The sequence below is a fragment of the Mauremys reevesii genome, linkage group 1 (genome assembly GCF_016161935.1).
Source record: "Mauremys reevesii isolate NIE-2019 linkage group 1, ASM1616193v1, whole genome shotgun sequence".
NCBI classification, from domain to species: domain Eukaryota; kingdom Metazoa; phylum Chordata; order Testudines; family Geoemydidae; genus Mauremys; species Mauremys reevesii.
In genome coordinates, this window is record NC_052623.1 from 204984745 (window position 1) to 205093237 (window position 108493).

The 108493-nt window shown below is 43.8% G+C and overlaps 2 protein-coding genes across 8 annotated transcripts; both read left to right on the forward strand.

Moving 5' to 3' along the window:
- The first annotated feature begins 3452 nt into the window (after window positions 1-3452).
- Window positions 3453-94899, forward strand: GRAMD1C (GRAM domain containing 1C). Of its 7 annotated transcripts, none has more exons than XM_039527751.1 (18): window positions 3453-3503; window positions 14956-15084; window positions 49947-50031; window positions 55567-55670; window positions 57826-57921; window positions 59599-59679; window positions 68648-68766; window positions 70018-70141; window positions 73782-73956; window positions 79251-79394; window positions 81309-81427; window positions 82105-82247; window positions 84220-84323; window positions 84954-85133; window positions 86877-86934; window positions 87896-88006; window positions 89082-89187; window positions 93038-94895. In XM_039527751.1, exons 1-18 carry the CDS (start codon window positions 3468-3470, stop codon window positions 93113-93115), a joined length of 1992 nt encoding a protein of 663 aa, XP_039383685.1. In that variant the 5' UTR covers window positions 3453-3467; the 3' UTR covers window positions 93116-94895. The 7 variants fall into 7 exon arrangements, with proteins under 7 accessions (XP_039383685.1, XP_039383716.1, XP_039383705.1 ...); XM_039527755.1 differs by lacking the exon at window positions 3453-3503 and adding an exon at window positions 10789-10902 and having other exon boundaries at window positions 93038-94894; XM_039527763.1 differs by lacking the exon at window positions 3453-3503 and adding an exon at window positions 12142-12273 and having other exon boundaries at window positions 93038-94894.
- Window positions 94900-95681: 782 nt separating this feature from the next.
- ZDHHC23 (zinc finger DHHC-type palmitoyltransferase 23) lies at window positions 95682-106193 on the forward strand. Its single transcript, XM_039527811.1, is given in 5 exon segments — window positions 95682-96049; window positions 96051-96181; window positions 97099-97809; window positions 98615-98782; window positions 101400-106193. Coding segments are annotated over 5 exon segments (1344 nt in total). The 5' UTR covers window positions 95682-95983; the 3' UTR covers window positions 101668-106193.
- Window positions 106194-108493: the final 2300 nt, after the last annotated feature.

Here is a 108493-nt window from a genome sequence, read left to right on the forward strand (position 1 = left end):
GACATGCACTAAGATCCCCTTCAAATCCTTATTAATTCTTTCCCTGCTTCCACAATCCCCTGGGAATAGGGAAGGGGGTTGAAAATAGCAGACCTGTCTGCAAAGCTGACTAAGGTACTGTCTTGTTGTTTGTGGAAAGTAAAGCCAGGCCTTCACACAGGAACAGGTCCAACACTATTTTATGGGAAGAACTCCAGGTAGGGTGACCAGATGTCCCGATTTTATAGGGACAGTCCCGATTTTTGGGTCTTTTTCTTATATAGGCTCTTATTACCCCCCACCCCCATCCTGATTTTTCACATTTGCTGTCTGGTCACCCTAACTCCAGTAGCCAGCTCCAGATTCTGCAACAGTTCACTCAGTACTCACTGATCCTGCTGGCAGTGTTACAGCTGCATGGTAGACACACCATGCCAGCTGCCTGGCTGGCATCTCTTCCCTGAGCTCTGGGATTGCAGACCCAGTGAAGCTTTCTTGAAGCCCACTGGCTGTTTTTCCTATTTCTGCAACGATAGCTGAAGATTTTGGCTGTTCCTCAATGTCCTTCATATAAATGGGAATGTACTGTTATGGTCTGGTGAAGATTCTGTTCCACATCCATTTAAAAGTTTCCAGTAAGGGAGCCTGAGTACTTTTTTTTGTACAGGGGGTGGGGTGGGGGGCACAAAAAGATTGAGGAAGAAAGCTGTAGTGCTATTATTATAGGCCTGTTTCTTAAACACTCCTGTTGACAGGGCCGATGCAACCATTTAGGCGACCTAGGCAGTCGCCTAGGGTGCTAGGATTTAGGGGGCGCCTCAGAGCGGAGATGGGGAGCTGCTGCAGGGGGGGCGCCACAGGGCGGGGGCGTGGGGGAGGGCGCAAAGTGGAAGTTTCGCCTAGGGCGCGAAACATCCTTGCACCGGCCCTGCCTGTTGACTATTCTAGTGGTTTCATTTGTAAGACAATGACACCCAAACTCTCACATACTCATTCCCCTAACTCCACATCATATCCTAGTTCCTGGCTTCCCAAATCTGGTGACCCAATACTATGTAGGAGGTTACAGGTTTAAGAGTGATTGCTTACTTGCTTTAATTTTGGGCTGTGCTCATAGTTGCTGGAACCAGGGGTGCTGGGGGTGCTACTGCACCCCCAGATTTGAAGTGGTTCCTCTCATTTACAGGGTTTACAGTTTGGTTCAATGGCTCTCAACACCCCCCACTATAAAAATTGTTCCAGCACCCCTGGCTGTGTCCAGATACTATGCTGATAGCTAGACAGATGGATGATGGCTCCAAAAGGTCCCCTGCAAGTGTTTTAAAAGAGCTGAAAAAGGCAACATTTTCTTTCATGATTTAAGCTTCTAAACATAATTGTGAAATCTTCATTTTGCAGCTTTGTTGTCAATGCAGGGTCCATCCGGATATTTACTTTTATCTCAGTGTTTCTCTGGGGAAACCCAAGAGCTCTGAGGAGGAATTACAGCACTGGATTGTCTGGAGTCCTAGAACTAGAGAGGGCTGCAACTCTATAACACTGCTGCCTATTGCTGTACAAGGGGGCCCTTCGGTTTCCAAGCACTGGTGCAGCACGGAAGAGTTGTCCCTTTTGACAAATAATCATTTGGAACTGGAAGGAGTGGAAGTCCACACTGACGTTTTAAAACTGGAGGCCTGTATTTCTGCAATGGGGGCTCTGAATGATGCTGTATGAGGAGCAAAAGGAAATATTGTCAGGGATCCTAGAAATGCATTTGCCACAGAAAAATGCGGAATTTACCTTTTACAGAGAAGCTTTAATTTTTACATTTTGTGAAAAAATAAAAACATATACAATAGAACCTCTATTTATCCAAGCCTCCAATATCCAGCTCTCCATATTACCTGAACTACCAGCCGCCTGGGGCTGATAGCAGCAAGGGCTCGGGTGGTCAGCCCCCACATGGTGGAGGCTTGAGCAGTCAGCTGGAGCCCAGCTGCTGTCAGACCTTGACAGCTGGTGGTTCAGTTAATATGTATAATGAAGGCTTGGAAAAATGCGGTTTTATTGTATATCAATAAAACATTGTGTTCAACTGATACCTATATATATTGTGGTGAGGGAAACTAAAGTTCAGCATTTCATTTTAATCACAAAAAAACATGGATTTCTGGTTTTTCATCAGAGATTTTTTTTTTCCCCCCACAGAAAACTAGGAATCCTGATGATCGTATAAAGGAGTTAAACGCCAAATTTGAGGAAGTGGTACTGAGACATAAAAACCTTGTGTGTGCCCTGAAGGAGTAGTCCACGCTGAATCATTATTGCAGTGTTGTTGTTTATGCTTACCTCATCCTGTATTCATATTTTGTTTGTGCATCTCCCAATAAATTTGTTACTCTTGAGAAAAAAGATGTACCGGCAATTTCTAAACCTGAGAATAAGGAATTGATCAGCTGTTGCTAAATCTCATGATTTTATTGTGAGTCTTGTGATATTTGGTGTTTTTTTCTTAAAGCACCAGTGCCTGGAGTCATAGGATTATGAGAGATTTCAGCTTTCACTTAAAAACATTTTTTTTTCAGCCTGCTTGTTTGTGAAGAAAAGCTTGAAAACGTGAATGCTAGAGACTCAAAAGAATCCAGATGTTATTATTTTTAAACCAATCTCATGATTTTTGAATGTTTGATATTAGCAATACTGGCATTGGCTTGTCTGCTCCAGCAGTTGGGTGGGGACGCCAGTCACAGAGATCATTATCACCTTGAGTAATGTGACACTGGGTGACTGCCAGAGCACTGTAGTTTATGGCCCATAATGCTTCCCACAGCAAAGGCCTCAAATGGCCTCCCTGAAAAGCAGCAAGAGAAGCAGATTTCTCTGGCTGGGGCACATGTAGGCTTCACTGTCACAGGACAGGCAGCGCTGCCGGGTTGGGGAAGGAAAAGGATGAAGAAACACAAGTTTGGGGGAGGAGGGCTCTGCTGGAAGAGGGGTTCCCAGGCTACGGGAGTGGGATCTGCTGGGGATCCCAGGGGGAGGGAACAGAAAGGGTCAGGTTGTGTCGGGGGAAGAGGTTCCTCGGACAGGGGAAAGAGGCTGTATTGGATGGCTGCACCCCTCCTGGGCTGTGCCTTGGGGGTTGGGTGGGGAGCGGGGCTGTATTGGGAGGGTGAAGTCTGAGGGGGTTGTGCCCTGTGGGGGTGGGGTTAATTAAAGCGAGGCAAGTGCAAAGTACATGTGTAACCCTTTTGCCACCACTTGCTTACACAAATAATCAAGGAAACAAAATGGCTGCCGAGCGTGGCTGGGCGGGGGAGGGTGGAACCCGGAGTGGCTGCTAACGGCTGCTAGAGGGAGCCACGCAGGTGCACCAGGTGTTTGTGGGGAGTTGGCAGGAGCAGCCCTGCCCATTGCAGAGAGACAGCGCCTGCGCACGGGCTGTAAGCGGGAGACTTGTGTTCTGGCAGGAGAGGCCTTTGGGCCCAAGATTGAAGCTGGAGGGGATGGAACCTGCTGAGACTCCTCTGAGTCCCCAACAGGTAACAGGGCTATTGCCTTCCATAGGCCAGGATGGGGGTTGTGGACCCTGGGGCAGAGAAGTCATGGAGGAGAAGACCCACAGCACTTGCCATGCATCTCCCTATCAAATCCCAGTCCCCCATACCCATTGTATCCCATACTGCCCAGAACCACACACCGGCCTCACCCTATGACCCATCGTATCCCACACCTCCCTCGCCCACGGCATCTCAGTTCTTGACCCCTGGCCACTGCAACTGGATGGGCCTCTCTGACCTGAAACACGTAGGCCCCCTGCATGGTCTGCTGTGTTTCAAGCCCCCCTGATTCACCAGGCCCAGTCCCCTGAATGACCACATGTCTAATACATTGCTCTTCACCGCCCACAATTTGAGGCATCTCTGCCCCCTGCAGCTTCTCATTGACCCATTGGTCACTGAGGTGGAATTTTTCCTCTTTACCACACTGCTCAATTTGTGTTTATAATGTAGGGATTTAAAGGCATGTATTTTCAAATGTGCCCACTAATATTGTGTCCCTCTATTTGTGGGCGTCCAACTTGAACCTCTCCTGGCCTGATTTTCAGAGATGCTGAGCACTCACGGTTCCAATAGAAATCAGTTGGAATTGTCTCCAGAGGGGTCCCCAAAACTGACCGCCTGAAATTATGGAAATTTTGGTCTTTATTGATAAGGATACTGACTAGACACACCTATATTAAGAATATGCCTTACCTGAGTTAATACTAACACATTCAGCTGGAACTGAAAGTACTAAAAATCTAACCTACTTTTCATTATGCTGTTAGTGTTCTTTGTTTATTTTACTGACCTCAGAAAGTGTAAAGAAGCTGGTTTTCTTTTTTTACTATGTATTTACATATTTTATTACTTAACAATGAGTGAAGCGAACAATTAACTACAGTTTGTACAGCACCTAGCACAGTGGGGTCTCGGCCCCATGACGGGGGGTCCTAAGTGCTACTGCAATACACATAATAAATAAAGATAATAATCAAGAGAAACAGCCACCTGATTCTAAAGGACGTCTTCATGCATAAAGGAGAGAGAAGTGAGAGTGTTTCATAGTTTCATACTTTCATAGTTAAAGTACATACATGTCAAATGTGTCTACTTAGGAGAAAAAATCTCTATTTTTACCGGAGATACAACAAGTATAATAGATGTGAATGGCTTTTTAAAGACATTTAAACAAGTCCATGCTGCTAAGGAATTTGCAACTTACAAGCATAATTCTGCACCCATTGAAGTCAGTAGCAAAATAATAATAATAATTAAAAACACCTAGCTCTTATATTGCATTTTTCATCAGTACATCTCAAAGTAGGTGAGTATTATTATCCCTGTTTTACAGATGGGGAAACTGAGGCACAGAGCGGCAAAGTGACTTGCTCAAGAAGATCCAGTGGCCAAGCTAGGAATAGAAACCAGGTGTCCTGAGTCCCAGTCCAATACTCTTTCCACTTGCCCATATTGCCTCCCAAAAGTTGACGTGATCACAACCTGAGGTGGCATAATGCCAAAACTCCCATTGCTTTCAGTGGGAGCAGGGTTCAGCCCTAAATTAGACCATGGTAAGAGATGACAGACAAAGGCTGAGGGACATGAGAAGGATGGGGGTTATAAAACAGTAAAACGGTATGAGATACGCTTTGTTATGTACAAATTTTGGTTGCTTTACTGTTTCATTTATTTATTTTGGATATGCTATTAATATACTTACAGCCTGAAGGGGTAAAATCCACCAGTCAGGCAGGAGTGTTGAAGAAGAAATTACTCCTGGCCCAGCATTATTCAACCAATGAGCTCATGGCTTCAGGAGGTATTTAAAGAAGAATGTGATTGCATGGGGCCAGCTTTTCAAGTGAGCTCAGTAGCCATAGTCATTTTTTTCAAAAGAGCTCAGCAGGTTGGGTGCAAGGCGCATCCTGAGCTCTTTTGAAAATCTAACTGCAAGCATCACTCTGTGAGCTGCTGGGTGCTGAGCATGTCTGAACATTTGGCTCCACTTGTGAGTGCGTAACTCTGGTGAAAATCTCACCCAAAATGCCTAACATCAAGAGGAATATTCCAGGAATAAAGGGCAGTGTGAGAAAGGACACAGAGTTAGCCATGAGAGAAAGAGACCAGGGGAAGAAGATGCATTAATCTGGCAGAGTGTAGGGTGCAACCAAAATCTGTCATAGATGTAACCAAAAGCTGGAGAGCATGGATGGTATACAGGGCCGCCCAGAGGATTCAGGGGGCCTGGGGAAAAGCAATTTTGGGGGCCCCTTCCATTAAAAAAAGTTGCAATACTAGAGAATACTATATTCTCGTAGGGGCCCCTGTGGGGCCCGGGACCTGGGGCAAATTGCCCCACTTGCTCCCCCCTCTGGGCAGCCCTGATGGTATATCAAAACACTTACGAAATAAAGTAATTCATGATGATTGCTCCCTCAGAGAACACATCTTCAGCAAGCTCTTGTGCGTGCTTGAATCTAAAAACCATTGTTTTTTATTTACTCTCATCCCCGTCATAGGTGATGACTCTGTGGGTGCTCCAGGGCTGGAAACATGTTGGGGCTAGACTACTTTGAAACATTGTTCAGTTATATATCAAGTTTACTTTCTTCTCCTTGAAGGCAGGTTTTCACTCTTTCCCCTATAGGTGGCTCTGTGGAATAGCATTTAAAATTCATTTTACATTTAAACTAGGGTAATCCATTTGTGTAATAGACCTGCAGGATCGGTCGACGCTACGCACGGCTCATGCGGCTCCTCATGGCCTCAGACACTATCCAATGGTCCACGGACATCTACACCGAACACATCACCAGCCACCGACAGTACCAGGAGGCGTGAGCCAGAGCGACATCGTGCATCGACTACGAGAAAGGGACCGAGAGACTTTTTCCATTGGACCATATGAACCAGAACCATAAACTCACTGAACATTAAATCTCACCAAATGAGGGTCAATCCATCCTCATCATCGTATCCACTCATTATACTCCACACCCAAACATAGCTATTTTAAGAACAACATACCCTCATATCTCAATGTCTGTACTTTGACCTATTAACCTTTTACCCCCAATCAGGGATTTTGCAGATTATGTATTCCTTACGCCATCTGATCTTAAACCGAACTTTGCACTCCTTGATAATCTGTGTATTATTCCCTGATAACCGGAAACTCCTACGCTTAAACTCTGTACCGTTCACTTTTTTTTTTTTTTTGGTAAACATCATCCTAATAAATTTTTTAAATCAGATTCATGGACTACACGACATAAAATGCCTACTATCACTCCATATTTATACAGACCTTTCATTCAGAAGAAGGTGCTTTTTAAATGGCTAGGGATCAGTTCATCACATACCACTAAAACAACACTAATAATAAAATAAAATAAATAATAACACCACCTAGCTCTTAATCACTACAGAAGTTGGATTTCTGAATTATTTTTATTGATTTTACTTTATTCAGGTTTAAATCTAGTTACAGAGTTAACAGTAAAAGAAAACAGAAATGAAGGTGTGCTGGTAGAACTACAGCCCAGAACACATTCTTCCTGTGAAACTATTTGTGGGGCTGGAGAGTGGGAAAACCCAGTGAGGGTCCCCTCATGGAGTTTTTCTTGAGTCATTCTTTTGGGCACAAGGACCGTGGTAATAGGGTCCCCTCCAGATTCCCAGGAGAGTAGGGCCTTCTGTGCTGGAAGCTTTGTGACCCTGCACCAGCTCTGGGATACCCCTTCGTCTCCCTTCTGAAACCTTTGGAGACAGGCTGTCATTGTCCAAGGGACACACCTTTTAAGGGGTGTTTCCCCACTGCAGAGAGGGTAACAGAAGAGTTAAGGCATCCCCAGGCTGTATTAGTGCTCTTCTTGCTTCTCTTTGGGACTGGTGGGACATGCATCCCTCATGGTTCCCCCTCACAATACTTTCTTCCAGCTGCAGATCCCTCTCTCTGCAGAGTGGGCTTTGTGGAGTTAGGGGGCATGAGATGGGAAGAGTGCCAGGGAGGCAACCAACATCTTCCCTTTGTCGAGGAAGTGGGGACCGTGCAAAGGAGCTCTCCACCAAACCACTCACTCATAGGATACAGGAGTCTGTAGGCAAAATGTGATTTATTTTTCAGGCTGTGAACAAAAATTTAGATGTCCCTGCATGCAATATTAAACATGCTAAGGAAGGTGCTAGCTGTAAGGGGAGCTCTATACCAGGCCCTGACCCTCAGGTGGCTAGCTTCATATCTCTTTTCATTAGCCAGCTTGTTCTCCATAGCACTTGGCGCTGGTGGAGGCTTTCCAGCGCTGCAATTACCAGCGCTGCAACTGGCTGCAGCTGGCTGAAAAAACCCACCCATCCGGGGGGGAAGAGAGTGCAGCTGGTGACACCAGCGCTGCTCTCAGCAATGGACACTCACCAGCGCTTTACCTGTCCTCCAGGTATCCCAGAATAAGAATTCCTGTTCAGCCACTCTGCACATCAGTTTGCACTCTACTGCTCTTGCCTCAGGTGACCCGCCCTTTAAATGCAAATTTAAAAATCTCCTTCCTGTTTGCTGCAGCCAGGTGTGGAGTGCAATCAGTTAATCAGTTACAGGTTACAGGTAACCATGCAGCATGGCACACAGGAATTGCAGGACCTCATCAGTGTTTGGGGTGAGGCGTCTGTTATATCTTTGAGCAGATATCAAGGGACATGCTGGATAGGGGGGGCATCAGGCGGGCTACAATGCAGGTGAAAGTTAAAGAGCTGAGCTGTGCCTATTACAACAAAGCCGAGGAATCGCAGATCCGGATCCGCCCCACGACCTGCAGATGGACAACATAGGGGTGACCCCACTGCAATCCCAGGGTAACGATGGACACTTCTGAGCAGGCTGGGGACAGGAGGAGGAGGAGGAGTGAAGCTCCTGGGATGGGGAAGAAACCGCAGATTCCTGGAGGCATGCAGCCAGGAGCTCTTCTCAAGCCAGGAGGAAGTACCCAATCGCAGCAGCAGCCAGCAGTTGCAGAAGGACAGGCATTTTCTGGGTGGAAATGTTTCTGGAGAGGAAGGGGGTTATGGATGCATGCATGGCTAATCTGCTTCAGTTATCTCAGCAAAGCATCCAGGCGTGGGCAATATGCCCTGCGGGGTTTATAAGCAGAGCCAGAGGCGTGGGCAATATGCCTGCAAGAGGTTTATAGGCAGAGCCACTGTGTCCCTTGTCGGCCAGGGGACCATTTCTGAACAGGCACACGCGCATAGGGTCCCGGCGGAATCCACATTGCTCAAACATCTTCCAGGATTAAGTCCTGTGAAAAATGTTGGGAGACTCTTTAGTGAAGAGATAGGAGATAAGATCACCCCTGCATCTGCATCTTCACTCAACCTCCTCACTCACCATTTCGTGCTTTCTGTGTGTTTTCCTTTTGGGATAAAGAATGCAAGTGAGAACTTGCAAGTGAGAACTCCTCAGTGTAACAATTCATGTCTGGAGATAGTGGATACAATGCTGCCCGTGTTAAATGTTGTCATTTCTGTGTGTACAGTGACCTTGACTGGACTGCCCAGATGTTCAACATCACAGAGGCTTCAAAATTTGAAAAAAAAAAAAAAAAGAAAAGAGGACATGCTGAAAAAAAAACTCAGCACTCTGCTACAGAGAGAAAAGAATTGAAAGAGTGGGAGAGAGAAAAAGCAGGAGGACAGAGAGAAAATGCAGGGCAAGAGAAAAAAAACGGAGCGGCTGCTAAGCATCCTGGCTCGTGCCCATGCAAGCAGAGCACTACCGTGCTACCCCCCACCCGCCCGTCCTTTGTGCCTTGTGCCCCAATGTCAGCTCAACCACCTTTCCCCAGCATCCAGGCTCTTACCACCACCAGCTGCCTCCAACACAACCAGCCCTGATACCTACCACCACCCTTACCCTCTGCATTCAACCCCCATCACCATGCAGTATATGCACCCTGAAGTGCAGGATTCATTAAACAGCAATCCAGACATGCATATGCAAACTTTGTGACTGTACAGTTCACCAACCCACACCCTTGCCCTCTTGTGTTAATGAAATGTTGTGTGTCTGTCTGTCTGTCAAGGAAGTTTTTCTTTTCAATAAAACAATTCTTGGCTTTGAAAACAGTCTTTATTATAGCAGATAGTGAAAGACACCTTAGCCCAGTAAAGAAAGAGGCACTGCAAATCATATTATTATTATGGATAATAGAATAACAGTGTAAGCAGTGCAATTCACTCCCATGCAAGGCAGCAAACATTACTGTTGGCTTTCAGCCTCAAATTCTTCCCTCAGGCCTATCCCTCCTTGAAGAAGCCCTGTGGCTCCTCTATAGCCCTGCTCTCTGGCTGTGCATATTCAGCCTCCAGGACTTGAACCTCGGTGGTCCATGCCTCACTGAATGTTTCACCCTTCCCTTCACAAATATTATGGAGGAAGTCTAGCTTCCCATACAAACATCTCACAGTCATTCTGCACCTCAGCCTGTAAGTTGAACCGGTCCTTGCTCTGTCAAGCTTCCCTGTATAGGGTTTCATGAGCCAAGGCAAGGATCACAGTGGGCATTTCGACATCCCCTACTGTGATCTTCCTGTCTGGGAAAAAGTCCTGCCTGCATCTTCCTGAACAGGCCACTGTTCCGAAGATGCGTGCATCATGCACCCTTCCAGGCCAGCCTGTCGTACTCTGATGCCAGGTGGAAACCCATTTGTGCAAAGCCATCCACAATGTCCAAACTGGTTCCCGACCGACCGGTAGCTGTCTGGATTTGCCATCTTCCAGATTGCAATAGCCACCCTTTTCCACCGTCAGGGCAGCTCTCAATCTTGTGTCCTGTTCTGCAGCCACTGCTCGTCATCCCAGACTTCCATGACGATGTGATCCCACCACTCAGTGCTTATTGATATCATCGCGGACTCCTCACTGTCACTTTGGAGCTGAAGGAATAGCTCGACTGCCAAACGTGTTGTGCTGGTGACACTCATCAGCAGAGTCCTCAGCAGATCGGGCTCCATTTGCCACAGAAATCGCGATTCACAGAGAGTAACAGAAAGACACTCACAATGGCGGAATGAATGCTGGGATGTGCATGCACCACGGGCGCTGGCAAACAGCCACACTGCAGCGCTGCTGTGTGTGGCCCCACTCCAGCGCTGGCCCTTACACAGCTGCATGAGCAGCGCTGTAACTCCCAGCGCTGCAACTTGTAAGTGTAGCCAAGCCCTTAGATATCAGCTAACTCTCTTAGTGTCAGGTTTACTCCTTTTATATATAGAAGCCTTTCTCCACATAGTCTTCTTATTGCCGCTGGCCCTTTAAATTGCAGATAAGGCAGCCGCTGCAGCCCTATGGTGCTCATTTTAGAGGCAATCAGCTTGCAGGTTGCATCTCTTTCTCCTCTCTATGGTAAGCATTTGATTCTTCTTTCTTAATGTTTGCTTTCTACCTTTGCTAGGGGCCTGCTCCTTTTGGGGGGTGCTTTTTAAGCCACTTGGCTTTTGAACCAGAGCTTTAATAGTCTCCTCAAACTCTGTGTATGTGAGACCAACGGCTCAACCAGTTTGTTTGCTTCATCCTGAGTCCTGTAATGCCAGCTGCTGGGCTATTGTTCCCTTGCAAGCTAGCTACCCAATAACAGCTGTTAAAGCAACAAGCTGCCTAGATAGGGACTACTACAGGGGTGGCCAAACTGTGGCTTACAAGCCACATGTGGCTTTTTTACTGGTAAAGTGTGGCTTGCAAACCCCCCATGTGCCCCCCCCCCCATTCTCTGCCTACCAGACTGGTGGGGTAGCTCAGGACAGGACCTCTGCCTTGCAGTGGGGTGGTGGGGTAAGAGCTTCTGTCCAGCAGGGAGGGGGGGTCTAGGGGCTTCAGCCCTGTGGGGAGCACGTGCCAAGGCTTGGGGTTTCAGCAGGAGTGGGGCTGAAGCCCTGTGCCCCGGCTCTCAAACTTCTGAAGATTGTTGTGTGTGGCTTGGAGGGCCAGTAAGTTTGGCCACCCCTGGCCTACTGTGACTAAGAGGAGTGGTGTTGCTCGTAACCCCTCATCTCTACTATATGTGAGGGTTGATTGGTATGGGGCTGTCCGTCTTCACTCAGGGCTCTGCAGGGAAGGGCTCCTTTGCTTGCTCCCTCATCATTCCTGTATTTGTGAATGGGGACTGGGGATGGGGAGGGGTAGTAAGTCAGCTTGCTTTCTGCACTTCATCTCACATATACGGCCAGTGTCTTCAGGGGAATGGGCTGCCTGCTTGTCCCACTCTTTGGTAGCAACATTCAAAACTTGATTTTGCCTTGTAGGCTGGGGACTCGCTCCCACAGCACTGTTCTGTTGGGGTCCCTGGATCCTGGTGGTTATGATGTCTTTGCTTAAGCCTGTAGCTGCTGTTTTCCTGAGGGTCGATTTTGTAAAAATTTAGGACAGGAAATGATGCATGAATTCAAAATGAATATTCCACATCCCTTTTGCAGGTATCTACTTTGAAAACACATATTCTATATTTTTAATGATAGCTGTGCTGGTGAAAGGTATCCGAGGGAATGAAGCCTTGGAAGCTGTAATAAGCTATCTACAGAGCATACAGCACGGGCAATGGTGATGCCTGCTTCCCCACACTAACCTGATGCTTGGCCTCTGTTCTGCAGGGACTGCTTTAGGAGATGGCTGTCCTGGCTTTGCTGAGTCTGCCATTTTTATGGTTTTCCTCCTGCCTACTAGAAACTGGCTGGCAACCTGCCTTCTCCTTTCTTATAGCCAACGAGCATCCATCAGATGGTAACCACTTTTGGTCACTAATGATCTGGGCTGGGTTCTAAACCACAGCCTAGTGTTGATCTGTCCTATGGCCTTTCTAAGCTTCAGACTTTCCAAAATGAGATTATTTTAGCTAGCAGTGTTGCAAGCTGTACTTTGAAAGACCCCACGGTAATGAATACACACAAGAGAACTGAGTTAAGATTGCTGTGACAACCTCTTAATTATAACTGTACAAATGGTCAGGAAATTCAGGCTCCTCGTGTTGCACTAACAAGTTTTTGGGGGTGATATGTAGACTATAGCCATGGTGAATCCCAGCTGTTTAGAATTAAGGTTGCACACCCGTGGGACATTTTGAGAAAACACACTTGTCTTCTCACCAACTCGTGCTTCTCATTATATCTCATCAGGGAGGTGAGAGCATCTCATCTTTCTCTCTCCTGAGGTGGAAAAGGTTGGCATCTATTGCTCTGTGACAGGTGTTCCTATTACTGGAGGGCACACAGTAGCTGCCCTGGTGGCTGAGTGTTCCCTCTATTCTGTCTCATTGCAAAGGGAGAGCTCCTGTGATTGTCACTTGGCCCTGTCTGCTTGAGCTCAGGAGCACTGAACATGAACAAAGCAGGCAGAGTAAGGAGTGCTCCTGTGATTGGTGCCATGCTCATCCTTAGGCAACCCCAGCAGAGAGTAGTATGGTGCTGATCAGTGGGCTTACCCCACCTGCGCCCCCCCGAGTGAGCTGATGAGCAGATCAAGGTGCCTTACTCATGGTGGCTCCATTTGTTAAAAATGGTATAGTGCAGGGGTGACCAAACCGCGGCTCGTGAGCCACATGTGGCTCTTTTTCAGTTAAAGTTCAGCTCACGAACCTTCCCTCCCATTCTCCACCTACCAGACTTGCGTGGTGGGAAAACTGTGGGAGGGTAGTGGAACTAGGGGCTCCTGTCAGAAACAACTGGTGCCTGCTGGGGAGGGGGCACAATTTAAAGATTCGCCCCCTCCCAACAGCTTGAGTCACGCCCCCTTGGGCATGCCCCCCTCTTAGCCTCAGTGGCCCCTCCCTGCAGCTCCCAGGTATTAGTTCTGTGTGGAGAGGCAGCAGCAAACAGCTGGGAGCTGCAGGGAGGGGCCGCTGCTTTAGCTCTGCCAGGAGAGGCAGCAACAAAAGCAGTTGTTGCTCCCTGCAGCTCCCAGCTGTTTGCTGCTGCCTCTCCCCATGGCCGCAGCTCCCAGCTTGCTGGCTCCAGCAGCTGCTGCACAGGGAGGGGGCCCAGCAGCTCCATGGGACTGAGTGGGGCCAACAAACCCTGGCTAATATCTGGGAGGGTATGTGACCCCATGTGGCCCCCACATGTCGCCTCTGGCTTCTCCCAGTGGGGTGGAGGTTTTCTGGGCTTCAGCTCCATGGAGCAAGCCTGCCGGGGCTCTGGGCTTGAGCAGGAGCAAGGCTGAAACCCTGAGCCCTAGCAGGCATGCCCCAGCCCTCGAATATCTGAATACTGTCATATGCAGTTTGGAGGGTCAGTAAGTTTGGCCACCCCGTGATAGTTGTCTTGTCTTTTTTACAGGCATTATTGGATATTACAGGCAGCGTGGTTAAGTGGTTAGGGGCCTGGACTGGGACTCAAGAGACTTGGGTTTTATTCCTGGCTTTGTAAAAGCAGCAAAGAATCCTGTGGCACCTTATAGACTAACCGACGTTTTGGGGTATTCACCCACGAAAGCTCATGCTCCAAAACGTCGGTTAGTCTATAAGGTGCCACAGGATTCTTTGCTGCTTTTACAGATCCAGACTAACACGGCTACCCCTCTGATACTTGATTCCTGGCTTTGCCACTGGTCTTCTGGGCAGGGGCGGCTCTAGGAATTGCGCCGCCCCAAGCAGGGCGGCACGCCGTGGTGGGCACTCTGGCGGTCGCTGGTCCTGCGGCTCCGATGGACCTCCCGCAGGCACGCCTGCGGATGCTCCACTGAAGCCGCGGGACCAGCGGACCCTCTGCAGGCATGCCTGCGGGAGGTCCACCGGAGCCGCCTGCCGCCCTCCCGCAGCACGCCGCCCCAAGCGCGCGCTTGGCGTGCTGGGGTCTGGAGCCGGCCCTGCTTCTGGGCAAGTCACTTTGCCTTTTTGTCTCAGTTTTCCCATCTGTAAATAGTGCTAATGCTATGGATCACCTTTGTAAAATGCTATGAGATCTACTGATGAAAAGCTCTATGTATCAGTAAAGTATTAATAATAATACAGTTTGACATTTCTGAACTGCTGTGTTTATATACATGTGTATGGGCAGTGAGTAATTAAAATTGGAATCAGTAAAACCAGATCTTCTCTCTCTTTCTCTCTCTCTTTTTTAAAAGGATTCCTTTGTAGTTTATTTTTAATAATTTGCTTTGAGATTGTCAGTTTAATGGTGGTTAAAACAACATTTATGACTGCCTTTTGATTGTTTGCAAAACACTGATGTCCGGGTTGAGGGACATTTGGAAATAAAACTTTAATGTTTATAATATAATTGACATTGAAAAATGTCATTCATTAGTTAAGAATCACAAGTGGGAAACGTTTCCCCATCATTTATCCTGTTAAATGTAGCCCTTTAAGGTTTTATTTATAAAGCCTGCAAACTGGTTAACCACTTTTTATTCCAAACCTTTCCCCTCTATTATCAAACTACATGCTTTGCTTGCTTGCTTGATTCACAGGAAATCCATGAAGTGGATCATGGTCTTATCCGCCAGTTGCTTGCAGATTCAGAGGAGACTCTTGGTGCATGTACTGAGAAAATGCAGGCCCCCGCTCCATATAACTGGAGTGCTGACTGGAGCTTTTGGGTAACTTGATTGTTTTTTCTTTTAATTCATTGTTATAAATTCTAAGGCCCGAAGGGACCATTGTGATCATCTAGTCTGACCTCCTGTATAACGCAGGCCTTAAAACTTCCCCAAAGTAATTCCTAGAGCAGATCTTTTAGAAAAATATCCAGTCTTGATTTAAAAATGGTCAGTGATGGAGAATCCACCAAGACCATTGGTAAATTGTTCCAATGGTGAATTACCCTCACTGTTAAAAATTTATGCCTCATTTATATATAAACTATAAGTGCTTTTTATGCAAATTTATTCATAGCCTTTAATTAATAAAGCCTCCCAGACCATTCTGGGAGGTAGGTAACTTATCGTTATCACTTTACTGCAGGGTAAATGGAGACACAAGGAGGTGAGGTTATTTACCCTATGCTGTGTATCAAGTCAGTGGCAGATCTGGATATAGAACCCAGGAGTCCTGACTCCTAGTTCCTTGACTGGGTCATTAGACCATATCTCTTCCCTGTTTTCTGCTTGTAGAAGTTTATTGCTGCTACTTTTTCCTCTGTAAAGGCAGAATTTCAATTGCTATGAGAATGTAGCATGATCTATTAATACTTTTATATTTCACCACAAAATGAATGTTATGCGCTGCCTTTTTGGAAAATGTGTCCAGGCTTGGTATGCTCCTGCATAAGAGAAAGAGCTACTGCAGACTCAGGCTGTGTGTAGGCATCTATTTTGCCATGTCTGTATAGATGACTTAACATTGAAAGGAGTGAAGGGCCATTGGTTCTAGAGTTTAAGGTCAGAAGGGATCACTGGACCATCTAGTCTGACCTCTTGTATATCACAGGCCACCAACACCACCCAGCCCATGCACACAAAACCCAGCAACTGAAATAAGACTAATGTTTTACAGCACATACGAGACTAGACTAGTATGTGCCACAGGCAGAGAATAGGAGGGACCAAGGTGCACCAGTGCCCAAGGCCCCCACAATGGCAGGCAAATGATTAAGTGAGAAATACCTGGATAATCCTGGCAAGTGACCTGTACCCCCATGCTACAGAGGAAGGTGAAAAAACCCAAAGGTCCCTGACCTGGGGGAAAATTCCTTCCTGACCTGACATGATGATCAGTTAGACCCTGAGCAGCTGAACAAGAACTAGCCAGCCAAGCCCCTGAGAGAGAGAATACTCAGCACACCTCAGAGCGGGCAATAAGAATCATTCATTTAAATCCTTCTCCCATTACTTGCTGAAGATTTCTTTGAAATAGCACCAGAGAGGCCTAGGAAGGGCCACATTATATAATGTGTCTAGAACTGGTGTTTTTGCTGTGGGCGATATTGCTTGGAGTGGGGGTTCCTGTTAGACACACCAAGGAGTGGGGAACATACACTGTGCCCATCCAGAGCTAGATTATGAGGAAAATATCCTGACTAAGGGGATAAGGTTCTCACTCCAGAACTCAGTCATTGCAAAATAACTCATGATCCACCCCATGTGGCATTGGAGCCTGAGTGGTAAATAATCACAATGCTGCAGCTATAGTTTTGGGAGCATTAACTGTAACAGCTCAGGGGGCAGTCATGTGAGGCGAGTAAAGAGTATTAATCACATTTTTCAGATGAGAAGACTGAGTCAGAGAAGTTAAGTGACTTGCCTAAGGTCACACAGTGAGTCAGTGAATCAGTGGAATAACCAGGAATGCAAGTCAGGAGTTTGATTTCCCAGTCCCGTGCTCATACCTCTAGCACCTCTAGCACATATATTTCTTTTCCCACTCCCCACCTCTCTCTCCTCAAGCTGGAATGGGATGTTTTAAATAATCAAAGCATTGACTTTGAAATAAAAACCTCCTGGAAATTTAAACCTATTAGGGTTGACTCCGCCCTTCCATCTGCTGAAGCAAACGGAACATTATGATTTGTACTGTGTATCTGATGAAACCTTGCAAAGTCAAACTGCATCATAGAGTTCCATGTTTATCCTATCTATTACTCCAGATCAAATTTGTTCAGTTTAAAAGTAAACCTGTTTTTCTGTCAGCCCTGCAAACATACACTAGGATCTGAGATTCACATTTATTTATTTTCTTTTCACATGTTCTCACCCATGTTAACAATCCTATAGGCAAATATTCTGCCTGCTCAGCTACATCTGTGTACCTGAATTAAGGGCTAATCGAGTTACGCAGATGTAGTAGCTATTAACTACGTTTTGTTTAAGGGGCCAAATGAGGTTGCACATGTGTTATTCAGCCTACACAACTACTGTTGTTGTTGCTAATTCACATAAAGAAAAGAACCCAGTTTGACTCTCAGATCTCAGGGGCAGTTTGACAGTCTCGCACTTAGGAAAAAGACACATGAGTTTTACTTGTAAACTTGGCAAATCTGAGCTGAAGTCATTGAGTTACAAGTTTGTACAGCGCCTAACACAATGGGATCCTGGCCCTTGACTTCCAGGTGCCATGGTAATACAATTAAAAATAAATACAGCACCTCGCCATGCCACTATCACAATCGCCTCTTCAGGCAGAATTGCACTTTTAGGATCCAGTGGCATTTTGCCTAAAGGTTGAAGCTAGGCCCAAATTTTCCCTCCTGCCCATTTTTGTACAGCGTGTCATTCATCCATGGAGTGCTGCAGTCTGCCTCAGAAATGGTTACATTTCAGTGGTGCTGTCTGTGTGTAGTTTGTCATGTGTTTGGGATTCTTTGCTGTGATGAAGGATGCTATGTAGGTATTCTAATATATTATGTATCTCTGTATTATCTAGTGAAATAAAATAACAACTTTTTGGTGATTGCTATTTCCTGAACTCCTGGATGTATTTAAGCCTGTAATTCACGTTTACCTGTTTATATAAGTATTTTCCTGTATTTAAAACAAGGGACTTGTATAATAGTTCTGTATACTTGGCCATTGAAAGGCACCACTGTGGTCTGTAAAGCAATACCTATGCTGCAGGAGCCAGATGCTGTCATAGATTATCTCAAAAAAGCCTCCCAATTATTTGCTTAAAAAAAAAGAAAAACCCATAATTTAAAAATGGGAAGTAAATCTTTCACCTGCTTGTTAGGGGCTGTGGTAATGAGACATTTATTTTCCAAGTTTAAAGGTGACAGCATAATTAGTGGGGATTGAATGAAGAAGCAGCAGGAGGAATAAAGAATGATGTCATGAGCCATGTCAGACAACAGCATTCCAGTGCTAAAATGAAGTCATTAGACTCCCCTGCCATTAAAATGGTGTTATGTCATTTTCTGCCTCTATCCCAGAGAATGAAAATCACATGTTTCACCAATGTCTTGCCTGGTTGGCTATCAGCTGTTGGATATAAACTGGTTCTTATAGCTCCTGGGAATCATAATAGACGTGTAGGTGATAACACAGCAAACGATGTGTGCCATTACATAAAGCATATGTCAGTAACATTCAGTCAAAGATGATGTCACTTTCTATGACAGGTATAGACTTTTAGTAGGCTCCTTCCCACTCGTTTAGCTGATAGAAAAGCTGGGAAATTGCAATAAACACAGGGCTACGCCGCTACTCCATAAACATTAGCATACACAACACTGCACAGATGTCAGCTCTGCTAACTGGAATATTTGCTGCACAAAACTGTACTTTGCTGACTAGCCACTGACTTGTTCCAAAGGCTTTCCTACGTTTCTTCTCCAGGATGATGAAAACCAGGCACTTCTCTGTAAAATCCTGATTGGTCTGATTTTCAAATCTGCAACTTCCATTGACTTGAGTGGGGGTTGGGGATGCTCAGCACCTCTGAAAGTCAGGCCAGATGTGACTGCCATTTTACAGAGACACTGTGATCTAGTGGAATGAGCACAGGATTGGGAGTCAGGAACTCCTGGGTTCTGCTCCTTGCTCTGACACTGGGTGATTCTGGGAAGGTCACTTCATGCCTCTGTACTGATTTCCCCCACTCCTCCCCCAGTTTCTAAAATGAGGATAAATACTTACCAGCCCTACTTCACACGGGTGTGGTGAGAATTAATTGGTTACGGCCTGATCACCTTACTAATGTAAGTAGTTCTCATGTGCATAGACTTCTCACATGTATAAAGGTTTTCAGGACTGGGTCCTTAATGTCTGTCCTGCTCTTTGAATGTGTAAATCATTTCTTAAATGCCTAGTATTATTTTATTGCTACTGAATTTTAATAGCAGCTTTTCAGTTTACTCAAATGTGTTTTTACTAGAGATGGGGAAAAAGCAGGGGTGATTTAGATTTAGAGGTTGTAGGAGTACCATTTTTATCAGAATTTCTAAAGCAGGGGTCAGCAACCTTTCAGAGGTGGTGTGGCGAGTCTTGGTTTATTCACTCTAATTTAAGGTTTCACGTGCCATTAATACATTTTAACATTTTTAGGTCTCTTTCTAAAAGTCTATAATATATAACTAAACTATCGTTGTATGTAAAGTAAATAAGGTTTTTAAAATGTTTAAGAATTCTTCATTTAAAATGAAATTAAAATGCAGAGCCCCCCGGACCAATGGCCAGGACCCAGGCAGCGTGAGTGCCACTGAAAATCAGCTCGTGTGCCGCCTTTGATACGCGTGCCATAGGTTGCCTACCCCTGTTCTAAAGCTTGTGTGTGCTTCTGGATAACTGGTTCTGGTTGGGTATAATCTAATATTCAAATATAAATGGGCAAAAACAGAGGGGCATTGAACATAGCAGTTATATCTGGGAACTCTGTCCCAAGATTCTCTACTTTTTATCTTTTTTATCATCTTCCAACAATATAATTACATTCAATTTCCTGGGGAGAGGAAACGTATAGAAACCTAACACCTTACTTAATTAAGGGGATTTCAAAACAGTGAAAAAACTAGGCAAAAGGACCTTCAAGTCAAAAAAGTAAGGAAGTTAAAATTTCTTAGGCTCAGTATGGGGTTGTGTCTTAACTAAAGCATCACAGAAAGGGTGTAGCCCTCTAAATTAAAAAGGTCAGCAAGAAAAAAATTCAGTATTGCTAGATGTCAAGGTTCAGGAAGTTATTTGAACCAAACCAGGTATCTTTCATCAAATGGAAATCCCGTCCTAATTAAGCCAATAGAAAAGAATATATGCTACGGCAGGGGTTCTCAAACTGGGGGTTGAGACCCCTCAGGGGGTCGCAAGGTTATTAGTTGGGGGGTCGTGAGCTATCAGCCTCCACCCCAAACCCCACTTTGCCTCCAGCATTTATAATGGTGTCAAATATATTAAAAAGTGTTTTTAATGTATAAGGGGGTGGGAGGTGGGTCGCACTCAAAGGCTTGTTGTATGAAAGGTGTCACCAGTATGAAAGCTCGAGACACTATGCTATGGCAAGTAACATGTACATTGGAAATGAGGAGCACTAAGAGGGAATTTGAAGAGCCGATAGCCAAAGCCATTAAAACAAATAATGCAAAATGTCAAGTATACGTATAGTTTAAAGAAGAGACAGAACAGAGATGTACAGAATAATGAAAGACACAGTGAATGTAAACTGTGTGCTTCTATTTACCCTTTCTCATGATATAAAAACAAGGGGATGGTCAGTGAAAACGGAAGGGAATACATTTAAAGCTAATACATTAAAATGTATAATTATCCTGTGGAACTTATTGTCACAAGATATTAAGTAGACCAAGCGGAGAGAAGAAATTAAAGGATTTGATATTTTATATGCTTGCATCCGAAGAAGTGGGTATTCACCCACGAAAGCTCATGCTGCAAAACGTCTGTTAGTCTATAAGGTGCCACAGGATTCTTTGCTGCTTCTACAGAACCAGACTAACACGGCTACCCCTCTGATATATGGATAATGTGAGCACCCATAGTAACATTAGACAGGATTAACTTATTGAAGGGATATAGAATGTTATGCTTTGGGGCATGAGCCAACCATTAACTGACAGAGGTTAGGAAAAAACTTCCCCATGGGCAGATTATTCTATAGTTGTCCACTGTGGTGTTTCTTGCACCTTCCTGATACTGTTCACTGAGAGACTGCACTCAATCTGACCTGGTATGTCAATTCCCATATAGAGAGCATGTAGCATTATAGCCTGTTAACAGATGCTTCCTCTTGCATGTTATTTACCCAGTATTTTATATTTTCCTAAGCATTTGCGGAGAGTTGAAAGGTAGAGATTTGCTTGGACTGTGTTGAGGTACCTCCATTAATGGACTGATGGTTGTTTGTCATATTACAGCTAGTTATTTTAGCCTGATTTTTTTTATTTTTAATTGTTTGTATGATATAATGTTTTAAAAAGGAAGTGGGGAGGGGTAGAGGACCACATGGATGGTATATGGATCCAGAGAGGTCAAATAAATATTGGCTGTGGTTCTTAATAAATAAATATTTATTATTTCCATGGGCATATTTTGGAACATAAAACCTCAGTATATGCTCTTGTTGCTTGTAGCATGTATTGTAATTGTAATTATTTGGAAGCAGTATTCAGTTATCTTGGAAACAAGAATAATAGTGCTTTAACTACTGACACCTCAAGGAGCTCTCTGGTAGCAGGAACTAAAAAAGGAGAAATTGACTATTCCTTAGTTGGCCTAGAACTTTCTCCAAATGGGCTGTCTCTACATTACACTTTTCTGGGAAATCTGCCTGTTGTATTGCCCTGATGGTGCAGCTAGAATAGCTGTGGCTCTGGCATATGTACTTCGTTGTTGAACTCTGTTCAGAACAGGCTGAACCAGGACTGTGATAAAAATGCTGGTGCCCCATCTATCACTATTAAACTGTGCCAGTGGTAATGCAGCAGTGGGAGATTTATTTTTTTTTTTAAATCTAGTATAGACAAGGCTCTTGCGGGTGAGCCTCGAATCACATTATCTGGTTCTGGTTGGTAGAAATTTTTTTCTTCAATTTTAGGTTCAGAGCTTTGTTTTTCCTTTTCAGGTGTTGCCATAGGGAATAAAATTCCATTAAAAATACTTGAGTTATTGTGTAAGACCAACAGGAAGTTGTTTGATTGAACATATTTATACCTAAGGCCAGATGTACACTACAAATGTCTGCTGGTATAGCTATGTCGATCAGAGATTTGATGGGATATGATCCCTGACACACACAGTTGTGCTGACAAAAACATTTAATATAGATGCAGCTGTACTGGGGGGAAAATGCACTTTGTTTAGTGTATCTTATTTCACTGAGGGGCTATAAGCTGCGTCCTCACTATGAGCTCTTTGCAGGTAAGAACAGATTTAAAAATTTTATTAAGATGAAGGTTTTTTTTTAAAAAAAGAGTGAACAGTACAGAGTTTAGGCGTAGAAGTTTCAGGTTATCAAGGAATAACGTACAGATTATCAAGGGGTGCGAATTTCGGTTTAAGATCAGATGGCGTAAGGAATACATAATCTGCAATATCCCCGATTGGGGGTAAAAGGTTAATGGGTCAAAGTACAGACATTGAGATATGAGGGTATGTTGTTCATCATATAATGTCTATGTTCAGGTGAGGAGTATAATGAGTGGATATGATGATGAGGATGGATTGACCTTCATTTGGTGAGATTTAACGTTTAGTGATCTTAAGGTTCCAGTTCATATGGTCCAATGGAAAAAGTCTCTCGGTCCCTTTCTCATAGTCGATGCACGATGTTGCTCCGGCTCACGCCTCCTGGTACTGTCGGTGGCCAGTGATGTGTTCAGTGTAGATGTTCATGGCCCATTGGATGGTGTCTGAGACCATGAGCCATGCGTAGCGTCGACCAATCCCATACTATACCAGCATAGCTATACTGGCAAAGCCTTCCAAGTGTAGACTTGGCCTTGGAGATAGGAGTCTCCAGAATGCACTTGAAGTAGAACTTTAAAAGAAGACTTTAATTTTTTCCCTCTATGTTAGCTTTTTACATTTGTGGCTTGATTGCAACTTAAAGGTTGTTACTGTAAACAAGCAGCCGCAAAATAGCTTCCCCTGATTTTCTTTAAAAAAATAAAATAGTCTGTTCCAGGTGAGCTATTTATGTCCCTTTGGGAAAGCAGATAAGCAGAGAACTGAAGCAGATGTATTTGTTTAGAGTCACTTCTCATATTATTGATTAGTCATTAGAAATGAGTGGGAGCAGAAAATCCTAAAATAGCTTCAAGAAAATCCTGAGTGCTTTTTTTAACCTATATGTGTAGAAGATTTGGGGCATTTACATACTTTCTAAGAGTTTTCTGGAGAGACAGATAAATGACTGGGGCTTTTTTTGTATACATACTACTTTGTAACTTGTTTTACTGTGGCCAGAACTGTTTAGAATTTTCTTATATTCTCTACGTAGCTTTAGTATGTGATGATTTGCTTTGTCAAGAAGTAAAATATTACTGATATTACTAAAAATATCATTGGCAATAAGTTAAGTAAATCCAGGAGTCCCAGCAATAAACAAAGTGCTTTTTTTTCTTATTGCAGTAAGACTCGCTGAGCTAGTGCAGTTCAAGACTGGGGGGATGTTCCTACACAAACTAAAAACTTAGGGCATGTCCTCTCGACAAAGTTACATCAACCTAAGTTACAGCCACTGCAGTAATTGATTAAATTGCTTTTGTGTGTCCACACTATGCTGCTTGTGTTGGCAGTGCGCGTCCTCACCTGGAGATCTTGTACTGATGGTACTGTCAATGTGGGGCATTGTGGGATAGCTTCTGAAAGCCAGTAATGGTCAATATAAGCAGCACTGTGTCTACTCTGACATTGCATCAACCGAACTACATCAACACTGACTCTACATTTTGTGGAGTTATTAAGTCGGTGTAACAGAGGAGTTACGTTGGCAGGACCAAAATTTTAGTGTAGACGCTTCTGTAGTTAGGTCAATGTAAAATGCCTGGAGTCGACATAACTCTGTAGTGTAGACCAGGCCTTAAAGTTAAGATTGCTAGACTGCCACATATCCCACCAATGCAAATCCTAAAAAAAAAGAGAGAGAGCAAGAAAATAAAACTAGTAGTTAAATCATTCAATGCCACACTCATTCTGAACACAGACAGCCGACTTGGAACTCAGCCATGTTGTAGTTTTGTTTGATGCTTGATATCAGGTTTTTCCTTGGTGTGTGTAAGTAGGGTGGAAAACATGAAAACAGAAAAAATGTGAAGGCACGATCCATGTTGACAGTGAGTTCTAAATTTGGCAGCAATTTTTATGTAGAAACTACAGAGCAAAAATTTGTATTATCTAAATAGGTTAGAAGCATGGAGAAATGTCCAATGAGAGATAATATATTTAGAGATATTAGGAAATAAAACAGATGAAGGTCCTGATTCAGCAAGGTACGTAAGCACATGCCTAACTTTTAAACATGAGTTATCTCATTGACTTCTGTGGGACTACTTATGTGCGTAAATACCTTGCCGAACTGGAGCCTAAGTGAAAAGCATGGGGGATTATGGCTGATATAAATACAAAACCTTATTTAGCAAAATTCTTAAAGGAAAACTTCATTGATCCATTATGTCACCTGGGATTGCTAAATAAAAAATCACAAATTTTATATTTTGTAAAATTTTAATTTTCAGCATGTCTCCATTTTCAAAGTATCTTCGTAGCTGTGAATGTTTCTGGTGTCCCTCTCTAAGACGGTATTTCACTGATATTTCCCAGCAACCACTGGGGATTGGTGCTGAGTTCAAGCTGCAGGTGGGAGACTACCTGGTCCAATCCTGAGGTCAAGCTACAAATGGGAGTGTTGGGGACTCTAGTACTGAGGTCATCTTAATTGTATTAGTGTGCCCTTGTATCTATACATGTATTATGTTTAAAGCAAAATCCAGGATGATTTTGAGGGTCACAGCAGATGGGGAAAATTCAGGGAGGAAAGTTCACTTTAAACAGTTTTTCTTATTTACACAGCCTAAGTGGAAGAGCTGGTGAAGGGAAACTAATCTGAATGGGGCAGATTAATTTACAAATAATATTGCCTAATATTTGCACACGTGTAGGATAGGAAGAAACATGAGTCAGCCAAAACAGATACTCAGAAAGGAATGTAGTTTTGTTCTGAAGTAAATTATCATCTTGGGCTGATCTGGAACATGATGCAATGTCAAGTCAGTAGATTTCAGACTGACGAAGCTTGAGAGTTATATCTCCAGTTAAACTGCGGATACAGACGCGTTGAGATATGTCAGATGGACTGAGCCAGCATCAAGAAGCAGACATCTTGGGCTTTGAGGATAAAAAAGGTTCTTTTCTGCTATGCAATGTAGGTAATATTTCAATAATAATGGCATTCATCTATTCAAGTTAGTTTAGACTTTTGTTTCATGTTGTCGCTTTGTTCTAGATTTCTGTGTAATTGCCAATTAAAGGTTATCTTAACTGGGCCTTGGTGCTGTTAGTTCAGGCATTTACTGATTTCCCTGAGACACAAAATGCGATCTGATCTTGGTGGAAACAGTAGTAGGTAACAGCTTTAATACATGGTCGCAGGCACAGCAGAGAATAGTGGTGAATAGTGCCACAGACAAGCTGGAGAAGGCCAGTGAGGACACAGGTAGAGCTGAATGACTTGAAAGGCGAGAGGTATATAATTTGTTTTTGTTTAATATAGTCACATAATAAATTTACATATTCTTTTTTTTATGAGAGTTTCTGTTAAATGTGTTTGGAACAGTTATGTAATGAACATAGGACTAGAGCTAGTCAAAACTTAGAATTTCTAGTTTGCTGGAAATGTCAATAATTTGAAATTTCTTCGTTCACAAATATTTTTGAAATTTCGTGTGAATCAGAAATTTGGCAAGTGTTGTTTCAGGTTTCCACATTTTTGTTTTGGAATTGTGTAATTTCAGAATTTGTTTTGTTTTGTACCCATGTTGGTCCCAAGATATGAGATACAAGGTAGGTGAGCTAATCTCTTTTATTGGGCCAACTTCTGCAGCTGTTACACTACATAGAGGAAGATGACAGAAATTGGTCCAGTGAAAGATATTAGCTCACTTAGCTTGTCTCTCACTTTATTGTATGATTTTTCATTTTTATATTTTATTGTGTGTCAGTAGTAACATAATACACAGTGCTTTGTGTCAGTATCAAATTGTTTCCTTAAAACAGAAATAGGAGACAATTTGATTTAGAAGATAAGATTTTTTAAATCAGTACTAAGTAGCAGCTGCCCTTAATGAGTTAAAAATAAATAAAAACCAGACTGTTTCAACTATTCTGTCATATTATGACATGAGTAATAGTACATATTATGCAGTACTACTACTGACACCATGAAATAATGTATAGTAATAAATGTAATACAAAAATGAAAAAAATAAAGTAAAATGCAAAACAAAATTAAAGTTTTCTGAAACTGAACATTTTTTGTTTCAAACATTTTTTTTCCATGGGCATTTTGGTCAAAGTTGACACGTTTTTCAAAAAGCTTCAATTTGAACAGAAATGGGATTTTCTATCAAGAATGTTTTGATGAAAACTTTCTGACCAGCTCTACATAGAACTTGATAGTTCTGATGTTCTTAATAAGACAATCGAGCATTTACCCTCTCCCTCAGTGGTGTATATTTGATCCAGGATACCGCTGAGCGATAGTTGTTGCCCCATAATGGTTGGACAGTGGCCTCAGTCAGATTCCTGGGAGGCAACTCAGATACCGCTGTGATGGATGCAGTAAAGACTCTGAATAGAGCTGTAAATACGTGTCCGCAGGACTAGTCAGTTTTCTCTGTGAATGAAAATCTTGGAATCTCTTCCCTGTCACTTCTCAATGATTCCCTTAATTCTTGTGACATTCTAGGAGGATGTATTTCGGAAGACCTTAACATACAGTTTTCTGTGGTTCAGGAAAAGTCTTCCCCCATCCTTTTTTGAATATACTAGACCTGCACCAACCTATAATTTCACTAGCCAGAGTTTCAAAATGGCTTTCAGGCTTAGCTAGAGCTTATTGCCATAGGGCATGGAGACTGTTAACAACTTTAATAGTCTTTGTGTGTGTGTGTGTGTGTGTGTGTGTGTGCGTGGAAATCATGCATAGAAATGATCTCACATCCATTTATATGGAGCCCATCATTGAAGAAACTGAACAGATTTTACATGGCTTGAATATGATCATTGTTCCAAAGAATAGCTGAAAAGGTAGTTTGCTTCCCTGTGGCCTACATCAGGGGTTGGCAACCTTTCAGAAATGATGTGCCGAGTCTAATTTAAGGTTTCACGTGCCAGTAATACATTTTAGAAGGTCTCTTTCTATACGTCTATAATATATAACTAAACTATTGTTGTATGTAAAGTAAATAAGGTTTTTAAAATGTTTAAGAAGCTTCATTTAAAATTAAATTAAAATGCAGAGCCCCCCGGACCAGTGGCCAGGACCTGGGCAGTGAGAGTGCCACTGAAAATCAGCTCGTGTGCCACAGGTTGCCTACCGCTGGCCTACATCTTTAAGGCCGAGGATGGAGAGGGACCTTGTCAATCAGTTAAGAGCTTAGGATTTCACAGTTCGGTTATTTGAAACCTAGGCAAAGAGATGCATCTCACAGTTCTTAATACGTATGGTCAGGCTTATGCTTGAATGTATTTCCATCAGTGAATTCCAGAGGAGCAGACCTGGAATTGAGAATGCCCTCTACCTCTCTCAAGCTTCACTCTTCTCCAGTATTCTCAACTAGCAGAGGTCAGATGGTGTATGGGAGATGGTCTTTAAGGAAATCTGGGCCTAGGCCATTTACAAGCACTTGGAATTTCAACCAAAAATCATTTGGCAGTTAGCATGGAGAGCTGCGCACAGGCGTAACATACCCTTGTTGGTCCACCCTGCTCAGAAGACAGGAGGCTATAATATGCTCTAGCTAGGTTGATTTCCATAGTTAGACAGAGAGAGAGCATGTCATAGGGCAGAGGTCACCAAAATTTGGGGCATGCCCCCGTAGGGGGTTGCGGAGGAACATTTTGGGAGGCACGGCTGGGGCCCCAGCCAGCCCCCATGGGGCGGGGGCATGTAGGGAGCACCACCCAGCTCCGCTCCTGGCCCTGGCACCGGCTACTGGCCCCAGCTGCCAGCCCTGTGCCCTGAGCCCCACTACCTGTCCTGCACCCAGGGCCCTGGCTGCCAGCCTTGGCCCCCGGCTGAGACTGAGCTCCCGTCCCTAGCTGTGGCCCCAGCCTCGGCCACCTTCCTCCTGTCTGCATCCCCCCCTCCTCGAGCCACAGCTCTGCTCCTGGCTCGGGGCGGGGGGAGGGGGGTTGGTGGTGGCAGGCAGGCGTAAGGGGGGGATGTGAGGTAAAAAGTTTGGGGACCACTGTCATAGGGCATGAAGCCTGCACCCCTAACTTCCTTGTAAGTGGTCTCTATACTATAAGTCAAGGTTGTGACAGGTTGACAAAGCAGGGTGGGGAAGCATGTACCACTGCTGTCTGCATAGAAACTGACTTCAGTGCTTTCAATCAGGCATGTTTACCGAGTACCAAACCATCTGTAAAAGCAAAGACCAGTATCTTGGGACACTTGACTAGTGGTGGCTTTGTGTTAGCAAGAGTGAGTAATTGTTCCTATAAATTCCAGAGAGGAGGAGTAAATGCTATTAACATATATTAATAGCACATGGTGTGAACAGGAAGTATTAGTTGCTTTTTGTTATTGCACTTACCTCTATCCTTTTTCCATGTTAGGGTGACCAGATATCTCGATTTTTATAGGAACAGTCCTGATTTTTGGGTCTTTTTCTTATATAGGCTCCTATTACCCCCCTCCCCGTCCCGATTTTTCACACTTGCTGTCTGGTCACCTTATTCCATGTGTACAGTTTGTTCTGGAATTCGTAGCTCTGGGCTGTCAGTGTCTTGTCCAGTGTCTGTGCTGGAGTGTATTCTGTGGGCAATATGCTTGTTTAACCATCCCTGCTGTAGCTGGAAGGCTGGGTTAGTCTGTGAATGAACTTCTCATGATATCACCAAGAAATAATAGTGGGATAGCACAGCATCATATGCAGCATTAATTTTAATTTATTTAATAGTATACAAACACAGAATAAGACACATTCACTGTCCCAGAATGTTTCCAATCTAAGGGGCCTAATTCTTTATGATCTTAGTAATTAATGCTGGGCAAAACAAAAAGTTCGGATGAAACTTTTCACCAAAAAAAGCAGATTTGGGTTGACCAAACATTTTGCAAATTCATGTTGATCTTAATAAATTGGTTTGGCTGAAATGAAAATAAAAAAGGAAATACCAAGACAAAACATCTCAATTTTGGGGGGCTAGATTCACAAAGGGATTTTGTCATCAGGAGAAGGTGGGGGTGGTTCTCCCTCCCCCTTATACTTAATAGCACAGTGGTTGGGTCACTCACCTGGGATGTGAGAGATGCAGGTCTGAATCTCCACTTTGCATGAGGGACTGGAACCAAGTGTGTCGTCTCCCCACCCCCATCGGCGAATGCCCTAACCACCTGGCTACTCTAGGGTAGGGGTCTCAATCTCTTCCCTTGAAACTGTTCCACTTTGTATAAATAAGTTGCCTTTGGAGCAGGGACTGGAACCCAGGTGTCCCCCCCGCCCAGGTGAGTGCCCTAACTACTGGGATATAGAGTCAGCCTCACTCTTTCTCCGGTCCAGTGACTATCCAAGTATGCTATACAAGGTGATTATGTGGGGGTCACGAGCCCAGCCCTGTGCAGGCACTGTCAGCCCTGAGCCTCTGTTAAATTAAAATTACCCCCCACACACATTTTTAATTTACAAGGCAGGGTCGCACTCAGAGTGCTGTGAGAAAGGGGTTGCCAATACAAAAAGTTTGAGAACCACTGCAGTATAGCCTGGTGGTTTGGGCATTCCCTGGGAGGGGGGATACCTTGGCTCCAGTCTCTGCTCCAGATTGGGGATTTGAACCTGGGTCTCCCACATACCAGGTGAGTGCCATGATGACTGGGCTATGATTGGGGACATGGGTACCCCCTCCTCCATGGTTTTTGTTAATCTAGTCCTTCGTTTCCTGTGCTTTTACTAAAAATAGCCAAAGCGTTTCTGTTGAGCCAAAATTTTTTCCAATTTTTGTTTGTTTTGCTGAAAATTTTAAAAAATGTTGTTTTTTTGTTTGATCCAAACCAATTTTTTAATTTTATCAAACTGCCAGAAAACTGAAAAAATCAGTAATTCACACAGCTCTAATACCCAGGGTAATACTAATTTTCAACAGTAATCCTGTTAGTTTCAATCCAACTACTTGCTGTAGTTAGCACTACCTTTGATAGGTCCCAAAACCAGACCTAAAGTAGCCTTCAGGTAAGGGTAAAGGTAAGGCAAATGCCAGTATTTACTAAATATTGGCAAGCATGTGGTGACCTCATGGTTACTGATCAGCCAATGAGAGCTGTTTTGATTACCCAACTCTGTTTGTCTCTTGTGCCTGAGCAGTTCTTCAGTATCCTGTTGGCGCAGAGCTGTGGTGTTGATGTTTCTTTGAATTGCCCCCACATTCATTAATGCTATTACTCCAAGCAATTCAAACGTCCTCAGACATTTCCATTTCTGCACTCCTCCTTGCCTTTAAGGTAACAGAAATTGGCAGGGTTTCTAGTTCCTTATTAAAAGAGCCTGTGTAAAGAAGATTTGGGGTTAGCTGGGAATCCCCAAGGAATCTGGCTCATATCCTGTCTAACTGCCTGGGTATCCTTTCAAGAAGTGAGGGTATGCAGGGTAATACAGAAGTGGGTTTGCCTCAATCAACAAAGCACTGTATAGTTACTGATTCAGAGCTATGGAGATTCTTTTTCTTCCAGCAGTTTTGCAGCCCATTTGGGTCTTTTAATTTTGTTCTTTCATTTAAAATTTGAATATGAATCTAAAATGTTCGTATACTAATGTGAGGCTGCTTCCTGGTAACTCTGTTATTAACCAGCTTCTAGGCTAATAAAATCCTCAGACTTTTTTTGCCTTGGAGTTAATTCACTTTGAACATTTGAGTCTGGGAATTCAGCCAGCCCAGGAGGAGGAGGAGGAGATGATGATGATGATGATGGTCTCATGAACAGGAAACACCCTCAAGTTGCAATTATAATACCTGTGCTCTTGGTGTGTAGCCTAGAGTCTCGTGGCGTACCTGAGTCATGCTGGCATCCTGGTATTGCCAGTTCTGTTCGCTGAGATCATTTTCACATGCTTGATGTCTTCTAAAAAGGAAGACGCAACCAGTGAATATTCACTGTAGTGTTATTGTAGGTCTCCGTCTCCAACCCTAACCCTATATGCTAGTAACACCCTATGACTCCATGTTATGTATGCACATTATGTATTCCAGGCAGGTAATGGTTACCTTGTTTATCTGGAAAAACGAGTTCCTGGGACTTATTTAGTATTTGACACATACATATTGGCCAACTATATTGTCACTACCCAGTTATATGTAAATAGGCATTTGGATAACAGTAAAATGAAATTATGGTCAATTGTCTTGTAACTTTGGCCCCTTTTTATACAACGTATCTGCTCCTTTCACACATTCAGTGTCACATCTATTGACTTCAGTGATTAAAATAAAATTTTCATACTATTCCTCTTTGTTAACCCTCCAGAACTATACAGCTCTGGGAGAGGGAGCTGTGTTCTTTTCTGCCTTGTGTCTTATTAGGAATATTTTAGGCTAAGTTCCAGAAAAGGGCTTGATCACCACCCTGGTGTGCCCAAATGCCCAGGTGAATGAAGTGGATGTAACATGCAGAGCTTAAAACTTCTGCATGCTTCTCCTCATGGCGATTAAAACCTTTGTATGTAGGTATGCATTTATTTGCTTATATATGTTGTGGTAGTACCTAGAGGCCATACCAATTGTGCTAGTCAGCATACAAATGCATGGAAAAAACAGGCCCTGCTCTGAAGAGTTTATAATCTAAATATGAGAGAAGAGAATGGATGGGAGGGAGCATGAGACAACAATGAAGACAATATTTAAGATCTGCAGATGAGATCTGCTGGGGTTGGAACCTCCACATACTGTATTGGTGAGTGGGGGAAGAGTATGCATTTTCTCTTTACCTGCCTGGGAACTGACCTCTTCAGGCAAGACCAATGTATCCCTAGTGGTGGTGGATCCCTTCTCCTACCTGGGATTGGACATCCTGGTTTGGATGGACTTGATTATAAACTAGCCCACTCTGCCACTAAAAATAACTTGCTTTGGCTCCCAAAATCAGGAGTGTTTTGTATGAGGATGGGGAGGAAGCATGGCACATACTTGTATATACCCTCCTTAGACTGCACATTGAAAGAGATGTGTATGTGCTCCCACCTGCAATGAAGCCTGAAGAGTACGCCAGCTTTGAAAACAGGCAAAAACTGGCATTGGCAGAATAGTGCCAGGTCTGTTGGGTCTCATCAGAGCATTCAGAGCAAAAGGGGTTACAGAGGGGAACTGTAGGGACTACTTTTCATGGAGCAGGGATTTCCAAAGTGATCAGGGTTTGCCAGGGATCTGTGTGGATAACCGCAGATGTCTGCAAGAAAAGTAACACAGAGGGCAAGTTCATTGTGTGGTTTTCACTGGCTTCTAAATTTGTGTGTCAACCAATTGTTTAACTGAACAAAGTGTTCCTGAGTTCAGAGTACATTCCAAGTTTGAAGTTCTACGTCCAAATTGGTTTTGAGTATTCAAAGCACAACAGTATCTGAACTTTTTTTTTGTAATGCCAGAGAACATTTTTCTGGGACTTTTTTTTTTAAATGAACTTACACTTCTGAGCTGAGAATAACAGTTTGCAGGGCAAGAGAGAGAATACTCCTAAATCCAGGTTTGCATGAATGCCATCTCAGCTGTAACTGAAGCATCACTACCATGTTTCCAGCAGGGATAAGTACTTTTTTGGTTATAAAGTGCATTTCCTCCTACATCTGGAGGATGAGGTAGTTAATCAGGGTCTCTCCTGTATGGATAGGAAGGAGGTGAGGGAGGGCAATTAAATCCTGAACTACCATTCGTGTTAATGAATATAATTGTGTTCATAAATCCCACTTGCACTGAGTGGAGCATAAAACCCAGTGTGATTTACTATACAGCTAGTTGGAGATACTTTAAAACCTTATTTCATGAGACTATGCAGTTCCATCAAAATCAAAACACTTTGCAAAATTGGGTTGATTTTGTTGGAATTTTGTTTAGGTAGAAAATGGGGTGTGGGGGAGGGGAGTTCAGACAATTTTGAAGTGTCCCACTTCTATGTTTTTGGAATGGAACATTGAGATTTTTCATTTTGAAACAACTTTGTTTCTACGTTTTAAAATTATAATACAAAATAAAAGAGGTTAAAATCAAAATGAAATGTTTTGATTTTGTGAAAATGAAATGTATTAAATGACCTGAAACATACATTATTTATATAATTTTGAATTTTTCTTTATGGAGAATTTTGACATTTTTGGTTTTCATTCTAATTTGGAACAAGCCAAATTTCAAAATCCTTTGCGAATCAGAGGATCTGCCACGTAGCTCTAGTTAAATAACTTGTTTTACTCCTGCGGGAATTCCGCATCAAAAAATTAAAAATGCTGCACGCAGTGTTTTAAAATTCTGCGTATTTTATTTGTCAAAAGAACACAATATAATCATGACACTGTCAGTCATTTGGCAATTTATTTCAAAATACCTGTCAGCAAAGTATGTCTGTAACAATACAGAAAACAAAAAAAAAATTCAGGAAATGTTTTTAACAAAGAGATTCCTTAATAGGCGTATTAATTCATTTAAACTTTGAGTAATAATTCATTTAAACTACAATGCAGAAACCTATTTTCTGCACCTGTCAGAAGCAGTGCAGAGGCTTGCGGGGGGTGGGAGGGTCAGGGGTAACAGTATAGCTGAGGGAGAGGGAAGTAAATTGCTTGGAAGGAGCCTTGTCATGAACCTGGAGAGTTGTTGAGTGTGGGTGGGAGAAGTATGAAATGGGATTTTTTGGGGGAAGGGTGAGGGATTATTAAGGAGTTGGGGAGCCTTCCCCATGCAGACCCTGGCTGACTCCAGCCTCTTCCTTCAGTCAGGCACATCTGCCCCCATCCCGAGGTGTCCCTGTATCCCTCACTTGGACACCACCATCCCCATGTGGCCCTGCCCCCTCCCCTGCCCCGCCCCAATCTGTCCCCCCTCTAGCCCATCTGAATGCCCGTCTTTGTGACTTCCCTAGCAGCCCCATGTGCCCAGCTCTCTCTGCCCCCTGTCCCCTTATATCCCGTGCCTCAGCAACTGGCCCTGCAGGCAGGGCGCTGTGAGGAACACAGCCTCTCCTCCTCCCTATTGGCTGCTGGCTGCTATGGATAGTGAGCTGGAGGCCCTCTGTTCTGGTGCCACAGCAGCCCCTGGTGGGCAAAAGGTGTAACTGCAGCACCTCTCTGACGTATTTTCTGTGGAGAAAAAAAAAATCTGCAGGAGACATGAATTCTGTGCATGTGCAGTGGTGCAGAATTCCTGCAGGACTAACATTGTTTTTAACAACATGTTCCTAGTCTTTTAAGCAACAGAATTATATTACTCTGGTAATCTGCACTATAAATGTGACTGTTTCAAGAAATGTGCTTCAATATGATAGTGCCCTGACCTGGTTATAACATAGTTTGATCTTGCCTATGTGGATGAAACCAACCTATGTTGTTGCAACCATATTAAGAAACTGTGGTCTAGGCTCTAGTAAAGACCAGGGAGTTGGTGAGATCTGTGTGGTGGGAGGAGCTGAGTGTGTGCAAAGAATTTACTTCTGAAGATCAGAGTTGCCAATCCAATGGAGTTAGAAGATTAAATAAGTTTGGTGATGTGCTGTGCCTGTTTGTGAACTCTTTGACTACAATATTCCAGTACCACCTTCAGCTTCTTTTCAGAAAAGCATAATATGCTGCAGGTCAGGACTGAGGTGCCTTGGTCAAGGCCCGGGACTGGGATAGCTTGGGTTACCGGTGGTCAGGACTGAGACATGTGGGGAATTCAGGACAGAGCAGCATGTGGGGAATCCAGGACTGGGCTACTACAAGGGTGCTATGCTCAACATGGAAGTGAGTTGGCAGGGCAGTGTCAGGGGCAGCTTGCATAGCATCTGATTGTACTACACCTGGCTTTTAAAACTAGGGTGACCAGATGTCCCAATTTTATAGGGACCGTTCCGATTTTGGGGGGGGGGGGCTTTTTCTTATATAGGTTCCTATTACCTCCACCCCCATCCCGATTTTTTTACACTTGCTCTCTGGCCACCCTATTTAAAACTAATGTTAGAGGGACAATGTGTGGGTAAGGTAATGTACTCTATTGGACCAACATCTATTGGGGAGAGAGAGAAGCTTTTCCTGAAGAAGAGCTCTGTGTAGCTCAAAAGCTTGTCTCTTTCACCAATAGAATTTGGTACAATAGAAGATATTACATCACCCACCTTGTCTCTCTAATATCCTGGCTACAACTACACTTCAAAAAAACAAATGTTGTCAGTGTCTCTTGAATGCCAAATTCACTCAATTTCATTGTTGTTGTTTTTTTTTTTAAAATGGACATCCAGTAGCCGAGAAATGGTACCAGAATATTTGATCTGAGAAAGTATTTTTATAAATGGACATTCACTTTTCAGACATGGTTTGGATTTATACAGATACATGTTGGGCTGTGTTTCCCCCCCAATGTGTGTGCCTGCGCAGCCGCACAGGAGCCTATCAAGGCTGCTCACTTAATTGGCAGAGCCATGTAGGCGTGCACACTGCACAGAGAGGTGCAGCCACAAGTGGACCTGGAAGATGGCAGTGGGGTGAGGTGGAGGGTGGTGGTGGGGGAGCTTGGGGCATGCAGGGCTGTAGCAGGGAGAGATGCAGCAGTCCCGGGTCTGGGGGTGCCTCTTCAAATCCCCAAACCTATCGCTGCCAAACCCCTGGCTTCAGGATTTGTGAGGACCCCATAGAGGTCAACGTATTTCAAGCATAAAGAAAGTGTAACAATTATTTTATTTCATGTATCAATAATAATGATAAAATATTTTGTTTCCTATGTCAAGAAAATGGATAATTTCCTTTTATGCCTCAAAGGGATAGATGCATGTAAGATTCGAAAAGACGACTGAAAATTTTGCAGTGTTAATTTTGTTTTTATTTGAGTTCATATTAAAGCAACATCTTAAGCAGTGCACTTTGTTAATTATCCCTTGTTTCAATATTCTTTCTTCTTCCATACCAATAACTTTTAAAAATATATATATTATATTTAGGTTTTTTGTTTCTACTGGTGGTGCACATCCACACATTACCTCCATATTGGTGCTGCACGTAACAAAATTCATTCCGCCCATGGATGGAAAAAATTAGAGGGAACATTGGTAGTGTGTCTTCACAAAATCTTCTCTACAGATACTTGATATTTGGATTACTGTACTTACAGCATCTGTGATAGCCATTAGTGCTTACACTTTCATTTGATGGCAGGGCCACCCAGAGGATTCAGGTGGCCTGGGTCAAAGCAATTTTGGGGGCCCCTTCCATTAAAAAAAAGTTGCAATACTATAGAATACTATATTTTCGCGGGGGCCCTTGTGGGGCCTGGGGCAAATTGCTCCACTTGCCCCCACCCCCCCGGGCAGCCCTGTTTGATGGTTTGGGACTCTTGGGGTATGTCTGCACTCCATACTTATGACAGCATGTGGAGTACATGCACTAAATGCCCCCTAGCATGGGTATAAATAGCAGTGTAGATGGTGAGGCACTGCTTAGGTGAGTAACATGCCAGAACCTTAGGGTATGAACCCTACATGGCTCTCTACACACCCAGGCAATGCATCCCCCATCTACACTACTGTTTTTAGCAGTGTAGTGTTATGTCTCCCCTCTACCAGAGCCTTTCTCCGCTGCAGGGAAAGGCTCCATTGGGGAAATGCTCCGGCAGCTTTCTGCAGCAGGGAAAGGCTCCAGCAGCGGCTAAGCAGTGAGACCTCATTTCTGTGTTTCAGCTGGAATATTTAGTACATGAGCATTCACCTTGTGTTTTGTATTTTAATGTCCCTTCTCTAGAGATTTTCTGTGTTGTGCTCCTAAAGCAGAAATGATGTAGCTGGAATGAAACCTTTTGTAATCCTACTGGAGAACATCGCACCTGACCCCAGGTCTGACTGAAGGAGTAAACTATTTCTCTCTCCATTCTGTCAGCACAGATAATCTGAAAACATTTTAAAATCTGTTTCTCCTTCAGCCTCTACAAATAGGAGGGGGGGCTGGGCCAGAGAAGGGGACATAATGACACTAGAACACAGACCTGTGCCTGCCAGTGGCCAGCTGGAAGAGTGTCCAGTGCTTAGGAGACTCTCCTCTCCAGAGCAGCTCAGGGTGAATGAAAAGGATCTGAAAATGAATGTAAGTAAGACCGAGTCCTGGCTCTTTAAACTTTTTCCTACAGTAGCTATGAATATGCTTGCATTTCCTTCATTGCCTGCAAATTTCTGGTAAACAGACTTCTACAGATCTTACAGCAACTGGGATGCCCTTCCAGCATTATATTTATTTTCCCTCTTCTTATTGGTTAAGAAGTGCCTCATGTGACCAGTTAAATGAAGCATGGTTGTTTGGAAAATCTAGTAATAGGTGACTAAAGATGCTCAGATGGCACCTTATTTTCAAAAAACAAAATGGTTGACAGCATGCACACACACCCTGTCCAGGAGGGTTTAAACCACCCACTATACATGCTAGAGAAAAGAAAAACAGTCTGAACAGGACAAAATTCATCTACAAGTTACCTGTCTGAACATGTAGCCCATGTTGACAGTGATTGAAAGTTGTTACCATCATGCAGCTTTTTGGCTTATGTGAAACAAGCCTGTGGCCTCCATCTACCTCCTCTTGGTTAAACAACATTTACCAAAGTTAGACGTTTCTAAATCGGCAGGGCCAAATAAACTCACATCCACAAGTTTTAAAAGAGATGGCCGAGGAGCTGTCTGAATAGTTAATATTGATTTTTAATACTACTTGGAAAATTGAAGAAGTTCCAGAGGGCTGGAAGAAAGTTAATGTTCCACCAATATTTTTAAAAGGGTAAACAGGATGACCCAAATAATTATAGGCCTGTCACCTTGACATCAATCCCAGGCAAAAATAGTGGAATGGCTGATCTGGAACTGGATTACTAAAGAATTAAAGGAAGGTGATGTAATTAATGCTGATCAACATGGGTTTATGAAAAATAGATTTTGTTAAACTAACTTGATTATTTTTCAATGAAATTACAAATGTGATTGATAAAGGCAATGTTGATGTGATTTACTTACGTATACATCTGTAAAGCCTTGTGCTGCATGACATGTTAAGGAATTAGAACAATACCAAATCAACAAGGCACACATTAAGTGGATTAAAAATTACTAAATGATAGATCTCAGAACGTAATTGTAAATGGGGAAACATCAGTGAGTGGGTGTGTTTCTAGTGGGATCCTGCTAGGTTCTTCACCTTGCTTTGTTTTAACTTTTTTTTTTTAATCCGTCTCCTGGAAGAAAACATAAAATAATTACTAATAAAATGTGCGGATGACACGGAGTAGGGAAGTGAAAACAGATCACTGATATGGAGTGATCTGGATTGTTTGTTAAACTAGGCACAAACAAGTAACATGTTCCAATATAACAAAATGTAAGGTCGTACATCTAGGAACAAAGAATGCAGGCCATACTTACAGGATGAGGGGACTTTATCCTAGGAAGCAATGACTCTGAAAAAGACTTAGGGATAGATATCTGATCCTAAGGAGGCTGAAGTAACAGAAGTTTGAACAGGAAGAAATTCATTACTGAAATCCATGGGGAAAACCCCTGGGCTTCAAATGCTGATTTTAGGTAAGTTTCAATATATATATTTGAGTGTGGTGGTGGTGGTGAGATAAATGCAGTTTGATTGTAACCTAAGGGGTGTTTCTGAATTTTATTGCTAGACAATGTCCAGGAATTCCAGATGAAAACAGTTACCCTGCACTTCACGATCTCTGAGAAATGGTGCACATCTGGTCTCTATTCTTCTGTTTCTTCAGCCCAGTCTTCTTAAAATACACCACTTCAGGCCATATTTACTTCCAACATGCAGGCTGACTTCAGCACTATGTTCCGTCTGCCTTGAAGGATTTGCATTGTTGGCGGAGAGATGAGGTGGCTCAGCGCTGCTTGGCTGTAGACACTGGGAGCAGAAATGAAAAGACAGGCTTTGCTGATTGTGACTTGAGGGCTGAGCGAGGCTAATGGCTATAAGCAGTGAATGTCTAATGCTGATGGGCCTGAGGGCTTTGCATGGCACTGGGGCCCAAAGTGCTGCCCTGAGTACTCAGCAGGAATTGGTGCTAAGGCCAGAAAGCACTGCTGGAGGGTGTGAGGGTCTGTGGTTGAGATCAGGATCTATGTGGGGGTATGTCACCGCTGGCGAAGCCATAATTTTGTTCATAGCTATTTATATTTGTGTTCATGTCTGTAAAATAGAATCCAGAGAACGCAAGATGTCAACTAGTGTGCGATGTGGTTTGGCCTTTCTGCTCTGGGATGCTGCAACCAACAAAAAAGGGCCAATGCAATAGAATGTATAGCTCTTCTCCTTCAGGTCCTGATTCAGCAAGGTTCTTAAGCATGTGTGTCATCCCATTGACACATACATGTTCGCAAGTAACTTCCTTTCCTAGTGGTTGCCTGAGATGTGTTCAGATTTTTTGCATTTTCTAGAAAACATTACATCTTGGATATAGAAGGACAAGGTGCAGTTTAAAAGGTTCAGTTTACCCATGGAGCCTCATTGGAAGAACAGCATAGAAAACTATAGTTGAATAATACATTATTACCTGAATACATTATTACCTGAAGGTATCTTTTAGTAAGACTCTGTTTTATTGCAAAGAGACAGAGACAGTGTTGCTTTTGGAACCTTGATTCTGAATTTCCTGATTGCTGCAGTTTTATCTGGAAAGCCTATGGGTTGGCTGGGTGCTTCCTAAAGATACTGTGTACTGAAGTAACAGTCTCTTCTGTAATACTTTTTAGTTCAGGAATGCTGGATAGGCTTTGCTTAACTCCACTGATATTTTTTCACAAATTGCATGGCATACATAAGAGCGTTTGTATAATGGGCAACAAAATTTCATAGATTAGTCTTCATTACCCACCCAACCTACAATGATTTATTTGTATTACTTACAAAAATTGATAAGACAGTTGGTGATCCGGTAGTGCATAGTTTTTCACAAGTTGTCTCCAAATCTCGCTATCTAGTTTCATTATAGTATTGTCCTCGTGTGGCGTTGTATGATGACCTCATCTCATAAACTGTGAGAAATGCCCAGGCTCTATCGTGCTAAAACTGAGACATCTACTTCCCCTATAAAATGCTAGAGCTTCTGTCTATTCATTGCCTGTCCTCTGCATAACCTCTGTGGCATCTCATGTAGCCCAGAATGAAAGCCTTTTATAAATTTCACTACACTTAAGCTTGTAGAACAAAAGACCAATACGGTAGCTTGAAAATACGAGGTGTAGTTCTTGAAGAAGTTGAAATGTCTTAGGAGTTTTTTGTTTTCGTTTTTTTTATATTATTCATTTATTTGTATTTATCACAGCACCAATGAGCCCCAGCCATTTTGTGCCAGTTGTTTGGAAATTTGTCCTATTTGTCTTCCAGAACAACTTGCCCTGCTGGTTATGGCTGGCTGATTTAAAAGATTGGGGTGCTGGAAAGTCAACGCATAATTCTAGCCCTAGGAATGCTAGAATTATGTTGCCATACAAAGCAAGGAAAGGAGAAGGTTAAGAAAGTTCAATGTCTAAATTCCTTCCAATGGAACTGGGCTGATTAGATAAGCATTCAGAGCAGGTTTTTCCTAGCTGTCTGAAAAGCTTAGTGTGCAAATAAGCAGGATGATTTCTTGTTGTTGTCCTCTGTTCAAATGATTGGAAAAACAGACATGATTTCATATGCCAACAAAGGGCTCTCAGGTAAGGAACACAGAGATAACAGGTTTAATGCCCTAGAGATTCAGGTTACTTAATGTTATATTCTGGAGACTCTCTAGAGTTTTGATTCTCAGTGCTGTTGCCTGGGTTGTGTCAAGCATTAGGCTTCTACAGACACATTCACACTTTCTCCACTGCCTGATCCCCTTTTCCTAATATCTAGATTTTGCATAGCTCTTTTCTCTCACACACATTGTTTGGAGACATTACATCTCCTTCCCCTTGGAAAGGTGGTTCCTTAAATTGGTGCTGAAGCCAGTGTGAGAAAGTTTGTATATGATTATCTGCGTCACATTTATTGTACTGGACTGTAAATACATTTGTTTGTGTGTGTACTAATGCTCCATCATCACAAGCACAAATTGCAGTCATTAAGCATCAAGTCTGAAATCCGTGGATTCCCTGAAACTACAGGAATCTCAGCAGGCTTGACTCAGCCCTCCAAGATTCATAGGTAGACAAATTGAGTTCCTTGAAATTTACTCTGAATCTTTTGGATAAGACCTTAAAAGGGCACTTTTCACAAAATGTAGCCTGTTTCAAACAGTGAGTTAAAAGCATGTGTGCTGTGGTACATGTGCCAAATTCTCAGGCAACAACCCCTGCACATTGTAACAGTGTTAATATTTATAATTTCCATGACATACCCAAATTATGAAGCCATTGACTTGTAGAATACACTGGCCCTGATTAAATGTAGTTGCCTGCCAATTCCTTTCCAAATGCTATCCAGCCTTTGAATTCCCCTGCCAATTCTTTTTCATTTTTAAAAATGTTTTTTTCTCCCCTGTTGCTGTATGAAATCCACTCATCAACCAGGGGTGCTGGCTGTACCTAAAGTTCTGTTTCAGTAAACAAACTGAAAAAATAAAGAAAAATATTTTTAATCCCTTTTATTTGGAGTCATCTTAAGTGGTATTTGTAACACTGCTGACTTTAAAAAAAAAAATGCAGTTCGCTAAATGAAAAAAGAGCACTTGCTAAGTTATGAGGACTATTCATTTCAACCCCTCACCTCATAGTACCTATTTCCTTGTCATACTGACTAAAGAACTTGAGCCTTCAGCATAGGCAGACAACCAGTGTTTGATTTATACAGGGTCATCAGTTCTGGCAGTATGGAGCAGAAGTCCCAGATGGGAATGTTAAAATCATAGAACTGAGGTTACATGAGGCTTCCTTCACTTAGGAAGGAAAAATCAAACTGCACAACTACAAAATGGGGAATAACTGGCTAGGCAGTAGTACTGCTGAAAAGGATCCTAGGGATATAGTGAATCACAAATTGAATATTAGTCAACAAGGTGGAGAGAGTCCAGAGAGCAACGAAAATGATAAAAGGTTTAGAAAACCTGACCTATAAGGAATTGTTAAAAGAACTGGGCATATTTAGTCATGAGAAAAGAAGACTGAGGTGGGACCTGATAACTGTGTGTTCAAATAATGTGAAGGACTTCCATAAAGAGTATAGTGATTGATTGTTCTCCATGTCCTTTGAAAGTAGGACAAGAAGTACTGGGCTTAATTTGCAGCAAGGGATATTTAGGTTAGATATTAGGAAAAATTTTGTGATTATAAGGGTAGTTAAGCTCTGGAACAGGCTTTCAAGGGAGGTTGTGGACTCTCCGCTACTGGAGTTTTTTAAGAACAGGTTGGACAAACACCTGTCAGGGATGGTCCAGGTAGGGTGACCAGACAGCAAGTGTGAAAAATCAGGACAGGAGGTGGGGGGTAATAGGAGCCTATATAAGAAAAAGACCCCAAATTGGGACTGTCCCTATAAAATTGGGACATCTGGTCACCCTAAGTCCAGGTTTACTTGGCCCTGCCTCAGCAAAGGGGGCTGGACTTGAGGACCTCTTGAAGACCCATCCAGCCCTACATTTCTATGGCCTGGTCTACACTAGGACTTTAATTCGAATTTATCAGCGTTAATTCGAACTAACCGCTCAACCGTCCACACCAGGAAGCCATTTAATTCGAACTAGAGGGCTCTTTAGTTCGAATTTGGTACTCCACCCCGGCAGGTGGAGTACGCACTTGCTAGCTCGAATTAGGCTTGGTGTGGATGCTAATCGAACTTAGCAGCTCCGGGAGCTATCCCACAGTTCACCACTCTGTTGACGCTCTGGACAGCATTCCGAGCTTGGATTCTCTGGCCAGCCACACAGGAAATGACCCGCGAAAATTTGAATTCATTTTCCTGTCTGGGCGGTTTGAATCTGACGTTCTGGTTGCACATCAGCACCTGCAACGATGCAGAGCTCTCCAGCAGAGGAGTCCGGGCAATCCCAGAATAGAAAGAGGTCCCCAGCATGGAGTGACCGGGAAGTCCAGGATCTGATCGCTGTGTGGGGCGAGGAGTCTGTGCTCGAGCTGCGCTCCAACAAGCGGAAGTTCTCTAAAGCCATGAAAGACAAAGGATACAGCCGGGATGCGATGCAGTGCCGCGTGAAAGTGAAGGACCTAAGACAAGGGTATCAAAAAGTCAGAGCGCCCCAGACATGCCGCTTCTACGAGGCACTGCATGCCATTCTAGGTGGGTCTGCCACCAGTGCCCCACCAGTGACGGTGGACTCCGAGGACGGAATAGTGTGCGGGACAGTTCCTCCCTGTTGATGGGGAAGATGAGGAAGGGTCTTTAGAGGACGGCGCAGGCGACATCGAACCCACTCCCGCTTTCCCTGACAGCCAGGATCTCTTCATCACCCTCACAGAGATCCCTACCAACCGTCTAACCAGGACTCGGAATCAGGGGAAGGATCAGGCGGTAAGTGCTACAAACAGGGAAACATTTATTTTTTAAGAAACAGGGATTTATATAAAAATAGAAATACTATATAAACATTTTTAAATATGAAACTAAACAAACAGCAGGTCTACACAAACAGCAATGGAGCAATAGTCCTCTGGGGATATTTCAAAAAGCTCTCAGAGAGCAGCTGGAAAAGCCTCAGCAAGAGGTTTCTTGGGAGAGGTGCTTTATTGGGTGCTCCGTTGAAGCACACTCTTCCGCGCCATGCCATCCTCAGGTAGAGGGGACCATCGCCTCTACGAGCATGGCAGCGTAGGGTCCTGGTCTGTGCAGGGCTTCTATTAACATCCGCTCTCTGTGTGCGCCTGACATGCCTCAGGGTGATGTCGTTGTGGAAGTGCTGCATCTAATTAGTGGAATTAGTGTACTGTTACTATTGTGCATGGTAGACTTTTACTTTGCATAAGAATGACCCTCGCTTAACAGAGTTTTACTTTGCATAAGAATGACCTCGCTTAACAGAGTTTTACTTTGCATAAGAATGACCCTCGCTTAACAGCCACGTGTTGCAGGCCTCAGAGGAAAAGCATACGGGGTCTTTCGCGGTCACTGGCGGGAGATGCCGCATAACGCTCATCTTTTCTGCTTTGCACATTGCCTCCAGCAGGAGAGCACAGCTAAGCACTATCTGATAAGCAGTCTGTACTGTAAGGCTTACCAGGACTTTGTGCAAGAGGGATGCAGCTGTCTCTCGCGCTATCCAGTGCAATCGCGCCAATGAGAGCGTATTCGAAATCTCGGACTAGTTCGAGATCTCCTGAGACAGTTCCCTGTTTGGTCTTCTTAACTGAAAATGACTAGACTGTGTTTACTGTTGGCAAACATGTATTTGTTCAAGGAAATCACCTACTTTTTCGCATCACACAGCTTCGGCTCCTTCACGGACTGCCCGCCATCCGCAGAGGCTGGCTCAGATTAGACGCCGAAAGAAAAAGACAAGGGACGACATGTTCCAGGAACTGATGGCCAGCTCCAGAGCGGAGGCGGCAGAGCAGAGACAGTCGAGGGAGAGCCTGTGTCAGCAGCATCGCACACACCTGGAACGGGAGGATAGGTGGCGGCAGGAAGACCAGCAGGCGACTCAAACGCTGCTTGGTCTAATGAGGGCGCAAACGGACACGCCCGGCGCCTTGTAGATGTTCTGCAAGACCACAGGCAGGAGGAGAGAGCCCCTGCAGTGCATCTGCAACCGCCCTCCAACGCCAAGAAGTCCTGTCCCCTCACCCAAAGTGACAAGAAGGAGGCGGTAGGGGCCGTGAGAACTGTCACTGCACCGCAGCAGGCGCTAATGTACAAGACACCTCGCGCTGTAAATTTGTAGAAGTTCTTCCCTTACAGGATCACCCAGTCCCAAATCCAAGTTTCAACCCCCCACTGTGTATAACATTATTAAAAGCGGTTTGCTGTTACTCTCTGTTTCCGTCACGTTTCTCGTGTCAGAAGACTTTGTGGGGGGGGGGGATTTTTAATTACAGTGCATAGCCCACATTACCAGGGTACAGACTTGGGGGCAGGGTCAACTGCAGGGCACACACAGACTGCAGTCACTAGGCACCAGGGACAGTCTGTGTGGTGTATGCTGCCCCGGGTCTTTCCTTGATGTGTAGGGTCCTGGTGCCTGACATCTCCGAATGTAAAGGCAGGCTTCCCTTCACATGCATTTGGACCGTAGTCACGATCCTCCCCGGTGCCCCGAGCCCCAAAAATAGACCTCATCCAGGGGCAGATACTCACCCTTCCCCACACCCTCACCCTTCCAACGCCCAAACCCACATCCGTCATTGTAACCCCTATCCACGGACGGCTCCGCTCTCGCGTTCCTGCAAACCCACCCATCAGTGCACACCTTAACCAGCACAGAATGCTTCCATGTTTCAACGAAGAAACAGAAATGCAAAGTCAACGAAAGATTTATTATTAATTACTAAAACATGTCCTTAGTTTTAAAACGTCCTTGGGAAGTGGGGAAAACTTGGTTTATGATCAGGCTCTCTTAAAATCAAGTGGACAGTCACAGGTTACCCTGCTCTGCTTTCAAAGCCTCCTGATGCATATCGCTTCCCGCTGGGATATTCTCTCAGCACGGGTGTCTGGCTGATCATAAACAGCAGCCAGGCGATTTGCCTCAACCTCCCAAGCGGCCAAAAGGTCTCCCTTGCTCTCACAGAGATTGTGGAGCACACAGCAAGCAGCAATAACTACGGGGATATTCTTTCGCTGATGTCCGAGCGAGTCAGTAAGGTCCGCCATCTCCCTTGAGGCGTCCAGCACACTCCACCACCATTCTGCACTTGCTCAGCCGGTAGTTGAAGAGTTCCTTTTCAGTGTCCAAGGCGCCTGTATAGGGCTTCATGAGCCAGGGCATTAGCGGGTAGGCCGGGTCCCCGAGGATCACTGTAGGCATCTGCACATCCCCAACCGTTATTTTGTGGTCCGGGAAGAAAGTGCCTGCCTGGAGGCGTCTAAACAGACCAGAGTTCCTGAACGCACGCGTCATGAACCTTGCCCGCCCACCCGACGTTGATGTTGGTAAAACGTCCCCTATGGTCCACCACAGCTTGCAGCACCATTGAAAAGTAGCCCTTTCGGTTAATGTACTCGCTGGCCTGGTGGGCTGGTGCCAGGATAGGGATGTGAGTCCCATCTATAGCCCCACCGCAGTTTGGGAATCCCATCGCGCGAAGCCATCTATGATGACCTGGACATTTCCGACAGTCACTACCTTTGAGAGCAGTTGCTCAACGATTGCGTGGGCTACTTGAATGACAGCAATCCCCACGGTAGATTTGCCCACGCCAAAGTGGTTCGCTACTGACCGGTAGCTGTCTGGCGTGGCAAGTTTCCAGAGGGCTATGGCCACTCGCTTCTGCACAGTCAGGGCTGCTCGCATCCTTGTGTCCTGGCGCTTCAGGGCAGGGGACAGCAAGTCACACAGTTCAAGGAAAGTGTCCCACGCATCCTGAAGTTTCGCAGCCACTCTGTGTCATCCCAGACCTGCAGCACTATGCGGTCCCACCAGTCTGTGCTTGTTTCCCGGGCCCAGAATCGCGTTCCACACCATGAACTTGACCCATTGCCACCATGATCTCCACTGCTGCTTTCTGAGAGGTCTGCGCCACTCTCCTCACCGTGCTGCGGAGCCTCCTCGCCCGGTTTCTCAGCATCTGACTGTGGAAGAGGTGGGCGATAACGTCGAGGAGTTGACAATGGCCATAAGTGCAGCGATGATCGCAGCGGGCTCCATGCTCGCAGTGCTGTGGCGTCCGCTGTAACCGACCAGAGAAGGGCGCGAACAGATTTCCACGGCGCTTTCAAGGAAGAGAGGGAGGCGGGATTGACGGTTCAATGACGACACATTTTCCCCCAGCATGCATTGGGGAAATCAATGGGCAGCGGGAACTGTGGGATAGCTTCCCACAGTGCACCGCTTCCAAAGTCGAAGCTGGCCCCGTGAATGTGGACTCAGAAGTTCGAATTTGTGTATTTAGTATGGATACACAAATTCGACTTATTAAGGTCGAATCCACAAATTCGACTTAAGTAGATTCGAAATAGTCCTGTAGTGTAGACAAGCCCTATGATTCTATGCCTAGAGCTAATGCATTTGGGCCATCACTTATCATTCCTTTACTCCTAACTAAAGACTAATTTACTCTGGGGCAGAATTACTTTGAAAACTTAAAATTCACAGCTACAACTGGCTGTTAACGGATGCAGAGCACGTCATAATAGGGCATGGAAAATGGAGTAAGGGTTTATAAAGGAGTCTGGTCAAATGGCCAAAAGTGATTCATTGTATTTTACACTGAACTGCTTGATACGATGGTACAGAAATGTGTGTGTACGGGACATGTCAAACAGCTGTTGACACCTTTATTATTCAGAAAGAGCAATGCCAATTGTTGTTTACATCTCTTAATAAAAGTTTCTCACACACTAGATCTAATGAGGCTTTTATGGTATGTTTATATCTCATTGTTAGGACACTGGGAGGTGAGTTCTTCCTCTTTCAGTTGTAATGTTGCTAAAACACGATGATTTGTACAGCAGCAATTTAGTTTATTGTAAATCACCTTACTATTAACAGGGAATAGATTAGAATTTGTTTTAACAATACCATTTTATACTGAAGGTATTCAAAAATTCTTTATATATTATTGAAGTTTAGATCCACATTGCAAAAATCACCACCATTGTTAGTACCAATTGGCCCCTTTGTTGGCAGCCTCAGCAGAGAGGCTAAGGCAGGGGTCAGCAACCTTTCAGAAGTGGTGTGCCAAATCTTAATTTATTCACTCTGATTTAAGGTTTCGCGTGCCAGTAATACATTTTAATGTTTTTAGAAGGTCTCTTTCTATAAGTCTATAATATATAACTAAACTATTGTTGTATGTAAAGTAAATAAAGTTTTTAAAATGTTTAAGAAGCTTCATTTAAAATTTAAATTAACATGCAGAGCCCCCCGGACCGGTGGCCAGGACCCGGGCAGTGTGAGTGCTACTGAAAATCAGCTCACGTGCCGCCTTCAGCACGCATGCCATAGGTTGCCTACCCCTGGGCTAAGGCTTGGTCTTCACTACAGACTTATGTTGGCATAACTACGTCGCTCAGGGAAACGCCACACGCCTGAGCAACGTAGTTATGCCAACCTAACCCCCTGTGTAGGCAGCGATATGTGGACAAGAAGGCTTCTCCCATCAGCGTAGCTAACATCTTTTGGGGGGTGGATTAACTCTTCCAATGGGAGAAGCTCTCCCTTCACTGTAGGTAGTGTCTTCATTAAGCACTACAGTGGTACACACTGCAGTGCTGTAAGTGTAGACAAGCCCATAGTCTTAAAGGGATCCTGGAGACCAAACTACCGTTACCCCTAAAAGTGGTCTCTTTATTAAGGGGTGAATTATATAGGTAGAGAAGGATCAGGAATCTTGTGGTGCTGTGTCATAAATATAAAGGGAAGGGTAACCACCTTTCTGTATACAGTACTATAAAATCCCTCCTGGCCAGAGGCACAAAATCCTTTTACCTGTAAAGGGTTAAGAAGCTCAGGTAACCTGGCTGGCACCTGACCAAAAGGACCAATAATGGGACAAGATACTTTCAAATCTGTGTGTGTGGGGGCGGGGAGAGAAGGCTTTGTCTGTCTGTTCTGTGTGCTTGCCGGAGACAGATCAAGAAAACAAGCAATCCAGCTCCATTAGGATTAGTAAGTACTAGCAAGGGAATGCGTTAGCTTACTTTTATTTTGGCTTGGGGTTTTCTCTGTGCTGAGAGGGAGGTGTATTCCTGGTTTTCTTTGGGCAAAACTTTAAAGTTACAAAGAGGGAAATCCTCTGTGTTTTGAATCTGACTGCCTCGTGAAATTATCTTCCATTCTAATTTTACAGAGGTGCTTCTTTTAACTTTTTTCTTTCTAATAAAGTTCTGTTTTTTGTCTGTTTGTTTTTTTTAATCTGATTGGGGTTTTTTTTAGTAGTCTAAAAAAGCCCAAGGTTGGTTTGTGCTCATCTTGTTTATTCTCAAGCCTCCCCAGGAAAGGGGATGTAGGGCTTGGGGGAATATTAGGGGAAAGTAGGAACTCCAAGTGGTCCTTTCCCTGAGTTTTGTCTAATCACTTGGTGGTGGCAGCGTTATCTAATCCAAGGTACAAGGGAGAATTTGTGCCTTGGGGAGTTTTTAACCTAAGCTGGTAGAAATAAGCTTAGGGGGTCTTTCATGCGGGTCTCCACATCTGTGCCCTAGAGTTCAGAGTGGGGAGGGAACCCTGACATGCTGGTACCTGCCTTGTACCTATTCTATGGACTTCAGTCTTTAGTGTCACCAGTCTACCAGTTTAATTACTGAAAGTGGCAAAAATCCTGTTGTGCAGCTGCATTTCTGAGACAATGCTGTATATAACAGATCTGATATTTCAATTTGGGATTGTAGTTTATACTGGCATAGCATTGTATAACAGAGCATAATGACAGTGGTAAATACATTTAGATATTGTCTATTCTTTTCCAGTCTTCTGGTGTTTATTTTCTTTGCACTATATCCCTAGTTTCCTGCTAGTATGAAGATAGTCGGTAGCTGAAAATAAATCTGTTTACTTTAACCTCTCACCTTTCATTGTTGCAGATCTCAAGTTCCACTTATAAATATAGGAGTGAGGAGTTTAAGAGACAGTTTTCACATCTGCCAGATTTGGAGAGGCTCATAGTAGGTAAGATGCAAACAAACAAACAAAACTCTATTATTGTTGATAATGCCAAAGTTGCAGCAGCTGGTGTTTGTAAGACAAACAACTTTAGTGATAGCAAGGGAACCTGTTTCACTCCTCCCTCCTATGTGGACTAGCAGCAAACTGCTTTTCAAAGAAGAGCTTCCCAGCTCTTCTCCCTGTAACCCTGACCTTCTTAAAAGTAGACTTCTATGCTGGAGGAATGCCTCCAGCCCCTCTGGATGGTGATCATGGGGTGTCTCTTAAGGTAACTTTTCCTACCCTTCCCATAGGTGGCAAAACACCTATTGGCCATGGTATGTATGTAAGGTAGCACCTGTCACAGGCAATCATGAGGGAAAAGGAGAGGCCAGGCCATCCTGAGAAGGATGTGCTGGGACAGCATATTGAATGGACAGGCTCAGAAATGTTTGGATTATGACTGGCCTGGAGAGTGTGGGGAAAGAGCAGAGTTAGCATTATATCACTCTCTCACTCACTCATGCCCGTCACCCCAGTCGGGGTATGGGCCGCCAACCACAGATCTCCAGAGTCCTCTATACTGGGCCATTTGCTCTAGCTGGTTCCAGGTATAGCCCATTTTTTTGCTATCAGCCTGAAGGTCATGGTCCTCACGTTCCATGTGCCGATGGTAATCCTCCTGGTTGCAAGAAGGGTGATCGGCTTAGTGGCTTCCTTGCGGCTTTCACCACCCAGCGTCATGCGTCTTTGAGTTGAAGACCCTTCTTTTTCCAGGCTAAAAGTCTCTGTTATCTCTATTGTTGGCGTTTCTATAGCAAGTTGATTTTTTACGGGGTGGAGTTGCTAGCCCCATGCCCAACCCTCCTCCTTTATCCTGACTTGGGACAGGCAGATGGCCCCAAAGGACCTCTCTGGTGGAGATTAGCATTATATCCTAGACATTTTTATTTGTGCACTGGACACTCTTCTGGCATGGGCAATACATTTGGTGCATCTTCACATATTGCTGCTTCAGACACTTAACAGATGTTGAATGAGAGGGAGGTGAAGGGGGGCAATTTTTAAAAATGGTAACTAACAAAAGTTAACTAGGTTTAACAGAGGAGAGGGGGTTAATACAGAATCTAAACTCAAAGCTCTCTTGAAATGAGTCTCAACAAATGAAGCCTAAAAAAATAAAATAAATCATGTTTCTCATTAAGGTGACACTGGGTTTAAGTGAAGCATGTTTAAAAATGTGTCCAAGTGCAACCATTTCTCAGGCTGTCAGGGAGCTGAGCACTGTGTTAGTGATGCCTATCAGTTCATCTGTGTGGCTTCTGCAGCAGATAACGTCCCAAAAAGCATTGCTCACTGTTGTCATTGCATGAGTCCTGTTTCTGGCACTGCCAGTAGAGATTTTGCCACCCATGAAAAAGCAGCAATGGCATAGAAGATAGTAGATGTTACCTTGACAGACAGACAGACAAACACGTCCAGAGGGACTCCTGAAAGCTTTCTCCTTGCATAGGAGTCTGTTTTTTAAGAAGGTCAGGGTTGCAGGGAGAAGAATTGGGATGCTCTTCTTTCTGAAGCAATAGACAGCCCATGGCGGAGGGAGGAAACGGACTTGCAGCCCAGAACTGTCACTTCTTCCTGGTATGCTATAAGGACTGTATAAGGCAGAAATCTAATATGAGGGCATTTCTTCTGGAAGGTGATATACCATGGCACCTATGTCGGGTTTCTTATCAGGCAAATGGTTTGTGAAAAATTGATTTGTCAGGGGCGGCTCCTATGTCTCAATGGTGGTGGGTTTTTTTGGGGGGGGGGAAGGGGGAGTAAAGGGAAAACTCCCTCTCCCCAAAGTCATGGCCTATGAATTGTGTTGCTAAACTCACCTCACTTTGAGGCAAGGTAGTGAATGGGAAAGAGAGAGAACTATACCATCTGGTTTAGCAAAGACTATACAAGAAATGAAGCACAACAAGCAGTGTCTTTCTGAGGGATTAATGTGCTTCCTAAGGGGCATTCTCAGGTAAAAATCTTACCTATTTCTTGGGGTCCTGTGATGCTAGCCTAGTGCTAAGCAGAAAAGGGAAAATATGCACATTTTAAATTCACCATGATACAGGCAAATAAGTTTGGATGTTCTTGGTAAACATGTCAGAATAGTTTTGGGTTATTAGACAGGTAGTAAGTATTTCTAAGGTGTCTTGAATAGCTACGTAAGTCACACTTACCATGAGCTCTGTCCCTGCTCCTTAATAATCAGCTCAGAACCTTAATGAGAGAGCAAGAACCTCACTAATAAGTGGTCGGCAGAATTTAGGACCATTCCATGGAGTCTTTTCTTCAATCTAAAAAGAACTTTGTTGGGCTCAGAGAGAAAATACAAAGATATCAGCTACCACCAGCCCATTTGCCTCAGATACTTATAAGAAATGCATAGTGAAAATCATTCTAGATTTCACCGTAGTTATGGAAATGAATTGGAAAATATGTAAACAACTCTACAATCTTAACTGGACGACTACTGCTAAAAAGGATAATGCTTGCTGATCACCAGGGTGAACTGGACCCATGTATACTATCAAGAGGACATCAGTGGGACTGCAAGGACAGGATTACAGATCTGGAGAAAAACAATGGTTCGACGAGAAGAAAAACAAGAAGTTAGTGGGAAAAGAACATCAAGCTGTTGTATTTACCTGAAGGCCCTGAAACACCTATTTTGAGCCCTGCCTTTCCATTCTGCCAGTTGTTACCAAATGGAGAACTTAAAACCCAGCAGACCTACTATCATATTGCCTCTGTACCTGATGCTGATGGCACACCTCACTACTTCTTAATAGGTCACTCAGCAAGCAAGCCTGACTGTACCACTGGAGACGCACTTAACAAATACACTGTATCAGAGATAAGTATTCTGATACCAAAATAGCATCATGGTTTTTCAGGGTTTATCTCTTGCAATAAAAAGACAGCCTTTAATCCAGCAAGGAAGTCTTGCTAGATGCTTGGTGTTGTGGCTACAGCACTGTCTACCCAGAAACAGCAAAGTGCTTTTATAGAAGAGAAATTAGAACCTTCACCTACCTGGAAGAAGCAAATTCTATTTAGCATATTTGCCATGAACAGACTACCTGAGATTTGAAGAACACACTTGCTGATGGACTAATCCCAGCAATATAGCACCTCCTCAGTCAGAAGCAAACAAAGTCATTATTTTATGTAATTACTCTTTTACCCCAGGGGAGCAGCATTCATTTAAAAGGACCTTTTCTGACCTCCGGTCTTAAAACCATTCGTTTGTTTGGTATAGTGGATTTTTAACCCAAGCTGTATTAGTTATTATTCATCTACAAATATTTAACATAGTTATCACCTACTCGTTGTTAACAGAAATGTAACGACTGCTGTTCTTTGTTTTTCTTTTTTTGTAGTTACTCTTGTACATTCTTATAATTATGAGAATTAGAGATAAAGATTATACAAAAATAACCCTGATTCCATACCTATCCTATAAACTAAGTGCCTTAGATTTTCATAGTGTAAACACTTAAAAAAATCTGATTGGAAGAGCACCAGTTCATTAAAAAGTTCATTTTTATCTTTAACATTTTATATCTTTTTTTTACAATTTGGTTCGTAAATTGCTAGCACTGGGATTAACATTTAGTCTCAATTTTCGGTTTGCCTATTTTGTACATTTTTGACATCCCATTGTGTATAGTCAGTTCCACTGTTTTGTTGCTGATCACTTGCATCACCCTCATGCTCTACTCTGGGGGGATCCCATGTGCGTATTCTTCCCTGAGCTCTGCAAGGAAGCGTGTTTACTAGTAGCAGCAAAGCTGACACCAAAGAGGCAGCTGGTTTGGTAGGTGTACAGAGAGAAGGGAGATAGGGTGGAGAAATGGTCCCAGTGTGTTTTGGTGATGACGTTCTTATACCTGCCCAAAAGACCCTTATAAACACAGAAGGGCATAAAAAAAAAAAAGAGTTAAAATGGAATTCTTTTAAAAGTCAGGAAACAGTATTTAAAGGTTTCTCTATCAGAAGACTGATTTGGACATCATTCATTCATTTTTGCTATGCTGCCTGGTAACTTGAATTTCTTTCATCCTGTTCTAACTTGTTTTTTGTCAGTTCCGCTTTCAGTTTCTCATATATTGGGGTTGCAAATATTGCCGGGTAATTTTAATGTGTTGAAAACACTGTTTCCATTTGAATTTAGGGGGGAAAATTCAAGGAAATTTTTATTGGTCCTCAGTTTGTAAAAGTTGATGTGTACTAAAGCTAAATTTTGGCCCAAGTTTCACCTGACAATGTCCCCGTAACAGTCATGGTTGTTTCAGCCTCATGCATGTAATACAAATGTGTAAAACAAATCAACATAATATTTATATAGAATGTATATTCTTAGTGTGGGATTATCAAAAGGGCTTAATGTTGTCCTAACGTTGCTTTCAGTGTAGTTAATAGGAGTCTTATCCTTTACTTCAGTGGGAGCAATGAAGCCAGTACTAGGCATTTACGAAAATCCTACACTTACTGCTTCAATGGTGAATCTTTCTGCTCTTTAAATTACAGTGACACCAGTAAAGAGATGAATTAGCTCCTTGCTGTTGTTAATAGAGATCCATTAATGCCGGGGTTCTCAAACTGGGGGTCGGGACCCCTCAGGAGGTTGCAAGGTTATTACATGGGGGGGTCGCGAGCTGTCAGCCTCCATCCCAAACCCCGCTTTGCCTCCAGCATTTATAATGGTGTTGAATATATTTAAAAGTGTTTTTAATTTATAAGGGGGGATCACACTCAAAGGCTTGCTATGTGAAAGGGGTCACCAGTGCAAAAGTTTGAGAACCACTGCATTAATGGACTGTTCAAAATACAGTCAGTTCCCAGCAGCGATATTTCAGCCAGAGGCCATTTCATATAGGTAATAAAAGTAAAAAGAAATCTTGACTAAAAAAGGCCTCTGACTGAAGTGTCCTGGCCGGAATGTGGATATCTACTAAGTATGGATTTTTTAGCTCTTTATGAGTTGTGATATGATAAGGAGTGTAAAATGATTCACCTTAGAAATGTACAATACATTATATTGTGGTATGTGTGACTGGTTGACTATGTATTCTGAATTAGTAGACAAAATACTGCCTTTGTATTCTGCTACTTTATTCAAGTGGGCTGGAGCTTGGCTTGTAGAGTGCAATTTCTATATTTTGCTTGGTTTTCTTTGCAAAACAGAAGTTCATTGACTGCCATGCCTTGCTGGATACCTGAAACCACAGGGTAATACACAATAGCCAGAGTTCTGCGTTCCCTGCTCACACAAATAATTCCATTGACTTTGGTGATGTAGGACATCAACAGGATTCCTTGTCATAAATAAAGTAAACTGGATTTGGCCCAATATGAGTTTAATTTTTATGGAGTTTTCCTTTGAGTAACAAAAGTTATTCCCCTAATTTTGAGCTCTAAATCAAAGAGAGTTGGGCTTACAGAAAAAAATAAGGTTGGTCCTATTGGACTGTAATGAGTGAGTAAGTTCATCTTGGTTTTTATGTATAGATTATGCCTGTGCCCTCCAGAAGGATATTCTGCTGCAGGGACGCCTGTACCTCTCTGAAAACTGGCTCTGTTTCCACAGCAACATCTTCCGATGGGAGACCACAGTAAGTTATTTTGTGTATTTGATCATTGGTTTGCTTAAAAGAAACTCCTTTTCCCTTTTTGTTTTGGGGGAATCATATCTGAAGCTTTCTGGTTGAGGGATCCTTCTTGGTGATGGTAATCATGGAAGGCATCCCATTGGTGCTGGTCCTGCAAAAGGCAGCTGGCCGTCATGACTGAAGTTACAAATCTGTATTATACAGTAAAATCAAAGAGCAGCCTGGAAGTCAATGGAACACTTAGATCAGTCTGTTCAAAATTGTCTCTATCCCTATGTTGGATAACTTGATCTGATATAATTTTTTTGCAGGTTTTCCCCCTACATATACTTGAGATGCCCTTTCACTCTTTGACTTTTTTAATCCTCTGCCAAAAAAAAAGATTCTTCATGAAGACACTTTGCCTTTTATGAAAGTATGGGTGTATTATATTATGTGTACTCAGATGGATCTCCATGCCCTGATATCTGGTCTCATCTGGTTTGTTTTGGCATTCCCTGTGTTGCATACTTGCAATTTGCTTTAGCTGCTGGTGTGGGCTTGCCTACACAAACATTTAATTCACGGTAAGCGGGGATGTGAATGTACCCTGCACTAGCCCGCCATGGATTAACTGTCCATGTGGATTCCACTGACACAAATTAACAGTTTTAGAAATAAGACTAGCTTGGACCTACATCAGAACTGCTGCAGAATACAGATTCCCTGTAGGAGAAATGTTTTCTGTGAAATATTTTAGCTAAAGGTTCTGAAATTATGGTCAGTGTTTTTCCAGTGGTCTGAAGAAAGCTGGATGTCCACATGGTGCTAGCTCCTTCTTATTTTCAGCTTCTAAAGTGCATTAAAAAGCAGCTAAAATTTTATTACTTTTTCATGAGAACAATTGCTGTAGTTGCCACAGGGATGTTATGCAGTTGAAAATAGGGAAGGGAAGGGTGGTCTGTCCAGTTGCCGGTGGAAGGGGATGGCGGCGTTAACAATTTCTGAATTAAAATGTAGTCCATACTGTGAAAAAGTTTGAGATCTTTTGGATTAGACAGTACCAGTGCTTTTTGAAGAATGCAGGACAGGTGATAAATAGCCTGTTTATGCATAAAATATAGAAAATCTGTTGCAATGTTTTATTCAAAATAATGATCTAAATTGTCTATACCAAGAAGTCAAATTCATTCGTGGGGTTACTCCATTGACCTCAATGCTGGAGTTACACTGGGGATGGATGTGAGGTGAAGTGTTTAAAAGGAAATGCCAAAAGACCATGATGGGATTTTTCTATTTGGATCTTCAGCCTTGTGTGTATAAGCTATGCAAAGATGGCTTCCAGCTGAAACAAGCATAACTCTTACTGACTGACCAGATGGAAGCTCTTTTTTGGATCACCTTGGGAAGCTGTTTATTAACATTCTAGATGGTTGCAGTTCAAGTGTCACCTGTACTAATGTGCAGAGCACATGCCTGCACCCCACGTCATCTGGGAAGAGCCCACAGCAGTGTTTATAGACTCAGACTTTAAGGCCAGAAGGGATCATCATGATCATCTAGTCTGACTTCCTGCACATTGCAGGCCATGGAACCTCACCCACTCCTGTAATAGACCCCTAACCTCTGCTGAGTTACTGAAGTCCTCAAATCATGGTTGAAAGACATCAAGATACAGAGACTCCACCATTTACACTAGTTTAAACCTGCAAGTGACCCATGCCCTGGGCTGCACACCACTTGGCAAATGTACCTGCATGCACATCTGTCAGGCTGCTAGCAGAAATGAGACCTTACAGCAGAAAAAGGGAGTATAAATGTCTTCTCCAGTGTAGCAGCCAGGGTTGACATTCAGATTTGTGGGGCTCAGCTTGCTGTCAGGATAGAGTTTGTGTCATGAATCTTCTAGTCTTGCTGTGGGAGTGGTAAGGGTGCAGTGAGTTGTCTGTTCACTATTTGGTCCCGGTGCGCTCGGCTGGGCTGGGCAGGGCTGTGAATTACAAAGCTTTGGTATGCTTGTGCTTAAGGCTGGTCCTAGTGTCCTGCACCCTACATCTATGTTTTATTCAAGTAGCTTGGGTTAGTTTGATGTTGAGTTCCTTTTGCGTGTCTTGTGCCCTGTGGATTTCTGGGATTTAATAACTTTTCTGTGTGTGTTTTTGTATCTATTTCTGTTCAGATTTCTATTGCCTTGAAGGATATAACCTTCATGACAAAGGAGAAGACTGCGCGGCTCATCCCAAATGCCATCCAAATTGTAACAGAAGGGGAGAAGGTGAAAACCTAGTATTTTCTTTTTTCATAATAATTCCTGGGGTGGAGCATTTGTTGATTCCTGTTGGCTAAGGCAACTGTCTCAATTGTATATTTAAACTGCAGTTATGATCAGAGAAGTGACTATTTCTTTAAAAAAAAAAAAATCTTACTCCACACATCTGCTCCCTGCGTGTCACAATCAGATCTGATAACTTTGGTGACTACAACAAGTGTTTACTACTCTTGGGTTAGCACTGCAGTGTCAGCACAGCTGTGGGAGAGGATGTCAAAGTCTATTCTGTAACATCAAGAGAATTGTCAGCTAAGTTTCAGTTGCAAAATCTTTATTACTAGTGATGATGCCTGGGCCAGAAAGAACCCAGTGAGTCAGAGCTAGTAACTAGTAATATCATCTTTTTACTTGTTGTTTGAGCACAGTTGCTGTGGGATCAGTGAACACAATAAACAAGAGGGCCCCATTATGCCATTTTTAGGGATTTCCTTTTCAGAGTGGGTTTGCATTGGAATTTGATGTTTTGCAACCTCTGTAAATGAAACACATTCTTGGAAGACAGTTGCTATATGCTAATAGGGCTGTTTTGTAATGGGTTTTGGTATAATTAGGAGCTTCTCCCTGCCTCCTGGGTGCTGTATTCTGCACTAGCTGTAGCTTCTGGGTGAATTTCAAAGGGATTCCAAAGAGAGAGTTGCAAAAGGTTAGCCTGCCCAATCTGGATTGGGATGGGAGTTGGCCCATCACCAGTTTTTCAGTAACCTTTCCTCCCCGAAAAACAAAACTGTTAGGCCGGAAACAGGGTGACAGGTTCCTAGTATGAGTCTGTTGATGTTTTTGAGGAAGCGTCCGGTCAGCTGCTTATTCAATATAGCTGACACCGAAGGGAGACCCTTGCAGTTCCATAATGGGTCCCATGAGTCTTACTAGTTTTTACCTGCTGCGAAGGACATGATTCTATCCCTATGCTTAAGAGGTTACAAACTTTAAAAAATGGAATGAGTAACAGTGAATGACAAGGCAAAACACAAGAGAGCAGATTAGGTAAAGCCGAGATTCTCAAACTTTTGTATTGGTGACCCGTTTCACACAGCAAGCCTCTGAGTGTGACACCGCCTTATAAATTTAAAAACACAGTTGTTTATATTAAGCACTATTATACATGCTGGAGGCAAAGCGAGGCTTACGGGTAGAAGCTGACAGCTTGTGACCACCATGTAATAACTTCGTGACCCCTCTAAGGGGTCACAAGCCCCAGTCTGAGAATCCCTGAGGTAAAGGATGATGTGCCAGGCCTTGGTGAGAAGATTAGCGAGAAAAAAATTATGGGAACAGTGGGTGTGAAGGAGGAGGGTGAGGGTACTGATAAGTGGAGACTCTTGCAAGCATAGAGGGATACATGAAAGTGCGAGTGGGAGAAAGGTTAAGGGAGCAGATAAATGATATAGAGAACATTTTTTATACTGGAGTAAGTGCTTGCAAGTAGATGCCACAAAAAGCAACAAAAATGTTTTATATAATGTACAGACAGTGGGAATCTAGCCCTTTGTACAGGCTTCAGTAGGTGTCCTCAATAGCTGCATATCACACTGACTGCCTAGTTGTAGGTATTAATCCATTTCCCTGGGGCCATGATTTTGAGGGAATTCAATAAAGCACGCTATCATCTTACCTTCCGTACAGTTTTTCTTCACATCCTTCAGTGCTAGAGATAGAAGCTACCTCAGTATCTTCCGCTTATGGCAGAATGCACTACTGGACAAGGTAAGGGTTTTTGGTTTTTGGCGGGAGCGGGGAGTAATGTAGCTGATCAATACTATTAAAACAAACAAACAAAAAAAAAGCTAAGGATCACTTTCTCTAGTGAGCACTAGACCTGCACTGGAGGCTAAATGATTTCAGAAACAGAGGTTTGGTTCTTCAAGTATTCCAATCAATAGTCGAACTTGGGGTGGGGCAGAAAAGTATTGGTACTCTCCCAGGCTCCACTCACTTCAGATTCCAGAATGAGACTCCAATCAAAGAAGCTCTTCATAATATGATGATTCTTTTCTTTTCTTGCATTTACATTTAAAATGTCATTATCTGTGAAGTTAATAACTCCGTTGGGATGGCAGAGCAGCTCACATCTCTTTTGGAGCTATTGTTTCAGGCTATCTGTAAACTCAGGCAGATATTACTGGATTGATTAATATTTGGTTCACAGTTTTAATGTCATCTTTCTGACCATAAGAGAGAGAGACTTTTTTTTTCCTAATGAATAAGCTTAGATTCTGGAAAACAAATTGGCATCATCTCAAGAAAAGTAAACTAGGTTGAACCCTCTGCCAACCAGCTCAATATGACCCCTGAGCTGAAACGATACAACAAAGATGAAGGCTGAACTACATACAGGTGTGTTTTGGCAACTTCTGCTAGGTAGCTTGATTCATATGGCAACTTGTGTACACTTAATCTGATGCTTCTTCCTGAAAAATGCAATGACATGTTTGTTGCAAAGAGTCAATTCAAATAACATGCTTCTGTGGATCTCTTTCCTATAACTCACAGTTCTCATTGTTTTAATATTTCAAAACAGAGGCAGCTAGGCACCAAGATACACAAATATAACATTGAAAGAGAATGTCCCCCAGAGACTTAAATCTAAATGCACTGTTTATATACATATCCTGCACATAATCTTAGCTAATTTAGAGTTAAGGTGGCTCAAATGTGTTTAAAAGAAATACAAACACTAAAATTCAAGGAAAACACCATTTAAGGTAACATTTAACATCCCGATCAGCCACAAATCCACATCCCTTACAAACCGAACACACTGTCACACTCATAACTCCATGTTAAACTCTTTTTCAATTCCAGTATCCAGTATAGACAACTACAATGTATCCACCCAGTTCCTCGCTATCTCCTATTCAAATATGCAACCTTCATTCCAACCCCATATTTTTCTTGTACTGTACACATTTTCTTGTAAATGTTACCACTACAGGAATGGGTATGGTTACTGTATCTTAATCCAGCTCATTGTGGATTAAAAATTGATGTTAGTAATAATAAAAGGAGGCAGAGGCTTGTGCAGGAATTTAAATGTCACTGTTTTTGGAGGGGCACATTCTGGGCCCCGCCCTGGGGCCGGAGGAGCTGTTAGCTCCCGCCCTGGGGCCGGAGGAGCTCTGTGCCTTGGCCAATTACTGGGGAGCCTGTGTCCCTCCTTGTCTCCCCTTGTGAATGCCCTGGGAGGGAGAAAAATAATTTTCACGTTGTCATGGTGGCTAGGGGAACTGAATGAGGGGGAAGCCTATGGCATTAGAGAGCTATTGTGGCAATATTTTAAAAAATTATCTGTGATTAGTCAAAAAGGGAGCATTTTGAAAAATTCCTCTTTAAGTTAGTCAATATTTTAAAAAGTGTATGCTGTCTTAATGTAGAGTCACTATTGACCTGTCCGTAATATAATAAATTTCACAGACACTGAAATGTATATTAGTAGCTTCATCGGCACATAACTTCACGTCCTATAGTCCCTCAGTGTCATAAATGTCCATTTGCATTTTGTTGAGGGAGAATCAGCAAAGCAAAATCTAATTAGGCATGTCATTAAAACCCTGAACAAACATAACAAAAGTGCTCCTGATTAGTAAGAGAACAAGTATAACTTGTAATCAGGTTTCAATTCCTGCAAGTTTTCTTCCATAGCAGTTTTGGATTTATTTTCCACTCTGAATTTTAGTTTAGTCAATTAACTATTTTGAGCTTTTGTAGAATCACAGGGTTGGAAGGGACCTCGGGAGGTCATCTAGTCCAACCACCTGCTCAAAGCAAGGCCAATCCCCAGACAGATTTTTACTCCAGTTCCCTAAATGGCCCCCTCAAGGATTGAACTCACAACCCTGAGTTTAGCAGGCCAATGCTCAAACCCCTGAGCCATCCCTCCCCCTTTGCTGGGTACAGAATTGCTCTTGAGTGCAATTACATTGCAAGAGGCAGGAGAGAACTTTAAGGGTGTGGGATCAAGTAGCTAGAATTCCTCTTGATGTTTCCGAGGCATACATACCAGAGCAATAGCTCTGCCACCGTTGCAGCCTGCCCACTCCTCAATGCTGATGGGGGGTATGTGGGGGAGTCTTTTCCCCCACTCCCTTTTGAGCAGCTAGTGCTGTTGTAGAGAGCTAATTGCAGGGGCGGCTCTAGGCACTAGCAAAACAAGCTGGTGCCTAGGGCGGCAAAATCTAGGGGGCGTCCCCTGCGGCCAGGGGGGCGGCAGGCTGTGCCGGCGGACCTGCCGCAGTCATGCCTGCGGGAGGTCCACCGGAGCCCCGGGACGACTGGACCTGCCGCAGGCATGACTGGAGGGCGCGTTCGCGGCAGCGGCTGGGACCTCCCGAACCATCCGCAGCCGCGGGAGGTCCAGCCGAGCCACGCGGGACCAGCGGTCCCTCTGCAGTTATGCCCGCGGGAGGTCCGCTGCTCCCGCGGCTCCGGGGCACCTCCCACGCATGACTGCTTGGGGCGGCCAAAAATGTAGAGCCGCCCCTGGCTAATTGGGAGCAGGGACTGCATCCTCCCAGACTAATTCTAGCCATCTCTGTACAGGGGCACAAGGGAGTATGGGAGGGAGGGGGAATTTGTTGTTCTTCTCCCTCCCTACTCCCCTGCACAACTGGCCAGAATCTATTAACTTTTATCTTGAAAGTCTGCAGAGCTGCACAGAAAGAACTTCTGTTTAGTATCTCATCCAAACTCCTATAATTGTGAAAAATGCATTCCATGCTCACTCTGAAGTATTGTAGGGCAGTATCAAGAACTGCATGCTAGTGTTGGATTGGAACATGTGACCTCCTGGTCCCCAAGGAAGAACTATATTGTTTGAGCCATTCTTAAACATGTATTGTGTGACTATAAGAGAGTCATGAGCAAATTGCATGCATTTGTGTTCTCTTGACCCTTCCACCTGTACTTTGCCCACTAGTTCATCTGTACTTGAGATAACATCTAATGTTTCTGACTACCTCAAACAGGTCCTAAAAAAACACAAAACTGCCTGCCCCAAAGATAATTTTCTCCCTCCCAAAACTGCACTATCCTGAATCCTAGGACAGGCAGGATTTTATATTGGACCAGTGACAGGTTTAACATCTGTTATGAATTATCCAAGCTAGAAACAGAAGAGTTAAGAATCTCTTCTTTCCAGTGGTGTAAGACTTTTGTCTCTAGATTTAGTAGATTTTGCAATATCAGCCCTTTAATACTGCAATGTTATGAATACAAAAACTATTTTATGGAGGCTTTTTAAAATGCATTAGATATTTTCTTCTCCCCCACCATGTGCAGTGGGACTTGTACTAAGGCAGTCTGATTTGTTAGGTAGAGGGATATGAAAAATAGTATGATTCATCTTTTAAACTAACACATTTGCAAGTTGGTCTTCTAGTAAATTATGTCATAAAATAAATGATGATGTGGTATGATATAAAGATTTTTAGCAGCAGAACTGGTTTCATCCCAGTTTTGAAATCTGTGGAAGAAAAATCCTGTATAGGATCAACATCTATATATAAAATGCAAGATGGTATTGTTACTATATAAAGCACAAAAACTTGCCTGCCATTAAACTGTAATAGACAAGTTATATAATTCAGCACTGAAAAGCTAAAGGTAGCAAGGACACTTTTTCTCTCAGTGTGGTTGGGCATAGTATGTCCTGCTTTTCCATTTAAAACTCATGCTGTGGCACATGCGTGTACTGACAGCAGTGAAAAGGTTAAATGAAGAGGCCTGATAAGAGAGCTGTGCTAGCAATGCAGGAATGTCATTAAAAAAGAAGGTTCTCTCATTGCAGTAAACAGTGGCTTAACCTGCTTTAAATGGAGCTATTAGTGATAAAAGCTGCAGTTTCTGAAGCCGCTCCCTGGAGAAGCAGTGTGTTCGATTCAAGGCATTCTTCAATGTGTTTAGCTATTTAAAATACTGATTGAATGGGCACTGTAAAACTCCAAATGAGTTTAAATAAGTCAGTCTCCAGCTATCTCTTGCTGTAATGGAACTTTAAGTGCAGTTTAATGTGTCTGGAAGAGGAAAGGAAAACCAGACTGTGTCTTTAACAAACCCTGCTTACCTATGCTTCCTTAGTGGGAGCGGCCTAGGAACTTGTCCGGAATCTAGCACAACTTCCAGTTCTGCAGGCAGACCAACCCCCTTGTGAACAGGTCTGATACTGCCAAGCAGGAAGTTACAGAGAAACAGGTTTGAAAGAGCAGCACAGTCCATCTTCGACAAGGCAAAGATGCGTCTTAATAAACAACAATGTAAGCAGCCTGCTTACCCCAGGAGTTTTGCCACTGTGTAGTGGAGTTGTCTTCATGTTGACAGCTCAAGGCCCATTGGGTCTTGATTAGAGTCAAACTAGCGTGGCTGGGAATTGTTCTTCTGAGTTTTTGGACTTGCTTGTTAGCCATGCGGCCCACTGGGTTCATCTGCTTCACAGAAAACTCAGCCCTTTGGGGTGAAATTACGTGCTTCTGAATGCAGGAGAGTTCTACAGCCCCAGAAGCACAGGTTGCTGTCTTTTGGTGCGGTCCTGTTTCCTGAGAATCAATATGAAGTTGGCTAAGTAGGTGAGGAGTTTGAGAATTGAAAATGTAAAGTTCTCCCCACTTTCTGTTGAAAGGGACACAGAGCAAATGTGATTTAAGAACCATGCTTTCATAATCAGAAATCTGCAAGTAGTCTTAATAAAGCAAGAGTTGTTGAAGCCGAACATTTTAAATATAACTTCCAAATACATTCTGCATTTGTGGAAGCCTTAAGATATAATAGTAATATAAGAAAAATCGTGTGTGTGTGTGTGTGTATGGATAGCTACATATTCGTGCTTGTGTGTTGCCTTTTTTGTACCTTTAAATTGCTGTCACTCTTGCAAACCCCTGCAATTTGAGTAAGCAGGACAATGGTATCTTTTTAAAATGTCTTTAATGCACAGATATTTAATGATTTTTCTTGTAAATTGTAAATTGTTCTTAAGTTGTTATTACTTCATTGCATAATGTTTGATTTCATTGATCTATATGGATCATGGCTGATACACGGTTTCCAGCTTCTTTAGAGACCATTAATGACAACCTTCTTTCACATCCATGAACTCCTTATGCCTTCTTTCCCACTTTTTTTGAGTTCTTTTCAGCAAGGAAAATGGACTTTGAGACTGGTTGTTTATTTTATGGATATGGGTTGAAGTGTCAGGATCCTCTCTCTTTTTCTTACCCCTCTTGAGAATACCTGAGAGCACTTGAATAGGTCAAAGTGTGAATTTTATTGGTGGATGGGGAAATCTGGCTCAATTTCTCAACAATGAAATGAAAAACCTAGCACTGGACTTCTATAAAGGAGGTATCTGAGCACATTTCTAAGATTCCCCTCACCCTTCCTGAGAGTAATAGCTTTGTGTATTCATAAGAATAACCATACTGTCTCATATCAGTGGTCCGCCTAATCCAGTACCTTGTCTCTGGCAGCAGTCAGTACAAGATAATAGTAACTTACAATCTAGGTAGTTCTGACCATCTGTAAAACTCAGTGTTTTACAAAAGTGTGTAAGCTTCATGGGGAAACTGAGGCACATATCTTTTACACGACTTACCCAAGGTCATGAGAGAGTCACTGGCACAGCTGTGAAAAGAACCCAGATCTCCTAAGTTTTAGTCTAGTGCCCTATCCTTTAGATCTTGAGAGAGAAGCAGATGGTTCTTCTGTTCTAAGAATGTCCAAGAAAACATTCATGACAAGTGAAGAAACACTGAAGTGTGGCCATTAATACATTAGTTGCATTTTAAACTGTTTAAATTACTTTTCAAAACGTTGTGTGCATATGATTTATTTGTAGCTGAGGGCTAACGGTGTATGGGGTCTTTACAGAGCATGGGGCAGACAGGGTACAATGTTTAAAAGTGCCTAAGTCACTTAAATCTAAATCAGACAATGAGACTTCAGCTCCTAAATCCCTTTTTGACAAATGTGATGAGGAGTTTGACTATACAGGCACACTGAGGAAGATTAGTCTGAGTTAACTGGAGGTGTGAATTAAAGTGGATTAATTCAATTACATTAAACCCCTGTTCAGACACTTTTATTCAGAATTAGTGACCTTCATTGAGTTCAGTTTAAGTCACTTTGGAAGTGAATGAAGCTACACCGAATTAAGATCATGGTAATTCTGAATGTCACTTAAGCACTTTTGAAAAAAGTTTACCCAAGGTGCCCGTCTTGATCTGTGTTTGTATTCTAGGTATTATTTATTTGTATTGAGTGTCACCTAGAGACTCACATCAGGCTCAGAGCCCTGTGGTGCTAGGTGCTATACGAACATATTAAAGGGACAGTTCCTGCCCTGAAGAGCTTGTGATGTTTGCACAAGTATTACTTTGTCTGTGACCGATTACCAGCACCAGATGATGGGGCTCAGTACCCAGTGCATTGTGGATGCTACCAGAAATAAATACTTATAAACAATAGAGACTGAGAATGCACAGTAAATTGGCTTTGAGGAGCTATTTGAAAGAGGAGGGATGTGTTTTATTGCACTGGGATAAGGAAGCATTTCAGGCATATGAGGGCAACATCTTAGGAAGGCACAGGGATGAGTGGGAGTAAGGGAGTGGCTAGAGAGAGCCTTGGTCAGGGCCGGTGCAACCATTTAGGCGACTTAGGGGGTCGCCTAGGGCGCTGGCATTTGGGGGGCGCCATTTTCTTTGGCAGTGACCGCGGCAGCCAGATCTTCGGCCGCCCCAGTCGCCACCAGCATTTAGGTGGAGGGAGCTGGGGCAGGGGAGCGCAGGGAGGGCTGCCTGCAGCAAGTAAGGGTGGGGGGCGGCACGCAGGGGAACTCCCTGCCCCAGCTCACCCCTGTCCTGCCTCCTCCCTGAGCACGCCGTGGCCGCTTCACTTCTCCCGCCTCCCAGGCTTGTGGCACCAATCAGCTTAGGCGCCGCAAGCCTGGGAGGCGGGAGAAGTGAAGCGGTCATGGCGTGTTCAGGGTGCTCGTTGGCGGAGCAGGGGTGAGCTGGTGTGTGTGGGGGGGGTGCCTCAGGGCGGAGGGGGGGAGCTGTCATAGGGGGGAGGGGGCGCGCCTCAGGGCAGGGGCGCGGGGGCGGGGGAGGGCACAAGGTGGAAGTTTCGCCTAGGGCACGAAACATCCTTGCACCGGCCCTGGCCTTGGTATTTATGGTCAGACTTATTAAACCATTTTCTGCCACCACCTTTGTGTTTACAGTGATCACACCTCTATGCCCAGAAGCAGTTGAGGGATTTGGGGATTTTCAAATCACTTCTTCAAACAAGCTTTTGGCTGTGCATCCTCAAAGCTATTACTAGAAAGAAATAGCAGTAGTATTATTTAGTACAGTGATAGTGTGCTGATCCAGCAAAGAGTCCTGTGGCACCTTATAGACTAACAGATGTATTGGAGCATGAGCTTTCATGGGTGAATACCCACTTCGTTGGATGCATGTGACATGCTCCAATACGTCTGTTAGTCCATAAGGTGCCACAGGACTCTCTGCTGCTTTTACAGATCCAGACTAACACGTCTACCCCTCTGATACATGTGCTGTTCCATTGGATCTGCTACCCTAATCTGTGCTAATCATTCATAAAGTGACACTTGCCTGATTTTGTTTTTGGCAATTTCTATTAGATTAGACTGTAAACTCTTTGAAGGGACTGTCTCCTATGCTGTGTTTCCACAGTGCCTCATACAAGAAGGCTTAGATCCTGATTGGGATCCTGAGTACTTCCTAGAATGTAAGCAAATTAGGGAAGGCAGCTTGCCTGCTTTATGTTCTCTAGCATGCCCAGTTCGACGTAGGCGGTCTAATAGAACTAACACGTGTGTGTGTGTGTGTGTGTGTGTGTAATATGAATTTAAAAGGGATAGTTGTCCAAATAAGCTGTATGGTTTGTGTACTATGGTAAATTCTAGTGTGTCATAGGCATTGACTGCTTACTCCTCACATCTCCCCTGTGAGGTTGGTAAGTGTGATCATCCTCATTTTGCAGATGGGGAAATTGAGGCCTGGGGACAAGTGACTTGATAAAAGCCACCAAGGTAGTCTGTTTAGAGCTGGGATTTAAATGTAGCAGTCCCTTGTCCTTAGTCACTGACTAGAACTAGACAATTCCACCTTTCAAGCTGCTGAACTGTCTTTCCTTGTGACCAAAGATCACACTGGTTATTCAGCCAGCTGAGCTGCAGGCAATTTGGCTTGGAGGGAATTTGAGATACCCCACTGTCATCAGTGGCAGCCTGAATGATGAGGCTCGAGTCAAGGGACTGTGACTTTATAGTTTTCACGAGCCCCAAAGGCCAGCTCTGGGCAGCTGTTAGGGGGTTGGAGAGGAGGGGTGGAATGGGAGTAACCTGTGATATTAAGGAAAAAACAGTCACGAGTTTTCAGCTCTAGTGATTAGTTTATATTGGGTTATGTTATCAAACCTGTTTTGGCTAGAAGATTAGCTATTTAAAAATGGAAGCTGCGCATCTCCTTTGTATTTCTAAGGAGGGCTACCAAGTGCAGTGGGGTCTAAAATGGGTCCTGTTTGTTAGGCAAGACGCTTTCTTAGAAAATAACAGGGAGGGATCCAGATATATCTGGGGTCAAATAATCTGTTTGTGAACAGGTAGAAGAAGTAGCTCTTCACTGCATTTTTTGACCAACCATGTGCTTTCTCTTTTCAGAGACTGACCAAACAGGAGTTCTGGCAACTAGTACAACAGAGCTATGGCTCTGAGCTGGGCCTGAACAGTGAGGAGATGGAGAGCTTTTACTCCTCCTCTGAAGACAATGGACAATCTAGGTAAGAAGATACTATGGATACTTAACTTTTATGGAAGTAGAAAACTGTTTCCACAACTCTGTCTTAAAATCCTCCTTCAGAATTGCCTCCATTACTGGCACTAATCTGTACGCATTTTAGCAGCCTTAGCAAAGGGGCTACAGTACTGACTAGACATAAAGACTCGATTGCCTTCACTCTATTGTAGGTTGAGCAGAACTGAGACCCCTTAGTGTGGAGAAGTATGAGGAAGCTCGTGTTTCCATAGCTTTTCCTGGTTCTGTTCAGGTAAAGGAATCTAGGAATTGTGTGTCATATTTTTAAAAAATCCCATACTTGTATTACTAATGCCACTTTTAGATTGGGGATTCTCAGTCTTCCCCATGCTAGAACCTAGTCAGGCCCATCATCCTAGTAAGCAGTATGGATATTACTGAGGGATTATGACCCTCTGCTACCTTGTCATGAATCCCAGGTTGAGACCCTCTGTCTTAGATTATTAAAATTGAAACCCTTAAAACTGCTGCTTTATTTTTCACCATTTTACAGTTTATTTATATATTTATTTATTTATGTATTGGCCAATGAAAGTGGATTTATCAGTGTCTCTTTCTGGTTCTGATACAGTTTCTTTGACTCCTTCAAATGATCTTGAGCAAAATTGTTAATTTTCAGCTTTACTCTTTAAACAATGTGGTTTTAATTTTCTACATGTGCTTAGATGGGCACGTCTTATAAAAGTGAACAAAAATTAATGAATTCACTAACAGTTAGTGCTGTTGTGTTTTGAATGAAAATGCTGAGGAAATGTGTATATCCCCAAAAAGCCTCTGCCTGTTTTTTTAAATGTTTCATAGTATAATCTTCAAAATATTTTGACATAGGATGCTAGAAGGATGGGTGTAAGAAAAATGCCTATTATAATAATCATTAAAAGGACAAAACTTTTCAATTTGAGGCCTAAGATACTTTTATCTCTCTGCCATCCACAACATTAACTTTCTTCCTTGGTTCACCATAACCTTGATTTATTAACTTTCCAGACACACTGCTAAGCCAGGGTTTTCTCACAGGCACTTGGGGACAGGGTAGTTTGATGGGTTAATGAACTGGATGTGGGATGACTGAGCTGGCAGTCTTATGTGGCAATTCAATTAATGGTTTGTAGTGCATGTTTTTAAATTCAATAAATCTCCAAAAGTATGACTTTGGTGCCATAAATGCTAAGAAATTAAATTAACACCGTCTTTATTATCTTTTTGCTTTGGACAGATCCAGCATTTGTGATGATTCTGGAGACAGAGATGAAAAATTACCCAAAGCAATCTGTGAAATTCATGAACCCATCATTCAGATAGTAGAGGCAGAGCCATTCCATGGAAACACACTGACCGGAGTAAGTATTTAGAAAGCCTCTCTTGCTGTACTTAACAAATACAAGTGTGTAAATCATACAACCTTGAGAGAGAGAGTGTGTGTGTGTGTGTGTGAGAGAGAGAGGATACTCCTTCTCCTACCTATGATGAGAACAGTTTAGAAGATTTTAGCATCTGGAGGTGAATGGGTTAAGGTCAGTTATTCATCTTTCAGTGTTTTAAGACTTTTGCCCTGCTGGCTACTAGCATTCACATGAAATGGATGGTTTGTAGTTCTGATCACTTTTGAATTTTTTACTTAAATAATACATTATTATTATTGGCAGTGTGATCAAGTGGATAGGGAACTGGGTCGGGAGTGGGAAGCTCCTGGCCTCCCATTCCCTGTTCAGCCATTGACTCACCATGTAACTTCAGATAAGTCACTGCAACTCTTTGTGACTCCATTTCTCTATCTGTACAAAGAGGATAATTATATTTATCCACCTGTATAGAGCACTTTAAGATCTACAAATGAAAAGTGCTCCATAAAACCTCTTATTGTCTTTTTTCCATTTCTATGTTCCACTCGCCTGATATTTTTGTTCCAGATTAGACTCTCCTCACACTTCCCTATAATTGTTCTAGGCGTAAGGATTTTTTAAAATAACTGAGCTTAGAGGGAGGATGGGACTACTGGGGGAACAGGCTGACCTAGAGATTGGAGCGTGTGGGATAAGTTAGACCTACTTAGGCTTTAGGTAAGACAAGGTGTGTGTATAGGCTTTGTAGTTTTAGCCCTTTTCTCAGAATGCTGTTTCTATGGATAAGTAATACTTTGAAAGAAACTATTCCAAGTCACTGCATCGTACTGGTCACAGCTCACAAAGGGAAGTCTCTTACACTGCTAAATGCATTTGGGCCTACTGAGGAATCATGTATGGTGAACAGGTGCTGTAGCCTAGGGTGGGAGAACCATGGGATTCCACCCTGAGAGGAGTGGAGGTGCAGGGCCTGTCATTTGAAAGCATGTGCTCAGTGGAGACCTAACTGGGGGAGCAAGTTACAGCTAACCCTGTAACAATGAAAGTGCCTTTGAAAATCTCACCCAGTAGTGCCATTTTGATGAATAGAGGCTCCAATCCTATGCACAGGCTCAATTTGTTGAAGTATATTTCTTAGCATCGGAGCTCATGGAAGTTTGAGAGAGATGAATCTGGGGTATTTGATTATTGCATATTGCATAACTTACAAAGTGTATGACCGTTACATTTAGGTATACATTTTGTGTGGTATTTGCTAGAGTAGTTGAGTGACCGAAGGCAGATATTTCAGGATTACAGAAGGAATAGAGAGTTTCAGTAGCTATTAAAGTATTGCTGCCATAAAATGTCTGAGTAAATCCATGAAAACTCATTATGTTGTTTAAAGGTGACCTGCAAAAGGGGAAAAACTGACTCATTCCCTTTTTGCCGCTTTTTGATGTATAAAGAAGGACTGAACCTTTTTCTCAAAAGAAAATTTAAAAAAATAAAGGGCTGAAGAATTCTTCTTGTTTTTCATATGAGAAATTCAGCTCTTGTCTGCTCCTGAAGAACCTATGGAGAACTAGTAGGTTTTTGACATAATAGGAACTAATGTGATGTGATATATGTATGGTGTGTGTTTTAGCTCCCGTTACACATTTGGGTCATCTATGGAGATCTCAGAAAGACGAGACGCTGATAATCATGGTTGTTTTCATAGATGTTAAGAATAGAAGGGTCCTCTGTGATCATCAGGTCTGGCCTCTAGCATAACCCAGACTGAAGAATTTCTCCCAGTTACCCCAGTACTGAGCCCAGTAACTTCCAGGAGGAGGAAAAATATTTCATGCCTTATTTATTCTGCCTGAAGAAGAAAAACAAGGGAAAAGCACAGCGTTTCACCCCCCTTTGCAGGCCACCTTTAATGCTGTTTAAATACAGCAAATATTTGCCAGGTTGTGCTTTTGAATAGTGTGGTTTTGCTCCCATTATTCTTCAAAGTGGTATTTCCAGTTACATTAATAAATCCATCCAGTGCATGTCTTCTGAATCCTACATGCATCCTGCAGACAAGTCACAATGATGTGAGTTTACTCAATAATAAATATTTCAGTAGCCATAAGGAAATAGGCCATCAGCATACAGCATGACAGCTCCTTGATCCTGACAGTGAGAGTGGTGCGGAAAGTATAGCCTGGTTCTAGTAAGCCCTGTGGCAAAAGATTCAAGGAAGAATGAAGAGTATTGCAACTTCATCACCATTTATGACAAATCCCACTTGAGTTTTTGGGGGGAAAGAGGGCGGGCGGGCAGTGTCAGACCCCTGCAAACAGGACTTGCCAGGGTCTTGAACAGCCATCTCTGCATTCAAGTCTGTCTTCAGTTTTACTATGATTAACCTTTAGTGATGCATTTTAATACTTTCATAGTTGATATAATGTAATCTCAAGAACATTTCAAGGGCTTTTGTATCCCACAGTTAATGTTTGTTTCTGCTTGACAAACTAGGAATTTGTTTTTATTAATTCTCTAATTTTTTAAAAAGAAAGTGTGCAGCTTTTGTGTGCACCATCAGTCATGGTTTTCTTTTAAAGCACAGTGCATCTAACAATATACACCAGTCTATTGCCTAATTTTCCCTGCCGCCAGAAATTGGTGCACAGCCATCAAGACACATGGTGCTGTTCTCCTTGACAAAAATTGCATGTGCTGATCCCCATTCTTGGACTTTACTAGGCACTAGTAGCACCAAGAAAGTCTTAGGAGGAGGTTTGCCAAGCTTGGTGCCAAATTTGGGATTTCAAAGAGATGTATGACACCTCCTCCCTCACTGTACATTTTCAGCTCCTCTTGAGGACGCATGGAACCACTAGACTGTGTGCCTCCTACTGCTTTTTGATTTTAGTAGCAGTTTTATTTTTTTTAGTTCTCTTTAGCCCTTGTCTTAGCTGTGTTATGGCTGAAAGGTAAAAGAAATCTGGGTTTATAATGCCTATGTCATGCATGCATAAAAAAAAATCTCTGATGGGCCAGTATGTCTTGGGAAGGGCTTTCGTCTCAGAAGTGTCATGCTTAACCCATTGCCTTTCCTGCAATACTACTGCTTGCTTAGTTATTCCCCATCTTGTAGCTGTGTATTTGATTCCCCCTCCCCTTTCTAAGTGTAGTACCTTGCATTTTTCTTTATTGAATTTCATTAGGTGTGCAGTTGCTTGCCTGAATTTCTAGAATAGTCTGGCTCCACAAGTGTCATAGTTAGGGTTCAGAGTTAAGTCATTATAAGTCAGTCAGTCAATAGGATTGATGGGGATAATTCACACCTCTGAGTGTCTCAAATGGTGCTGCATCATTTCACTCTTGAAAGGTTACCTTCACAGCAATAGTGGCTAGGAACTGATTTCAGCTGAAAGCTTCCCTTTGGCAGAATCTGCCTTGGCGCTATATCAATAGATGAGGGAGGCTGGATCCAGAGAAGGAATTTCACAGTCCAGTGTTAGAGGCAGTACTTGCCCCGGGTAAGTGGTAAATAGAATTTGGACAGCTAGCTTGTTTACACTTGTCAATTGTAACTTTTTTTTTAACTAAGGTTGTATATAAAGTGTTTATGAAGGTTATTACAGTCAATTATACCATTTGCTGATGGCTCTTCCCATAGGGGTCTGAGCAGGAGGAATCCCAAAATGAGAAGCAGAACAAGAGGAGCCCTGTGTTGCCTTCAGAAAAGAAACCAGTTAAGCTAGAGAGACGCAGGCTCCTAGCACAGTCCCTGGAGTCGACTGAGAATGAGAATCTTCTGGAGAAGAGCAGTGCCTCAGATAGCGAGGAAGAAGGTAAAAAGCTGCTCATTTAGAAATCCAACTGAGAGCTGTAACATGACTAATCTGGATCTCAAAGTACGCTACAACCCCCGGGGAGGCCATTACATGTCAGAGCTGCTTGAACATTTTCTGACAAAACTTGGTTTCGTCAGAAAATGTAGCGTTTGACAAAACCGTATCTTTTTACAGCAATTCATCTTCCAAAATGTTTTTCAAATGACAAATGGGGGGTGGGGGAGAGAGAACCACACAATTTTGAAAGTTTTAAAGTTTTGAAATTGTGGGGATTTCCCCACTTTTTGGCTTTTCCCAACAAGAAAGTGTGTGGGAGGGAAAGCGTTTCCCTACATTTTTGAAACTTTTCCAATGGGAACATTTTCACAAGGGGATTTTTCTCTCTGATTTTCACAGAGAACAATGCCTGTTTTCCATCTAATTCTAATAATTATCCCAATTGTACAGATGGGGGCTGGGAGGGAGGGGAGAGGAACTGAGTCAGAGAGCAGGGAGAGATTTGTCCAAGATCACACAATGCATCTGTGACAGTGTCAGGAACATAACCCAGATCACCTGAGTCCTAGTCCATTATTTTTACTATTAGACCATGTTTCCTCTTGAAGGCTTTTCATCTTCAAAGCACATAACAACTATTTAAGAAAGAGATGGGAACAAAGAGGAAAAACTTTACAAAATGTTTGACTGGGCTTTCTGTTTCAGAATAACAGATGAATGTTAAACTCCTCAAAAGATCATGTGCAGCACTATGAATTTACATTTGCATCACACGTGTACAAATCTTACATGGTGTTGTGTAATAGCTTACCCCCTTTATAGTTTGTGTGCTGTATAAATAATTTACATGCATTTCTCCATCACAGATATATTGCCTATAGCAGTGGAAAGTTGCAGGCTCTATCATTTTAGAGTCCTTCTGTAGTTTTCCTGTTTGTCCTAGAGCCCTAGCTTTTTATAGTATCTCTCTCTTTTTTTCTTTTTTTTTCCATTTTGAAAACCCTTATAATGTAATCAATTGACCCTTTGTCCTATTCACCCAGCTGGGCAGAAAATTTACCCAACATTAAAAGAGCAGCAACAAAGATAGGCTCTATCTTAATGGTAACTTTAAAGACTAGTTGAGACTATTTGACTTCTAATGTTAAGTAAATAAAATCTGACAAACTCAAGTAGATTCAAGGCCTTTTGTTCAAGAAAGAAAAACTCCTATTCATGCTTCTTCTCCTCCTGCTTTTCTAGGGTGAGCTCTTTGTTTGTTCTTGAAAGCAGGACTTTCTGGTCCCACTGCATAAACTGGAAAGAGATTAAGGTTTACTCTATTCATGCTTGGAATTTTTCCTCTGTTTCCCAGTCTGTCACCTAGCACAGTGTTTCCCAAACTTTTGAAAGCTGAGCCCTCCTCAGAAACCAATTGCAACCGCCCTTCAACACCACCATGTGACATTTTAGGCTTACTCATTTTGATTTAGACCTCATCTATACCCTCTGGCTAGTCCTTTGTGCCCACCCATTCTGCGTGAGTTGTGCTTCACCCTTTGGGAAATGCAGTTCTAGCAGGTGCCGTGGGGAATGATCACATGTCTGTCCTCCTCCAGCAGCTTCTGAATTTTACTTGTTACCACAGCATCACCTAAACCTGAGCTGCCAGAGTCTTGCCCACGCTAGGGGTCCGTTTGTTTAGTATGCAAATGTCAAATGCTTATAGCTTTGAAGTTTTAAAAACTATTTTAGTTATATAAAAATTTTAAAAAATTGAAGCTTTTTATTAGTGGGAAAACAAGTTTTCCTTTCAATGTTGACTCAGAAATCTCACACACAATTTTAAATTAATATCACTTTTGAGATGAGATCAATCATGTGAGTTATCAGCCCAACCACGACTAATATAACTGGTGCAATCCTAAAATGTGGCATGTCTGGCCTGCATAATTGTGCTCATTCCTTCTGTCATGCTCCTGTCTGTGAAGAGGTTTCCATTATTTTGAGTCCAGTTGTTCCAAGGGCTCTGTTCTCTGTGCACAATGTTGGTGATATTTTTCCAGTGGAGTGAAAATCTGTTTGGTTCCTTATCTTTCCCAGCTGTTTCTGGTTGCCAGGGCTCTCTGTGTATACAGTATGGCTGATAAGTTTTTTCCATTGAAGTGGAAATCAATTTCTCATTTGTTTGATATGCCTTGTCCTTGTCAGTTTGGCTTTTCGGAGTTCATTGCTCTGGCTTGTATTATTTTGGGTTTCTTGTTCTGCTGTTAGGAGTTAATGGGATTTACGCTGAGGCATTGTTTGAAAGGAGGGCAATTAGATTTTGAATGTCTTCCCAACTGTCTAGCTTGTAGATGAGGGATTAGGGTTTTTCTTTCTTTTTTTTTTTTAAATTTATTTATTTAATTTTGTACAGCAAACCTTATAGGAAACCTTATAGTGTAATGGGTCTGATTCCACATTGTCCAGCACAGTCTGTTGTCATTTACATTGGTGCAAAGTCTTGCAAATGCTACCAAATCCAAGTGGTAGCATTTTATATTCACTTTGCACTGGTGTGAATGACCACATAAAGTACAGGGTACCAGAGAATCAGGCATGCTATCTCCAACTTGAACCAGGACATTTGAGGTGATGGGTTTACGCTAGGTTTTGGTTATACAATAACTTTTTCATGTAATCTGTTCAGGCCAAAATATGCATGCAATTGCACTCCACATACTTGCCTTACAGGCTTAAAAACTGAGGAGCTAGAATGAGGCATTAGGCTAGCAAACTAACTTTTCACTTGTAGAATCTTTATTTCAAAGCCTGATCCAGGATGTTAGTAAAATGAGTTTGGTGTCCACATAGGGGGCATGTACCTATGACATATTATCACTACATGGTCCAGCACAGGACATGCCCAGGACTGGAAGAGCAGGGACTTCTACAAGTGAATACGGGCAGAACTGCCTGGAGGATGTTTGCACGCATCTGCTTCCACTGTGACTAACTTGTAGCAGTTTTAACAGTAGCTCATTTTCACAGGCATCAACTCCATATGAGCATTAACAAAAAATAAAGCTGTGGCAAAAAAGGGCTGTAGCTGTGTTGAAGAGAAATGTGGTTTGAATCCTAACACAGAAAGTGACAGCTGCTTCATGTTCTATCAAGCCCTCAAATTAATAATGACACTTAATTTTTCAACACAGTAGCATTACTTGTAACACCAAGTGTTCCAAAGAGCTCAGAGAGACTGGAAGTAAAAATATTTCTCTCCATTTTTATAGCTGTTTACTTTGTCCCTTTGACTTTACTTTGTGTCTTCATCAGTTTCACGTTTCCCGATACAGTCGATAAGTCTTCCAGGGTTTGTATAGGTCTATTCACACACCAGTGGGGGAGAAACACTTTTACATGTGATTATACCAACCCAGTAAATTTATCAGAGATTTGGGGGCAGAAACAGTACCTACAACTACGTCTTACTCTTTTGTGTGTGTGTGTGTGTGTGTGTGTGTGTGTATGACTACATTTATTAAAGGTACACTGTCAAAGTAAAATGCTGGTTAGTGGTGATTAATTAAGGATGATATAGACCATTTGAGGATGAGGATTCCTAACCAGCATAAGTAATATGAGTTGTTATGCACCAACAAATTTTAAGTAGTTTTTTTTTTCTGGGAGATGTTAAAATAAAGTATCTGACTCCCTGTAGATCGGCTGGCACCCGGTTGTTTATACCAAACTGTGTAAAGCTTGCGCTCTCTCTGAGGACAGTAAATCGGCAGTACAAAAGGCTAGAAGTGGGTTAGGGTTAGATGTTAAAGCTGTCAGAGCTAACATGATAAATGTAAAGCTCACCCAGAGCCTGGGCTCTGATGGCATTTACGTGGAACTCTATCCAGAGTAAACACTGAAAAAGTCACTGTGTAGGCTGTAAACACTCCCCGACGTCCTGGCTCCTTGTAATGTATTCCAGTGCAGAAAAATTCTTACCATAGTGAGTAATCACTTTACAGAATTGGTTGGCTAAATAGGCATCTCTGTGAACATGATCTTGATCTTCTGGTCCACCCTGTAATTACAACCGGAAAAGCATATTTTGTAATCAGAACATATCACAGGAAGAGAAGTTCATGTGTTTATGTAAACCTTATTTTAGTCTCCTGGTTGGGGTGTAACTAGGGCATTCAACTTTGAATTCGGGACCCCAGAAGTGCAAATGGGATGGTATCATAGAGGTGATTTTTGTTTTGGGTCATTTGTCTGCGTATCACAACTGGAAGTTTTGAATGGGACAGATACAGGACTAGACTACTAGCTGGCTGAAAGCATTCTCAGGGGGAGGGGAGGTAGAGAATAGATTATGAGCTGCCAAGGGCACCAGCCTCCCTTAAAAGGAACAACCCCCCTCCCCTGCTATCGCATCTGAAACCTCAAAAGCTCATTCCTGCCTGGTAGCAGAGGGTGAAGGCAAAAGCAAGTAGCCCAGCAGCTAAAGAATGAAACTCTGCAGTGGAGCAGCACTGGGGCTCCATAGAGACAACAGGACAGTGGATCTGGGAGCAGGAGAAAGCATCTCCTCACAGCTCTGTGTTAATGGGGGATGAGGGTAGGGCAGGTACCATTGCCCGACCCAGGATTACAGGGTGGGAGCATATCCCCTTCATACAGACACACATGGTAGGCAAGGAAGGTATTTTTTGTTAGGGACAATTTTTTTTTTTCAAATTTAAAAAAAAGCCAATGAAATATGTTTTTACAAGTAGTCTCCTGCAGCCCTTACACAGCAAACATTGTAGCATCCTGCAAGGGTACGGCCAGCTGAGAACCAACTGGACTAGAAAACCACCCTGACTACATTGTCCAGATTGAGTGATGTATACAATGCAAACAGCTGGCCTAGAGTCAATAGTGAGAAGTAAAGCAATAACATAGTATTCCTTCTATTCTAATCCCCATAGATGGGTCTTGGAGGGCTGGTAATGCATTTAAGAGAGATTTTTAACCTGACAGGGACCATGTTATTGAAGGAGTAAGTGATACTATTGAAAGGGGCTGATTGTCACCAACTGAGGCTTTCTACCTGGAAAAGCACTGGTGAAAGTACAGTGGATTGGACTGGTTGAAAGACCAGCTCTGGGCTGTCTCATAATGGTAAATACTGTGCTGTTAGGTTTGTGGGAGTGGAAGAGAAGTGTGGATTAATGTTTGGTTATTGGTTGAGCCACAACAGAGGATCAAGCATTAGAATGTCTTTTTTTACTGTGGGCAGATGATGGGGCCCATCCATTTCCTTAACCTGTTCCTCTCCATTTCCTTATCAGCCAAGGAGACTGTCCCTGAGAATGACCTGCACGGGAGACTCTTTATTAACAGAGTTTTCAATATCAGCGCAGACAAGATGTTTGAAATGCTTTTCACCAATTCCCATTTCATGCAGAGATTTCTCAACACCAGGAATATAGTAGGTAATATAGTTTCCCCTTTCAGTTCATGTAAAGATTTATGCTAGAAAAAATTACATTCTCAATCTTGGTGAGAGAAGTGTTAATGTAGTCAGAGATGAATAACCAAAACTCAACAGATTCTGCCCACAAAGGGGAAATTAAACCTGCTTTTAAAGATAAGGTTCTGCTTTGAAAATGACTACGTAAACCTGGCCCTTTCCTTCTCCCTGTGTGTTAAGACTCAAAGCTCTGACTGAGGTAATAAGTGTTTACTTGTTTACGTTTTTTTTGCCAAGTCCAGCTCTAGGACAATGAGCTGGAGTCTCTTCTACCTAGTACATCAGCATCAGAATTGCTAGCTATGCCCCAGTGACAGGACTAATCAGTTACATCTATACTGCCTCACTGACGACAACAGCTAGCACAAGCGGAACTGAGGGAGGAATGTGAAGGTAATAAGGTTGGCAGGAGTAATAATGGCAGGATCTTTTTTACAAAATCTTTCTTATTCAAAATGAAAAGAAATGTAACTGAACTACCAAGGTGCGTACAAGATTAGATTGATTAACCTCATGGATTTTATCGCTGTAACCTGTGTCTGTCCTCATCCCACACCCTCTTTTTATTGTTTTAACCCCACTCATTACGTCCTAGATAATATCAAATCTTAATTTCTTCAGAGCAAGGACCATATCTTTCTATCTGTGCTGCACTTTGTCTAGCGCATTTTTGGTGCTGTAAAATAATAATGCTTTTACAAGAGTCAGAAAGAAATGAGCTTGACTTTTAGATAGGGTGAGTGTGCAGGACTGTCAGAAAAACAATTTTTATTTATAAAATGAGTGTACTTGTTCTGGTGTTATTGAGACAATGAACACAGAAACAATACCCTCTTTGCATTCACTTTTCAGAGTAGAACCTTCACATTACACATTAATGTTACAACATTAAATAATTTAATATGTGATTGATTTTAAAGTCTCTGCTTTATTGATTAGAGTATTGGCTCAATAGTTTTTTTGTTTTGTTTTGTTTTAAATCATGTTATATTCAAGTAATAGTAAAGCCCATGCAATTTGCACATAGAATAAATCATTACACCCTCCTAAATAACACTCACAGGCTTTAATTTTCTGGGCAAGTAAATTTTATTTATTGAGATCATAGAAACAGAAGATAAAGTCCAAAAGAGAGTAATATTTGTTCAGTGTCAGATTTTAAGGCAAATCAGCAAGACCTATCTCTTTCACTAATGCTAATGAACCTTATAACTTCCATCCTAGGCAGATGGAACACAGTGTAGCTTTTCATTTAGAGCCTTTCTTTAATTTTTCCCATGATCTATTCTGCTCTTCTAGCATTTAGCAGACATAAGAGTCCAATACTGGCCAGTGCTTCTCTCACTTTTCCCTATTCTTGTAAATTACCAACCATCTGGATTGGTTCCAGGCTGGCCTTTCCACTGGTAAACTCCTATGTCCAAAAGCAAGAAGGGAGTTACAAGGAGAAAGTGACAAGACCATGTGTGTGGAGGTATTCCCTTCTCCTCCTGCAACACACTTCTGAATTCTGACCTCTAAACACTCAGGCCTCATTCTCCATTTCCTTACCTCTGTGTCCTTGTTTACACCTATTCAGAGTTGGTGTGAAATGGTCTCTAATCAGAGTGATGGTGTTTTGCAGTCACTGACATTTCACAGTTGTGAATGATGACACAAGGTGTGCAAGGCAAGGGAGAATCAGGCTCTCTGGCATCCCTCAGTGAGTAACATGAGCTGATTCTACAGTGTGTTAAATAGCAAACGTACAGGAACTCATGAAGGAGAGGAGCAGACCTTTAACCTGTTCACTGTGAAACCACTTTCAACCAAATTAAGGATTGAGACCACTCCCTGTAAATTGTTGGACATTAATAATTATACATTTTGTGACTAGATGCTGTATCGACCCCTTGGAATATGGACGGCAGTGGCAATCAGTTGAGGACCCTCACCTACACTATAATGATTAACAATCCGCTCATTGGGAAGTACACAACTGCAACAGAAAAGCAGGTACTGTGTGCATTCACAATGTGTGCCAAAATAAGAGAAACCCTCTCCTCAGTATCTGCTACAGTGATGACCACACTGCAGAGTTTAGGAGTTTGAATGTGGCTCAGCAGTTAAATGTGCCATTTGTGATGATGGCCAGCTGCCCTCCTCATCTTTAATAAATACTTACGTAGTGCCTTTCATCTTCACAGAGGTTCGTAAACCTCACTTCTTCCCCACAGTCCTTGCAGGAGTAAGTGTGAGCCTTATTTTATAGACAAGGAAACTAAGACGCAGTAAAGTGAAATGACTATTCAAAGGTCACACAGTGAGTTAGAGGCAGAGCCAGGACTAGAACTCAGGAGTTCCTGGTCCCCAGTCCCATGCTGAGAGTTCTAGACCAGTGGTTCTCCTCCTCTTTCATACCAAAACCATCCTGTCCTGCTGGGAGCTAACTAGGAGCCTTCTCCCATTTGGCAATGTGGGAAGGACAGTGGTTGCCAACCCCCGACCCCCATCTGTGACCACCATGAGTTCTCCACCTGTCTCATTTTCTCAAACTATTTCAGATTCTTTCCCTACTGCCAGTAGCTTTTAGGTGGTAGTTTTGCTGGCATGATGAACCCAAAGACTGAGAAAGAGAACTGAGACTGTGTATTTAAAATGTCTTTTTTCCCCTTCTGTTTTTTTACGGGTAGATCCTGAATAAACTGAGCCAGAAAGGTCAGTCTTATCGGGTAGATGCAGAGGTGCTGACACATGATGTCCCGTACCATGATTACTTCTACACTGTGAACAGATACTCCATCACCCGCACATCCAATCAGAAATGCAGATTACGGTGAGCCAGAGTGGTGTGCAGCAGGTGGGGCGGGAGAGCCATGTTGTATGCACTGAGGTATGTTTACTAAAAGAGGTGCCTACAGCATGGGAAAGTTGAATTTCTTTGCACAAATTTCTTCTCTTGAAGTGTGGTTCCATTGTGAAAAATATGTAAAAATGGCCCCTTCTTATTCATTGTATGTGTTTCCTGCAAGTATTAGTCAGCTCTGGTGGCTTTTAATGACAAAAATAAGGTTTTACTCTTGTGCCCTGCACAGCCAACATAACTTTAAGAGAATGAGCTGGGTTGTACTCCTCCTGGGGAACTCTACATGAAATGGTTTACCAAGTACCAACAAATTACACCTGTGCATACTCCTGCACAGTTGTCATTGCTAAAGGCATAACTTGAAGCTATTAAATTACCCAAGTGAAAGTGGAATTTGGCCTGCACCACCTCTACTAGTGGTGCTGGTGCTCAAGAGAAAGAGAACCCAGCTTGAATCTCAGATCCCAAGCTGACTTTGCAGACTTGGGAGTCATGAAAATCATCTTTTAAACTGAGCACATTTGATGTGAAAATCACTGAGCGATAATGAACGTGAACCCTTCTAGTACCATTTTTACAGTCACTTTTTGGAGCAGAAGCACACTGTGTAAGAGAATAGGTCTAGTAGCAGTTAATGCTCAACACTGCTGGGTGGGAAACCTTTGTTTGATTTTAGGCTGGGATCTCTGGCACTGTGAGTACGAAGGGAAAGGGGTGAACTCTGTGCCTGGGGAAAACCGAATGCCTTGAGCAACCCTTCTAGCTGATGTAAGGGCTTGTCGTCATGTACAGCGCTACAGCAGCGCAACTGCACCACTTTAGTGAAGACACTAGTACACCAACAGGAGAACTTCTTCTGTTAGCATAGTTAATTCACCACCCTGAGAGGCAGTAGCTATGTCTGGGAGAAGCTCTCTCTTCAACATATGCTGTCTATACAAGCGGTTAGGTCAGTATAACTACATCACTCAGAGGAGTGGATTTTTCCCACTCCTGAGCAATGCAATTATATTGATATAGGTCTGTAGTGTAAACCTGACCTATGAAGCAGCATTGACTGGCTCTGAAGGGAGACTCCCCTGGTCCTTTTTATACAGATATATGGTGATCATAACATCTCAAAGGAGAGGGATATACAAGCAATGCATGTAGAATGTATGTGTTGGACGATAGCAAATACAGCATGTAACACCATTTGTAACACTGAGCTATAATTAGAGCTGGTAGAAAAATTTCTGATAAAGTTTCTTCTGTTGGAAAATTCTGTTTCATCAAACCAGAAACTTCCCAAGGGAAAATGTTAATTTCAACAAAAGTCTGTTTAAAACAATTGGGAGAGAAAAAAGAATTTTGATAAGGTCAAAACCATTCCATTTTGACATTTTCAGAAAGGAACATTTTAACTTTTTTTGTTTTGGAATTTATTTTAAATTATATAAAAAAAAGTCAAAGTTGAAATGAAACATTACAAATTACCTAAAAAGAATTTTTTTTCACAATTTATTTTGTAGGATATAGACATTCTTTTTCATTCCGATTGGGAACTAAAGCAAATTTTGAAATTGTGGAATGTCCTGTGAAATGGAAATTCCCACAGAGCTCTAGCTGAAAGGCAGTTTATAGTTTTTCTTTACCCATGTCTAATCCTTATCTTTTCAGTGTGAGTGCTGCCAACTGACAATGCCTTGCCTATTTATAATATCAGAGGGGTAGCCGTGTTAGTCTGGATCTGTAAAAGCAGCAAAGAATCCTGTGGCACCTTATAGACTAACAGATGTTTTGGAGCATGAGCTTTCGTGGGTGAATATCCACTTCGTCGGATGCATAATAGTGACTGTTTTTGGATTATGGACAGTCATAATAGTGACTGTTTTGGATTATGGACAGCCACTAACTTTATCATTTATCACTCACTTTACCATTCCATTCTGTGCTGTTGCAGGCTTTCCACAGATGTGAAATACAAAAAGCAGCCATGGGGCCTCATCAAGTCTCTAATTGAGAAGAACACCTGGAGTGGGATAGAGGAGAATTTCAAACAACTTGGTGAGGATTTGCTTTTTGTAGTAACAGGGTGAAATCTTTTTTGTGGATGGATCTGGTAAATTTTAGTGGTCATGAAACTGAATCTGCTAGAAATAAATGTACAAAGTATGAGATTCTCTTTGTGTCTCCTTAAAGCCAGAGGATCCCCTAGGTCAATATACTGCTTAACTCTGGGGTGCCACTGTATTGTGCTTCCAGTATGTTATCAAAGGGCTCCTACAAAAATTTTCCTCTTAGGAATCAATAGTCTTGTGTCCAGGGGATGGTGGTCAGCTCCCAAGAAGGTGTGAAGATACAAAAAAAAATCCATTAATTTGATTTCCCATTTAAATCAAGGTGCTTCCTTGGTTGTAGCTATGAGAGAAAGCAACAGTGCTGAGCAAATACATTAAGCTGTACTGTGCTGGAAAAGTATATATTTCATACCTGTAAAGTATTGAGTGTAATGATGTTAGTACAAGTCGCTGGTACAGTTTAAGGAATCTCTTATGTATCATATATATTTTCTAGAAGACAACAGCCTCTATTGATTTGTATGCCTTGCCTAGTATTGTCTCTATCATAGCCAGATAATGTGAACTTTCCATTTGAAAAGCGGAGGGAAAAATACATACTTATTTTCAACTGTAGAATCAGATCTGCTAATGGAAGAATATGCAATGAACCAATCTATAGACGATCCTGGGAAACTTATTGCCCTAAGAAGACGACGACGGAATTTACACCGGAATGTGGCAGAGCTGCTTCCTAAGCGTTCTTCCCAGCACTCTTCTGGGGACATTGGATTGGAGTCCCAGGGCAACATAGTAGGTGGGTATAGCAGCATCTTTTCTATTTCAGCTGCTTGTCCAAACATGTGTGTTGGAGAGGGTGTTTGATTAGTAAGACAGAACAAATGTGATGCCACTATGTGTATTTGTTAGACCCAGTTAGGTAAAGACAGCTGGATTAATAGTTAATGTTTATTTTATATTACTAAAGCTTGGATATACAGGATCTGGAGCATGTCTGATCCTCTTTGCAGTGACAAACATCTGCTGAACTCAAGTGCAATCTATAATCTATTCTGCTCCAAAGTAACTATAAACCCAGCACAAAGCTTGCACAGGAAAAGCAATGCAACCTGATTTTAAGAACTTGCACAAAATCCCAAAGCATTTAATTTTTGGACTTTAACTACACAGGTAACTGAATGCAGTCCTTGAAACTGTTACAATTTTACAGTTGTGCCCTGGACTCATCTTCCTAAATCTTCTTGTTGTTTTGTATTTTTAATTAAACTGACGTCTTTTTCAATCTCCTGGCTGCTTCAGTCGTTTCTGGGGCACCAAAGCTGATCTAGCACTGTTGCCCCTTCTGCCACTAGACGTGACAGATTGACTTGTAATCAGTCATGGCGTACAGTAACTACTTTGAAAGAGAAGAGGAACATTTGTGCACTAATGAGTGCCAGAGAACTCTGACTTATATGAAACAACTTAAATTGTAACCACTGAACTGAGAACACAGACTTCAAACCAGGAAAAAAGCCCTTGAGAATACCAGAGTAAACTTGGGTTAGTAGCATATGTAACTGTGTTAATTCCCACATTCCTAATCTGCCACCACTGCTCTAGCTTTCCAGACGAGTGCTTTTGTCTCTGTGCATGTTGCAGCCTTAATGTATGTCCCTTTGCCAGGCCAGGAAATCTCAGTGTTAGGAACTATTGTAGGAGATCAGATAACTTACACAATTCTAGGTTAACCAATCGGTGGTGGTGGGTGACATTCTTTCAGTTTGAGAGGAAATGTACACTTCGTCCTGCCCTATGCCAATATCAGATTCCCGAAGGTGTCCAACAGGGAGTGGTTTTGCACTCAGTTGCATTTAAAGTGTTTTCTGTAGGATGATAATTACTGAAACCAGGTTGATTTTTGGTGCGATAGACAAGAAAAGAAACTGGAATGGTTACTGGTATGCAGCATTGGCAATGTGATCAGGTAGGCATGTGGAAGTGAGTACCCACTGGGAGCTGCTGTGTCTAAGGCTATGTCTACACAGCAGAGCTGCAGCTGTGCTGCTGTAGAGTAGACCCTTGCTACAGTTATAGGAGGGGGTTTTCTGTTGTTCTAGTAATCCACCCACTCAAGAGGCAGTAGCTAGGTCGATGGAAAAATTCTTGTGCCGACCTAGCAGTGTCTGCACCAAGGTTTAGTATAGTTTAACTATGTTTCCGAGGGGCATGAATTTTTCACACCCCTGAGCAACATAGCTAGGTCAATCTAAGTTCTAAGTGTAGAACAGGCCTAACTCAGGAACATACTTCACAGCACTGCTTTGCATTGGCAGAAGAGATGGACATATAAACTTGATTCTCCAGCTGATTCCTCCATTGGGATGGATAGAGAAATAGTTTCTGTTATGTGCATAAATGGGCATCCCAAACTGCACACAGCTGGTGTGTCTGTCCATTAGGGCTGCCATCCAATCCACCACTTGCTGTGCATTGTAGACTCCTATTTAGGAGAATTAATGTTGAGCATTTCTAACCTGATCTTTTCCATGCCCAACAGGAAGGAAAAGGGATGTTGCAAGGAAGACCACAGCCATCATTGTGGTAATGAGCATCTTGTAAGTACTCACTGATGTTAAACCACTATTTGACTGATGTCTGAGAGCTAATCTTATCTACACCTATATGGAAGCAGGAAAAGACTATTCATGCAGTCCAGTGCTTCTCAAGCCTGTGGTATGTGGGCCACTAGTGGAGTTGTCTTTAGTGGTCTTCAGAGTAAAATCCTTTGTTGCTCATCATTCTTAGATTGTAAGGGGACTCTCTCTAGGGCCGCCCAGAGGATTCAGGGCACCTGGGGCAAAGCAGGGGAGCTGCAGTGCTTGTACTCACCCGGCTGTACTCACTCCGGGTCTTTGGTGGCATTTCGATGGCGGAGGGGCCTTTCAGTCACTCTGCATCTTTGGCAGCACTGAAGGGCCCCCTGCCGCCGAAATGCCGCCGAAGAGCCGAACCGCTGCTGGGCTGGGGCTCCGGGCCTGGGGCAAATTGCCTCCCCACCCCACCCCGGGCGGCCCTGACTCTCTCTTTCTTTGTGTTTACATGGCACTAGCACAGTGGAATCCTAATCAGGGCTGGCTTTAGGGGCAAGTGATTAGGGTGGTCACCCTGGCTGCATCCCAGCATCCAGGGGAATGGGAGGAAGACTCCAGGGGAGGAGCTCAATTACTGCATGGTAGGTAGAATGAAAAAGCTGAGTGGTTGAACTAGTCTGCTGCTGCTGCTGCTAGTTCCTGATTGTTCATGCACTACATTTTCTAGTGTTCATCCAGTCTAGCTTAAAAAATGTCAAAGGATGAGACTTCCACCACTTCCTTTGAAAGACTATTTCGTAGCCTAATAGATCCCACTCAGATGCTCTTGTTACCTTAAATTCCCGCCTGTTGCTTTCTCAGGTCCTTTCCTGAGGGTTTGTTCAGAGAGGATAGAACATTTTTCATTCTGGCCATCATGGCCCTAGTAATGCTGCAGAAGCAAAATGATAGCAATGATTAAACCAGTCTGATTTTCTTTATACAGTTTGCTGCTCTTGGTTTTGCTGAATGTGACTCTCTTCCTTAAACTATCAAAGATAGAGCGTGCAGCTCAGTCATTTTACCGGGTCCACCTTCAGGATGAGAAGTCTTTAAAGTGAGTGAATTTCTGACTGAATTCTTCCTCGTCTTCATCCAGATATAAGAACCTGATAACTTGGACTGGACTCATAACCAGCAAATTTCAGGAGGCAAATCTTTAAATACTTTTGTGACCTGTAGCCATTTTACAGTTGACACTGCTGTCCAGCAAATGGCTTCACATTGCACCACTGGCTTTCTCCCTCTCCAAGACATCTTAGGATTAGCCTGCCCCTTTCTGCACAGTCTACTCTGCCGTATTTCTCCATCTTGTCTCATGGAGATCTACACAGAATTACAGCCTCCTCCTTTCTGCTGATCCCTGCAAGGTACAAATGTCTCAAGGTTCATGTCCTGCTCACATTTTAAAAGGATGAAGTGACCAGTTTTGGAGTGTGATGTAATTGAACACTTAGCAGTTCTGCTGTGCTTTACATCTTCAAACACTGTTCACATGTTATCCAATTAAATGCATTACAATGTTTGCAAACGGATGTGATATTCTCAAGAACCAGGTTTGTGTATCTGACTTGGAGGAGACAATTTGGGAACTGGTATCTGTATTTAAAGGATTTTATTGGGAGGGCCGGTATGTTCATGACTTTATGATGCCTTTGGCTACCCCTCTTTCATTTTTTTTTAATGCAGACCTTAACACCTGTCTTGCTTCACCTCTGTTGGACGTAGCATTGACAGACAGTTTCAAACTCTAACCTAATCTTTAGCAGGGACAGAGAATGACAATCCTTCTAATTTTGTGTTAGGACAGACCTTTGCAATATAAGATTGGCAGAAGAACTGGATCACTTCAACTTTCCTTCAGAAGGAGGAATTTACTCCTGTTTAGAAGCCTGAGGAATTCAGTTTAATTACATGCATGTTCCCTCTTAGTGTCCGGTGTATACAAATGCACTAAGGCAACATCTCTAAGAAAGTGGTAACATAGTTTCAAATGTAACTGTACACAGTCTTAATGTGGTCCTGGCTTGGAAAGTGCTAATGAGTGCAGGTAGAGATCAGTGCTTGCTGGGTATGGATGTACAGATACTTATTCCATGGTATTGATTTTTCTCATCATGTTCCCTTTTCAGCTTAGCCCCTGACATGGTGTCCAGAGAGGATATCCCTCAGCATGACAAGGAACAGGTTCAGCAGGTGAAGGGAGTGCTGCAAGACTCTATTGCAATGCTTGAACAGGTAGGCTTCCTCCCCACACACGCTTTTCTTGCTTCTGAGGTAGCAGTGAGGAAACAAAACATAGAGGTCATTTTTCAAAAGTTTTAAAATCCTCTTTAAAAAGTGTCTTGCTCTGTGAAATAAATGAGCCCGTCTGTGGCCGCCTGTCTTCGGGAAGAATAAAGCTACAGCAGAGTGTGTAAAGAAAGTGGCAATGTTTTCAGACCTTTCCCCTTTTCTTTTGCCGGGCTTCATTTGTCTTTCTATACAAATTGCCTGTTTCCTGAGCACTGGCCAACCAGAAGAAGAAACAGGGGAAAAAAATTGATTTGATATATTCATTGCACTTTGAAGAACCATAAAAATTAGAAGCAGATCACACCTATTAAATAATTTAGTCCCTCCTCCTGCCAGTGCTGGATTCTTTCCTAGAGAACGTGCCCCACTGGTTTGCTTAGTTCAGCTTCCTATGACCGGGCTTCAACACTATTCTTAGGAGACTGTTCCACAGCCTGGTAGATCTAACAAATGGCAAATTTTCATTGTCTAAATTTTCCTTACAATTTTTTTCCTCCCATAATGTATAGTTCTGCTCCCTTGGATCACCCTGTGCTAAGGCAGAAATCATATCTGCCAGCATAGATAACTCCGGGAGTCCAGGAGCTTGAGGCATATCATACTAAAATGCTTAAAAAGGGAACGTAGGCAGGTAGATTTGAATTTGCTTCTATCCTAGTATGGCCTAGCGATAAAGTCTTGGCAGGAAGCATCATACAGCCACTGGATTTCAAGTTGTTTCGAAATGAAAGGTGTTTGTAAGAAGAGTGGACTTGCATACACAGTGGAAAATTTCATGTTCTGAGGGGTCATCTGCCTACCTCAAGATAATTGGATTCAGGTTGTATTGGCTGCCTTTCCGAGAGCAATCAATGCAGGAATGGAGACAAACAAGAAGTCTTCTCAGGCTGAAACTCAGCCTGTTTTGCTCAGTGAAGCAGGGCCACCCAGAGGATTCAGGGGGCCTGGGGCAAAGCGGGGTAGTTGCAGCGCTTGTACTCACCCGGCAGCGGTCCAGGTCTTCGGTGGCATTTCGGCGCTGGGGGGCCGTTCAGTCACTCCGTGTCTTCAGCAGCACTGAAGGGCCCCCTGCCGCCAAAGACCGCCGCCGGGCCAGGGCTCATGGGGCCCCTGTGGAACCCAGGGCCTGGGGCAAATTGCCCCACTTGTCCCCCCCCTCTGGGCGGCCCTGCAGTGAAGTTCTAGGATGCCCTGGGGCCTTTGAACTGCAAATCCTAGTGGAAGAATATTTGGTCCACTCGTTGGTGGGAGACCATCAGGCAGGAAGGGCACCAGCATCTTACAAACTGGTGATTTAGGCCGACACTTAAGAACCCCCCTCTTGATATCAATGACATCTGTGTTTCTAACTTTGCTCCCTTGTTTTGGTGAAAGTTGTGGTGAGGCAGGTCTGGTGTTATCTGGAGACCACAGACTTCCTTGACTGTTGTCAGTTTCATTTTAAGCTTGAATATAGTACAGAGACTGCATTGGTCTTGCTGGTAGATTATCAAAACGAGGCCGTTGGTTGTGAGCTTGTTTGGGAATGGTTTCAAACACTGTTACAAGCCACAGTGTGGACAGGACCTCAGATACAGTTGTGAAAAAGGGTACTATAATTCTGAGGTGTAGAAACAGAGTTGTGTGTAAGACACAGGAGGTAATTGTCCTGCTCTACTCAGCACTGGTGAGGCCTCAGCTGGAGTACTGTGTCCAATTCTGGGTGCCACACTTTAAGAAAGATGTGGACAAATTGGAAAGAGTCTAGAGGAGAGCAACAAAAATGATAAAAAAAGTTTAGAACACGTGATCTACTAGGAAAGGTTAAATATGCTTAGTTTTTTTGTTTTGTTTTGTTTTAATCTTGAAAAAAGAAACCCAAAGGGGGGACCTTATAACAGTCTTCAAATATGCTATGGGCTGTTATACAGAGGACAGGAATCAATTGTTCTCCATATCCACTGAAGGTTGAGCAAGAAGTAATGCAGCAAGGGAAATTTTGGTTAGATATTGGGGCAAGCTTTCAAACTATAAAGGGTAGTTAAGCTCTATATTAGGCTTCCAAGGGAGGTTATGGAATCCGCATAATTGGAGGTTTTAAGAACAGGTTGGACAAATACCTGTCAGTGATGGTCTAGGTTTAGCTGGTCCTACCTCAGAGCAGGGGGATAGACTTGATGACCTCTCAAGGTCCCTTCCAGTCTTACATTTCTATGATTCTATGATCTCCCCTTTGCAATGGACAAAGATCAAGTGTTCATGCTGATCCTTTTACATCTATCAAATACTTTTGATGTTGGTTATGAGGTGGCTTTGGCGCATTTGCAAACCCAGGAAAGTTAAGATAGAATTGCTTTTGTATGTCTCCATTCTCTTATTTTTGAGAGCACTGGGCAATTGCTCAATTTGTCTGAGGATTTTTTTTGTGCAGGATGCCACAGGCTTTTACTTGGTCATCCCTCTTGTTCTATGTGTACGTAAGATGGCAACAGGTGAAGATGAGCTGGCTTCACCTGCAGTGGCATCAGTGTGCAGATATTGGGCTCTGTCTCCATTTCAATATTTATATTAAAAACTCCACATTTTTTAAATATCTGTTAGAGGGTGTTTGAGGGAGAGCAGATATTTTGTGGGATTCCTTTAGTCTTTCCTCCTTTCCAGGCTCCTCCAGTTGCTTAACACTGTGGTTTTCAAACTTTTCCATACCATGACCCTATATTATAACAGGAAAAAGTTTGGGGACCTGCCCCACTTCCATCTAGCCATAAAAACAAGGAGGGTGCAGACCGCTGGATTGAGAAGCCATGGCTTAGCAAATGAAAGATTGCAAAATTGACTGATTTTATTTTATTTTTTTACTTTTTAGCCTATTAACCTTTTAAACTTAATTATTTATAAATCATAGAAATGGGATAGAAGAGTTTGTTTGGGTAGAGAAACTGTGGAGGAGCTCCAAGTTACTCCTGCCTGTCAGCTGCTTAATCAACCTTGCCCCATGCTCCCAAGGAAAATCACGAGACAATGGTAGTTTTTGGTCTTCCTTGTTCACAAGTATACCCTGCCCATAAATTGTTGCTGATCTGATATTAACCACTTCTCGCACAGTTACAAAAGTATCTCTATCAATGAGTGATGGAAATCTCAGAAAGTAGAAGCAGATTCCTCATATTTTTTTTCCTTATCTTTCTGACTCTGACTCTCCTCTTTCCCAACTTCCTACCATACTGACAGTAGTAAAGTCCAAATAGTTAAAATGGTATTTTTAAAGAACATAAAAAATTAAATATTAAAATATATTGAGTGAGAATTTAACCACATTTCCTATCTTAAAAAAAATAAATCACCCTCCACTTTTTTTCTTGTGCAAGTCATGGTACACTTTAAATTGCTATAATATTGTGCCCTTTCTGCATGCTGGCAGTTTTCTGCCTTCACCCTTGTGCCTCAAACCACACTGAAGGCGGCATGCCTCTATTACAGGGCACATCTTCTTGTGGTGTTCCTTTCAGTATTTGCCATGTGCAGCAACTATGTTAAAAATGACAATGTGATGGTTTCTTTCTTGCAATGTAGCCAGTGCTACTGCAGCATAGTCTAACAGGGTAACAGAACTTTAGGACAGCTCTGTAACTACGTAGAAATGACAGTCTATACTTGCCTAGCAGCTGTAATATAAATGATTTAGTGCAAACTACTGTTAATACGAAAGGGTGGGAGGGAATTATTCTGAATGTAAAAATAAAACATTTACATCTTATCCTTGCAGCAGTGTAATTTATATTCTTTTGGGGGACTGGGGGTTGTATCTCCACAGCTGAAGAGCTCCCTTTCTATGCTTCAGAGAAGCTTTGATCACCTGAACAAGAGCAAGAGTGATGAGACTGAGAGTTAACATTACCAACACCCACAACTCAAGATGTCATGAGAATGAAGATGCTGCATGTCTGTTTGGGGGTGGGGGGTTTGATATTCTGTTGTCTCAGGACTTTTTACTATTTTTTGCTCAGTAGCTGCTGGTGCAGCTAATAAAGACCTCTGGATAAAACAGGGCAGGTTCTGAGGTCCTGTAACTCTGAGAATCTCTCCCCACCACCTCCATACATGTGGTTTTCTTATGAACAAGCCAGAGGTGTAAATGAGCGAGAACATTGTACTGTACTCTGTAACTGTGATGTGCAAATTACAGAGAAGAGCCATCTCAGCACAGCAATGATTGTATCTAATGAAATCTGAACTCTTTTATATTGATTTGAAGAATCATTGGCACTAACCTACAGCAGGGGCAGGACGGGGGATGTTCTGTGAAGAAATAACAGCAGGTAGTGGTTTCACATAGCAAGGGTATTCATATGCTCTTTCATAGATACACATACTCTGTAAAACAAGTCAGCAGTTTGAAATACCCATATTTATTTTTTTTAAGACTGTATTTTTTGTTTCACAGTGAAAGAGCTCCATGTTTAATCTCCTATTAAATTGTTCTGCACACTGATGGGCTGTGGTAATTCCTCCCACCCTACCCCAGCACATCTGTTCAGCTTGCCTAATGAAATTTCAGCACTCCAGAAAAAATTGTTCCTTCAGTCATTGGTGTGATGCCCAGCAGTGAGGAAGCTATCTTGTCTCTGCTATCTCTAGCCTTTCCAAATGGTCTGACATAGTACACATTGGGAAAGGACTAGATTAGAAACAAAAATTGAAGAGGCCCTTATCTTGGTTGGGAAAGCTGTTAGCAACTTCCTAAAAAACCTAAACCAGGGTTAACCATGGCTGCTGCTACATTGCCAACTCTACACTACAGAAACTGACATGTTTAATCATGCTTGAAAAACATGCTTGTACCCCAGCTGTGTTATGGTTTTCATGTCTTTGTGGACAGCAAAACAACACATTAAATATTTATTTTAACCCTCAAAGATGGTTTCCTGATGTGACTGTGTCATGGGTTTGGTTTTATGTTCACATAAGCAGGAAGAAACAATATTATAACGTGGCTGGGTTACAAGTATGTGAAAGATGGCTGTTTTGTAGTGAAGGAAGGGCCATGAATTCCCTGATCAATGTATGCAGGGTGTCACTGTGCTACAAACCCATTTACTGACCAGTGTATATTATATTTTGGAGTTCCTTTAAAACAGGACTATATCCTGTAAAAAACAGTATCCTGTTTACACTACAACTATGAACTGTGTCAGGGACCTGGTTATAATTGTCCCTGACCCATTTTCCAGTATAGATGGGATGCTGAGTATTTTCTAAGCAGTCTAATACAGTTATGGTCTTATCTGTGTTGCAAACTAGAGCTGTTCCAACCAAAGGACCACAGTTGTTACCCGCTCCCCGATGCAGTTGTAGTGTAGATGGTGCTGCAGACATATAGCACCATGTGGGAATGAAAGTGTGAGTTCAGTGCTTTGCTCTGTATCTACTGGCAGGAGACAATTATAGGGCATTATTTGCTACTCCTTATGTGTTGGCAGGGGGCCAGCCTGCCTTTCCTTGTGTAAGCATGTGGGTAAAGGCAACTAGTTTTTAGCGGTTAGGATGCAAGACTAGTGCTTGTCTACTACTGATTGAACTACTTTGGTTTGAGGTTGGGGTCATAGGCTTTTCCCACCCCCACTATGCTGTCACTATGAACGTCTAATGGAACCAAGAACTTCCCAGGACTGGGTACTGAGCAGGAAGGAGAGTTGTAGTTGCTCCTCCTGTTGCAGCTGCCGGTGAGCCAGATTCTCTGCTAGCCTTTGTCTACACACTTCTGGTGAACACTTTTGATGTTGCAAGCTGCCCTGGCAAGACGGTACCGGCGGGGACGTGCTCCGTCTTGCTTATCAGTTGCTGTTTTGTCGGGCAGCTCCTTCCCTTTGCGCCTTTCAAAAGTCACTAGCGGGGCGAGGACACAGCGACGCTAAACCGGAGCAAGCGGGCCTGGCGTTGCACCGCGGGAACGTACCCCGCTTAGTTAAACCGATGCAACGTCTAGGGCGGGTCCTCAGGGCCTGGGGGAGGGGGCGGCTGCAGCGGCGCTGGCTCGCAGAGGAGCTCGCGGCTCCTCCCGCCCGACCCGGGCTCGCTGGGCAGGAGCGGAGCGCCCCAGCCTGGCCGGGCCGGGCCAAGCTACAGCGGCGCGCGCGGCGTTGTCTGGGTACGGGCAGGGAGCGCGCGCGGCCGGCTCTGTGACGTAGCGTCTGCACAGCGTTCTGTGCCAGGCGGCGCCCCCCACCTGTCGCCACCCTCCTCGCCCTTTAGCAGGCGGGCCTCTGCCGTGACGTCATGGCTGGCCCGGCCCCGCCCCGCCCGTGTCGGCATTGGGCCGTCCCGGCTGACGTAGGCATGGGAGGCGAGGCTGTGGGGAAGCGGTAGGGGCCAGCGGGCGCGGCTGGCTGCCGGGAGGGGCGGCCGCGCGCCCTGCTCACGTGAGGTGAGTGAGGCGGGTGAGAGCCTGCAGGGGGCGTAGCCAATCACAGCTGCTCTCCCGAGGGCGGGGCGAATGGCGGGCGCGCGGGGCGGGGCCGCGCTGGTGGGCGCGCGGGGCCGAGCAGCTGGGACCCCACGTTCTCCCCCCGGCGGGCTGGCCCGAGCCCGAGCTGCGGGGCCCCGGGGCTAAGCCGGGGAGCAGACGAGTTGCCCCCGAAGCCCCTTTTCAGCTCACGTCTTGCTTGTGTGTCCTAACTTCGGCCGGAGCCCGGCAGGCAGCGCTGGGCTAGCCGGGTCCCTGGGCCCTTCCCCGCTGCACCCCCGCTGGAGTCTCCGTCTCATGCCGGCCGGAGCAAGCGGGAGCCACGGTTGCCTGAGGAATCAGCAGCAGGAAACGCGGGAAAAGGAGGAAGCAGGTCGAAGGGGCTGAGATGGAGGAGCCGCTCTGCTGCTGCGAGTACATTGACCGGAGCGGGGAAAAGAACCATCTAGTGGCCTGTTGCTGTGACTGCGAGGACCTCGATGAGGGCTGTGAAAGGTAAAGAGCCGGGCCTTTAATCTGCCTTCCCATAGCGGGGCTCATACCACGCTCGTGACCATGGTATCTTGAATGTCTCCCCCCCCTTTAGCAAGCTTCTTTAGAATGGGGCACTGTGTGGTCAGGCTCAGCTTTGGAAACCCAGTCTACACATAGCTGCTCCACTTGGCACTTTTAAACATCTCCCTGTCAGGTAGGAGTGGTTGCCTGTGCCAGTTGACAAGTGCCTGGCCATTTTGGGAATGTCAAAAGCCTTCTGCCCAGTTAGGATAAAGGCTGGGGCAATAGAGCTAGCTGGGAATTTTGCAGCAAAACAGGATTTCATCAGAAAATTCTCATTTGTCAAACCCAAAATGTTTTGTGGAAACATACTGGGTTCAAAGAACTTTCACTGAACCACAGGCAGGGTTGCTGCCTGCCTGGTTTCCTGCCAGCTCGCATGCAGGGCTGCTAGAGACCCAGGACTTCCAGGGTCTGCAGCATCAGGGTAAGCCCCACAGCGTAGACTGCCCCAGAGCCAGAGCGCTGTGGACACCCAGACCTGATTCTTGTCAGTTTCACAGCTGCTATTCAGCTGGTTTCTGAATCAGGGCTAGATTTTGTTGAAGTGGGTAGATGGAATCACAGAAGTTAGAGAGCAAAAAGGCCTATTATTATTAATAGAATAACCTTGCATGGGTCTTTAGAGATGTCTTTAAAAAGGCACAGCTCCTGTCCCAGAAAGATTACAGACTATATCACGTGGGCATAGACCAGGAAGAGGTAAAGAAATGGGAGTGAGAGTCAATGTGATTGATGTGAAGTGATTGAATTTTGTGGGTTCTGATAGATTGTAAGGAGAGAGTGAATGAAGAGGGGAGCAGACAGCACAGAAGTGTCTCATGTATGAGAGCAAAATCTGTGTTTTTCCCTAACAGGTGGCTGACATGCAGATCTTTGCCCCCAGGGACTTTAGAGAGAATTGCAGACACCATCTTGGATCGCTTCCGCATCCCTTGGCTTAAGGGGGCCATAAAGATCAATATCACCCTGCTCCCGCCACTCGTCCTGCTGCCAGTCTTCCTCCACGTAGCAGCTCTGCACTTCCTGTTGGCACTTGTTATCCTGACATCCCTTCCTGTGGTGGTGCTGTGGTACTACTACCTCACACACAGGAGGAAGGGACGGACTCTCTTCTTTTTGAGCCTGGGGCTGTTCTCTCTGGGGTACATGTATTATGTGTTCCTCCGGGAAGTGGTTCCGCGAGGCCATGTGGGGTACACTCAGGTGGTTATTCTCACCTGTGGGCTAATTCTCATGCTTGTGGCCCTCTCTCAAGCCAAGAGAGACCCTGGCTACCTTGCCAGCCAAATGAGCAATGACAAATCACCATGCCAAGGCAGCAATGCCTTGCCAAACAGGAAAGTCCTGGGGAGCTCCAATGGGCTTCACGGAGCGGCTGTGTCTGGCATTGCCAGCTGTCATGCTAAGAACGATGATGCCAAGGGCTATTCCAGAATGTTGCCCGAGGGACTAGACAGAGCAAAGGAGGACTGGTGCACCAAATGTCAGCTGATTAGGCCACCTCGGGCTGGACATTGCCGGTTGTGTGGCATATGTGTAAGGAGACTGGACCATCACTGTGTCTGGTAGGTGCCACAGACTTCTGAGGTTGTTGTTTAAGGTTAAAGAAGTTGTTGCTCTTTGATCCAGATGCTACCAGTCATATAGGGCTGCCACTTGGATTTGGTGCCTTTCCTCTTGGTACAGAGAGCTGTCATTTGTCCTAAGGAGGGTGACCTGATAACTAGAGCTATTTGTCAAGACCAGTTTTTGGTCTCTGGGCCCCTAGTCTGTCTGCAATGACAGTTTTAGGGAAATTTCCCACTGTGATTCTAGAATCAGTACAGTTCCACTGAGGGGAGTGCTAGTGATGTAAGAAAGGGCTCAGCTTTTTACCCCTGTGACGTTTAAACATGCTCTAAGCAGGTATAAATGTTGCGATATGCTAGCACTCCTGCAATTGCTTCCACCACTGGAGCTGCACTGGTGCTACAGCAGCAGGGGGAGTCTCCCTAAAATTGCCATTGTAAATGCAGCCCAAGATCCCAGGGATGGTGGTGTGCAGCCATATCAGACAAGGAGACATCACCTTTCTTAGGCTTTTAGGAAAGACTAAGAGCCTTCCAGCAGACAATCGACAGGATGTGGGAGGCTCTCCCAGATCTATATTAATACTGGCAGCGTCTGAATATGCTGTTTTTACATTTCCTTCATTATTGACCTAAACTACTAGCCTGTGCCCTTGAGTGGATTTTTGTGCACTCTGATAAGCGTATTATACAGACACACCTTGGAGCCAAATTCTCTGCCAGTCAAGGGAGAGATGCTTCTTCTTTTTTTTTTTTTTTTAAGTAAAGAAAAAGGTTTTATAAAATGTTCTTTCCTTTGGAGGATTAACAGCTGCGTAGGGGAGCGGAACCACCGAGCCTTTATCCTTGCGCTGTCACTCTTCCTGCTCACCTCCGTTTATGGAATTACACTGACCCTGGACACCATCTGTAGGGGCCAAAATATGTTCATAGCGCTGTTCTACTGCCCAGGGACCTATGCAGACTACAGGTGAGAAATCTTCTCAGGGACAGGGCAAGGGGTGGGGACATGGGTCCTTCCTCAGAGGTCAGATCATGTAGCTCAGTTCCCACCTGTTACTTGCTTCCAGTTCCAGAGGCCCCAGTCCATCTCCTGTGGCCTGCGTCGTGCCTGACAAACAATGAATTTATTTTCACAACTCCTGGGGGACTGAGAAGTGCTGTCCCTATTCTACAGCAAGGGATGCTGAGGTACAGAGTTAGTTTCTTAAGGTCCCAGTCAGTGGCAGAGCCAGGACTGGAACCTAGTTCTCCTAAGTCCCAGTCCTGTGCCTTAAACACAAGACCATCCTACCCCTCAGTGCTTGTCCCTCCTCCTCTGTCCTTTCACCTCATCCTCAGTGTATGAGTCTTCCAAACTGTTGCTTCTTCATTTGACTCCCTCCACCAATCCCTGCTGTCTGAGTCCTCAGACTTCCCCTCTTACTCTTTAGCTCCCTCCAAAAACCCTCACCTGCTCCCTTCCGCTGCCTCTCCGGTGCTCAGGAGCCCTCATGTTGCCTGGCTGCATCCCACCACCACTTCACCAGTTCCACAGACCCTCCTTCCATCCAGCTGCCTCTGTGTTGTCCTATAGTTCCAGTATTTATTTATTTATTTATCCAGTAGCACCTAGAAACCCTCATTGGGATGGGCTCCCCTTTGGACTAGATCCTGTACGGCTTACACAGCAGCTGACAGCTATTGCTTTGAAGAGGTTACAGGCTAAATCAGGGGTGGGCAAAGTATGGCTTATGGGCCGAATCCAGCCCGTGGAATTGCCACCCCCGTGGCACCGCGGGGCTAAGGCAGGCTCCCTGCCTGCCCTGGCCCCACACCACCCCCAGAAGCGGCTGGCACCACGTCCCTGCAGCCCCTGGGAGAGTGGGGGACAGAGGGCTCCATGCGCTGCCTTTGCCTGCAGGCACTGCCCCCCACAGCACCCATTGGCCGGAGGTACCCACAGGTGAGAGTAGTGCATGGAGCTCTCTGCCCCCACCCCCCAACCCCTGAGGCCGCAGGGATATGGTGCCGGCCGCTTCCGGGAGCGGTGCGGGGCCAGTGCAGGCAGGGAGTCTGCCTTAGCCCTGCTCGCGCTGCTGCCACCCTGGAGCTGCTCAAGGTAAGCTGGGCCGGAGCCCAAACCCCTCCTGCACCCCTGCCCTGAGCCCCCTGCTGCACTCCTCCTGTGCCCCAGCCCTCTGCCCTGAACCCCCTTGTACACCTCACACCTCTCCTGCACCCCAACTCGTTGCCTTGAGCGCCTTCCTGCACACCGCACCCACTCTCACACCCCACACTCCCTCATAGACCCCTGCCCCAGCCCTTCATTCATGGCCCTGCATGCAATTTCCCCACCCAGATGTGGCCCTTGGGCAAGAAAGTTTGCTCACCCCTGGTCTAAATAGACAAGATCGGGGTGGGGAGAAGGAATTCAGTATACAAGAAAGTGGTCAGGCAGGTTGGGAGATGAAATGCCAGGTCCAAGAGTTTGGGGGGGGGGGGGTTATTGGGTGGGGTGTAGCTGGGAAGTGGCAGTGATGTAGGGAAGGAAAGAGGTTGAGTTGTAGGAAAGGAGGTGGGAGGGCAATGGAGACTGCAGAGACCTAACCAGTCCAAGTTACGTGTCAGGACATCAAGTGGTTGCCGCCATGCAGAGGTTGGCCTTTGTAGTCTAGCACTTTTTATAAGCTGCCCTGAAAGCTCACCCCCTTCTACTCCCATGCAACTGGTATGGGAGAGTGGAGGCTGTTAGTGTCTAGAGCATTTGAGTGGTCAGATCAGTGAACAGACAGGGAATGAGGGCTGGTGGGTCCCCGACTGCAGCTGCTATCTCCTGTGACTATAAGCTGAGCTCCCCTTAGTTTGATTGTAAACAGTGTGATCTAGTGGTTAGGGCAGAAGAATGTGAGTCAGGCCTCCTGGGTCCTTTATCCAGCGTCACAAAAGATTTGCTGGTGTGACTCTGAGCGTGTCACTTCACATTTCTGTGCATGAGTTTGTCCAGCTATTAAAAGGTCTTAGTGATCGCCTCTCTCCCAGGCACAGTGACAAAAACATTAATGTTTATACAGTACTGACCTAGAGGTTAGAACACTGGACTGAGACTCAGGAGGCCTGGGTTCAAATCCTGGCTCTGGTGGTGACCTCAGTTTCCCCACCTGTACAATGGGGACATTGATACTGCCCTCCTGTGTAAAGCACTTTGAGATCTACTGATGAAAAGCACTAGATAAGAGCTTAGTTTTATTATGATGTTTATTAGTCCCCAATCTGGGCCTCATTTTCCTCACCTGTAAAAGGAGGATGATACTGACTTTTTTAAAACACATGGCATTCTACTGGTGAAAAGCTGGGTATTATTATTATTGGAAATGCATATGGCTGTGTAAGTGCTAAGCATCATTATTAGGGATGTTGTGGGGCTTTAATGTCTGTAAAACCCTTTGGGATCATCTGATGAAAGGGGCTGTTGTAGCGGATGTGGAAAAGGACAGAAGGGAGATCTGTTACCAGGGGAAATCTCTCTCTCAAGCTCTGAAGCTACAGATTAAAGCAGCCGTGCCTACATTAAATGGCTTCCTTCCCATCTCTTTCCCCACTGCCAGCTCTGCTCTGTCATTCACGTGTGTGTGGTACTGTGCCATTGTCACGGCCGGGATGGGCTACATCCTTCTCATCCAGCTATTGAACATCAGCTACAACGTGACTGAGAGGGAAGCTCGGCTGGCTCTGCGGGAGGACACCGGGCGCAGGCTGCTGGGCGGGATTGTGGTAGACACGGGCAAGTATAACCGGGGCTTCCTGTACAACTGGGGCCAGTTCTTGACCCTGGGGTCACCCACTCCTCAGCGCTCTGCTGAAGACATTGTGTGAACCCCTTTTCCCACTGATCGCAGTGATGTTCTGTGGCAGTGAATGGCTCCTTCCACAGGGATCCCACTGCCATTCCCTACTGACTTGGAGGCTGGGCCCATCTCATCATCGGTGTCTTAAAAGGCATTAAAGTAGAGAGAGCTCTCGTACACCAGAGGTCAAAAGTAGGGTGCAGAATGAATTAAGCCATATGCACCAACCTGGAGAGACAAAATCACACTCCTCCCCCACCTGCCTCCACACAGAGAAATTATGCATAATTCACCAAGATGATTTCACCAAGCACAAGACTTTGAGAATGTGGGTACTCAACGTCTGGATTTCAGAGCCAAGGTAATCAAATGCCAGGCTTCAGGCCTCAGCTGGACACTGCAGGGGTCAGGACAGACTCCCCTCTCTTACCCACATGCGGCATTTCGCAAATGATGTGATGCCTTGTGCTGATGAGGCGAAGTATGTGTACCAAGAGCAAGCCATTCCAAGAGACAGGATGGCAATCATAATGGACCAAGAGGAAGATATTTCAAAGGGGCTTTGTCTCATGGTGGCTTCAAGAACCAACTAAGACCTCTCTTCTGTCTTGTGGGCATATTTTTCAATCTTTCATTCCATCCCAGTCATAAAGCTGCATCAGCTGTTAGTGCTTCTCTTAAGTGCCTTTGTGAGCAGTACATCCATAGGGCTGTTTGAGGTCCTGTCCTTGCTTAGCGCTGCCCCCCCCCCCCCCGGGGTTATTCCATCTGTGTGAGAGGGGAGGACTGGTCCCTCCTCTATGTGCCAGTGATTTCTTTCCTTTGCTTCTCTGAGTTGATCCAAGGGCTTGACTCCCTTAAAATATTTTTGTTCCATTAGCAATTGCTAGCACCACACAGCTGGTAAACATTTTCCAAGTAAGAAAGCTGTAAGTTCCCCAGTAGCTGTTACTCATTCTGGGGCAGTGGCCCAGGTGGGACGTAAATAGACCCTTGTCTGAGGCTGCTACTGGCTTGTGATTCCCCCTCCCTGTGATGAGAGAGAAATAATAGTACTCCTGGGAGCTGGCTCACAGCTGAAGTACAGCTGCCCAGATCCCCTTTCCCACAATCACTGAGAATGTGCTCTACCCCTAGTAGACATGTTTCTCAAAGGAACTGGAAAGGCAAGATTCAACTCAGAGGCCTGGGGATGAGGGGAGGGTTTGTTGGGCCTCACAGAAGACTGCTGAATGGTTCCAGTGTTGTATAGTCAGGATATTAGAGACAAGGTGAGTTAGGTAATATCTTGTATTGGATCATCTCTTTGGTGAGAGAGACAAGCTTTCAAGCTCATGTGACCTGAAGAAGAGCTCTGTAAACTCAAAAAACCCATGTCTTTCACCAACAGAAGTTGATCCAATGAAAAATATTACCTCCCCCACTGCATCTTGCAAATGAAACTGTTGGTGGGGGTTACAGTGGGGTTGCTAGAGGCCCGTGAGGACTGAGTGCACCTGCCTCTCAACCGCACATACGTGGGCTCCACTTTTAGCTGAAATCACAAGTGATGTCATTTGGCAGATCGTATCCCGAGCCCTGGTTGTAAACACCACTGTAATTTGATATGCCTGGCTAGATAAGCCCTGGGCTCGGTCAGAGAGCGCTGGAGTATTGTAGATCCGGACTGAGATGCACAGGCAGAGCTGGGAGGAATCTCACTCTAATTATTGTGTGTCCACTCCACAAACACAACAGTCAGGGAGTAGCCCCCTTGGTGGCAGACAGACCAAGGACTGATTGGAGACTTGAACTCTCCTCTCCTTGCTTAGAGGTCATCTCTTTAGGGCAGGCTTGATAAAGCGTATTACCAAAGGGTGTGTGTGGGGCGGGGGAGGAGAGATAGCAGCAGGGCAAGCTTGCCCTCCCCATCTCTCTCTCTACATTCAGCCCCCAGTCTGCTGGTCTGGCATCTTTCACCATCACTGTACCCACTCATGAGACAATGCCCAAGTTCACGTTGATATGCCCCTCTTTGCACTGTTCTGTTGCTTGCTGAAGTGGTATATGCAACTTCTGTGCCCCAGAGCATAATTAATGAGCCTTAGGAAAGGCTGTGCTTGGAGCCCATGACATGGAAAGAGCTGCTGAGTTGTGCAGTCCCCTCTTTGTGATCACTTTAAAAGGGAGAAACCTCAGGCTCCAGTCAGAGGAAAGGAAAGAAGAAAATCAAGAGATGTGGAGACCTCTGGCCCTTTATTATCCCCATTTCGGTGAGAAAGCAGTCACAGGGATCACAATAATCATGCCAGTGGACGAGCTTGATGATCTGACTTCTCTTGGGACTGGAGTTATGCTCATGTCAAGAGCTTGCTCAATGCTACTTAACTGCAGATGTGTCTGTAGCAGAAATACATTTAGAGGGGCTGTGGGAGCCTAGGTGGTGGGGTTCTGCGTCATGCAGTGATCTCTCACAAACTTGTCCTGTTGGGAACTTGGAAAGGTTGAGATAATGTTGCCTTCTGGGCAGAAAAAAGCCACCAGAGGTGTAGAGCCCAGAACTAGGAACCAGGACCTTGGGCAAGTCACCTAGCCTCTCCATGCTTCAGTTAACCCCTCTGTGAAGTGGGAATAAAACTCTGTGTGTGTGTGTGTGTGTGTGTGTGTGTGTGTACACACACCAGTGCCATCTCATGGGTGGAATTGGAGCTGCTCAACTGCAGGTCGGGCCCAACCAGAGCTTTAAGTGGTTAGAGACTTGTGTTTTTGCAGCAGGAGGATCTGAATTCTAATCCTACTGCATGGGAAGTTCTAAGTGGCCATAGAATGCACTCCGGTGGCAAATGCACTGTCTTAAATGGCCACCTTCTTGTTTACAGTCCTAGTCTTCCTCAGAGAGGATTACCTCATGAACGTCTGTGGAGAGGGAAAGCACAACGTTCACTTTTTGCTCTGTGTTTGTACAGTGCCTAGCACAATGGGGTTCTGGTCTATGACTGGGGGTCCTAGGCACTATAGTAATATAAATACTAATAGCGGGAAGTATTACCATGAAAAGGACAGAACAGCATGAGCTTCAGATTTACTCTGGTTTGGGGTTTGGAGTTTTCTTTGAGTACCCACAGTGCAGCAGAAAGTCCAAGAAGGGCAATGCCCCCCTTTTTCATTTCTAGTGAGTGTGGATTCCCTCTCATTCTTTGCTTTAACCTTGTCTCACTGAACTAAGGGTGGGCAAACTTGCAGCAAAATGTTAAAATCCACCACACTAGTGGACATGAAGAGAGTGTCTTGGGGCTGTGAAAAAGGGACAGAGATGCAGTTTGTGCAATAAAGCAAGGCAGGCTGGTGAGGGGTGGTCATGTGAGTAATATGATAGATAGGGGAGCACGCTGCATTTGACAGATGAGCTGCAGGGTGGGCACCCAGCTGGGTCCAACAGATGCTTAAATGTAAGCTCCTTGGGGCAGGGAGCAGCCACTTACTTGTCTGTAAATTGTTAGGCATACACATAACAGTGAAGAAATCATTACCATTCTGGCCCTTTAAAGGCTCTCTGGAGCTGCAGAGGAGAAGTGGCTAGAGCTGGTAAAAGAGTGGGGATGCTAGCAATTTTTTAAATTGTTTTTCCTGGTTTTCTGCCTCAACATTTTGAAATGTAAAAAGATGTATCCTGCTCTGGTAGCATCCTGCTTAGAGACTTCCAGTGCTATTCAGTGGGATTCACTTTACAGACCAGGAAGAATTTTAAAGGGGTAGGACTGTCCTAATACTACTAGAATTGTACAGATACCAGGGTGCTCTTTGGTGAATTTAGTGAAGGCTGTTGCACAGTTAGATGCATGGTATGCAGGGGCGGCTCCAGGCACCAGCACTCCAAGCATGTACCTGGGACGGCAAGCCACGGAGGGTGCTCTGCCGGCGCTGGGAGGGCGGCAGGCAGGGTGCCTTCGGCGGCTTGCCTGCCAAGGGTCCACTCCTGCTTGGGGTGGCAAAATGTCTAGAGTCGCCCCTGATGGTCTGAGTGATAATTTGGCACTCTGCCGTAACTGCCTCTTGTCAATTTTGCATTCGTGCTCTGGTAGACGAGTGACTTTTTTTAAAGATCATTTCCTGTCTCTCACCTTTACCCAAATGACTCAAGTCACTGCTGCCCAAGAAATGCCAGAGATTCCAATTATATTTCAGACTCCATGCAGTAATGGTGCTTTTCCCTTCAAAATAGACTGCTTTCAAGTGTCTTAAAAAAATCATGTGCTGTAAAGTTTCTTCTCTAGACAAATGAATTCTGCCTGCTGTCTTAATAATCACATGCTTTATGACCTCCTTCTCTGTATAAATGCATATTGCCTCATTAGAGCAGTGTGTGTGTGTGTGAGTGAAAGAGAGATTATGGATGTATTTTCCATATCTCTACTATGTTTTCAATGGAGGCATCTGCTCCCTAGGACTTTCTTCCACCGCAAGGATGTCTGTCAAGTGAAAACCCTGCAAGGGACAAGGTGAGATCCTTCCTGAAATCAGGAATCTGACTTCAAGAATTTACATAATTAGGGAAATGGTTTTAATAGTAAAATGTAGTAAAATGAAAAATACAGGGTCTAAAAGAAGAATTGTTTCTAACTTGGATGGGTTTTTCCTACATGACAGGAGGAACCCTAAATAAATGTGAAATGCTGTAGGTGTGAGCTTTATTAAAAGGATTGTGTTGAGTGGCCACTTTGTAACATGGCCAGTGTTTGCAGAGGGGTGTAGTTATGAGTTCAAATAAAAATTATCTATAGAGTGGTCTTGGTTAATTTATACTATGTTACAGTGGAGATGAACTGAATGCTTCCAGCCAACTGTACTGGGTTACAGAGACTGGCATTTCTATTCAAATCCAGCCAGTGAAAGCTACCACCATCTAGTAGCTGTTGGGGGGGGGGGGGAGTCGACCCACTTCCCAGTGAGTATGTAGCCATAGCACGACACCATCATCACATCTGATATTACCTGGTCCCATCACTCCTAGTCTCAGAGGGAAAAGGATTGAACTTCCCCAAGTGTTTCCTCATAATCTCAAGGACAAAGGTTTCTACCATTAAATTTTGCATCAATTCAAGCTTTAAAGCAGGAAGCAAACTCAAAAAAAAACAGTCACCAGCTGAGGCTGAATCTATTTTCTCATGCCACAATCTCCTACACCTCTCCCCCTTGGCAGGAAGTGTTTGATGGGATAAAGCTTAAATTTGGAAAACCTTAACATCCACTCAGTGTTTTACAGGTGTCCTGTACAACCTGCTAGTAGCCTTATCAGAAAGATCCTGGGCTCTGGCTGCTCTGTGTGAGATTATTTCAGCTAACTGGCTGAAATCGGCAGGGGGCAAGGTCTGATTCAAAAGAAAACTGGTGTTATGGTAAAGTTTCATCCCTGTGGACTTTAGTCCTGAGAGCTGCATTTCTAACCCATTTGCTAGCACTAAATTCAGGAGAAACTGCACCTATTTAAACTGTTAAATCCTGACTGTGAGGGACATAACTGCAGCAGTCCAGGCCTTCACAGGCATCTGAAAAAAAGCTAAGCAAATCCGAGTGACATGGTCTCTGGTGGACTCCTCCAAGGAAGTCTGCCAGGGTATGGGTGGGTCTGCTAAACTAGCCGGAAGAAAAGGGAGGATGAGGATGCTCGAGAGTGCCTGGGGCCCATCTATCAGGCATGGCCACAGGTTTGAGGTGCCTCATGTTTTGTGTGCTGTACCAAAGACGTGCTGAACACTAACTGATGTTAGTAAGAGCTGCGTGTGCCCAGTTCAAACCCAAGGTATCACAAATCTAAGCATCCAAAAATTGAACCCATCTGTTTCAAGCCATAAGAGGGGTTGGTTCAGGAGAACCTTCCCCCAGGGCAATGTTATTCCAGAATCTTCCTTTGCCGGTGCCAGAGACAGGGTATGGGTGGATGATGGCCTGCGCCAGTACGGCAATTCCTGTGTTCCCACAACTGTCCCTAGAAAAGCCCTGAAGTGTCCTGGTGCCAGCTGCTTGCAGCGCTATCTTGATGAGAAACCCAGTGTGACCCTGCCTTTGTCATCTCACTAACTGCAATTTTACCTATACCAAGAACCCAGCCTTAGCGGGGGGAGCAGGCGAACATACCGTTCCCCCATGGCAACTTCCTGACTGGTGCACAAACACAGCCGGATGACACAGGATTAAAATGTTCGCTCTATAAAAAGGAGGCTGGTAACCTAAGACCGGAAGGGCCGGCTCTAATGCATCCTAGTATGTAGAGACTGCACTGGCAAGATTTCAGTGGGGCCGGTGTGCACCAACAGGCAGACACTGCTGCTACTGTTTTATCATCACATTAGCCAGGAACGCACCAATGAGTGGAGGGGAGTCTGTAAATTGCATTGAGGAATTGAAGCTGGCTAGATTGGTCCTCTGCTCTTCCCCTCTACCCATGTCCCCTATCTGCTGATCTTTCTCCCAAGGAGATCTTATCCCTTCTGCAGTGACCACCCGCTTCCCCCATACACAAGCGATGCCCCAATCCCCTTCCAGCTGCTCTCTCACCACACAATCTGACCTCACAGCTGATCTCCCACTACAGTCACCTATCCTCCATCCACACACTTTCAACTCCTTTTCACTGCTAGATAAGTGCCCACGTGCCGTGACAGCAGTCAGGTCTGGAACCAAGATTTGGGCAACACGCATGTCTTGCATTCCTTAGCATTTGGGAAGTAGGCGGTGGGAGGGAAAGTTAGGGAATGCTAGTCTTAACTTGTTAGGATAGAACTGAGAACCTGTTGGCCTGTCATGGTACAGGGTCTACTTTGTAACACATCCTGCTCTCCATCCAATCCTTGCACCCAAGCAGGCAAAAGCCTGAG

Excerpts from the sequence above, each read along its gene's own strand:
- GRAMD1C (XM_039527751.1), top strand. The coding sequence starts at position 3,468 with ATGGAACCTGCTGAGACTCCTCTGAGTCCCCAACAG. Across the intron at positions 15,085-49,946 it reads GTGCTGACTGGAGCTTTTGG|ATCTCAAGTTCCACTTATAA; the intron begins GTAACTTGATTG and ends TCATTGTTGCAG. Across the intron at positions 57,922-59,598 it reads TTGTAACAGAAGGGGAGAAG|TTTTTCTTCACATCCTTCAG; the intron begins GTGAAAACCTAG and ends CCTTCCGTACAG.